Source organism: Telopea speciosissima, chromosome 4 (genome assembly GCF_018873765.1).
Source record: "Telopea speciosissima isolate NSW1024214 ecotype Mountain lineage chromosome 4, Tspe_v1, whole genome shotgun sequence".
Classification (NCBI taxonomy): Eukaryota; Viridiplantae; Streptophyta; class Magnoliopsida; order Proteales; family Proteaceae; genus Telopea; species Telopea speciosissima.
In genome coordinates, this window is record NC_057919.1 from 14445034 (window position 1) to 14588126 (window position 143093).

The following is a 143093-nucleotide window of genomic DNA, read 5'->3' on the forward strand; positions in this document are numbered from 1 at the left end:
TCTAATGGCCACTTGCTAGCCTCTGACTTGGAGAAGAACTAAATCAACTTTGAAGAATCTATCCAAATTTCTAAGGATTTATCTCCCAAACATCTTTGCTCCTTGAAGGCCTTTGAACAATCCCCTATCCTTTGTCTCCACCCTATCTCCTACTGCACTAACCCATAAAAGCAAACTAATTATGTCAACTGAAGGTAGAAGGAGAAGAAGAGATTTTACAATGCTCTAAAGAAACCAATGCTCTTCTGGTCGCACAAAAAAAATTTAATTGCGCAGAGTAGTAGATTAAGAATTGATGTTGCAGTAAGTTAGCCCAGTCTCTCACCCAGTAGTACATTTTATGCCCCACAACATACTTCAAGGCTTCCAAGTTCAACATACTTCAAGGCTTCCAAGTTCTTTCCCTGTCTCTTCGAAATAGACAAGAAGGGTTAGAGGTAATAGCCTATTTAGGTTAGCGGGTCAAATGGTTTCTTGAGGTGAAGGACTTCAACCTTGTAGGGTATGATTAAAAGCTCTCATCAGGATTGTGTTTCCAGGTCGATTGAATCAACATTGCCCTATTTATGATGGCCGAGAAGCATTCTAAGTGTTCCTTCCAGAATTCACTTTAGAACAATGGTCGACTCTCTTTTAGACGGGGATATGAGTACTTTGACTTCTGGTGCTCCATCCTCAAAGACTTAGAGCCCTTGGAAAGAAAAAGGAAGTAGCGAACAAGCAATAGGAAGAGGTGTGGCATGGCCGATCGCCCTGACTTCTGGGTTTGCTGATGAGAGAAGGCCAAGCCCTTCTCCTGAACACTTTCAATACCTCACCACACTTGATTTCATAGCTCGATTAGAGCAGCTCTTTGCAGCCTTCTTTAGGAGCATACTTGTTTGTAGATTCGTTCCCAAGATCACACTTGGAATTCCATTAACTTAATTGCTTACTGGGTAGTAATGAAACCCTACAATACAACTTATATGGCTGACTACAAACCACTACTATTATACGAGCTCACCACTAACCTAATGGTTTATGGCCCACCATCAAACTAGTGCTTGTTTCTAGTACACCAAACATGAGTGTGTTTCAAAGCCAAAACTTAATCTTAAATGGTATTTCAATGGCTCACACCAAACCCCATGTAAAACTCTAATTAAGAATATTGTTGAGCTCTTCAACTCAACCAAAATAATGCCTCTACCAGGTGAATATACTACACACAAGCCTAATACAAAAACCCTCTAAATAGGAAGATACATAAGTTTGACATATACAAATCCTCTCCTAAGGTTTATATACGAATTAAGCCAAAAATGTTGTATATCGATGGGAAAAGATCTGTCAAAGGTATGGCGTAGATCTGTATGCTAAAGATTAGATTTGTATGCTAAAGATTGTTGTTGTTATTACAAATCTTTGAGCATATTAATTGATAGGAAAAGATTTGTTAGAGGTAGGTGGTGATGGGGGATAGTATGGATTGTTGGAGGTTTCAGGTTCTGGGAATGATGGGGAAATTTGGTTTGGCCGTACCCGTAGGGTTTGTCCTTGAGAGGCTTAAAGACTCCGGAACTGATTTTCAAGATGCTTCTTTTCAAGTTCTTTTGCTCTGATCATGGCAAAAGCTTGGGTGGGATCTTCGACAGTATTAGTGATGTAGAGAAGCTCTTGATGAATTTGAGCAATTTCTCTCTTCAAATTTTGGATATTGTCATCTTGATTGATTAAGGTACTCTGAATCTGCTCTTGGTGGAAAAGGATTTGCTGGAGATACTGGTTTTGGATGAAGTTCTCATTCTGCCAGTTCAAAGCTGCTTCTGCGGGGGAAATTTGACCTTGGGAGCCAGTTGAATGAACTGGTGCTTTGACTTCCCAAACATGCTTGATATATCTGGAATCTTCATAGTCAGTTGGACCAAGAAAATTTTGTAATGCTCCGAAGAAATTGAGCCTCAGGCCGGTGAAAACACAAGGAGGGACCATTGGTGGTGGTTGTGATGGTGATGGAGGTGGAGCTCTTGGGCAGCTCATCATCATCTGAAGAGTATGTGCATGAGGGACAGTCACATACATCAAAAAACTTATGGCCATTGTCATCTTGGAATTTATAAACTAGTTCTCCTGAATGGGTAAAATGTCGGATGGGTACTTCTCGAGCATCCCAAACTATGTAGAGAACACTGAGCATAAAGTATTGGAAGAGCTTGGATTTTGACGGGCAGAGGGAAATTGAATCTCAACTTCAATCTCATGTCGAATGAAACAAGGTCTGTCGATTGAATGACTTGCTCTTCAGGCTCATGTTGGGACTGTTCATAGGTTATAATCCATCTTTGAGGGAGAAGCTTCAAGAGTTCGTCTCAAGGAATATGCCTCGGAACATGAGTGCAACTGACTTGTTGATCGGAGTCAATAGTCAGGGAGAGAGCATCATCAAAATGGCCGGTCACATGGTCAAAAGCATGATTTTGGAGTCGATATGCCATCTGATAATGCACGGTAGCAGCTTGTGTGGTGCATACCTGAGGAGCGCTAGTAATCTGGACTTGGACTTTCAAGGTAGTGGTTAAATGCTGGTTGGAAAGAGGCATGTTGAAGTTTAGGTACAAGGTGAAGAATATTGTGCCAGCATTAAGGCTTGTCGGTATAGTTGCTATGACTACATGATTTTACTGCTTAAAACGGCTATCAAAGAGGGCAATTCTTGAGACAATTGGAAGTCCTTTTCTGCCGTGGAAGATAAGGGCCAGTTTAATGGCTCCAAAATGAAGGTGTGTATAACCTTGGTGTGACCATTGACTGGGAAATTCAGCAGGTAGCTCTAAAATAAAGAGTTGTTCTTATTCAGTAGCAGGGATCTGGTACTGATCAAACCTTGAAGCTTGCACATATTCTTAGAGAGGAGTAGATTTTTTGGAACGAAGAATAGACTTAACAGTTTTAGTTACAGAGGTTGTGCTTTTGATAAAGATGATATATGGATTAAGGAGGGGATAGTTGGTGGGGTGAATGATCTAATCTTCTGGGAGATAGTTTATCTTATAGAGATAATCTAAACCTAGAAGCAGAAGAGGTTCGTAGGTTAAAAGAGGAAGTAGAAGAACGCGAGGGATTTGATCTTAAAGAGCTTGACATTATGGTAAGGTTTTGCCTTCCCAAAGAGATCTTGTACTTCTGGATTCACTTGTGCCGCGGCATGCAATAATAGCAATGGAGTTTCCCAAATTTAGTCATTCTCCCCGAGGAAACAAGGGCGAAGAGGAGGCACTCTGCCATCAGCCTACCAAGCTCAAGAGACCTCGCTGAAAATGGAAAACCATGGCCAAACTCAAATTAAGACATCTGTCGCCGGGCCTTAAACCGCATAGCGGCGACCGCACATCATACGCATGAGCATAACCAATATGCACATGATAATACTGAGTACTGAGCCTCCAAGGAAAGAACAGAAGAGAGAGCTAGGCAACTGATACCACAATAAAGGTATTTGTCAAATTTGTGTATCTCCCTATTTAGAGGGTTTTTGTCCAACAGATGGTTTTTGCACAAAATGCCTAAACAACTCGCAAGAAAAAAAGAGATGCCAATCTGACTCATCCTCTCATTCGCCAAAATAACATTGCTAATCCCCATTTAACTATTTTTGACAGCCTCAATTTGTGGATAAACCATTAAAAATCAATCTCCCAATAAGACATTAAAAATAAGATTTAAATTCCATGTAGATCCACACATTAGATCGGAAACTAATTTATAGATAGAACAAGGCTTGAAGATTGATGTTTAGAGTGGTGTCGATCGAGAGTGAGAGGCACAACCCTAGTTAGCAAAAACACATTTAAAACTCTGTTTTAAACACGTTCCTTTTTTCTTTTCTTTTTTTGTTTTCAACACATTTTATCGTATGTTTGGAACATACGGGAAAAAAAGACAAACAACAAATATTCCCATTTTAAACGTGTTTAAAACACATTCTCATTTTTTTTTGCGCTTTTTAAGACCTTGGACTTATTGAACAGTGGTTGTATGGCATACTTAACTGGCCATATCTCTCTCCCAAACTCTTATCAACCTAATTCTTCATGGACTAAAAGATGATTCAAAATGCTACATTTCTCATGATATCTCCTTCAACTCAAGGTCAATGCACAAACTCTGAAATTGAGTTACAAATTGATTCATCCATTGAAAAGGGTTTCTAATGCAATGACTCCCAATTCCAACTAAACATGCATCACTCCATGAGTTCGTTGGTTGTGTTGACAACATGAGCAACACCATAACCAAGCCACATAGCTCAACTTTGAACATTATGGCACCTAAATTGGAAACTAAAATAATTGGATGAAATATCTTGAAACTTATAATAGGTTGTTGAATATATATGATTCATTTTAGACGTTAAAAATGTATTGAATATTTGAAGCATATATTTCAAATAATAATTTCTCAATTTAAATTAGAATAATACCATTTTTAAAACCCATACCATCACTTTGTAATCTTTTACTGTTTAAAAATCGTACCATCCATTTTTATATTTTTTTTAATATAAACATTTTAAATCCATACCATCCGTTTGCAATTTTTTACCGCATAAAACTTATCCGTTTGTAAGTTTATAGTTGTTACTTGACATTAAAGGATGAGGCCAGGCCCTCCACTCAGTTTCTTTATGTCCAAATGACATAACGAAGACGGAGTGGAGAGGGGATGGAGGAGTTGCAGTGGTGGGGTTACAGTTGCCTGGAACCCCAGCCGACTAGGAGAGGGGAGCGGGAGGGAGCAAAGGGATTTTGGGGTAGTTGGCATATCATGTCAACGAAGGAAGACGAGAGCATGTCGAGAAGCTACGAGTCAGCGTGGAAGAGAACATGTTGCGAATTTGCAGGAAGAAATAGGGCGAACCGGAGGGGATATGAGGCTGCAGAGAAGCAGGGTGATGGTTGAAGAAGGGGTAGATGCGCTGCTGCGGTGATGGAGAGATGTGATGCAAAATTGAACCGTTTAGATATTTTCTCTTTCATCCGAATATCAAAAAGTGCAAACATGTAAATTCCATTACACAACGCTTCCTTTTATTGTATTTAATAATAAAAACGTGACTCGTCCAATGAAGAGTTGGAAGACGAGAGAGACAAAGCTTAATATAAAAATTACAAAGGAAGGAGGGAACGCTTGATTTTCCAACAATTGTTTGAAGTTTGAACATGAAAGTCCATAGAGCTAGAACGGTAACTTCACCTGCAAGAAAAGAAAATCGCCCAATGAAGACAAGAGAAAATAATAATAATAATAAATGACAAAAGAGTAGAGTACAAAAAGCATGTAAAATAAAGCCAATCTTTCCGACCAGATTAGGCCCCATCAAAAAAGTTCTAAAAACCAAAAACTTAATTAATTAATAAATTACAAAAAGGATCTACCTTTACTGAAGGAAATAATATCCTAATAATAGGGTATGATGGGGACAAAGTTGGTAGACGTTGCAATTGTATCCCCATCCTATTCATAGCAGTGGGTACTAAATGAGACTTGCATGTGACGTGCAGCTCCCCTCCACCACACGTGATGTGACACGCGCAAGACCCTACACCTGTCTAGTGAAGTATCCATCCTCCCCTTCAGTCTTCATGGCTACTACATCCACCCACAGGCTACACACCACACCATAGGATGGAAATCCTCTCCCCACCCCCCCCCCCCCTCATTTTTTTTAAAATGTATCATTCCGATGATGCAGATTCGCAGACCATTTAAAGATCGGTGCATATACACTTTCCTAACCACCCACCCCCACCCACCCATCCATCCATCCATTTAGGGTATAGATCAGATCATCACCAAATCAGAATCCAAAGCATCGCGCTTTAACTTTTGCATTTTTTTAACTTGCCAAATTGACTTCGAACTCGCATAGACCACCTAATACGTGGAGCAAACCAGCTTTTACAACCACCCCGGTCACACATCTGGCGGCCTATAATAAAAACTAACCCCCCTAAACCAACGGTTCAAATCACCTGGCAATGGCCCATAAGAAGGGTGGTGGAGGTGGTGGGATTTGGGCACAGAGAACCAAATCAACAACGGCGATATAGCCCCACTTCGAATCAAATTATATGGAACGAACCCATGTGTCAACTTTTACAAGGCGTTTTCAGAATACTCTGAAGTCTGGACAAGGGGCGGGAAGTTTAAAAATTGGGTTTGACAAAACTATCCCTTCCGAAACCCAACTCTTTTGAACACCCTAAACCCCAGAACTCCCAAGCCCAAACCGCGGGATGGATCATGGATCTGCGAAAGGGCATCAACCGCTCATAACTGATATTTGAAAAAACAACCAACGGCTATATACGATGAAGTATATGCGGGGACAAAACCACTAACGACTTTTTGAACCAAGTACCACCCACACAACATAATTTTGTCCATGAAGAAAGCTGACAATCAGTCTTCAACAATCTCCAAGCCTTCTTCCTCTCTCCTCTTCATTCCTTCCCTGCAAAGTGAGACAAGGGCATCCATGAAAACAGAGGACAAACTGTTAATGGTGCCTGGATGACTTGGCATCTTCAACACCATCGTCGTCATCGTCGTCGTCATCATCATCATCAGCATCATCATCATCATCTTCACCTCTCTTCCTCTTAGCCTGGGAAGAAGTCGACGGATGGAGCTGCACCTTGTCACACAGATCCTCTTCGTCTGCAACCTCCTCCTCCTCTGCATCATCCTCTTCATTCACTGGCTCCAAATCACTACCTCCAGCATCTTCAGCCTGCCCAATTGGCTGAATCAGGTACTCGGCTCCAAAATCTTCTTCCTGCCATTAAAAAGAACATCATCTCAATAATACAGGGGGGATTAAAATCAGCATACTTGATACCCTTGCTACCAAACAAAAACAAAGAGAGTAAGGGAACATTCTTGTTTACAGAAGAATTTGCTAGAGCTCTTGTCTAGCTCCCCTGATACATACATACACACATACATGCAAACCAATTGGCATGTAACAGACAGGAAATGGTTCCTGTTTGAACAATCTAAATAGGAAAACTCCCCAATAAGCTAAATGCATGAACAGAACATATAATAGCATCAAACATGTACCACAGTTTTGAGAGCTAAAAGTTAAAGAAACTCAACCATTGGTCATCCATTCAACCCCCACAATCAAATGATTACACCGAACATTAACTTTTTGCTATATTGGGAGTTAAGACACCCTTTTTATCCATAATCTTACTAATAAAATATGAAACAACCAAACCTGATGCTCCTGAGATCATCTTATGGCTTCATGAAGTAGGGTAGAATCTCTCCCATTATCAAGGATCTACACTCACTTGTTTCATGGTATCATTAACCCCACAAAAATTGAATTAAATTCAGAAAATTTAAAAGATTATAATTAATTACCAAAAGATTGATACAGTATTGAAACTTAACACTATCCAATCATGATACCAGTAAGACAATCAGTCTCATCAATAGAAATTTCTGCTTTCCCAACAGGGCATCAATAGAAACTCCTGCTTTCCCAACAGGGCATACCACATAAATTAGGACAGTAAGCCCTCCAATCCCAACAACCACCCTACTCCCCTGAACATATGTTAGCAATTGCCAAACCCTGGATGAAAACATGTAGAGATTTGTCTCAAAATAAAACTCTGATAGAACAATAACATATAATAGTCAGCAGAATAAGGATAGCATGTCAAAAATCAATAAAATAGATCTCCAAAATAACAGTAAAAGGAATAAAAAATAAAGTACATATTCTAACTAAACAGCACCAGCTGCAGAAGCAGTAAAAAAAATAGCCATGAGAAATAATTTCACTTCTAAAAGAGACAACTCAATTTTAACTCTATTTTTTGAAGTGTTTATGAACTCTTGCCACCCTGATAAAGCACGAAAATTTCAATTACTAAAATCCATTCTATTCAAAAGCATCAGGCTTTTCACTGGCAGTATAGGCAACTTACTTCTTGCTAGTGTTTATGAAATCATGGATCAAGTATGTAAATAAAATCAAAATTACTAATTATTTATTAATAATAGCATTAATAAGATATATCATGGTGAAAGTAGCTATAGATTGGAAGTGATGCTCAGACTTGATGAGCCAAAGCTTCCTCACATTCATATCCAAAAAGCTCCATCACCTAAAAGACTACAAGCCATCCTTACATGATGTTAATGCTATAGTCACAGGAATCTCCGTGGCAATGCTGCATGCTACATTTTCTTTCAACCTTTCAAACAAGAATCTAGCAGTTTTCCACCTCCATAGCAATGTCAGCTTACTACAATACCAATATATGCATGTAACTCTCACAAGAATGCAAGTACTAATCTCTTATTAAAACATGGAGTTAAACAAACAATGAAACACCAGGTAAATGATTGGCAACTACTACGAGCTCGTACAACCATCCCCAACAAAAGGGAACTTTTTCAGCAAACCCTAAGTAAGCCGCACATCATTTAACAGAGAAATCATCCATGGGGCAAACACTAATTCAGCACTAACCAGGAACCAAAGCACAGTTAGCTCAAAAGAATAGAGACGCATGCTAAGGAAAAAATAAATAGTAAAAACAAAGATCCTCTTGCAGGGATAGGGATAGTTATAAAAAGCAAAGTTTTTACCTCATCGTCACCATCATCATCTTCATAATCTCCTTCTTCCACACCCTGCTCCTCCTCCCCAATCTCTCCGTTTTCGTCTTCCTCTCCCTGCTCATGACCATCAATCTCACCTTCAGTGCTAGTCAGGCGCCCCGTACTTCCAGGCTCCGCATCTTCTTCGTCGTCCTCAACCTCCTCCTCTTCGTCATCCTCGTCGTCATCACCACCATCATCCTCTTCGACCCCATCTTCCTCATCATCACTGTCCTCAATCTCATGAACCTCGACAACATCCTCCTCTTCAGCATCGTCTTCATCAATCTCCTCACCCAAACCATCATCTTCTTCATCTTCTACATCCTCCTCATCCTCGTCTCCATCTGTCGAGGCCGCCACCCGATACCCATTAGACTGATGATGCGAACTCGACCCATTAGCAACTCTGGTTATCTCCGTCTCCTCCTCATCAGCATCACTCTCCTCATCCTCATCAACATCGACCAGGACTCTTCCACCTCCAACGCTGCCACCATTACCCATCTTCCCCGATCGATCTTCACCGTCAATTTCTCCACTACCAGGATCATCCTCTTCGTCATCTTCTTCATCTTCCTCCTCCTCATCGGACTCCGGGCGCTCATTCTCATCAGCATCCATCTTGTCCAAGTACTTAAGAGATTTGATCAAGCCGAAGACCTTAGATCGATATTCTTTGATCCGCGTGACAGGACACTCATAGAGATCGAGCGAGACAAGCTTGAGCTGCGCAAGTGGAGTCAGGTCTTCCAGGTATTGGATTCGATTGTTAGAGAGGTCAAGGTCACGCAACGACTCCAGACCGGCTTCCACGAGAAATTCAAGGCCACCAGCAATACGATTGTCAGATAGGATGAGCTTCTGTAGATTTTGAAGACGGGGAAACTTCTCCAGGGAAGAGACACCAACGTTTGCAATGGAGAGGTGCTCAAGATTCTCAAATTTCTCTAACAAGATTGGAGGAGGAAGACGGCCCTGGACGCATTTCACTGCGCCATCCAGGGTTAGGGAACGTGCAGAAGCGCAATCGGTTTGGCCATCGAGCGCCGTTTCCACGGCCCTCTCCCAAACCTCATCCATTAAGGAGCAGAAACCCTAGATTTCAACAATAACAACAGAACACCAAAACAAAAAAAGAGAGAAATGAAACAGCACAGAAATCGGGTGAACCTAAGGTATCACGTCTCTGTAACACAGAGGATCGACCTCAACATCTCCAAATCCAAACGAATGAAAGCAACCTCACCCTACAGTCGACAATATAAGTTAAAAATTAGTGATGTACAAACCCTAATCCCAACCCTAAAGTGAGTTTAAAGCCCTAGGTTGCAGGGAGATAGCCTTTCTTCTTCTTCACCTCTGCGTGTCTGCTGCTGTACTGCAAGAGAAAAGAAGGGAAATGGGAAAAACCTAAACGCTCATGTTTCTCTCTCTATCTATCTCTCTTCTCCTCTTTTTCTAGTGGCGCGAGCTTCACCGCAACCGGCAGGAACTCCTGAACCGCGGTTCGAGTTCGGGGGTTTCTAAGGGTTAAACCCTTTCCCATAGAGGATTCGAGACTGTGTTTCCTTGTTGCTTGATTTCTTTCCACCGTTGGATACGTTATGCGCGGATCGCTGACGTGGAATAAATTTAACGGCAAAGATTTAATTTGGATGTGTTTGTTTCTGCAGAGCGGTGAACGGGTGTTAAGTTAAGGATGGATATGAAGGGCAAGAGAGTCATATCATTTCAGACATGTCCAATACGTCAACTTCCGGGTAAGATCGGGATAGTTGATGAAAATGCCCCTGAATCACCATAAAATACCGAATATGCCATTAACGATGGAGCATCGATCGATGGATCTCTTCTCGTCTCATCTCCAAGACTCCAAACTCCAACGCAATTATTCTAATAAGATTGGTGTTGAAGTTTTGAAGAAAAAGATGAAGAAAAAATAAGGGAACTGGACCGGCCGTTTGAAAACGAATGGTGGAGCGATGCCAGCCCGGGCACTGCTCCAGTCATATTTTGGTTGGGCCATGATATAAATTAATGGTGAAACACGGTTGAATTGGATTGGGTTTTTTAAAACTGCGGTCCAACCCTGAGTCTTCTTCACTCATACCAAGCCCAAACCCAGACCGGCCCTAAGGTTGGGCTAAGATATCTCAACATAGAGGATTCAACCCATGACCTTGATCAAGCCAGGTTGGCCTTAATTGACTCGGATTTTGCCATTTGTGTCCTTTATATGTATTAAAAAAAAATGAGACATTTCTACCCAAAAAAAAAAAAAAATGAGACATCATCAACATCTTCATTCTTAAAATTGGAAATGGTTTCTGTGGGGGAATAGTGACCCCTACGTCTAGACACAGAGGGAGCACAATGACCGCTTTTGTCCCTGATTGGCGCCGCGTACATGGAGGGGACACGCTCCCCCCATAGAGAACTTTTCCCCTTCTAAAAGATAATCCTAAATGCTTAAAATTGTAAAGATTGTATAATCGCCCTGGTTTCCTATTCCCTCTCACAGGGAATCATGAGATGACGCTCTGCCACTGGGTAGATACCCAGGTGTGCTCACCCATTGGCCCAGACGCTTGTGTAGAGACCATGTGACCAAGTAGAGATCTTTTATTCTTAATGGGAAAAAGATCTCTACTTGGTGGTGTTTCCTACACCCTTTCACAGGGAATCATGAGATGACGCCTCTGCCACTCGGTAGATACCCAGGCGTGCTCACTCATTGCCCCAGACACTTGTGTAGAGACCATGTGACCAAGTAGAAATCCTTTGCTCTTAGTTAATATATAATTTTGGGAAAGAGAATGCAAATTGCACGCATGCGGTGTGCTGACCCGACGCCTAGACACATGGGAAGGCAAAATGACCGTTGCATCCCTGTGAAATTCCGCCTTTCCATGGGGGTGCAACGGTCATTTCTCCTACCCCATGTGTTTGGGTGCAGAGGCAGTGCACTGCACATGCACCCAGTTAGTATTCTTTCTCCCTACAGTTATATATAAAATAAGGGTCAAGTTGGGCTGGTCTCAGCCCAAGCTCAAGCCCAACCCAACCTTGGGCTTGAAAATCTCAATTTAAATCCGCCCTACAGGCTGAAAAATCAAGCACAAGCCTTGTTTGGGCTCAATGCAGGCTCGGGTTCATAAGGTCAAACTTACACCCCTATTTACAACTAAGTACATGTTGGGGAAAGTTTATGGATCTTTAGCTTTAAGTGTTTTTTTCATGATAAAAAAATACAGGTCAAATGGGAAGTCTTGCTTTAGAATATTTCCTGCCTCATGAACCATAAGCCCATAAGCCCCCTATTTTTTATTTTTTTTTTTAATGATAAAAAATCAAAATATATTAAGAATCGAAAGAGGAACATACGACAGTATTATTTGATTGTTGAGCCATTTTGGTTAGGTTAGAAGCGACCACTGAACAAAAAGGATCCTTCTTAAACCTATAGTTCATATCCTAGCCTGTAAGGTTAAGCCCATAAGCCCTCTAGTTTCTTGGCTTATGATGTTGGGGCGGTGATTATTCTAAACTGACACATCTTATGGCTTCGGACTTTTAATATCCAAAAGAGGTTTTCTTGGCTGGTGTGGCGAACAAGTCGTCATAGGAATGTAATATAGCTTTGATTTTGGATATTAGATCTCAGGTTCATGTTTTTTGTTTGGTAAGAGATCTCATGTTCATTTAAACCCCTTCTTTATTTTATATTTTATTTATTATAAAAAAATTTTTATTTTTATTTGAAATAAAAAAAACAAATTATTATTATCACAAAGGTATGTTATATTTTAAAATTTCACAAAGCATTTATTCTGCGACGTGGATAGATGATATGTCAATTCCAACCATTAGATAGAGAGTACGTGGTTATGTTAAATTTCAGAGTTTAATTCAATCAAATACCTCTTTTTATATTGATACACATAATGTGTATGTCCATGCATGTGTACACGTATTCTAGACATTACTGTACACTCTTCTAACTCTGAATGCGAACAGACGACTCAGATTTAAAACTATAAAAATTGATTCATCAAATTTGTCTTGTGATTTTTAGAAACACTACTTTCCATTGTTAGAGGACTTAGATCTCATCCTTTTTATATTGTTTGAGTTATCATTTAAAAAAATATAAGGCAAATTTCATGGACACCCCCTCTAAGTATTCAATATATCAGAAAATTACCAAACTTGATCAAAATGGCAACTTTCCCCTTGACGTTAAGCACAATTAGTACCAAAGGTAGATATCCTCTTAGTTATTTAAATAAAAAAATTGTATAGTGAACTGGATGCTTAGGCGACCATCACCTGCTCCGGCTCCGACAATCATTACCAGCGGCATCTCCCTATCCCTTCTCCGTCTCGGACGCCCCTCCCCCTTCTCTGCTCAGACAAGTAGAGGAAAGGCCGCAACGGTGGGAGGCTCGGGGCCTCATGCCTACACCACGGCAAAGCATGCGGTGCTGGGTCTCGTCCGATCGACCTGTAGTGAACTTGGGGCACACGGGATCAGGGTCAACTGCGTCTCTCCCTTTGGAGTTGCAACGCCTATGGTCTGTGATTGTTTCAATATGGAGCCTAATGTGTTAGAAGCTAACGGTGCTGCCATATCCAACTTGAAGGGGATTGTCTTGAAGGCTACCCACATCGCAGAGGCTGCTCTGTTTCTTGCTTCCGATGAATCCGTTTACATCAGTGGACATAACTTGGTTGTTGATGGAGGGTTCACCATCATTGCCCGCAGTTATTCCCACGACCAAATCCAATGATTATTGTTGCAATTTACTTTAACTATCCTAGTCGGCCGGCCATAATTGTTGTTGTTGTCTTTGTAGACTTGAAGGTGGTGGCTATGGTGGCAACGGGCCGTCGGCGCTGGTGTCTCTATGTGAGAGCGAGAGAGAGGGAGGGAGAGATTTCATTGATTGATTAATTTAAGGGAAGAAGATGCTCAAGGACCTGAACCCCAGAACTCTGAATCGTTTCGCCATTATTCAATTTAAGGGAAGAAGATGCTCAAGGACATGTCCGTTAGGGACTCAGGGACGACAACGCCGCCGCCGCTGACGCCCACCTCCTTCTCTGTTTCATCAGGGACATGAACCCTAGGGTGATCACCGTCGCAGAAAGGGAGGTGACGGTGGAAATCGTGCCTTGGTTAAAACCTGAAAGGGAAGGTTTTAATGTTGCAATTGGGAATCAATCATGATTTGAAGACACATGAAGAGAATAGTTTGTAATATAGGGTTTTACCTTTAACGGTGGTATGGTAAGTTCCCCTGTGGTAACGGTAATTTTATCGTTATAAAAAAATTAACAGCAATTTATCTGCACAGACCTAACCAGTGGACTGAGTTGAAATAAAAACATAAAGTAAAGATAATTTGTGATATTTTTTCAAAGTTTGATATGTCTGTGACATTTCATATACTTACAGGGGGCATCCATGAAATTTGCTCAAAAATATAAACCTCATTTGATTTTCTGTTTGGAAACAAAATGTAATGTTTTGAATTGGAGTGCCTTACTTAAGCCTGTTAGAGGTTGCTCCTCTATTGCCTTTGTCCCAAGCACTGGCTCTCGAGGTTGTTCCTTTGTTGCCTTTATTCTAGGCATTGGCTCTCAAGGTTTCGATGGAGATCTTTGGTGCTTGGTTGCATCTGTTCATGATATTTAATTGGAAATGATCCTAGCACCGTATCCTGCTAGGTCTCAGTCATTCATCAATTTCTTTATTTTTCATGGTATCTCCTCTGATAGTTTGGAATCTTGGAGAAAGATTTCAATTGGAGGGCTAGGATTAAAAGATTTTCCTTTTCTCTAATTTTTCTTTATTTTATGTTTCACAAAAGCATCTAGGCTCTTTGGAGGGAAATTCCTCATTTGGCCCTTTTCCCATGCATTTTGAAAAAATTTCCAAATTCAACTCTTACCAGCATGTGATTTAATTCCGTGGATGTGTAACAAAAAAATTTTGGCGTCACGAGCTTAGCCAACTCATTGCCAACATCAACAACTGTATGTTGCATGTCATCTAAAACTTGTTGCGCACCAGTACATGCAAAGAATGATGTATATGTGGGGAAGAGCTACATGTCTCCTTTTTGTATTAAGTAATTCTAAAATCATTGAATTCTACCACAAAACAAAATCCTAAAATCATGAATGAAAAACAAAAACATAATCTCAAGGGGCAACGCAGTTGGCAAGGGACGAAGCCTAAGGAAGCTGAAGGTCCTGAGTTCGACTCAGCCTCCCCCCTTGGGGTCACCCGCCTGAGTAGAAACTCCCTGATGAACATGGGGGCCCCAATATCTTCCGATTCATGTGTGTTGTAGGGTTGTGCATGAGCCAAGGGGGAATTAGTCGGCCAAAAGTTGGACACCTCCAGTTCCCCAAAAAAAAAACAAAAATATATACTACTTCTTATGCTTACTTGATTGACTATTTAAATGTGTGACATGGTGTAGACAAACCCTTTGTCCTTACACATGATGGGCTAGGTCATTGCAATGTTTCATATATTAATAGGTTAGTGTTAACAATTGGGCACATTAGAATGATAGGAAGCCTTGTTGTAGATATATTTATACTTGTATTTATAATAGGTCAGATAAGCTACATTACAACATATGGGTGAAGTCAGACTTCTTGAACCTTTCCTAATTAGTGTGTTGACTAATTTACCGTCCACATTTTACCATTTGACCCTACTAGTAGCACTTTCATTAATATGAACATTTTGGCCTTGTCCCCATCTCAGTATCATAAATGTTTAAAGCGTTCACAGTTCATCCTTAAAACTCTTATAGGAAATCGTCTCGAGCTAATATCTCAAGTAGGCTTGTAAATGGATCGGATTCGGCTAGGATACGGATCAGATGTAATCGGATTTGGATATTTCTTGGTCGAATTTGGATACCTCTAAACGGATTCGGATGGATTCGGATGCGGATCAAATTCGGATTTTCGACAATCCGTTTACACTTCTGCCTTGTGTAACCCGAACCTTCCCCCCCCTAGTAGATATTCCCTCCCCTCCTAGTGGATACAATTCACTCTCAATCCATAGTTTTAGATCATGATTCTCTTTTCCTCATATTCTAGAACGTGTTGAATTTTCAAAAACCCTCAAGATCATTATTTACTTAATTTTTTTATAATTAAGTATTCGGATTAGGATTTTTATCGGAGTATTCGGATTTTTTTTCGGATATCTCTAAACGAATTCGGATGCTCCGAAACCGATACGGATGTGGATCGAATTCGGATTTTTTATTTTCCATTTACAGCCCTAATCTCAAGCACGTAACATAGAAAATTAGTTATATTTATCTGATACAAAGCTTTCCATATTTTTTAGACAAATGGGAAGGTAGAATTTGTGAAATAATTATTTATATTTAAATTATGTGGTGCTTCCTAATAGACATCTGGCTTTCATAGCTCAGTTGGTTAGAGCACCCGTTTAGTAAGCGGGAGGTCCTGAGTTCAACTCTCAGTGAAAGCAACTAATTGTTGTCTGACAAATTTTTTTCATTTGAAGGTATTCTTCTTCATAAACCTCAATTTTTGGGTTTTGTTTGGCAAATCTGAAGATTTTTTTTCCCGCCTTATAGAGCTGTGTGCCTGTGTGCTTTGTGAAGAACGAAGATAGGGTAGAATTTTACCATTTGGCATTCCTTGAAATCGATCCCAGAAGAATAGCTTTTCAGTGGATGTCCTGCCTAAATATGATCACTTTTTTTTTTTTTGGTGAAACTAAATATGATCACTTTGGATTCTTGAAACATTGCCATTGGGATTGGATCGCTTTAAGAGAGTTACCCATTTACATCTGTTGACATGTACAGTGTTTAATCAATTTGGTAAATTCTGTGGAGGGCTTGAAGAGATTGCTGTGGTAATCACAGTGATGGGTTCATCAGGAGCTGAGGATTAATTGTATTGCAGGGACGGTTGTAAAGAGGCATAGACCTTTCGTTATTGGTCATGATATGATTTCTGCTAGGGATAATTCTCAAGTCAGACAACTTTCTGTAGAGGCTCTACAATCTATTTTCTCATGGCTCATGAGGCCTGAGAGGCTAAATTTTTCTTTCAAAATAAATCTACAATATTGATTTTGACAGATCCTCACAAATTTGATTAGATCCTTGTGTCACTGTTTTCTTCTCATTCTATTTACATGGCTTTAGTCTCACATCTGGTGGATGGGGTGTGTGTGTGTGTGTTTATTTGCACTCCGTGGCTTGAAAGGTACTTTTTGGGATACTAGTACACACTATTGGTATTGGTAGTACTCATAGTCTCACACTTTTTAACACACTCTTTCCTTATGTGGTCCTATCAACTCATACTCTTTGACATTCTCTCCTTTGGTATGCCTATTGATGTGTAGACCTGTCCCTTTGATAATTTATTTTTTTGGCTCCTTCTAGGTGTCTCTATGCCTAGTGATTTATAATTTTTCACAATTTGCCACTTGGTAGTACATGAATCAGCCCATGACCAATAATCACCAATGTCCTCAGCCTGCAGCCACTGCACCAACTGAACAGCACTCCCATTGATTTCAGCGTTGGTCATGTTCAGTTATTTTGCTTGCTGTAACCATGCAGTAGTGCCCAATCTCCATCCCTTGAGGTGATTGCAGACAAAATCTTAATCTTTGGCTCTGCTTCTGTATTCCTCCCTGCACTAAAGAAGCCACAATTTGCTCCAATTCAAACAGCAATTCATCCAAAAAACCTAACCAGTTTCTCCACTGCTTGTATCGGTATCAAAAGCTCCATCCTAGATCAATTTAACACCAACCAAAGGAGATAAAAGGCTCGTAGATAGGTTGTGATTAACTACAGGTTTGTATGCCTCTTAAGCATTAAGGTAAGAACAATTTGCCAAAACTCCATTAAAAAAGTGAAAAATCTGCTGCCAGCTTTTGAATCTTTGGAAGAGTTTTATATGGTCTGAGTGAAGCATTCTGAAAATATGTAATTCCTGTTTTTCCAAAATGGCATAAAAACCCAGTCATGTAAGCTATTAATGATGACATGTCATGTTTCTTCAGATGCAAGTGAGAAATGATATGTGAAAATCCATTATATGATTAAGGTAAAGGGCTTGTGATAGAGTCCAATAAAGGTTCCTGGCTGTATAACCACCAATTTAGATAGTTGTATAGATGATACAATAACAAAGAAAAGACCCGTATTGGGAACAAACAATTGTTCCCCTTTTCCGGAATATCATAGGTATACCATTGATTATAAACCAAAATGGCAAGATTAGCCAATTCAACTTCTAGCCTCGTGATTTCCCAAATAACTTCTAGCCTCACAAGTGTGCAGGCAGGGATACTTTGATGTTTCCTGTGATCACTGCCCCACGATTTGTCATTGTCCATCCAATTCAACAGCATTTCTTGAATGCACCATTAGCAGCACTCACCTCATGAACCTGATGCCACATAAACATATGATAGAATTACATAAACCAATAAAATTTTTTGATATTTCTTCAATCAAAGCCCAGCTGCAAAACTATGGCAATCAAAATTAAAAGTAATTCGATGCAACTAAAAAAGCAAACTTAGGCAAGTGTCACAAGGGACTAACAGATTGTGAGGGGTCTGTGTTCCAACACCAAAGATATTCCATTCAGTCAGCATTAAGAAGGTTTTGTTCTGCCAGGCTACAGCTAAACCTGATTGGTCCCAAATGACACTTTGCAGGCTGTAAGCAGTCTGCCCACAGACCCAGAACACAGTAAACTGAGTCTATGTACTTTATACAAAAAGCAGGAGTAGAGCTTGCTTTCGATGGTACCAATTTTTTTTTTTGTTTAAAAAAAAAAGCCTTTCAACACTACTTTTTTCTTTCCTGTGGTACCCCTGTTTTCTTTGTTATTACAAAGTTCTGCCATGGAAATAGAGTTCAGAAAACGGGTGTATAAAATATCCAATTTAATTACTTACCACAGTTATATCAATCACCTCAAGTATATTAGAATTAAAAAAAAGAGAAGAGGGGAGTGCCACAGTTATAATGTTTATGTTTCCTGTTTTACAAGGTATGCTACATTTATTCCCCCCTCCCCCCCGGGCCCCCGCTAATCCAAAAACCTAGAAGAAACCCACCCACAAAGAAGCATAAGTTAAGAACGTTTAAAGTTGGTTAAAGTGTTGAACTCAGCAACTATTATAAATGATCAGTGATGGTGAGGATGATTGTGAAGACTAAAGAGTTCATGGATGCTTTGTAGGTGGTTGACAGACTTGAGCATAATCATCTGTTTGGTATCTGTTTTCACTTGGTTTGCCAAGCAGAAATGCAGAATAACAATCAGCGGTACATTTTGGACAGGCAAGCAGGTGGGTCGTTTAGTTACCAAGGATGTGAATGGAGTGTTGCAGGACAGGGGAACTCTCAGGTACTTAAAAAAGTGGCTGTAATACTTCACGTCTGCAATTTACTCTATTTTAGGTACTGGAAGCACATCTAGATAATAGGTTTTTCCTTTTTTATTTTTTATATATTGGTGTCTGATCATAGTTCATACTACGTCAATCCATTTGGTTTTCCAAGGGATGTACATTGTTCTCCTAGTCCATGCAAGGCTTGCAAAGCAATCCTCAATTATTTCCATTTAAATCAATAAAGCACATGTACAGATTGTGTAATTAGGTGCTTATCTAATCAGGTTAGTTCTGTTCAATGACTGGTTGTTGTTAGTGGTACTAATTTATCTTCCCTTGGTCAAATGGGTTATTCATATTGTCTTTTTCTTTCCCCTTCTTTAAATATATTGAATTTAGAATGAGGTATTTGTTGAGGTTATTAAGGTTGATGGTGTTGGGTTAGAGGTGTGGGTGGTGTTGATGGTATTGTTTTGGATGCTGTATATGGAGTGCGAGGTGAGTTGCAGAAGGGGGTGAGTTTTGCAAATGTTGGTGGGGCTGTGTGTGTTGGTGCTGTGGGTTGCTGTTTGTGTCATGGGGGGATTGTTTTTTCATAAGCATGGTTGGGCCTTGCGGCTGTGATGCAAATACCCTCTTGAGCCATCTTATTTTCATTCCTCTGTTAGCACTTAGCACCCAACCAGTTCTGAGTCTCACAGAATAAAAACACCAAAAGCCATCTTAATTTCATTAATAAAAATCATTGGGAGCTCAATGGTTCTTAAAAACTAAATAGAGTTGAGTATTTACTCGCTCTCAGTCTTGCAAAGGTTCAGCAGATATTACCACTACCACTGCTCTACCTAGCCAGTCGCTTCCCTCAGATCCAGGACCGCCCATTACTTCATCAGAATCTGGTAATCTTCCCTCTCCTAGTGATGATGACACCTTGAATTTGCCTATTGCTGTCCGAAAGGGAAGAGAAGTTGTACTATTTCTCATGTTGTGTCTTATGGCTCCCTTTCTCCCTCCTATCATGCATTTGTGTCTTTCTTGTCTTCTGTTTCCATTCTACAGTCTTGGCAGAATGCGATGGCAGATTCGAGATGGAAAGAGTTTATGATAGAGGAAATGAGGGCCCTTAGAAAGAATGATACTTGGGATCTAGTTTCTCTCCCTCCAGGCAAAAGGTCAGTGGGTTGCAAATGGGTCTACACCATAGTTATCAAGGCGTCACCTAGTCCAGGCACCTTGGTCGCCTTGCTGGTGTTCCCTAGATTTTGGACCCTCTCCAACGCCTTGGTCACAGTGCCGCCTTGATAACTATGGTCTACACTGTGAAACAAAAAGCTGATGGAACAATGGATAGGTATAAAGCCAGGCTGGTTGCTAGGGTTTACCCAAACATATGGGCTCGACTACCAAGAGACCTTTGCACCTGTTGCAAAACTGAACACCGTTAGAGTTATCCTCTCATGTGCAACTTGATGTTAAAAATGCTTTCCTCTTGAAGAGGAGGTATATATGTTAGTTCCCCAAGGATTCTCAAGCAATGAAACTCAAGGGAAGGTGTATAAACTGAAGCGTGCATTATATGGCTTGAAGTAGTTCCCTAGAGCCTGCTTTGGGCATTTCCATAAGGCTAAGGTCGCAACCGGGTATACTCAGAGTAATGTTGACCACACCTTATTCATTAAGCGGTCTGGTGATCATATTACAGTTCTCATCGTCTATGTTGATGATATTATTCTTACCGGAAGTGACTCGCTGAAATAGCAAAATTGAAATCTTACTTGGGACAAGAGTCTGAGATCAAAGACTTGGGTCAGTTGTGAAACTTTCTTGGAATCGAAGTTGCCCATTTGTCCAAGGGAATCTTCCTCTCTCAACGGAAGTATACCTTGGATCTTTTTTCTGAAATTGGGAATGCTTGGTTGCCGTCTTGTTGATACTCCTCTTGAGGCTAACACACATTTGAAGAGCAAAGATGGAGAGCCAGTGGACAAAGGAGGCAATAAGCGACTTGTGGGACGATTGATATACCTATCTCATACTCCACCAGACATTGCTCATGCTGTGAGCCTAGTTAGTCAGTATATGCATGACTCACACACTACCCATTTGGATGCAGTTTATCGTATTTTGAGGTATCTGAAGTCAGCTCCACGAAAATGGGTTCTTTTTTCTCCTCACAATCACATGCGTATAGAGGCCTTCACGGATGTTGATTAGGCAAGGTCCCCAAATGATAGGAAATCCACATCTGGCTACTGTTCCTTTATAGGAGGAAATTTTGTGACCTAACGTAGTACGAAACAAGCTGTGATTGCTCGTTCAAGCGCAGAGGCAGAGTTCCGTGCCATGTCACATGGCATATGTGAATTATTATGGCTTAAGGGACTTTTGCGGGACCTTGGTATGTGTTCCAATTCTCCCATGACACTGTACTGTGATAGCAAGTCTGCTATTAGTATTGCCCACAATCCAGTTCAACATGACAGGACAAAGCATGTGGAGATAGACTGCCATTTCATCAAGGAGAAGCTTGATCAGGGAGTTATATGTATCCCGTTTATTCAGTCCGGTGATCAGTTGGTTGATATTTTTACCAAAGAGCTTAGTAGTAAGGTTTTTCATTCTATTTGTGCAAGTTGGACATGTGTGACATCTATGCACCAACTTGAGGGGGATTGTTGTAAATAGGGTTTAAGGGTATTTTAGTTATACTTGTAAGGATGCATCGCCCTAAGGGTATACTTGTAATTTGTTCATTTTCCCCTCTATTATAAATAGAACATGGCTGTGCCCTCAAGTGACACAAATCATTATTTTCTCCCCAATCCATTTCATCTGACTTAAAGAATATTCATCTTCCTATATTGAACTTGAAAAAAGGACAAATCCTCTATGTTAAAGTGACAAAATTCATGCCAGTAGTGTTCTTCAAGGTCTTGTAAGGAGTATAATGCTTTGCTGTGTAAAATCAGCTTAGGATATTAAACTCAATACAGGGGTTATATCGCTGGATTAATGTGCTTCTAAGTTTTACGATTAATTGGAATTTATTCGTCGTCTTCTTAGATTATTTAGCATTGATATATGAGGGGATAAAATTATTTTTTCACTGCTATTTTATAAATTAACATATTTTTTGGGGAAGGGGTTAGTCTTATGAGAACATCGCTTTGATAGATGGGCAAAAGGTAATGTAGTCCTAGATAGACGAGGGTCTACTAGGAGCCAATTAGATCAGGACCTTCTGAACAGCTAGCCGAATAGGGCAGAATTGAACAAATTGGGTCAGATTTAGGGTTAGGGTATGGACAAGTGTGATAGATGATAAAGCTAAGCACGCCTAGGGGAGTAGAATGAGCTAGGTTAAGTTAGGTTTGAATGAGGTTTTAAATTCCATAAAATTAGGGTTTCGGGTTTTGGAGAAGAAGAAGATAATGGATTTAGGGTTTAGAGTAGGAATTAAAACTAGGGCTTCTGGCAGAGTGTAAGGGACAGTAGTAGGGTAGTTCGGCTGTGTTTAGAGTGAATTCTGATGGCTGGAAGTGATGGATCTGTAATTAGGGTTTTGGGGGAATTAACGGAGAATGAGGGAATTAGGGTTTGAATGATGGTTTAGGGCAGACACTAAGGTCGAGTGGAAGGCTATTGTGAGGATGTTATGTCTGAAGTTTGAGTGGATTTGAATGATACAATAGGGCTGGACAGAGTTTAGATGATCTAGTGTTTATGGGGATCGATTGGGATGAAGTAGGTTTAGGTTGGAGGATTAGGAGAAAGGGTAGTTGCAGAAAACTGTAAATAACTTACTGGATTTGTGGGTTCTTCAATGGCAGCTTGAAGAAGAGCTAGAGCATGACCTCCCGATCTACAAGATGCAAGGAACCGATCAGAGTCCACCAATCCCTTCCACCTTGATATGACTCACAAGGTCTCCTTGATATTACCCACAAGGCATACTCACATGGAGCTAAATAGCAGCAGCAACCAGAGTCGAGTTTTTTTTTTTTTTTTTTTTTTTGTTAATTCTTTAGTCTGAATGATGTGGGGGAGCCTTCCCACGGTTTTATTAATATAATAGGCCTAAGGGCCTGATTCCTAAAACTATTAGAAGTCCTCCTACAGAAATCGTGGAGGGGTCTGATTTAAACACTTTAAAACAATTAAAACACCTGAACTTAAAAAGATTCCTATGTGACCAATAGGATATAAGACCCTATCAGCCAATAGGATCATTTCACTTAAATTGAACCAAGTATGAACCGGTTCAATTTAAGTTTACAATTGAACTAAAAAACTAAGTATAGAAAGCAGAAAATAAACTAAGGCTCCTAGCTAAGGCCCTATGATTAGGGTGGCTTCTTCAGCTCGTGGAGGCTTGGATCTGCATCAAAAGGTCATCCAAGTGCTTGCATGTGAAAGGCCCAACTAGTAATAGATAAGGTAAATAATATGGTCCAAGTCCCGCTTTCGCATGGTCCTAGAAGAATGGAATGAAAAGGTTTCAAACTTTGCATTTGTCACGCAAAGTGGCCACCCTCATGACTGGCAGCCTGAGCTATTACCATTGCACCAAGCATCGGCCCCTTTATGTAATATAAGTTAAAAACGAAAAAAGCCTTGCACCAAGATAACAAAAGGAAAAGCACCACAAAGAGGGAAAGCGTAATACAGAGATAGGAAAGATGAAGACAGTTCTCTCAACACTACGCATTTTTTTTTATGGATCAAAGAGGAGGATAGCAACCTGAAGCACTTACCGTAGTTCTGGTGTACCATTGTGAACTTACAAATGGATTTTATCATGGCACCATAATTCATCGATTTCAGCGATCCCATATGCCTGTAACCCAGAAAACAAAATCTAAATTATCACAGAGAGAGTCTTTCAAGAATGCACACTTTCATGAAAGAAACAAAGATTAATCTTTATCAAGGTTCAGAAAATATCAATAGATATCCAGAATGCATTAAGACATATAAAAGAGGAATTGGAAATTTAGATTTTGAAAAGATCAAAAGGAATTTCAGTGATTCCTAGGATTCTAAATTCATGAGCAAGCAACCTTCCTATATACCATATTTTTAAGGTCCCAGCAAAATGAGTTCACTTTGAGTAATTGAGTTAAATTTATCAAATCTATAAGACCTAACCAGCTCAAGTAGCCAATCAGGTCCCACATTCCTTGCTGAGTTAAATTCTGCTTGGTTCAGTACAACTTTGAATTAACTTTTGAACCATGAATGCAGAGCATGTGATTGAGAATTAAAGGTTTTAAAGGAGCATTATCCTGGCCATCGCACCAGTGGTTAAAATCAATGAATTCCTCCCTGAGATAACTGCATACAGTATAGGAAGAAAGCTTTCCCTGCAAAACAGTAACAATATGACAGCATCTCAGTCAGTAGATACACTGCTTTACATGGTGAGGTCCACTGTGTTGAGCAGCTGAGGCACTGCCACTGTCTTATTGCTGTAGAAGGGCTAACATTTTCTTACAGGATAATAATGGGCATAATGCATTAATGCAGAGAATTGAAGCTTCTCTGGAATATCACCATGGTGAAGTCACTGGGAAACTACTAACAAAAAAAAGTCACTGGGAAACTACTACCAAAAAAAAAAGTCATTGGGAAACTAATTTGAACACAATATTGAGTAAGATTACTCACACAATCTCTGTGTACCGCAATCTCCATGCTGGGAATCCAAGGTGGCACCTTCCAGGCCCATATACTAGAAGAAGGTCAGGTTCTGGCCCCCCACAGCCTGATACAAAAGGAAAATCATGTATGAAAAGGTACAATGTAAGAATTAAAAATTTCTTGAAATTGGAAATGCATATTCAAATTGAGCATATAGGAACATGAAAAACAAACCAACGGCTCTCAGTGCACTGGTCATTTCAGGTTCTGTGAAGACTGGCTCCTGATCTTCACCTCCACTACCACCTTTTAAATACTTAGAACAAAGAAAGCTAGCTGCTTTAGCGACCCCTTCTTTCCCGTCAGAGAAGGAAAGAAATTCCAAAACCATATGTTTTCTTTCCATATACAAGCTCCTTTCATCAGCTACCTATGCAAAAGAGGCATGAACTGCATAAGAATTCTGGTAGTTGCAGAGTACATCCTAATAGCACAGTGGTACACTAAAATAAATAAATAATGTCATTTGTGTGTATTAAATATCTTTTGAGAATAGCAGGAGAGAAAATAATAAACTGCTAGTACATCTCTTTCTCTCTCTTTCTTTCCTCCTCTTGGTTGTACTGTTGTTTCAGTGCCTCAACCTCCACATAGTACAAAATAGGTTCCTGCTCACCTAAAGAAGCTTAGCCATCTGCTTAAAAAAATATTTTTCATACACAAACAAACATCACATGTAGACTTGTAAACACTTACAAAGTGCACGTACTGCATGTACACCATAGTTGTCAAGGCATCTCCTAGGCATCCAGGCACCTTCTTGGGTCCAACACAACAGAACGCCTTGTTTGATGCAAGAAAGGTGACCACCTAGGACACCTTGATGTCGCCAAGCGTTGCCTTGGATGCCTAGGCGTTGCATTGTGGCCTTATGACAGCACGACTTAGATTATATCAGTTTTTTTGACACTTCATGAGTTTAGGTTGATTTATGTATTAATGGTTATTACTTTGTTTTTTGATGAATATGCTCATATTCTATCATTATTAGCATAATTATATAAAATTATCATTGATATATTACATATACTGCCAACATTAATTTTATTTACTGACTACCTCTATTTCATGATGTCTGCATATTTTCTTAATATTTTAGGTAATACAAGCAAATGAGGAGAACAGAAAGTTGACCTTCTCAGAAAATATCAAATCTGGTACTACCAGGAGGCATCGGACGAGGGGAGAGCAGTGAGCTTTTTGGACATCTTGGGTTATAGATGCAATTTCGGTCACATGGATTGGACAAAATCTCCCCTTTGCTGTGCATGATCTTATGTGATAAAGAAGAAGCTCACTTGTGCTTCTAGTTGGGAATTCCCTACTTAAGAAATACAACTATTAAAGCTACCTTCCCTCTGCAGTTACCGTGAACTTTTCACTGAAGTTGCATATATAAGCATAAGGGCAAGAGATAGCTGTCTGGTCGTGCGGGTGCGGGGGCCAATGAGAGCATGCTGTCATGGCCTTAAACCTTTCTAAGCAACCGCGCCGGCACTTAGCACTCACACTAGCACTAAGTTAGACTTTCAACACTAGCAAGGGACTTGAAAAGAGAACTTAGAGAACACAAGAGAGAGTTTGAGAGAACGGAAGTGTATTGCACTAAGAGAACTTTGCTTACAAGACTTGCTTGCTTGGGCACCAATGAGGCCACCTCTATATATAGACAACCAAGGTCTCAAACGTCGATCCAGGGCTTGCCCTGGTGGTTCGCTACTCCCTTGGGAGATCTGCATTAGGAGCTTGATCGGTGGTTCAAGTCTCCTTAGCGACACCTAGTCCATATTTATTTGCTTTCCAAGAAGTGGAGCCCATGGGTACCATATTTGACCACTTGTGGGTCCTCTCCTTGCCTCCTTGTGGGGCCCTGATGGAGTTGATGGCCGGTCGGCCCTTGAATTGCACCAAAAAAAAAAAAAAAAAACCAAGGTCTCAAACAATGCCTAAGATCTTTACAAGTGTCCTGCATCCAATGGTGGAGAACTTTCTAGGCAATGGGACATAGAACTTTCCCACCTCCTTTGTGGAGGATTCTAGAGTCCTAGAGAAGTCTAGAAGTCTCTCCCCTTCTTAGCTATGTACATGTTCTCTAGAACCTTCTTTGCTACTAGAGGTTTTAGAAGGTCTAGACTCCCCTAATTTGTGTGAAGAGTTCTAGATCTTGGATCCTCCTTAGCCCAATGGTCCATGTCCATGGGCTTGCAAGCTTGGCCCGTGGGCCTTGGTGGCGGGCTGTGACAGTGCGTAGGGGCATCAACATGGATGGGATTTTTTATTTCACGAGGGGCAGGGCGGTAATTTTGCACGCTCCTGTGTCTAGGCGCAGGAGCCATGCAACCTGGTAGTGTTCTCTTTCCCTAAGCATAGTTATATAAAATTATCATTGATATATTATATATACTGCACGCCTAAGGCCTCCAACACCTTGAATTGCCTAGTTGCCTTGGAAACTATGACGTACACACACACACACAACAAAATAAGCATGACTACATGCTATATAAACAAGAAAAGGATAAATCAGTGCATACTTTGTTCTAATAAGCCCTTTTATGAAAATTCTTCGTGAAATAATCTTGTTATCACTTCTGAGAGAACCAATGAATAAAGCACATTCACCATAAAAAAAACAAAAGTACAATATATATAATTACTATTTACTAAAGAGTCAATTTTAAACTCAGGCAAGTAATGGGCATGTACGGCCAACTGATTTTCAGACTAGCATCCAATACAAGTGTACAAACAGAAATTAGTTATCCATAGTTAATAGATTATGTACTGAAAAATCACAAGTTCTTCAAATGACCAAACTCCTGGCTAAGGCTACAACTCAACCTTGGAACTAAAAGTTATTCTAGGATGAAATGTTGAATTAGAAAGCAGTACCTCCTCCCATGGCCTTGCATCATCCAATTTCTTCAATATAATCTCCTTTGATTCCTTCAGCACCCCTAAGAAAAACAAAAAAAATAACAATTAAACAATATGCAAAACAATGTATAGCCAATAACAGTAATACATCACTTTACGCCCCTACCTTCCATATCGTAAAGGCAGACATGCTTCACACCTATAGCTAACAACCAGTTCAAGAGCTCAACAACCCATGAAGTGTGATGAGCTTCTTCACTGTCTACCACAATGGCCAGGTATCGAAGGCTACTTAGATTTTGTACTTTATAATTCCTCAATAACCCACTTGAGATAAGATAGCCTTGCAGCATATGAGCTATATCCAGACCAAAATACCATATGGTAACTGCAAGATGTAGTAAATGCCAAGGTAGGAGAAGCAAAAGCTTGACTAAGTTCTGCACACAGGATGTCTGCACTTGCACAAAAGCCACAGTGAGAATCTTATTCAATGAGTGTGGAATTCAAGCACACAAAATTCTCAAATAAGCCACATAATACATGGGAAAGGGGTCTTCTTCCTGTACTCCACTCACTTGGATATATGAGCATCGGAGTTTGACACAATCAGTGTCAGAAAGAAGGATTCTTCTTGAAAATGATGTAGAGACTAGGCTTGTCTAAGAAAAATAATTAGCATACATGACCTTCGATTAAACAATGGGATATGTTACCAATTTCATCATTAGTGGAACAGAGAAGTGAAATGTGTTGTTTTTCCACTTAATGGATTCCTACACAAAAAATATAGAATTGATCAATACACAGTGTAAGTGAATTTTTGGGGTTGAGGCTGAGGATTTTTTTTCTTCTTTTTTTTAGGGGGGGGATCCATAAGCCTTGCACCAGGATCCATGGAATGCTGCAATCCACATTTCAAAACGAGCAGTTCAGGCCTCAAGGTGAGGCCATACAACATAGTCCATCTATGGCAGTGGCCGAGATCCAGCTTGAGTTCAGTGCAAGTTTATTTGAAGCCCATCCCACCATGTTTATTTTTACTATTCTTTGGTTTTAGGGAAAATGGGGTCAGGTGATTGGGGAAACCCTTTTATTTTCATTGACTGTGTAACAGAGAACATTTTGTAAAAAAAAAAAAAAACAGAGAACATTTTGTATGGTCCTTATCCCAAACAGGAAAAAAAATGAATTCATGAGCTGAATAAACGTTAAGTTACACTCCAAGTGAAAACAAAATGAGAAAATGAAAGGATTAATAAAAGTAATAGAGAGCTCACAAACTGTTTGTTACCCCTTAAGTGAAGGTCCCATGTTGAACTAATCTCTCCAAACATATTACATGGTGTATCTTAAAAATTGCTTTATACCTAAAGTAAACAACTAAGATAAAAAACCAATCTAAATTGATGACTACCAACAAATGACTAGGGTCTACACATGGTGAGGTAGAATGAGAGGCCTAAGTGCAAGGGGTGGAATCTCAAATGGGTGGATTCAAACAAAGGAGATTTAGCACAGTACAATTTCACCTGATTAGATTAATATAACTATCTGATGAAACCTTATGCTTTTTCCAACTAAGAAAAAAATACAGTGCTCTAGAAAATGTCTATGGACTATGGACTCAATGAACACCTCATCCATCCAATTGATTTTTGAACCAAGACTCAGTACCCTCAATAATCATCCATGCTCCATTGCATGAGTGCCTAGTGTAGCATGCCACTGAAACCAAAAACTGCCCCCAATTATGGGACTGAGATGTTTCTTTGGGTCTTTCAACCATATGCCACGAGTTTTTCATTTATGCTAGGAGAAACATTTTTTATAAATCAAAGCATGAATTGTTAAAGACCAGCCACATAATTTCTGCATTTAAAAATTGCTAAAGCCAGTTTGGGCTAGTGTCCCATTGTAGGCTGGATTTAGTTTATCTTCTGTCTATATATGTGTTGGTGCTGCATTAGTCACCATACCCTCTTTTGTGGTTATAATATTATCTATCTTTTGTGTTCAATAAAGACCAAAGAGTCTGGGCAAGGATGGTTCTACAAGTTGTAACCATTGGACCTGGTTTCAGTTGAAACCCGTTTGGGCATGCCAGGTAAAGCTTGAGATAACTTCATTGTTTGTCAGATGACTCAGATCTAGCTGTGTTACAGTAGCCAACTAGTGATTGCTACCTAAACACCTCACCTTTACAGTTGTGTATGGCAGCCAAAACATTGAATACAACTATAGGACTACTAAATGCACCAACTTCAGACCAACCATTTTCAACAACAACATAGCCTTTTCCCAACTAAATGGGGTCGGCTACATAGATCCTTATTCTCCAATCAGATCTGTTCGACGTTGTAACTGAATAAACTCTGAAGAACCAGAACTGAGAAGAAGAGGAAGAGAAGAAATGGAGGGGGAAGAAGAGTGGAGGACTGGATCGAACTCAACAGCCTCCTTCACAGTGCCTTTATTTATATATACCAGATTACAACTGAAGGAGGACTCCTAATCATATTAGGAGTCATAGTTACAATACGGAAAATAAAATAGAAACTAAACTAGGACTAGGCAGTAGGCAATCCTAATTATAAACCACAAGATAAAAGGAGACATATAAGGAGAAGAATCTTGATTACAATATTGGAATATTCTAATCAAGAATACCCTAAGCCCCTATATGCTCGATATACCTCAACAGACATCATACAAGATCATAGTTGTCACGGCGTCTAGGCGACCCAAGGCATTGGAGAGGTTCCAAAATCAAGGCAACACAAATTAGGCGGCCAAGGGGTCCACGGCACCCAAGTCGACCAAGGCGCCTGGATGCCTGACAACTATGTAGAAGATACGAGACCTAAGCAATGCATGTCTTTCCTCACTACTTCACTTGGGTTTAATTTAGCCCTGCCCTTGGCTCTTTTAGGCCAAGCATTTTTGTAGACGGAAAATATTGTTTGGAAAGGTTAGAGCAATGAAGAGGTAAAAAAACCATGAGTTAGAGATGTAAAGCTATAAGATCATCATATGGTCCTCATAGAATCCATAAATTAAGAAAAAAAAATTTTCATCAACTGGATGAGAAATAGAACTCTATGTCTACTAGAGAAAGTTAATGAATAAGGGCTTTGAAATTGCACCAGGAAAAAAGAAAAAGAAAATGCAAATGGATAAATTAAGAATATATATATATATATAAAACGAATTTTTCATGTAAAGGAAAGTAGTTACATGTCCAACTGGTCTGAAGAACCCTCGGGATTTCATATCCTAAATCCATAAATCTACAAAGATGTAAATACAATCCATCAACCACACACATAATCAATCAATTAATAAAGGAGTAAAAAATTACAAAATATGTTAATACAGCAACAGAGACAGTAACCCCATCTCTGTACCTGTATCACTAATTAAGAAAAAAGAGAAAGGCGGAGTTTAGTTTCTGAAATTAATTCCTCTGTGCCATGAGTGATTGGAATTATGTAGGCAAAACCAAGGGCTGAGTCTGAATGCAGGAACATTAGCGACCACCTTTCAACATTAGAAGTCTACAATGCTATCCACTACATAATAAAGATTTCAAACAAGGGAGGTGAAATGTTTTTACAGGAATCTATCTTAAAAGAAAAGGGAAATCGTGTGTAGTGAAGAGCAGAAAGTATCACTGAAATACAATACAAAAACTTGGGAAACAAGTTCCAATTTAAAATTTTTTGAATACTGTTTTAATGATACAGTTGCTACCCATGGAAGGGAAGACATCACCCCTGTCAAAGGGCTAGATTCTTTTCCTCAATCAACCAGGATCATATCTTTTCTCCTGGAAAATCAGGGAAGAGAAGAAAACCAACGAAATACAGAACAAGTTTCTAAGTAGAATTTGACTTTTTCATTTCCTTCTAAAGAGAAGGAAGAAGTGAAAATCACAGTGGGAAGCAAGGGTTTTCATCAAAGAATGACAAATAAGTGATTTTAATTGAAACTCCACATAAAGATAGGATTGAAGAATCAATACGAGGGATAATCAGCTCGATACCAAAGGAAGGAAGAGCAAATTTACCTGTTCTTCATACTTTCTTTGAGGGTCTCCTGCTCGTCTTACTTTCATTGCTGTGCAAAGACTTTAACCACAGAATTCGATGAATGAGCTTCACATGAATTAGGTTTTCCACACGACATTGGAGTTTGGACCCTTTTTCCGCTGAAAAACACAATAGTTAAATCATAAACAAGCAACAACCACTCACTCTTTTTTTTGGTAACGACAACTACCACTCACTCTTCCTGAAGATTATTACCCAAAAAAAACCTCTTCCACAAGATAGCTCTGCAAGGGATCTGGAGGGATCTGGCTCCTGTCCAGCCGTGGCGGGAGCTGGACGGTGCAGCACCCCCTTAAGATCTCGCCATGTGGACTGACTGACATCCAACGGTAAATAATAAAAAACTACTTTAACCTTAAATCCCACTAGATGAGTCGGGTCACTCCCTAACCCGAAAAATTCACGACTCTTCCTCCTCCAACCCTGCGAACAAGAAAGGGAAACCAGGCAGCAGCGACACCCGACGACTTAGTACCTCACCGCCAAACTCCCCTTCTTCAATGGATTCCAACGAACAGAGCCACCGCCAGATCTAGGTATACTCTCTCTCTCTTTCATTTTCGTTCTTAAGGTCAAACCTAACTCGATTTATGAACTTGGTACAGGGGAAGTGGAAGAAGATTGAAGGGCTAGATCTCTGTGTTCCGATGAGGTTCACCACCGCCTGATCTAGCTATTCCGACGAGAAACCCGCCCTGGATTGTAAAACTGGTGATTCGGGAACCCAAACTCTCTCACCACTCACCACTCCTTTTATAATCTCCGCCCATATCCCTCTTCCTCATCTCTCCATCTCTCTTTTTTTCTTTTTGGGGTTTCAGTTCTTACTTCTTAGGAAACCTGCAACTGTGAGTCTGGCTTGTAAGACATCCACTGCCCCACTCCCACCTCGTGCTCTTCCCTCCCCCTCCATCAACCTTGCAATATCCTGAAATGGTTTATGAACTTGGTACAGGGGAAGTGGAAGAAATAACTCAGGAATGGTGTTTTCGTAATGAAGAAATAACTCATTGCAAACCATTACGAAAACACCTCGTGCTCTTCCCTCCCCCTCCATAACTCATTGCAAACCATTACCATCAAGGAATTCAGGATCGTGATTGGTCCGGCCGCTGGTTCTGTACAGCGCTGAGATGATCCTTTGTGGAATTTGGTTCTACGGTTTTACCCCCAAAAATAAACCGTTAAGAAACTTCGGTTTTTGGTCGGGTTGAATCTGTTTCGGTCTCGAAATGAGTGAGACTAAAATCAAATTGTTACTAAACTTCGATTTTTAGTCGGTTTTGATCTAGTCCTGTTTCAGTTTATTTCAGTATTTCAATATCAAGTTAATACCTATTTAGATCGGTTTATTTTCAAGTTTGATCCATAATGAAATTTTACATTCATAACTTAGAGGGTGCATCTGTTTGTAGCCAAAAAGGTTCTTAGTTAATAAGTTCAGGAACGACAATTGAACGGGAACGGATACCTACGGCAATTAAACGGATTAGACGGTAATAATACTTTTCAAAAATTCGGCTTAATAAAATGCATATGGCAATAATACGATACGCGTTTAATATGTATTTAATACGGCTTAGACGGCAATAATACTTTTAAAAAATGAGCATATATTCATTATGTAACATAGATTACTATGGGCACACAGGTAACAAAAAAAGGAAAAATGAGAGGACCTGATGTGATCTCAGGTTTCAGAGCCCTTAAATCTAGATTGCTATGGGCACACAGATAACAAAAAATTCAATCCTAAAGAGCAGTGGCAATTCCATAAATTTCAAAACAATTTGGAACCCTCTTGAGTAGAACAAATAGAACTTGGGACTTATATGTAATTAAACTTAAAGGGAAAGGACCAAACTGGAGACTTTAAATGGTTGGTGATAGATTTGAAACAATTCATGCAAAAGAAAGGTCTTTTACATAATACCAGCAACTAAGGGTCATGTCTGTAAGAAAATAGGAGGTTTTTATCTTTCAACGCACGATATGTTCCGTATTGGTGGAAAAGAGATCCAATTTGTGATCACTACAGTCCCTTAACCAAGAACTCAAAGCAATCACAGATTTGGGGTTAAGATCTCAACTCTCCACTCTCTTGAATGAACCCAGAATGAGACCAAAATATTAGCCAGAAAAATAATAAAAATTACCTGCAACATACACAGGTGGAAGTTGCTGGTTTAGACTTGATTTCAAGTGAATATCTCCCGGTATGAAGGTTCAAGGGGAAAATATCTCTAGGGTTTACTTTGCCCTAAGGGTGAGTTTCAGGCCTCAAGATTTGAGACTGAAAGGAGAAGTCTTGAGAAAGACTAAGTTCTCTCTTACCATGCAAACAGTACCATCATAACAGAATAATATCAATGAAATATAATAACCACAAAGGGAAGCGTCGCCGTTGCAGTCGTTGTTGCCGTTGAGGATTTGACGATCGTCGATGGCTGTTGAACGGAGATGGTGAGGATGATTGGAGATTGGGGGCAGCTGCTAGGGTTCAACTTCGGCAGTTCGCAAATCACAGAATGGAGAAAGGGAAAGTGAAAGGGTGAAACGATATCTCTTTGGGTTTTTTTTTTTTAAACATTAGGGTTAAAAAGTATAAAAGTATAAAATCGTATAATATCCGAATTATACGCGTATAATATTCGATCGTTTAAAAAACGCATTTTTTTGTAAAAATATGAGAAAATGCGAGAACAAAAATCTTTTTCATCTAAACGTTCAGATACACGTATAATATGCGTACTTACTAACTAAGGGAAGGTTACGAACATATTTTGTAACCATGTTTTTTTATCCTTGGAAACATGAGGTGTCAATTATTTAAGGTGTCTAAATATGTACTTTTAACAGCCCTATCCTGTCTTCAAGCGTCGTGGCTTCGCCCTCGATACTCTCACGGGCTCACTGCTCCTTCCCTACGCCGACACTCGGCTCCCTCTCTCTCTGAGTCTCTCTGCTCTCTCATGTTTTTGCTCCCTGGAATTCTTCTCACTCTCTCTGTCTACATCCTTGGCCCTCTTGCTCTATACCTCTATTTCATCGTATCCTTCGCCTCATCCCTCCGACCTCTCTCTCTCTGTGGTTATTGGGAAAGAATATTTGTCCCTGTACCTAGAGTCCAGAGGTGGCCATGGGGCCCGACACACAGCACAGATAGGAGACCCATAGTCCAGGGAGAGGCTATGGTTGAACACCGCCAAGGATGCCTCCAACGCCTACGACTGCGCTGCTCATGCCATGCGAGGCCTCAAGGTCCATACCAACTTCGTCTACGCTCCTAGGCACTCGCCGTATCTTCGTCCGACTAATCTAATAACGGGCAATGAGCAAGTACCTATGGACTATCCGGTCATGTCTGAAAAATGCTACAAGAGTTAATTAAGATCCCTGAGCTTCTTGTTTTCTGCAGAGCGCTTGAACTCCACCGCGATTGAAATCGTAGGTTTGCATTCAGAAATAGGAACAGATGGAACTGTGTACTTTGGCGTGGAGTTTTTTTTATTCCCGAGTTCATTTTTTTGTTTCTCTTCGTATCCTCCCTTATAGTTCTACCTCAGTGCTGGCTTCAATTGTCTGATGCAAGATCGATAGTTCTTGCTTAATTTGTACATCAAAACCATGAGCTTTTTGCTTAATTTTTAAACAAAAACCACCATATGAGCTTTCCTTTGAGAGTTGAATGTTCATGGGTTATGGGTCTTGATTCTTGAATCTTGAATCTTGACATTCGCCTCACATCTTGAGTCTATAACTACAAAGTGATATCTCTCTCTCTCTCTCCAACACAGTTCCAGTTTGTATCAACCTCTTTTGGGGTTCTAAGCCATCTTTCCTACGTGGCAGGCCCTCTCTAACAAATGCCCACAACACTCTTAATACGATGCTACGTGTTCGGTCATCATCAACGCAATAGTCACAATGGTTCTTACTAGTGTCGAGTGAACATAAATCTAGGAGTTTACTGTGTGCCTCATACATGGCCGCATGACTACGAATTATCCAGATCTTTAATGAAGATTTTGGATCAAGGAAAAATGCTAAACCCGATCTTCTTTGAACTGCCGGTACGAAACAATGAGAGAGAGAGAGAGAGAGAGAGAGAGAGAGAGAAGGGGCAAGGGGAGAGGTGATTGTTCAAGAGAGAGAGAGGTGGAGAAGGGGAAGATAGATGATGCGCGCACCCGCGAGAGACACAAAGAGGGCGAACCAGTGAGATGAGGTGACGAAACAGAGGTCCACAGAGACAAACAGAGCGAAGGAAATGGGGAGCAAAAACAGAGGGAGAAGAATACCGAATGAGAGCACAACAACTCTACCTTGGTGGTTCGATTTCTGCGTGTGTGTGTTATGATCGCACATCACCAGAAAGGTCGCCATGTTTGTTTAGGTTGGATGTATAGAGTATAGAGAAGAGGATAAAGTTTTGGCTACAGTGAAAGCTGCCCATATATATATTCTTTTGGTTTGGCTTGGCTCAATTTGAGCCTTTATCTAACCTGAGTCTGAACTAAGAAGTGAAATTACTTACCTGTCCCTAATATTAAATGTTGAAAAAAAGGAAGCAAAGGTTAGAAAAGAGAGGTTATAAAATATGTAACAGCTTTACCCATAAGAAAAATATTTGATAAAAAAACTTTTAACTTTTTCTTTTTGATTAAAAAAAAAAACTTTATTTCACCTTTTCCAAGTGAAACAAATAAAAAATCATGAATACAAAAATTGATTTAATATTTTTATGCTGTGATCCGAAATAAATTTTAAGAAAAAGGTAACTAATATTGAAATCAATAGATAAATAGAGTTTATAGTAAAATCATCATTACAAATCATATCATTATTTATCAATCATCATTACAAACAATATCATATTTATCATAAATAGAGTTTCTAGTAAAATCAGCATTACAAATCATATCGTTATTTATCACTAATTGTAAAAGGAAGATAATTACTATTGAAATCATTGAATAACTATTCAATGAGAAAATACCAGACCATCAAATCATTCATTTGACCATCCAACAAATTTTGTATAGTGAACACGGAGATCAATGGAAGCATGGTTACAAATCAATTCCTTATTTATAACTTCATACTCATTGATTTGTAACAATTCCACTTAAATCATAAATTTTCTCGATAATATTGAAACCAATGGTTAATGAATTCACTTATTCATAACTTTACACTCAATGATTTTTTATTGGTTTCATTTAGGGGTGTCAAAAAAACCCGGCCAACCCGAACCCGCCCTGAGCCCGAATAGGGTCGGGCCGGACTGGGTTTAGTTTTTATTGACTCTGGCAGGGCCAAGTCGGGTTTGGGTTGAGGCCTCGACCCTGTATTATATACTATATATTTAAAAAATATATAAAGAGAGGCTCTTGTAGAATGGTTAAAATTCTTCTACAATGACCATTTGGTTGAAGGTTCAAGTCTAGTAATAGCCGGTTTCTAAAATATTATGTTTTTTTATAGCTTGGGCTTTGTTAAGTGGGTAGACTAAGTGGGCTTTGTTAGTTCCACAAGCTCATGGGCAAAGATATTAAGGGCCAACAGGGCCGGGCCGAGCTTGGGAAAATCCTACCAGGGTCGGGCTAGGTTGAGGGTATGCTTGGCCCTGGCAGGGCCAGGCTGGGCTTGGATTTAGGTTAAGGCTCCTAGGGTTGGGTTAGGGTTTAGTGCCAGCCCAGCCCGTTGACACCCCTAGTTTCATTTGGTTTGGATATCAGTTGATTTGTTGTAGTCTAGTTTTCAGCTGGTCCCGTCATACCCTATTCCAAAACCAATTCGATAAGGATTGGTTCAGTTCAGTTAGATTTTTTTCGACCGGTTCCAGTTGATCTTATTGGTTCGGCTAGGTTTGACACCCTTACTATTCACACAAACCACAAAACTACTTTTTTGGTTGCTACCAGAGTAGAGGTTGTGTGTAATTTTATTGTCGACTGTCGATCCTACTGTAATTAGGATACGTACATACCCTGAAAATAAGTCTTCTCCTCTCTTGTGAACATGGACTTCCATCTCCTATCTATTGAACATAGACTTTCACTTGGAGTACTGTGGTTGATAGTCTTTAATAGGTTGCCCTAATATTCTTGAGTCCAAATGGCATCACGTTTGTAATGAAATGTCTTTAAGTGATACACATAGAATATATCAAGATTGTACCATTTTGGCAGAGGATTAAATGTAGGATGAAGATCAACTTTGGTATTCAATTGTTAATCGAGCTAAATCATTCCCACCACCTTTCTTTTGAAAAGAATATTCATTTGCCCACGAAACGATGAAATTAGGTAAGAATCAACAAGGAATTTAGAAAATTGCGAAGGAAAAAAAAAAAAATCAATACTGAAAATTGAGCCACTCAATTTTGGATTGAACTAATCACATATCAATGCATTTTGAGTTTATACCATTGAACAAGAGAAGGGAGTCAAGGAGTTGAGGTTTTCTTATTGTTTTAGATTATGGATTTACTATTTAGTTAACTCCGTTTCTAAGTGAATTGATTTTATGATTTTTTTTTAAAATGACTAAACTTGACGATTTTGTCATGACTCAGAGAAAAAAATTGAGTCTTATTTGACTCGGACCATTTATGACCTAGTGTCGTCATTTTTTACCTTGATCCAGTTTACACGACTCTTGACCAGGTTTCCAAAATTTTGACTTGACTTGGGTGACGCGCCCCAGTCAAAACCCATTTTTCCAACTATGGATTGAAGTGGACTCTCGAGCTTGTTGTTCAAAGTTGGCTTTGCCAATTTACCCTCTTTTACAATCAATTTTACTACAACACCAAACAAACATTGAATGAAAATTGATTCATTTTTAGGTATCCAAAGAGATGGATGGCGTTCCGCCAAACAACTTTCCTTTGCTTCCTCACTAATGTTGATGGTAAATACTGGATGGGTGGTTCATCTATCGTGTTGTGTCTCAACTCTCGATTCTCAACTCTAAACTCTCAACTCTTGACTTGCACAATCTTTAAAACTCAAAAGAATGACTCTCTAGGTTGTTATTTTTTTTTTTTGGGGGTAATTTACACATACCACCCCTGAGGTTTGACGAAAGGATATTTTCACCCCCTAACTGCGTACCCCCCTGAGGTTTGCAAACGGTAACAAATAACCCCATTCCTTTAGTTCATGATTAACACTGTTAAAAATTAGACTTGAACTGACGGAAAAAAAACAAAAACACCTGCAACTCATCTTCCCCAATCGATTTTGGGGAAGATGAGTACCTAACCATCCCTAAGCACTTCTCCATCATAAAATTCTAGTTTTATTGCAAAACCATACAAGAGGGATCTTAAATCTGAAATATCAAGCACAAGCGCAGGTATTCTCCACAGCCAAAAGTTCTTCATCAGCGATCCTGAAGAGTGCTACCAAGTACTGCAAGATTGGTTTTGGAATCGAATGCTTTGGGGGTTTTCATATAAAGCGTTTTTATACATCTTCTTGTTCTTCGGAGGGGCTCTGACTTGACATTCGTGTTTTGAGAATATTTTCTTTTTCTGTAATTCTTTATTTTCATACCCTTTTTTACCTAATTTGTTCTAAGAGAGATTTTTCAAGAAAGGGGGTCGATTGATTTGCAAGTTCGACATGCCATCAGCTATAGAATCAGCAGGAGCTCTCTGGACATGATTTTAACACTACCATGGGCAACACAGCAACCACCATCAGGGCCTGCCCATATTTCAAATAGAGTCTTCTTTCTCTCTCTCTCTCTCTCTCTCTCTCTCACGCGCGCACCTTCGAAACCACATCAGAATACGAATCAAAGGCATTAGAAACTAATTCTCCATGACTTTTGAAAGCTGTAGTCTCAAATCTTCAATTTATCTGGAAGATATGGAAGAGCTTGAAAGGGTATTCAATCGATTTGATGCACATGGTGACGGAAAAATCTCGTCCACGGAGCTTGGCAACGTTCTCAATACCCTAGGCTCTGAAAGTTCTCGGGAGGTGATTCACCGCATGATGAGAGAGATCAACATCGACGAAGATGGCTACATCGATCTCAAAGAATTTGCCTATTTCCACCGTGGAAGTTCCATCAGTGATGCAGACGCCGGTAATGGGATGAAAGAGCTGAAAGATGCATTTGATATGTATGATAAGGATCAGAACCGGTTGATATCAGTAAATGAACTTCATATGGTGTTGAAGAGCTTGGGGGAGAAGTGTACCATCCAAGACTGCTCCAAGATGATCACCTCTGTCGATGCCACAGGCGATGGAAACGTTAATTTTGAAGAATTCAAGACGATGATGACAAAAGGCAAGGCTTAGGCTCACATTTCTGCAACTCATCTTCCCCAAAATCGATTAGGGAAGATGAGTTGTAGGGACTTTTTTTCTTGGGGAAGGGTTTCGGTTGCAGCAGTCCTAGGCGACAGCAAATCTGGAATTTCAGAGCTGTCTGAAACAGATCTCTCAGAGATCTTGGATTCCATGGTGTTCCCTACAAGGATACCTGCAACTCATCCTCCCCGGCAATCTTAATCGACTTCTGCTTGAATTGAGCAGTGGACGGCGAGGGTATTGGTAGTTTGTTCCATACCTGCAACTCATCTTCCCCAAAATCGATTGGGGACGATGAGTTGCAGGTGTTTTTTTTTTTTTTTCCTTCTAAAGGCAATTCCGTTAGTTCAAGTCTAATTTTTAACAGTGTTAGTATTGAACTGACGGAATGGGCTTATTTGTTACCGTTTGCAAACCTCAGGGGGGTACGCAGAATTTTCCAGAACTGGGAGGTGAAAATATCCTTTCGTCAAACCTCAGGGGTGGTATGTGTAAATTACCCTTTTTTTTTTTTGGCAACATCCCTAGGTTGTTAATCAATTTTAGATTTTACCCTATGTTTGGATGGGGAAAAAAAAAACATAATAAGACAAAAATTATAATAACAATTAACACATATGATTGATTTATGTGTTTATCTCTTATGTCAAATTCAAAAAAAAAAAAATTTGAAGTTTTTCTTTTCTTTTCTTTACGTAGCATCCAAATTAATGGATCCAGGAACAGCGAGTTATGGTAATTATTATGTACTTAATTGTAAAAAAGATGAATGGATCCGTTAATCAGTGTGTGGCCATTTTTGGTTTTTAATTTACGCTCTTCTCAAGTCTCTATTTGCTTCTTTTTTTTAAAATGAAAATCTCTATTTTTCTATTGAAAAATATAATAAAAAGAAAAACACATACATCATCCGTGGCCACGGACTTTAATCCACTGCTGTACTCATCGTGCAGCGTTGCAGGTGCCATGTGTGCATAGCGAGCCCCACATGACATGCATGGCACCTGCAGCACCGCACAATGAGTACAGCAGCGCTGCAGTTACAGCAACGGATAAAAATCCTGTGGCCACGGCATTTACTTTTGGCCTTAGTTGCCCGCTTATGGCCTTATGGGCAATGGAAGCTACCTCCACATACTTCTTAGTAATGGGACCTAGCTTTCCTCCAGCCATGGTGGGAGCTGGAGGATCCAGCCCAGCCAAAACAGGGGGGTTTGGTCATTTCATAGGGTGGAGGCCCCTATGAAATGACTAAACTCCCCGTCCCATCGGGGTTGGAGGAGGGCCAAATTGTCCTTCTTTGTGCCTTGAATGAGCCAATCCACGACCTGCGCACTAACAATCCATCTAAATCATCTAAGGTTGTCCATGCTTGTTCCTTAGCTCATTGGAACCCTTAACATTGCGTTTGATTGCGTAAATTTCTGGATGCCTGCATTGATTCAGATGTAACATCAATAGATGAGAGTATCTTTAGATTTGAAATTCTGTTAGAATAACTATTTGGTTACCTTGATTCTGAAACCTGAATCTACGTAAAAAACTGAAGCGGCAATGGCCATTTGCAAGAGTGACGTTCAGTTTACTACAGAATCCGATGAGGTTTGGAGAAATATCAATGGGGATGGAATTAGGGCCATTGCTAGAGCAAATTGCATTTGCTAACACAACAACTTGGCAAAGATTTTCAGATCACTCGATACTTTTCTATTTCCTTCTCAGGTATTGTTGTGCAGCCATGGAAGTGGGTCTCACCTGACGTAGAATTGCATTTACAGAGTATCTAGGAAAGAAAAAGAAAAATAAATACGAAAATACCAATTCAAATTCAAATTGCAGGAATCTCCCACACTGATGAATGATTCAATAATGCGTAGAAATGAGAAAATAGGAAAGATTTCAATTGGCAGGGCTTGTTCTTGCAGGAAGGGATTTAGAAATCAGAAAGAGAAATGGGTTTTATGTAACATATGAGTTTGATTTTGGGAAGAAAGTGGGAAAGAGAGTATTCGGTTAGTGGATTAGAAAGTGGAGAATAAAAAAAGGGAAATGGAGATGAGAGGTTTTTCGAGAAAGGCTCTGGAAGTCAAGTGGCAATGGCGATTTGTAGAGGAGCGCCGGCAATATTGCGGGTACTTGAAGCAGCAATGGCGGTTTTTCGATGGAACTCCGCGATTTGGTCTCCCCTCTCTCGATAATATGTGAATCTCAAGAAACGAAAAAACATGAATCTCTAGATTTTACCTCATGAGGTAAAATCTTGAGATTCAGCCTTTTAGGCTAAAATATTGAATCTTAAAATTTGGTGAATCTCAATATGTAAATCCGTTTTTCCAACCAAATGGTTAAAAAAATTGAGATTCATGCGTCCACAGATGCAACACCCACAGATTAACGCAGCAAACGCAATGAAGTAATCCCTGCATCTCCGATTTCTATGGCAACCCTGCAAAACCATAATAATGTCTCCCAAAACATATAGGATTAATTGATAGAAAAGTACCCGTCTTAAGGAATGGAAGGCAAAGACTATTGTTTCAGTAAGTTGAGAGGTTGGTGGTGCACCACCAAATGTGGTGGATGGAGGGGCAACTCCGGAGATGGTTGGCAACAGTGAAAATTTCAAAATTCAAATTTAAAATCCAAGTCAAGTTCAGGAGAACTAAATATTATGCTTCTCCTCCCCCCCCCCATGAGTCTGGAGTGACCTCTGAGTGTAAAATGAACCTGTGGTTGATAGTTCATTAGTCGCTTCTTCAGAGGAAATTTCAGAGTCTATGGCAAGTAATGTCATCGTAGATCCAATCGAGGAATCTCTTTTCCTTCGTATCCTTGCTTGGCAGCCTTCTTCTTCAGCCTGCCTTATAAATGACTCTAAAGATTCCTCAAAGTGCCCTCAAAAAGTTGATGATTTTTTATGGCTATTACGTCTATACTGGATGGAATCACCACTTAAGATTTACCTCCTACTACCTTCATTCTAAGGAATGAGAAATTTAATTTGTGGTAACCATATGGTCCTTGTATTTTATTCTCTTTTGCCTTGTCCAAGGCTTTTGTGGTGCCTTTTATTTTCTCGTGGATTTTTTACAATTACCCCCCCCCCCCAAATCTTTACTATCTACTATTACCCCCCAAAAAACTTTCAAACAATTGTTACCCCCCCCCCCCACTGATGCATACTAACCACTAACTGACCCCCACCGTTACAAAAATGGGGGTTAGTCGTGACAGTGTGCCCTTGTTATGAATTTTTTAGGATCAAAATGCCCTTTTGGGGTGGTAATTGTAAAAAAAAAAAAAAAACCACCCCATCACCTTCCCTCCTCTTTCTTCTCCTTCTTCTTCTTCCTCCACTGCAACCCCAAACCTTTTGAGGAAAGTTTTATCCCCTAGGAAAGACAATTTTTCTGTTGCTGACAAGGTTAATGGCAATATTCTCTTCGAACTCAAGGTTAAGCACTTGAGTTTTCGTGGTCGTCGTGTTCTTCTTGACTCCAATGGCAATCCCCTGCTCTCTATACGAAAAAAGGTTCAACTCAAGTAAGGTTTGGGGTGCAGAGGAAGAAGGGTGGCGCAATGACCACCCAAAATTGTAGGGGAAGATTATGCACTTAAAAATCGTTTAGGAACAATCAACAACAGGCCAACAGATTAGAAAAATAGAAAAAGAAAAATTCTATAACTGAACCTGGCGGAAGTTACAGGTAAGGCTTCAATTGAAGGTCATTAACTCTGCAGAGGAGAAATTTGAGATTAAAAATACCAGAGCATGAATCACCCAAAAGCGTACAATCTTCGCTCCAAATTTCAGGAAGAACAGAAAAGGACTGTTAGAGTTTGGTTTAGATATGCTTAGTTGTAGGTACCACCCAGAACAGAATGTCGACAGTAACAAACGAGGAAAATAGAAAAATGAAGAGCAATTAAGATGAATGGAAGAAAAAATTATTGAAGGAGAGATTAACCCGCGCTCATCTTTCTTCAACCAATTCAGCCTTGCTCCCTATTTTTTTATTCTCGGCTTCATCTGGAAGCTTTCTCTTGTGCCCTAGCTTTTCAAGGAAAAATCACCAATGCTTCCATTCAAGGCAAGGAAAAATCGCCAGAGCTTGATGACGATTTAAAGGTGTAGGACACAAAACCATTCAAAATAGATGACGATAGAAAAGCAAAAACCCCAATAAGATTAAGAAGTGCAAGGAGCTGCAATTAGAAGGTGAAAACAAACAAGAAAGCTTCCATCAGAAATTGAGGGCAAATGGGGAAAGGGATTTTTGTGTTTCTTTCCGAGTGAAAAACTGAAGAGAAATAAGTTTCAGAAACAAAGTAAAGGATTTTTGGGTTTCTTTCCACCTTGGGATGATGAAGGTGGTGGTGGTGGAGGTGGCGGTGCAGGCGGGTGGAAGGGAAGATTTTTCATTTTGGCTTTCTTGCATTTCTGGGCTTCTTGAAGAATCAAGAAATGAAGGGCAAAATAAAAAAGCAAAGGGGGTTGGTGAGAAAAAACAGAGGATGGGGTTGTGGCAATGGTGTTCTGACAAAGAAGAAAGAGGAGGAGGTGGTGGTGGTGGTGATGGCGGCGGTGGTGGGGTTGGTGGTCCATTTTTTTTTTTTATTTTGGTGAATTGATGGGGTGGGGTTTTTTTACAATTACCACTCCAAAGGGCATTTTGGTCCTAAAAAATCCATGACAAGGGCACACTATCACAACTAACCCCCACCGTTACGGAAATATAACGGTGGGTATCAGTTAGTGGTTAGTATGCATCAGTGAGGGGGGGGTAACAGTTTGAAAATTTTGGGGGAGGGGATAATAGTAGATAGTAAAGATTTTGGGGTGGTAATTGTTAAAAACCCTTTTCTCGCCAATTTGACTCGTCTCCGTCTCCAGTCTATTAATTTTGTAAAATGACATACCCAATACATGAGACTCCGGCCACTGTGTTTGTTTATTTGTTCTTAGATTCCTGTGTGGATGTGGGGATCCACGGGGTCAGGGATAATAAAGTCCTTATACCCCGGGAAAATTTATCCCCCGTGCTTGGCACAGAACTATTCTGTTAAGACACAATTAGTTGCTGAGAATTAACTACTCTCCGCTAAATTTAGGAAACTTCCAATACAAATAGCGGAACTCGGGACTAAGATCTAAGAAGCGTGTGTTTTCCTTACTTCCTTAATTTCAATCTATCCCAAACACTCCCTCCCCATTAATGGCGTCTCTGTATTCCTCTCGGCTTTCTATGATTCTAGTATTTTCAATCCTGCTTCTTCTGCAAATCCACCATTCGCATTCCCTTACCTGCACATCCCAGAAGTTCACAGGAAACAGAGTTTACGACCAATGCAATGATCTTCCCGAATTGAGTTCTTACCTGCATTGGACTTACGATTCGAAGAATTCGTCTCTGATGATAGCGTTCGTGGCTCCAGCGAAAAGCGATGGATGGGTTGCTTGGGCGATCAATCCCAAGAAACCAGCGATGATCGGATCTCAGGCGTTGATCGCTTACCAGGTCGACGGGAATATGACGGTGAAGACCTTCGATGTGACCTCTTACAAGATCGCACCTTCGAAGATCGCTTATGAAGTATCGGACATGGAAGCAGAGAACTCTGATGAGACAATGACAATCTTCGCTACCATAGCATTACCCACCACCATGACCACGATTAACCAGGTTTGGCAGGTCGGTAGCACCGTCGTGGACGGGATTCCGGCAGCCCATGCGATGGGGAAGGAGAATTTGAACTCTAAAGGGACCCTTGATTTGACGTCGAAAACACAGAACACCTCCTCCAACTCCTCTTCCCAGACTGGAGGAGTTTCCTCTACGCTTAGAAACATAAATGGGATTTCAATTTTTTCGATTTTTGCTGGAATTTGGATTCTTTTTGCGTGATTTCTTATCGACCGTGAGGTGGGAAGATGATTTCTCTGTTTTTTTTTTTTTTTTCTTCCCATCATTGTGTGTTCCTGAAAGTGAAGTTTCAAACAATGTTGTTGCCATGTGAGCCGGAAAATGACTTCTCTTTGTCATCATTTTAGTTCTTATTGTTTTTTGGATCTGTCTTCTGAAGTTTTAAATATGTAAAACTGCTTCTCTAACGGGCTCCAACCGATGCATGGTTTTAGTGAACGGTATCGGTATCCTACAAACTCGATACGATACCGATATGATATCGGCTTAGATGGATTGTATGGACAAACTTACACTTGAATCTCCTCAAAAATAAATTTTTTGACCATTTTATCCCTTGTCCAAACCGTGCTATCAATACGGTATTGGCATGGTATCGATATCGGTGACTAGTAAAACCGGTACATATCACCCGATACGAGTGATACGATACTGATACTTAGAACCATGAACCGATAACATGGATAGAGGTATCGGTAACAGATCGATCGGATCAAGTCAATATTCATCGAGGTCGATATCGATACTTGGTCGGATCGGATATCCATATCGGATCAAGGATAAAATTATTAAAAAAAAAATCATTTTTTTTTTAAATAAAAGAAAAATTGACAGTTTAAGACTAAGGCCAGCCAAATCAGTAGTGTTGTCGCTTTATGGATATCAATATCTATATCTCAATCCTTGACCGATGATTAAGGAAGAATCTTCGAATTCTGAAATAAAATAAAATAATAAAAGGATCCGAAAAATAATGCGAAAGAAAAGAATGTTTTGATTCTTTCCGTTTGGATATTAAGAAGAAAAAAAACACAATGAGATAAAAATAATGATAATACTATTTTAAAATCGATTTGAATCATTCTGAAATTGACAAACCGTTTATTAAATGATTTGATGTTGATGTCCTTGGGTGTGTTCTCATTGGCCCTCGCACTGGTGTATGCGCTACATGATCAGACAAAAAAATTCTTGTCCTATAATTATAGATTTTATGTAAAAGCATATGGGAGCCTATACACTAGCACGGGCCAATGGGAACATGCTTGGAAGCCTCAACGGGACCGTCCCACCCCTTTGTGACTACGTGTAGGGACACATTACTTTTCAAGATTTTTTTTCCATAATATATATTACATAGAGAGATTATATATGATATAAAGGGAAAAAGAAGGTTGCGAAGCTTAGTGGTGCTTGCGTAGGTGAAATGACCACCATCTCGTGCAATTAAAAATCTCAGCTTTGTTAAATGCCCTTGCATGCGTTGTCATTGGCCTGTATGTTGTTGCTGAGACTACACAACCTAGCAACGATCTCCCTCCCTAATATAAATTACATAGTTTATAATATACAAATAAACATTCGGGTGCGAGAGAATATATAATGTAAATTACATAATTTATAATATAAGTGTATATACAATATAAACGGTGAGGGATCGTTGCTAAGTTGCATGGCCCCTACACCCAAACATAGGGATCGAGGATGAAATGACCACCCCACCCCATGGGTCTTCCCCTGTTGGACGCCTGTGTGCAAATTTCCATTGGCCTCTACCGACCTGGTAACCTTCTTTTTCCCTAATATAAATTGTAGAATTTATAAAATACAAACATAACATGTCAAGAGAGTGAATAAAACCATCGAGGTAGCCGACAAAAGAGGATCCATAGGCTTACACGAAGTTTCCTACATCAGAGTTCGTTCAAAGCCTTGCTAGGTGAAATGGCTATTAAATCATACAAACAAACCTGTGCATTCTTGAATAAACAGATGCAAAGGGAAACACAACAATATCTTCAATTTAGTTGAGCAGGGATCAAGGTATCAGAATAGGATAATTGTTGTAACCAAAGTGGTGAATTGAAAGTTGTAGCCTTCTTTTGATTGTCCTTTCTCTTGTACGTTCTTAAGAGCAAAGTTTTTAAATAGAGTAAAAAAATTCTTAAATTTCTTTTTATATAATAATTCTTAAAATAGTTTGAAATGACTTACCACCATTATATCATTCTCACAAGCTGAAATTTTCTTATATATTTTCAAATAAACATGTAAAATGACAAAATTTTGCCGTAAATAATTAAAGTATATTATCTAAAATAATTAAAAGAACAGAAAAGTAAACATTTCATTTTCACCAAATTTGGTTATCAATAAGATTTTCTCATCAAAATATCAAAATTTGGATCCTCTATTGCCGAGCTGCCCGGCAGGATCATGCTGCCCTGACACAGTGCTGTGCGTAATGTCCGCCTTACCCCTGCCCAAACGTCTTACCCGAGTGGAGGTAAGGCGATAATTGCATGCAGCCCCATGTTTGAGCAGCACGGTCCTACCGGACAGCTCGACAATAGAGGATTGTTCACCAATTACAACTACCCTTTTTAAAAAAGACAGTATCCAATGCATGAGTCATGATTTACGTAGCCTTACTTCCACTTCACAGAGAGTCATAATTTACGCAGCTCTACCCCCACTTCACGGAGGGATTGTTTCCGAAACTCAAACCCGCAATAAATGAAAAATGTATACAATAGCTTTGTCAGACTAGTTCAATTGAGGAAGACAAATCTAAAACAAAATTCCATGAGGATACCAAATGCAGTTTGACTTTAAAATTTATAAACCATGTTCCCGGACATAACAAAGGATACAAAAGCTAGGAATTTAAAAAAATATATAAAAAATGAAGCATTTCTTGAATTCTCTTAAGCTTACATGAATTGCTGGAGATAGGAAAGCTTATATTATATTAAGATAGCCAAGAAACTGAATCAAGGGAACATTTACATATAAATACTTATTGTGGAGCTTCTTCTGAGAATGTGGTGTCAAATGGAACACTAGAATGAGAATGAGCTGCAGCACTGGTATTTCCAGAACCAAGACCAGTACTGGTACCCTGCCCAGTCTTCCCTGCCACTGCCCCAGTGGTCTCATCCACCAGCCATTCTGTACATATCCTTTGCTTCTCAAATTCCACAAACTTCTCTGCTTGATCACAAACTACTCTAAACAATTCCCATCTCTGCTTAAAGTTCTCTAGGGCAGCATCTGTTGTTACTGTTTTCTGGCCACCAGAAGCTTCATTGGCTTCATTGGCTTCAAGTACACCAGCTGCAGCAGCAACAAACTCCTGATATGCTTTGGCTAAAGCATCTGTAGTGCTATCCATCAGATGACAAGCAACCTGCTTATAAAGGCAAATTACAAGATTGAGGGTCAATGGCCATGCTATGTTCCTCCCCACAAATCCAAGTGTCATTAGTCTTGTATTTTGTGGTAAAATCAGTAAATCACACACATATTTCTCAATAACCTTAATATTGAACAACACTAACAAAAATAAGGTTTCCTTAAGATGGAACTTTTAGATATCAATCTTTGGGATGAAACCCCGATTGTAAATCATACAATTTTTTTTTTTGGGTAATGATTGTAAATCATACAATGAAACCCAAAACACGATGTAATGAAACACATAAAAGATATTGGGTGTACCTTACATCTTTAGTGTGTCGATGATGAATATCAAGAAACCTCAAGATATTCCAACAATAACAACTTTGATCCGAGTCTTCTACAACCTTCTGTCAGTCCTTGTTTCTGTTCTTTGTGGGAGGGAAAGAGGAATGTGAACATAGAATGCAGGAACCCAAGACAATAGTCTTTAAAATTTTGTTTCAACCCTAGTTCAGTTCCACATTGAATAGGATTGGCCTATCTCTTTGAGTAACGGACCAAATCGGTTAAATTATGTGGATTCCCACCAAACTATTAACACTGTAATTAATTAAACCCACTTTATTAATCGAGTGGACTCGAGAACCCGGACCGTGTCGGTATGGTCCAACCTGGTTCGTCCTGGGTTTGGTTAAGGTGTATCGGCTCGGTCTAACATTTTTTGTTCGACCAAAATTAATTCCTTTATCCACGGCAGGCGATCAGCCACTTCGTCGCTTGGAATCCCATTACTAGCCATCGAAGACAGACTGTCTACCCACGATTTGGCTCCAAAATTCCCACGCCGGTTGGAGACCATCATAATACTATTGCTGGATTAGATTAAGTTTCGAGCCTATAAGGGCATGCATGATAACACTTCTTTTTCTGAGCCCCAATTCTATTCCCAAAATTAACTTTTTGACTTCTATTACTGGGCCAAAAATTTTTGATAAAAAAAAGGTGTTTGGTATTGCATCATAAATTCTATTTCTAGGTCAAAAAAGAAATAGAAATGTGTTTGTTATGTCCAGTAATTTCTATTTTTGAAACTTCGATAAATTTTTAAAAATACTATTGAATACCAAAAAATTTGGAGGAGGTTGTGGTAGTGGTGGTGGAGGAGGTGGTGGTCGAGGTAGTGGTGTAGGTGGAGGTGGAGGTGGTGGTGTTGGTCGTAGCGGTAGTGGTGGTGGTGGAGGTTGTGGTGTTGCTGGTGGCAGTAGTGGTGAGGAGTTATTGGCGTGAAGGTGGTGGTGGTGGTGGAGGAGGTGGTGCTGGTGGAGATGGTGCAGGTGATGGTGGTGGTGGTGGTAGCGGCGGCGGCGACGGCGACAATGGTGGTGACATTGGTGGTGGCAGTGGTGGTGGAGGAGGATGTGGTGGTGGTGGTGAAGGTGGTAGTGGCGATGGTGGCAATGGCGGTGGTGGTAGTGGTGTTGGCGGTGGAGTCTGGAGGAGATGAGAGTCACGGAGATAGGTCAAACACCCCTACCTCTTTACTTCTCCATTTTATTTCCAGAATATAGATGTTTCAAATTGGAGCCTTTTTTTTTTGTCTATTTCCTAATTACTTTTTTTTTTTTTGTCCTGGTTCATTCCTTTTTTGGTAGAAAGTCTTGGTTCATTCCCAAGAACAAAAAAATGAACAAGTGTTAACAAACATATTGCTAGTATTCTTTTCCCCCAGGAACATAAAACAGAGAAATAGAAAAACAAAAGTATTATCATGCAGGCCCTAATAGGGTTATCCCATTCTAGTTCTAATTGGGACATAATTTTAACAAAAATAGGAAGTTAAGAAGAGGAAATCTTCGCTACTTAATTTCATTAAAAAGGGAAATTGAGAATTAGCCACTCTTCGCTACAATCCAAGATTTTCCAAGAATCTTCCCCCTATAAATCTCCAACCTTGGCAGGAATCACTACTAATCTCAAAATCTTAGATTCAATCTCATCCTGAAATACACCAAAAACTAGCATAAGAAAAAGGTCTGCAAAAATCCAACATTGATCCTTTTTTACCCCAAAATAATTTGGAGTAATTAGGGGAATATTCCCCTGATTCCCCAAAAACTTGAAAAGAGAACCCTAAACAGGGTTCCGCCTCAAAAGGAATTGGCTACTGTGGCTAAATTAAGTAATCACTGGCAACCCAAAATTGTCTACGAATGACGGCGAGTCACTGACAACCAAAAGGCCATCTTCAAACGCTTTGGACATGCGTCGGACAACCCTGAATCGTATCACAGATTAGGAAGAAAGTTGCCTTTTTTTTTTTGTTAAACAAATCAATTATACAACTATGGAAATTGATGGTAACTAAAACACAACATTGATTCTAGTTCTCTATGGTAGGCTTTGATACAAACTGTTAGATATCAATCTTTGGGATGAAACCCCGATCGTAAACTATACATTGAAACCCAGAACACGATGTAATGAAAACACAAAAAAGTAATTGGGCATACCTTACACCTTTCGTTTGTTGATGATGGATATTCAAGACACCTCAAGATACTCAACGATAACAACTTTGATCTGAGTCTTCTACAACCTTTTACTATTCCTTGTTTCTCTTTTTTATGAAAGGAAGAAAGGAATATTGAACATAGGTTACAGGAACTCAAGATCATAGTATTTATAATACTATCCCAACCCTAGTTCACTTGCACAATGAATAGGATTGGTCTATCTTTTTGAGTAATGGATCAAATCAGTTCAAGTATATCTAATATTGTAATTAATTAAGCCCATTTTATTGAAAATTCTAATAGGATCATCATTTTGGGTTGACCAGTAATTTAATTTTAAGATATCATACACCTGTGAAATTCTGTGTTACCGTGTACATGTTATGGAACCTCCATACAATCTCAGTGTACTGGTGGGTGTTGATGATGGATGACACTGTTGCATAGCCAACATAATGTCTATTTGTACTTGAGTTGAAATGGTCAAACCCTTGCGATATCATATACAACATTTTCTGAACCAACTGGATCACAAAAACTTTGCTTCAGCTCCACCTCCAATTCTTACACGTTCTAATTCCTTCCAATTCCTCACATAATAGCGTAAATGACCATCTATCTATTGTCTGAGCATACTACCCAAGGTGGAGTAGGGTGATCATTTCAGCTCGTGAGGGATTAGAGGGAATAGAAGGGGCGTCAGAATTAGAAAAGATAAAAATTCGCTCTAGGAAGTACCCAAGTAGGCACAAACAAGGCTGAAACATAACTTGGAGAAAGGTACAAAATTTAGAAAACTCAAATACCCTAACAATGCTTTTCATGTTAAAGCATAAAACCAGTTCACTTACATTGGAAATAAGTTTCAGTTCAGAAACAATTTCAATAGATTCAACCATTAGAATAACAAGTTATAGATGATATGATTATCTTTACCCAAAAAACAAAAACAAAAAAAAAAAAGAAGATAATATGATTATAGAAGTATATAATGACTAACTTAAGAGGGTGGGTCTTGGTGCAATGGTAAAGGTTGTTCCATTGTGATTAAGTTGTCAGGGGTTCGAGTTTGGAAATAGTCTTTTTGCCAAAACAAGGGTAAGACTGCATACATTGTAACTAAGGATGTCAAAATCAAAATAAAACGAATCGAATCATTTAATAAAGGGAAAATTATGCACCACCCCTTGACGTTTGCCTATATTTTAAAACACACCCACTAACTACTTTAATATCAACCGTTACTCATTTTTAAATGTTGTTAACTTTTAAATTTTTTTATCAAAATACCCTTTACATTAAATCATAAAAAACTTAACCTAAATCATTTCTTACCGTTGGACTTCAACACCAGCCCGGCATCAACCGATGAAGCTCTATAGTGCTTGATGGTGAGCTCAGCTTGGAGGTAGAGAATGCCATTGATAAAGAACAGGCTGTCTTCAGCCATGAAGGATGTCCATGGTACAACAAACAGGTTCCGGTATCCAACTGCCTCCCCTCCTGTGAAAAGTATATGCTCATGTTATTAACGGGCTGGTGAGATTGGAGTATCATGTGCAAGCGGTGGAGTTTGTGTTGAACATTCTAGGGAGGGATAAGGCGTTGGATGCTCAGAAATTTAGCCATCAAATAGAATAACTCTAGTTTCTTTCTTGAAGCTTTGTGGATTCTTTGAAACTAGGAGTTCTTTGAAATGCAGAGCTGAGTTTGAGAATGTGACGACTATTGGGAAGCACTTGTCTTCTATTTTAATTTTATCATTGATCCTAGTCTTTGATGTCTCTGCTTATGGTTTTTCTTTGAACCTAGTCATGCTGTAATCTGTTTCATTCCTTTTGTTCTTTTAGGGAAAATATTTTTGTCTTGGATGCATTAGTATTTAACATAAGCAACTTCGAGTTTTGGCTCTGCAACAATGGAAGAGCAAGTTTTCAGGAAAAGGGACTTTGCTCGCTTGGGATCCGAAGCTAGTCTTTTGAACTCCTTTCACAAATTGAGGTCTATATATCACTTGTTTGATGAAGAGATGCAGTAGATTTATAACAGAGTAGTCTTTTTGGAATCAATTATTTGTTATCCGAAATTTTTGAAACGAATTCGAGAACAATTGGCTCTCGCAGTGGGCGCTCTAGTTAGATTCAACAAAGACGTGATAGTGTCCAACAGTCCAAGCCCTCATTTCCATGGCTTCGAATTCTTCGACCCAAGTCCTCTGTTCCCTAATTAAATCAATCAAAAGTCCCCCCGTCGACGAAATAGAATCCAACGGAGAAATCTCCCAAATCATCAACTTCCTGAGTGCCAAAGACTCGTCGCTCCGAATCGCAGCCATGGATTGTATCCTTGACATCGCCTATTTTGGGAAGAAAGAAGCAATAGAAGCGATGCTGGAGGAGGGTCTGATCAATAAACTGGTGGAGTTGCAGGGGTCAGAACTGGGGGGCGATTTGATGGAGATGGGTCGATTCAACAAGAATGAGAACAGTGAGTTCTGTGCTGGAGGTATTGAAATGGAATCCAATGCGAAGAAAGAGAGCAAAGAAAGGAGATTTATGGAGAATCATCCATTTGCGAGCTGTGTTGCGAGGTTTGCGGTGCACCTATGTATGTGCTTTGATACTCCTCCGTAGGCTTTGCACTTGCCGCAAATTCATAGTCAACTGCAAAGCTCACAGATCCCTTCTCCTGCATCCCCAAAAATAGCCCAAAGCAGTGGAACGAGCTTGCCTGGTCCATATTACAATGAGCTAACAGGAAGAATCCCAGCCCACCAAGGTGAAATGCCTGTGAATAAACCCTCCCTGATGGAAACAGGTTTGCGCACTCCACCCTTTTCAAGTCCAAGTACACCACGCAGGCAGCTCAAAATCCACTACCTTAACTGGACGGTACTTATAAGCTCTCTCCACAAAAATGCCGGCGGCTGGCAAATGGGGCGTCAACTATACTGGCCAGAATGAGGACGATGGTCGTCGGGGTCTGACAGAGCTTCGTCGATTGACGCCGGTCTGCTTTGGTCTCTTCTGCAGAAGAAGATAGCTTGCCTTGGATGTTCGTGGGCTGAGTGTGAGGAAGAAGAAGGGTTTGTAGGTATTTTAATTGAAAGGGTAGATTAGGTACTTCACCCATTAAGAAGGGTAGATTTGTCATTTAAAAAATATTAAGTTGCTGACATCACCATTTAACATCTCTTAAGTAACAGTAGGGGATCTGTGTGTAATTAATTAATTTGATAAAGCAGGGGAGATGATTGATATTATAATAGTTAGTGGGTGTGCTTTAAAATATAGGCAAACAACAGGGGGTGACATTGATAATTTTCCTTTAATAAATGGTTTGATTATGATTTCAAAATTGAGCCTCTTATTAAAAGGTTTAAATGAATCAGACTGTTTTAACACTCTTAGATGTATATAAATGTGTCAAAATCAAACAAATTTGTTTACTGAAACCGAACGGAACGGTCTAAATTGAAATTGTGAAACCGTTTATTATTTAATTAAACGGTTTAACCAAAATCGAACCTTTCTAACCGAAACTGAATCATCTGACACCCTTAATTATGTCTTACCAAAAACAAAGGGACAACCTTAATTATGACCCTCTCCAGACCTCGCCAAGTCTCGTGCAATGCACTGGGTACACCAATATATCCCAAGAAGATCTTGCCCAGCATCTTGCTCGGCCTACACATACAGCGTCGAACACAATGAGGCATGAAAAAACCACCTCACCTTTGCTTGGGCAAGGCGCTCGAGCAGGAGTGAGATGGTCTTTTCACGTCTCACTATGTCTAGCACTACATGTGCAGACCGGGCAGGGTCCTGGCCAGTAGCCGAATCCACCAATGCCCTTCGTTAATGACTACCTTAAAAATTAAAAAAGATTTGAATTACCAATAATAAAAAATGGAAGGAAACAATTCAAATCAAGATTTGAATATTCACAGATCCCAACAAGATGCAAAGAAGATAAAAAATTGATTTGGGAAAAAGATATGGTGAGCTGTGATTGATTATCTCTTTTCTTTGTACATACACTTTCCTTGCCATCATCCCCCTTATTCTCCTCTACTCTTTAAAAGGAGAGAATCGTGTGATTTTTCTTATACCGTAATGGCGTCTTCTAATTCGTCTCTGCTTCCTATGATTTTTGTATTTTCAATCCTGCTTCTGCAAATCCATCATTCACATTCCCTCAACTGCTCATCTCAGAAATTTACAGGAAACAGACTTTATGACCAGTGTAATGATCTTCCCCAACTGAGCTCTTACTTGCACTGGACCTACGATTCGTCAAATTCGTCGCTGAAGATAGCGTTCGTGGCTCCTCCAGCGAAAAGCGATGGATGGGTTTCTTGGGCGATCAATCCTAAGGCGCCGGCGATGATCGGATCCCAGGCGTTGATCGCTTACAAGGTGGACGGGAAGATGACGGTGAAGACCTTCAATGTGAGCTCTAACAAGATCGCACCTTCGAAGATCGCTTATGAAGTATCGGACATGGAAGCAGAGAACTCTAATGAAACAATGACAATCTTCGCTACCATAGCATTACCCACCACCATGACCAAGATTAACCAAGTTTGGCAGGTCGGTAGCGCCGTCGTGAATGGGACTCCGGCCGCCCACGCGATGCAGACGGAGAATTTGAAATCTACGGGAACCCTTGATTTGTCGATGAAAGCGCAGAACACCTCCTCCAACACCTCTTCCAACACCTCTTCCCATTCTGGAGGAGTCTCCTCAACGCTTAGAAACATAAATGGGATTTCAATTTTCTCGATTTTTTCTGGGTTTTGGTTTCTTTTTGGTTGATTTCGGATCGACTGTGATGCGCAAAGTTGACTTCTCTTTGTTATCATTTTAATTCTGTAAAACTGCATCTCTAGCAACCGCATCCACATTTCAATCTCTTATTAGATTCATCTTCTTGATCCGTTCCTGCTTTTCAAGTGAAAGAAAAGAATAGTCTAGAAACGGAAAAACAAAGCTCCAGCATCCAACCGATGATTAAGGGAGATTGTCTGAAATCTGAAGAGGAGACTCTTTTCTTTTCATTTCTTTTTTTCCCATGATGTATGTCTCACTCATCATTCATTATCGTTTACCGAGTAGTGAGTATAATAGTGTATGCATTCATTGGCCCTAGTGAGGCTGCGCTGGTGCATGTGCTATGCACTCAGACAACAACAGTCTCTTGCCCTGTAAGTATAGATAATAGAGAAAAAGTTTTTGTCAGAGTGTGGCCTCCGTCACAAGACCCATGAGTTTATCGCTCTCCTCCCCATGTGAAAAGACACCTCTACCCCTTGTTTTAAGGAGAGAGAGAGATAGACACATGGGAGTGCTAGCGTAGGCCACACTCCCGTACAGAAAACTACTTCCCTAGATAATAATATGTAAAAGCATATCTGTTTCAGAGAGAGAGAGTATAATATAGGGAGAAAGTTCTCTGTCTAGGAGTGTGGCCTACGTCAGCACTCCCATGAGTCTATCTCTCTCCTCCCCCATATGAAAAGGGAGCTCTAACCTCTTGTTTTAAGGAAGAGAGAGATAGACACATGGGAGTGCTGGCATAGGCCACACTCCCGGACAGAAAACTGCTTCCCTATAATATAATAGGGTTGTTGTTCTCTGTGTCGTAGCGTAGGCTGCGCCCAGGCACATGGGGGTGGGCGCAATGACCACTCTGCCTCCTGCACAGGCTACCTATGTGCCTGGACGCAGCCTGCGCTGCAGCACAAAGAACATTCTCCCAGTATAATATATGAGAGATGATTCCTTGAAAGAGGCCAATGGAAACATGCATGAAAGCGTCATCAGCATGGGATTTTTAGCCTTTTATGAGGGTATGGGGCAGTCATTTTTGCGCTCCTGGGACCACATTGCCTTTTAGGGTTCTTTTTCCCATAATATAAATTACATTTGTTGTTGAGAGAGATTGTATATAATATAAAGAGAAAAAGAAGGTTGTTAGATTGAGTTGCGTTTGCGTCAGTGAAATGACCACCTCGCCCCGTGTAAAAAAAAAATTTGAACATTGTCAGATGCCTTTGCATGCACTCTCATTGGCTTAGGTGTTGAGACTAGTAGGGAGCAGCGATCCTCCTCCCTAATATAAATTACTTGTTTTTATAATATACAAATAAACATTTGGATGAGAGAATATATAATATAAGTTAAATAATGGGAAAAAGATCTCTCTACTTGATGGTGTTTCCTACGCCACCAAGTATGGGTCGTTGAGTACGTAGGGAGTAGAAGGGTCATCTCATGGTGCCTTGTGAGAGGGCGTAGCCGCGTAGGAAACACCACCAAGTAGAGATCTTTTCCCCATAAATAATATACATAGTGTGTATATATAATAATATAAAGAGTGGGGATCATTGTCAAGTCTTGTGGCCCCTACGTCTACACACAAGGAGAGTGAAATGACCATCCCACCCTCCTGATCTCGCCCTGTATGTGCGCTCCCATTGGCCCGCTCTGATGCAGGGGCCACATAACCTTAGCGATCTTCTTTTTGTTTGTGTATGGCGCACGATTCCTACACCTAGACACAAACCATGCGAAATAACTCTCTGCTACTAGCATTCATTCAACAATCACCTAATTAAATATTGAATTTCTCCAGAATGCTCAAATTTGAAACATAGCACTCACTACCGAATCCATTTCTTGGAAAACCCTCCTGTATGCCAGTTTAGGGAATCCGAGAAGAGCGGGCATTGGGGGTGTCCATGCTAGTGTAGCAGAAGCGACAACAATCAGGAAAGCTCTCAATATTCTCTTATACGAGGTTTGGATAAGGTCTTCATCAAAAGCGACAATCTCTTGCTCATAAAATTCTATCAAGGAATATCCAAACCATTCCATGGCGAATCGATCGCTTCAAGGATAGCTAGCGCATGTCCATTATAGCCACACTTGAGGGAAGGAAACTTTGTAGCCAATGCACTCATAGGGGTTGGGGCAACCCATCAATCTGATCTCTTCTCAGAGTTATCTTTTCCTTCTTTTGTAACTTCTTGGTTATTTGCGGACTACTGTAATATTTTGTTCCATTAAGGATATGATTAAAGTTTCTGTTTACCGTTTACCAAAAAAAAAAAAAGTTTCTATATACCATAAAAAAAAGAGGCATTTCCAAAATCAGAGTTTATTCAAAGCTTTGCTAGGTAAAATGGCTATTAAATCATACAAACCTGTGAATTCTTGAATAAACACGGATTCAGATCTTCTACGGTTTAAGGGGTAGCGCCATAGCGGCCACGAATTTAGCTCGTCTCTAGGGAGGTGTGCGCCTAGGGTGCTGCCAGGGGACATCCAACGGTTGAGCTGTGCTGCACACATCTCGGAGTACACCTAGGGATATGTGTGGCACAGTCCAACGGCTGGCAGTGCCCTAGGCATTTCTTGCTCCTTGGAGACAATCCTGATCCAGCGGCCACCTTCTGGCCCTGAAATATGAGCATGACAAGTGTAAAGTCAATGATCCAACGGTCACTTTTAAAAACTTTGAGTTACAACGGTTTAAGTGTATGACAAACCACCCGGATCGATCTGTGTTTATCAAGCCGGACCGATCTACAACTAAAACAAAAGAAACGATTTGGAGCCACTGTCCCATTTTCAAAATCTCAAAACCCTAAGCTTTCTCTTCGTCCTCCTCGTTCAAACCCACCCCCATCGTCTTCCTCCTCTGGTCTGGCGAAGGTCAAAGTTGTGTATGTCAAAGTCGTGTATGTCTCCTCCTCGTCTTCCACTTTGTGAAGAAAACCTGCTAGCGAACCTCGAAGGTCGGATTCAAAAACCCAGAAGAAACCCACCCCCATCGTCTTCCTCCTCTTGCACTCTCTTACCTCCTTTGGTCTGGCGAAGGTCGAAGTCGTATACGTCTCTTCCACGCCTTACACTTTGTGAAGAAACCCTGTTGTCGTACCTCGAATTCAAAATCCCAGATCTGTAAGTTCTCTCTCTCTCTCTCTCTCTCTCTCTCAGCTATAAACTTTCATATTTCTGTCCTTGTTCTGTTTGTCGATGCTAGTTCTTCTATATTGAAGCCTTCTGCATTAAATGGTATGGTGGCATTCCATTGATCAATAACGCAATTTGTAAGTTCTTTTGTTTTAGTTGTAGACCGGTCCGGTTTGGCAAACACATACCGGTCCGGATGGTTTGTCATATACTTAAACCACTGGAACTCAAAGTTTTAAAAGTAACCATTGGATCATGGATTTTACACCTGTCACGCTCATATTTCAGGGCCGGAAGATGGCCACTACGGCCCAGGCTATAGAAGATCTGAATCCTTCTCAAAAACTGTAATTTTTATGGGAAATGGTTTTCCATCGAACATCTACACGCAATCCCATGTGTACCTCTTTCGGCTCCTCAAAACAAGGAGTCATAGGTGTATTTTTGGAATCAAAGGGAGTGCTGGCAGGAACTGGCTCCTGTGCATCCGGCAACCAGGCTGTATGTGCAGCGCCAGACTCAAGGTGGCGCGCTTTGACTGCCTTACCCCTACCCAAGCGCCTTGCCCGAGCAGGGGTAAGGCGGTCAAAGCGTAATGCCTTGAGTTTGGCGCTGCACATGCAGCCCGGATGCATAGGATCTTTTTTAGTGCTGGCAAAGGTACAACAGATGAAAGGTGGAGGCTCGTGCTATTGTAGGGTTAAGGAGGGTAATAATGTACGCCCTGATCCTCTTATTTACGAAGGAGGGTAATAATGTATGCCCTGATTACTATCATTGCCCTACACTTAGCCTATATTTACTAAAACTACCCTATGTTAAACTTCTTTTCTGAATTTACCCTGCTTTTGAACTTTTACATCTCCTTCTACCTTCATTTTTTTACATACCTAGATTACCCTTCCTTTTCACCTAATAACCTACTAATCTATTTAATCTACCATTCTTCTTCTATTTTTTACTATTTTTGTCATTAAAATAGTACAAAAAAAATAAAAAATGAAAGCACCCACCTGCTTATTCTCTCTCCCATTTTTCACTCTATTCGGTTTGTTTTTTTTTTTCAATTTTTTTATTTAATTAATTTTTTAGTGACAAGAAGGTAGAGACAATCCGATGATTGATCTTGTGTCGTTCTATCCCATGGCTGTGAGGTTGAGGAGAGATGAAGATGGTCTTGTAGAGATCAATTGTACTGGAGAGGGAGGGTTGTCTTATGCTTCTGCGAATATGAAAAGGGAGAAGTGACAACTCAAGAATCGCATTGTAGGTTAATAAAAAATTAAAAAAAAAACGAAATGGTAAATTGAATAAAAAGAGAGTCGATCTGTTCCATGGTTTTAGTGCACGGTATCGGAACAGATCTCGGTAACCTGTAAAACCGATACGATACTGATACGGTATCAGCCTAGATCGGCTGTATCAGACAAAATTACCCTTGAATCTCTATAAAAAAATGTTTTTTGACCATTTTACCCCTTGTCCGTACCGTGCTACTAATACAATATCGACATGGTATCGATATCGGTGACTAGCAAATCCGGTAAGCATCCCCCGATAAGGGTGATACGATACCGATACTTAGAACCATGATCTGTTCAAAGAAGAACGATGAGGATGAAATGTTGAATAAAAACGTAATTAAATACAAAAATAGAAGAAAAAACCAAAAAATAAAAAACTGAAAGAAGTAAAAAACACGAGAGAGAAGAAGTGGGTGAGTGCTTTTATTTTTTACCATTTTCATGACAAAAATAGTAAAAAAATAGAACAAGAATGGTAGGTTAAATAGATTAAGGGTGTCAACCAATACTATTTCGGTATTACGGTACGGTACCAAAAATAGGTACCCAATACCGATACCATACTGTACCATTTAAAAATCATATTTTCAATACTGATATTATACTGTTTCAATACGACTTCGATACAATATAAAAATGATATAAAAACGGTACAGAGACGGTTTAGAAAATCACATTTGACATTTCATGCATAATGTATGAGGCTCCCACTATGTCACCATGATCCCATCCCATGCATGACTTGACATGCCATTTGGGACAATTTTCTAGTTAATTGGAAAGTGTGTCAAATGTCATGGTTTACGATATGAAAAAGTAAAAAACTATCTTGTTTTACTCGTTGTTTACCGTATCACACACTCACTTCTAATAATTTTCTTTTATTTTTTTTATTTATTTAAAAGTTGTCTTGTTTAAACAACGAGAGACCCTCATACCTCTTAATTTTCTCCTATTTTTTCTACTTATTTACCAAAAATGCCATTAAAATGAAGAAGCTTTTTATTACTTTAGTTCTTGTTCTTACCCTCCCCAGCACGATATGATTTCAGTACAAATTTGATATAATGGTACAATTTCAATACCTAATACCAATACCGTACCATACCATTATCAATACCATTTGACCATACTATATCATTTTTACAACGATATGATTTAGTACAATTGTACGTGGGCAGTTTCGATTTCGGTTCCAAATTGACACCCCTAAACTATTTAAATACATGAGGGTAGAAGCAGATGTAAAAATTTAAAGGTAGGGTAGTATTAGAAAAGAAGTTTAAAGGAGGATAGTTCTAGTAAATATAGGGTAAGTGTAGGGTATATAGTAATTACCCCATTTACCAATTACAACTAGCCTCCTTGAAAGGTGGGGCTCGTGCTTATTGTAGGGTTAGGTTGGGTCATAATGTACGCAGACCAAGCCTCTATGTTGTTCACCAATTACAACTAGCCTCCTAGGAACTGTTTCAGCACAACTCATACACAAGACCACTCGATCACAATGCAACAATCTTACAGTAGTGCCATGCCAAGGTTCGCCCTCTCAACCCCTTCTTTCTTTGAAAACCACTAATGGATGAAAATGTATACAATTGCCTTGTTACAGTCTTGTAACAGTCTTCTAACAGTAGTCCAAATGAGGAAAACAAAACACAGACAAGCCTACAACAAAATCGAATCATTTATCATACAGTTCCCGCAAAAGTATTCTGCAGAAGGGAAAGAAGTTGGTTCATCCCACGAGGATACCAAATGAAGCCTGACTCTAAAGTTTATAAAACATGTTACCCGATCGTAACAAAGGATACAAGAAGTTACGAAATAAAAAATATACCATTTCTTGAATTCTCTTCAGCTTAAATGAATTGCTGGAGATAGTAAGTCATACATACAAAGACAAACAAGAAACTGAAACAGAGGTAAAATCTACATATACAAAGACTTATTGTGGAGCATCTTCAGAGAATCTGGTGTCAAACGGAACACTAGAATGAGAATGAGATGCAGCACTGGTACTTCCAGAACCATGTTGCAATTCAATAACAAGCCACCGGACAGCTTTACTCATCTGTTCCAACCGTACAGCACTAATAGGTGGAAGACCAGTACTGGTACCCTGGCCTGTCCTCCCTGCAACGGCACCAGTTGCCTCATCCACCAGGCATTCCGAACCAATCCTTTGTTTCACAGATTCCACAAACTCCTCTGCTTGATCACAAGCTACCCTAAACAATTCCCATCGCTGCTTAAAGTTCTCTAAGGCAGCATCTGTTGTTACTGTTTTCTGGCCTCCAGAAGCTTCATTGGCTTCAAGTACACCAGCTGCAGCAGCAACAAACTCCTGATATGCATTGGTTAAAGCATCTACAGTGCTATCCATCGGATGACAAGCAACCTGCTTATGAAGGCAAATTACAAGATTGAGGATCAAAGACAATGCTCCATTCCTCCCCATAAAAACAAATGTCATTAATCTTGTATTTATGTTAAAATCACAAACACAAACACAACACACACACTTGGGTTGAAATGGTCATCGCCTCTCAATATCATACAAAGCATTTTCTAAACCATCTGGCCCCTTAGGTTGATGTTAGATAGAGAGGCCTCCATAACATTCAACAGAAAGGTTGGTAAAAAGAAACTAGTTGGGCTGATTCAGAGGCTACATTGAATTCCTCCCTGCAAACAGAGTTGCAGGATCTCAAAAAACTTTAAATCAGCCCTAGAAACAAAAAAGGCTGAAACATAACTTGGAGAGCAACAAGCCACCTAGCTCGCCTCTATGAAACCTAAGAGTAACTTATTCCTTCAATCCATCACAAACTACATACAAGAATGATTCAAAATAGGTCCCACTTTTAACCATCCCCTACACTTAACAGATACTGTTGCATGTCAAAGTGAAATTGTTTCCTTCAGAATGGCAACCAAAAACAACCTCAACCTCACAAAGGGAAAAAATGAATTTCGAAGTCAAAAACATGGAGATAAATTTTCACAAATAAAAAACCCAAATAACGTTTCAAAAGAGACGTTTAATTCATAAAATGAGGTATTCAGCTCAGACGAACTATATTCAATCACAGACAAGTCTCAGATGTCCAGACATAAATTTAGTTACTTCATCATCGCATGCAAACAAGGGACAGAGGTACTAAATTTGGAAATCTCAAATGCCACAACAATGCTTTTCATGTTAAAGCACAAACAATTTCAATTACATTGGGAAATAAAAAAAATAAAAAAGTTTCATTGAAGTCGCAATTTCAATAGATTCAAACATTATAATAACAAGTCACATATGATATGATTATAGAAGTTTATAAGTAGAAAATTTAAAGTGAAATCAACACATGTACATGGCATTTTGTAAACATATAAACAAGTAACAGAGGATTTGTCCAAAACGCTTCTCAGAGGTATTCCACAGGTGGAAATTTACAGACATTCAACACGGCATCAGGTTCTGACCGCCCGTCTGCATGTTCTCATCACTGAATGAAACTTAAAAGTTGATAATTATGCATCATTTATGAAACAAGATTGAAAGTCAGACTCAGGAAAAAGTTTTAATACCCAAGAACACATTGGGAGTAGCAAGTATAATGCCGGAGGGAAAAAGCTTTAGAAAACGAAATATTCAGATATGGAAATAGATCTAAGAAGGCATCAGATAATAAGCGGAGTTGTGGTCTACATTACTATTCAGTGAGTAAGCATAAGATTATTAACATCATGTGCCTTCTAAGAATCCCAACAATCTAAATCATAAAGGGCAAAGTGATTTACGGAGAAACTGATAAATTAACCAAGATAATAGGCAAAACAAAATGTTTCAGAAAAATAAAACAAGTCAATGGCATCAGATAATAAGCGGAGTTGTAGTCCACACAAAGTTTCAGTGTGTAGGATAAGATTATCTTCATCATCTGCCGATCTAAATAAGATAAAACTTCATTAGTGAGACTGTCTACTCTATTCTACAGAAAAATTAGTTTCGGTCGGACCATTTGACACCAAGGCAAGAAGAAATTCTGCAATGGGTTGGTAAGCCAACCTTTAACTATCTGCATCCGTTATATCCCCTATGCCATCAAAGATAGAAATACAAGGAGAGGGTAAACAGATGCATCAGAAAACTATGAGAAATCAAGTTCCTAAAGAACACAGTTTTTGTACACCAGGGATTGGGTAAAACTTCACTAACAACAATCGAAGCTGTTCTGATTAACAAATGACATAAAGCAATCCGTGTAAACATGGAGACAGAGCTAGATCTTCTTTAATTACATCAAAAGCTAAAATACAGGAAAAAAGTGAAAAACAAGGACGCTTATGCTTCTTGTTCATTGTCTCTCTAATCAGAGAAGACGAACGAAGTAGCATGAATTAACCATCAGGATCATAATTGGTACTCCACAGCAATCCAGATTAGAAAGCTGCATTAGATCTTTCTAGATAGCGAAAAAAAGAAATCCAGGAAAATTGGGAGCTCCATGAAAGAAATATCATACCTTCGCAGATAACAGAGCACCCTCTGGTATTTAAATAGCGGCTCCTCGCATCAGAAACCCTAAAGCATTTTGGGGATTTTGGGGTTTAGGGTTTGCGAAAGCATAAAAGGATTAACGGAGCTCCGCTGAAGCCGCGTTAGAAGTCTCCCGTGGCGCGTGCTTACTGATTATTGCGTTTCCGCGGGCCTTGAGATTTGGATGGGCCCAGCCCTGAATGGCCGAGTCCAGTCCATTAATTAGTTCCAGATTTAATCAGGTTGGCCCACAGGTCCATCAAGCCTAAGATGGTATTAAGGGCCGGATCAACAGCGTGGACACAAAAGTAATTACTCTGTATACGCTGTATCATTGCTGGCATGTGTGATCGAATCAATTTTCACTCATTGGTTTTGGATACCGTATATCCGTACCTTATGTTTATCATGCTCTCTATTTGTCATATGTATTTGGTTTTCTTTTGTTTGGCATTGGGTGCACATGAATAAATAGTCATCTTTTCTACCAAAAAAAATAATTCTATCACCCATTGTGATTTTAGGCAATAGATCTCAACTTGGTCGCATGGTCTCTACACAAGCGTTTGGGCCAATGGGATAGCACGCCTGGGTATCTACCCAGGAGGTGGAGGCATCATCTCACGGTGCCCTATGAGAAGGCATAGGAAACACCACCAAGTTAAGATCTTTTTCCCTTTTTTTAAATAGGAAAAATGTGTATACACTAGCATGGTGTAATGGAACCACAACCAAACCTTAAGATTCAAAGTTGTATTCAATGGGACTTGCAATGGGAGATCATTGACAAAGCTCTCCATATCGAACTCTACAACAGGCAATGGGTAGAGGGGCGGGCAATGGGGAAAGAAGGTGTATAGTGGCGGATAAATTGAAAGGTTGGGATCCTTTTCCTTCCATCCTACGGCTCAATGTTAACTCGCGTGTAATATGCTAATGGGAAGCAATTTTCTGTACGGGAGTGTGGCCTACGCCAGCACTCCCAGGTGTCTTTCTCTCTCCCCCTTAAAGCAAGGGGCAGAGATGTCTTTTGACATGGGAGGAAAGAGATAGACTCTGGAGTGGGACCGGTGAGTCGTTTCCCGTGGTCAAACCGTACAAATTATTGATCATGATACGGCTTCCATTGACTCCATGGCATGGAAAAAAGTTCTAGCCTCAAGCTTATTAATTTTCTTCTGGAACCTCAAGTGCGGGTCCGCTGACCGCCAGCTATTTCAGAGAGAAGGAATAATTTAAGTTCGGTCCCACTACCTTTAGAAGACATTGGGAACTTATATATCTTATGAACCCATCTAAGAATGGGCTTTTCCACTAAGGTTGGGGGCCCATTTAACTCTATTTGACCCAAATATGGGTTAACCCATTCTGTACCCTAAATAAGACCATGGGTCAACCCATTAAGCCTCTTGACCCATTTAACTTAAACTACCCATTTGGCCTAATGACCCATTTATCTTGGATCCACCCATTTAACTATTTGACCCATTTAACCAAGGACCCAAGCCCATTTTCTATAAATAAGACAAAGGGGGAGAAGGATTCATTTTCATTTCTTCTCCCATCTAGCCTAAATCGTGGAAGAGAGAAAGAGGAGAGAAAGGAGAAAGAAGAAAGAAGAAAGAAGGAAAGAAAGAAAGAAGGAAGGAGAAAAGGAGGAAGAAGGGTGGAGAATCTTGGTTGGAGGTTTGAAGATCCCTTCTTGGAGCCTCAACATGGAGCCTTCTACCTTGGGGTGGGTAAGCCATTCAATCCCATCTCTTTTCTTCTATTTTGGGTTTTGGGGTTTGGGAAATGGGAGAAATTCGACCTAGGGTTCTCTTAGAACCTAAGGAATCGATGGAACCTCTAAACCTAGACTATGGTGGAGTTATTTCACTCCATTACAAGCCCTAAGCCTAAGTAATCTCTTTCCATTTAAGAAATTTAAGGTTTCTACCATATTATGTCCTAATTTAGGTTCTCTTTGTTTTCTCTTAAATCCATGGGATTACATGGACCTAATGAGGTCTTAGAACCCTAATGGACCTAGGAGGAAGCTTTCTTGAAGCCTCCTACCTTTAAACCCCTTGGAAAATGAATCCCTAGTGAGAAACCCTTCAATTTTCGATTCTGTAGGTATGTGGTTTTACACTCGGATTCATTTTAGAAACCACATCGCATCCGACCTTGACTAAAACTATCCTAAGCCCTGGTTAGCTAGGATTTACATGTGGTTTCGGACAAGAAACCACCGAAATTACCTCCCTGAAAAGGCCCCCGTGAAGCTCGGATTTACACTCGGATTGATTTTACGAAACCACATCCGCATCCAGACCTTGACTAAAACCGCATCCTGGGCCCCTGGTTTCCTAGGATTTACACTCGGATTCGATTGATTTTCTAAAACCACATCGCATCCGACCTTGACTAAACTGTCCCGGGCCCCGGGTTTCCTAGGATTTACTCTAGGGACTTGTTCCCCTTTTTTTATTTTAGGGCGTAGGCCCATGTAAAAACATTTTGTTATACCCTTGTTAATCATTATTAGATGGTAATGAAAATGGATTAACTACAGTATTTATCATCTAGGCTTTGATCATCTTGTAATTATTGATTTTATACGCTTCCAAAACTACGATCATTTGGAATGTAATATTTTCCTTTCGCACGATATTATATTGTTTTAATATTAGTTATGATGCGTGGGCGTGTCGTGATCCGCCTTAATAGGATGACAAGCGTTGTCCTATCCCCTTATAATGTATTTTATCCTTGCGGATGGGCGTGACAACTTATCCCCTCACATTTTAGTATTATATAACTGTGGACCCGCATTTCTTCCTCCAACCAATATTCTTTCCTCCAATGAGAAAACTACTCAGTTACCTCATGTAGTTCAATTCCAAACTTTGAAAGAAAAGGGCATCCAATAAGGGTGTAAATTGGTTCGGTTCTATGCCTTGATGGTGTGACCCGAAGTTGAACAAAAAAAGGAGTCGGTTTTGGGATTGATAACTGAATCTGAACCTACTCGGTTTGTTCAGTTATGGTTTTAACGATTTCGATTTGGGTCAAATTTGATTTGCACACTTGCACCGTTGCAATCAGCTTTGCAGAGTTGCAGGTTGGATCGTTGGGAGATATCAAGATATAGTGGTTGCAAACGTGCAGTTGCACACTTGAAGTTGAAGAGTTGAAATAAAAGACTAAAACTAAAATAATAATAATAATAAAATAGAAAAAGGAAAATAGTGGAAAAATGGAAAGTGGAATATGACAGTAGAAAGGTTATTCAGTTAGACTACTATCAAAAAAATTAAAAAAAATATATAGGGATTTTCATTTTACCACTTTTGTCGTTTTGGACTTAACATTTATCAAAAAGACAAAAAAGATATAGGGTTTTGGATTAAGTGTGGTATTAGGTTCAATTTCGATTCAAAGTGACGGGTCTTGACATAAAATTGGAATCGAACCGAATTAAATAACCATATACCAAACTCGAAACCAAACCAAATTAATTTGGTTCGAGTTGGTTTCGAGTTCGATTTTCGGCTTCGGTTTGGTTTTGACACTCTTAGCGTCTATCCCTATTCCTTTCGATCGGACAAAATTTTGCTGCTATACCAAGGAAATGGGATCTTAAAGGGTATTTTAGAAATACTAAAACCTAGGAGGGTATTTAACTATTTATTTATAAACCCAAAGGGGAAGTGAATTATTCTATTTCCTTGCCTGCCAATAGGGTAGTCCATCGGCCCTAACTTGCCCTCAGCCCTGCCCTGACCTGACCCTGATTTTTCAGTCCAAAAGGCGGGATTGGGTGTAGAAATAACCTGGCCCTGGCAGGGTCAGGTCGGGCTTGGGTTTAGGTCCCGGGCTGAGTCTGGCCCGGCCCTGTATTATTTACAAGTGTATATATAGTATTATTATTTTTCTTTATCCTAACCTAAAAAAGTTAAAAATCAAAAGACCAAAAAAATCTTAAATCATCCATGATTCCATTCATCCTAATCGCTAAGGCCTAAGGGCACATACGGCAGTTACGGATAGTAAAGCCAAACCCCAAAGCTTTCAGTTTTCATTTTCAACTTTTCATCTTAATCGGGGAGTAAGGGCGCTGCCGCCGCTGCTAGAGGCTAAATTGCTGAAGCACAGAAGCTCTGAAGGCTAAAGCTTCAATCGCTCCGGAATCTTGCTACTCGTTGCTCACTTCGCCGTCGTTAGTGACTGCAATGGCACACAACTCCACAAGTAAACATTTGTTTCAATTGAGTTTATTTATTTCTCCATTTTTTCCCTTTTTTCTTCTCTCTTAGTAACCTTAAATTTTTTTTCCAGGGTTAAGGAAATTTGGAGGTGGTTGGTATTTGAGACCCCAAAGTCTCCTTCCTTCTCAGTCGATTTGAGACCCCAAAAGTTTGTGTGACCTTCAAGCTCGTATTTGAGACCCCAAATTCTCCCTCCTCTTTCAGCCGATCTGAAACCTCAATGTCTCTGCAACCTTCAAGCTGTCTCACTGCTACTCCAGATACATCTCTCATCTTCATCCTCTCTTAGTCTAGGTTTTCTGTTTATATCACTTTGCCATTGCTTCAATTTCATACATTCACATGGTCACACCGAATGCATTAAGATTTCAATTTCTTAATCCATGAAGGGATTGGAGCATTTTACTTTCCTTATGTTAAGATTTCAGTTTCTTCCCTTCTTAATTTGGGGTTTATTTAATCATTTTCCCCCTCTTGCTCTTCTTAGCTTGTGGTTTAGATGTTCAACAAGAGCTGAAGCTTTTATGGAGAGTACCTGCACTTTAATTTGACAGTCAGAATCTAACCCTTTTGAAAACACATTATTTTGAGGAGTTTATTAATTGTAGTACCTATTAACATGCATAATTGCCTAATATGATTTTGAGGAGTTTATTAATTGATTGGATGACAGTTATGGTGGAAATACTGAATTCCAGTTTAAGTGCTTTTCATTGCTTGGTATTTTATGAGAATTGCTCAGACTTCTTCTCTTAGAATTAAGGTACATTTACATCGGATTTAAGTTAAATGAGATTGGGGTAAATTTTGGAAGTTTATTTTATTTTATTCTAATGTGGCATGAGTACTAATGAACTTTGCGGATTAAGTAAATCTTTTTAAAATAGAAAGTAGTGGAAGTAAAGCAAATTTGAAACCGACTTATCTTATAATTTACGTTCTTATACAGTGGATCTAAGTAATTTTTCCCATGATTAATTGAGGATTACGTACGTGAATCATATCAGAACAAGCCATCAATTCAAGAATTCTCTCAAGCTTAGAAAAAATCCCTTCAAAGTTGCAAATTAAGTAGTACATATTACACTAATTTTGGTTCTCTGCAACATCATAATCCTTCTCCATGAATGATTTCCACTTAAACCTACTTGTACTAAACAATCCTTCCATATATTCTAAGGTTTTCCCTTGTGTCTCCGGTAGGAACGTGCAGAAAAAAGTCCATGCTACTCCGATTATCCCCGTGAACATAAAAAAGGTCATTTCAATGGTGATGGCCTTGTACAGTGACAAGAACGTCATGCCTATAACCCCACTCATCACCCTGATCACTGCCACACCTATGCTCACACCCTGCGCCCGCAGTCGTACGGGGAATATCTCCGACCTATACAACCATACATTCCATGGGTGTATGGTTCGGAGATATTCCCTGTGCGGCTGCAGGTGCAAGGTGTGAGCATAGGTGTGGCGGTGAACAGGGTGACGAGTGGGGTTATAGGCATGACGTTCTTGTCACTATACAAGGCCATCACCATCGAAAGGACCTTTTTTCTGTTCGAAGGGATAACCGGAGTAGCGTGGGCGTTCTTCTACATGTTCCTACCGGAGACGCAGGGGAAAACCTTTGAAGATATGGAAGGATTGTTTAGTACAAGTAGGTTTAAGTGGAAATTATCCATGAAGAAGGATAATGATGTTGCAAAAAACCAAAATTAGTATAATATGTAGTAGTTAATTTGGAACTTTGAAGGGGATTTTTCTACGCTTAAATTGATTGCTTCTTGTTCTATCAAAATTTTTTAGGGCTATATGGGTATTTTGGTAAAATTTGTGTATAGGGTTGTGCTATAAATTTGTAGCAATGGTTTTTTCCTTATAATGCAATCTGAGAGAGGTGTGATGACGATTAGCTATAACTCTAATGGAGCATATCTCATCTTACCATGGGTGTAGTTTATTTAATTTCCATTCTTTTTTGCATTGTTATAGGTTTCATTTGATCCCAAGTTTTCAACCTTCTTACAACCCGAGAGTCAATGGTTGCACAACATGTGGTGGAACCAAGATTGAATAAAAGCATCTCTTTCATATACCTTCAACTAACATAACCAATCTAAAGTACACATGTTCACGAATAAATTATAAGTCAGAAACAATATGAATAATAAAACAATGCAAAGGGGTAATTGTTATTCTTAAAAAGGGGAAAGGAAGAACCTCAGCTGAAGCATTGGTCTTCAAGTAGTGCTACGGAGAGAGAGCCCCTGCTCCAAGAACTGTAACACAAACATTACTGGCAAGCAAGGCCAAGTTATGATAGGCCTTCCATAACTCCCAAAAGACCCACTAAGCACGGGGAGAGAGCTTTTGCTCCAAGACTTGCAACCCAAACACTACTATTATGGCAAGCAAGGACTAGTAAAGATAAGCCTTCTACAGGTACCAAGAGCCCCCCACTAGGCAAAACCGAGCCCTATTACAACTTGAGAGTCAATGGTTGTCTTAAGCATGCAGAGAGACCAAAAGATCACCAGACCTGAAACCAATACACCCGCTATGGCTATCTTCTCTTTAATTCCATTGCCAATGCCCATGCCCATGCCCATGCCCACAGCCCACCACCTTGGGAGATTGACTCTAGTGGTTATATGTCATTGGAAACGATCTTGATTCTGAGAAATATTTTCAAGAAAAATAAAGGATAGTGAAATATAGCGGCGAGAGTATTTTTTCTTTCTTAATCGTTTTCTTAAAAAAAAATGCCTTTGTGCGTGTTCCCAACTCCTGAGCCGATAGCGATTAGGGTTTGTTTTCCTTTTATTCCCTCCGTCGCTTACTGTGTATGTTAGTTTATTTCCGAAGACGTGCGTGTATTATCTCCGCCATTGTGCGTGTTCCCAACTCTTGCTCCTCCTCAACTTTTCCGCGATGATTATCGGTCTCACCAATGATGAAGATACCGACGACGACGGCAATGTTGTTGATGATAAGTCGGCCTAGGGACAGTGCTCATCGCCCACTGTGGCCATCTTCTTTCCGACAATGGCGAAAGCGCAGCATCAACAACAACTCCCTTGCGATGCCGTTGGTATTTGCATGTTCTTCGAGGTAAAGTCAGTAGATGACGACTGTGATTCGACCGCCGGCAATCTTCTGGCATCGATTGCTGGAATATCTTTGGCATCTGGCGAGTTTGCAATTTCCAACAAGCTGATCGATGTGATTCAAGCTCTCGAAGTTGATGTATCTTTGATGAAGCAAAAGAAGGCCAAGAATCAGCAGGAGCTCATGTCCAAAAGCTCGCCACATCTGCCCCACCCCCTACGCCCTACTCCCATCTGACTACCATCGCCGCCAACCATATCCCTACCCCTTCCCCTCCCTTGAAATCCCCCCCTATGTGGATTGTTGGGGTGTTTTGCCATTGCCGGCAAACATTCTCTTTTGGTGTGATCCAAAATCTGGTTTTAGTTTTTGGGTTCTATGTGGAGAACACCGAGGGACTGCCAGAGGGTTTTTCTTTTCTTTTTATTTGTGTGTTTGCAAGTGATGCCGACTATGGTGCTGATGGCACCGTGGTTATTGTCGGCTTGGATGATCCAACGATCGGCAATCTTCATCAACCACCTTCTGTCGACGGACTGTAGACACCTAATTTTTGTCACCCTTCCTAGCGATGACGATACACGGAGTGTCGACAATCTCTGTCTCGGATACCAAAAAAGTATAAATAATAATAATGGTAATAAGAAAATAAAAATAGAATGTCCCGGCCCATGAAGGTTTATTGGATCAGGCCCACTGAGGTTGTGGCCTAGCAGGGGCAAAATAGGAAACCACAAAAGAAAAATAGAAAAGAAGAAATAAATCCTTAAGGGAATGGGTAAAACAATAAATTTAAACCCTAAAGAGGATGGGGGAGGATTACAAAAGAATGAGATATTATTTGAGAGGGTACGATAGGAAAAATGTCTAGAACCCTAAAGAAGAAAGGGGTAAAATGGAAAAGAATACTCTTTAAAAAAAATACCTAAGTCCAAAGAGGGATGGGATAAAATGGAAAAGAAACACAAACCCTAAAATAAAGGTAGGGGTGAGATAGATAAAAAACAGAAAGATTAAAAAAGCAAAGGGACAGCCGTCATTAAGGGGGGAAATCCGAGAGAGAGAAAAACAGCAAGGCAAAAAAAAAAGAATTTGAAAAGAGAAAGGGTCTCGTCATTGGAAAGGACGGAGAGAAAGGAGGGGAAAGCGAGGGAGAAAAGAAGAAAGAAAAGAGAGTGACCGCAGAAATAAAAATGGAGTAGCGGAGAGTGAAAAAAAAGAGAAAAGAGCGTAGTAGAGGCACAGAGAGCAAAAAAGAGAAGAATGAGAGAAATAGAGCAGCAGAGGGAGAATGAAAAATGGAAGAAAGAAAGTGGAAGAAGAGATCGAGAGAGACAGAGAGTGTTAGAGAAGGAGTGAAAAAGAATTTGAGACAAGGAGAGCCGGAGGCTTCTCTGAGCCAGGAAGAAGGAACCGTTGCAGTTGATCGTGAACTCCTCATCTTCTATTCTTCTTATTTTATTTTTCCATTTCTTCACTTCATTTAGCTTCTGCTGTTTTTTTCTCTGAGTGGTCTGTAATAATCCGTCTCCCCCATCTATGATTCCCTAATTGTAATAATTTCCTCCTCCATAACAAGCTGCTGTCGGCTGCACTAGGGAGCTACAAGAAGACCAAAGGGTAAAGCTTATCTTCCCTATTTGATTTTCTCATTTTTATATTAGAGATGAAATGGTTCTGTAGAGCTTTGATTCTCTGTTTCATTAGTATAATCTGTGAATGTCTCTCTTCTAGGAATACTCTAGATGCAAATAGCATGTCTTCTTTTATCAATATTGTGTTTCAGTCTTTGTGCATGGTTTTGGGATTGAAATTGTGTCACCATCTTGATCGGTTTCCATATTTTACATTCTAGATTTTTGGATTTGTGGCCTTCGTAGCCTTTATTGGTGGAACTCCTTTATATGTGCTCTGCTGTTCTTTTTGTTTCTATTGGGTTTCCTTCTCTATTGAATTGATAAGTCATGCTTGATCCAGAAATTCTTGTGATTTTTATTTGCCATCCTATCCTGTATGTTTAATGTCAGAATTAGAGATGCATTGGTGACCTATCTGTTTTGTATGTCTGGATAAGCATGTGGTCTCTGTGATCTCCTTTCTCCAGGTTCTGAAAATTGCATAATCCCGATCCTTTGAGCTTATTGTTATAGATAAATGAACATGGTTTCTACCCCTCCCTCCTTGCATTTTTATTTTTGTCATGCCTAGTCCCTGTTTCAGGAATGAGATTGCAATTATGAGATTTATTTATTTATTTTATCATTTCCTGGTTCTATTTTTTTTTTAAGTTTAAGCCTGCATATGTTTGCATAATAAAGTTTCTCTGGTTTGTCATCTAACGGGCCATGTAGATTCCAATTTGGGCCCCTATTGAATTGAGGCCGATTGGCCTTTTCTTGCCATTTTTGGGATTTGGTCAAATCCGATTTAGGCTTTTGGGCCTGCTTCCAGGTTAATCCGGCCCGTTGGAAGTGGGCATGGACCTTTGGATAATGGGCCATAAGATCTATTTTGGGCCTAGATTCAGGCTGGGCCCCAATATTGATAAATCATTTAATTAGGAATTGGGCTTGGGCTTGAAATTATGAGACTTGGATTTGATTTACTTGGGATTTTGGGGCATGGGCCATAATTCCAATTTAGGCCCATTTTGATTGGGAACCAATTGATCTTGGCATCGGTTTGGGCATTGACCCATTAACTTGATTTAGATCGAGTGGAGAGTTTAGGCCCATTCCTTGGGGCCCATGAGCGCATTTAGTTCACCATATAGGATTAAATAAGCCCTCCCCAAATTCCTTCAATTTTGAATCGAGGTTATGGGATTCCAAATGAATTTCAAGAAAATGATTAGGGTAGAATGATATAGGAACTTGGTGTAGGATTGCCCAGTCTGTATATAGATGCCTAGTCCTAGGTGCTCAGCTTTAGGATGACTTAGATCTAGGATAACTAGCTTTAGGGTTTGCAAGCAAGTTTAGTTCTAGCAATGGTCAAAAGAAGGACGACCGGCTCTGGGCCGGGCGGACTGGGTGCCTAACACCTTCCCAGTCCGTAACCTGACACTTGCCCAATGATCTGGGTAGACCACGACCTTTATCCATTGAGTAATTAGTCTCTTCCCCAGTGGGGAACATTTGTGGATCCTAAACCCTTTCTAGGTGGCGGCTTCCTATTGACCCGTTTACCCTCTTAGGAGGGATCAGGGTCATTTGCTTTAGGGTTCGCCGGCGAGATCCGGTTCACATCTAGAACCAACCCCTTGTCGGGGGAATTTGGATCTTTCGGAATCCATGGTTCTTACACGGACATCGCTTTACTCACCCATCTAGCAGATCCTTGCAGATATGTTCGAAAGTAGGTTGTGGCAGTATCTTTGGTGGTCTTCTTGCCATCAATCGAAGTTCCACTCGCCGATCCATAAGATCTTTGCCTATCCGGCATGTCTGTTTGAAAGTAGGCTGTGGCAGTATGTCGAAGCGCGTGATTGGTGTGGATTTTTTCTTTTCGACACGTATGAGGACCCCTTTCTTGGCACGTTAGTGCATGCGCCTAAACTTAGCTGCATTCACAGCTTGTTCTCTAGGGAAGTGTTTGTGAACTAACCCCTAGCCTAGATGACCCAGTCAATGGCATGTGAGACCGGGTCAATTTCCACTCCTTGGTTTTGGATACTGTATATCCATTCCTTGTATTTATCATGTCCTCTATCTATTTTATGTATTTGAATTTCCTTTGTTTGGCGTTGGACGCACATGAATGAATAGCCTCTTTCTACCCCAAAAAAAAAAAAACGAGGGTAATTTTTCTTTGGTTTCTATCAAAGACGAAATTTTGTTGCTACACTTGTAGCAGGAATGTTAGGATCTTAAAAGGTATTATAAAAAATATAAAAACCTAAGAGGGTATTTATGAACCCAAAAGAAAAAGTGAATTATTTCATTTCATTGGCTGCTAGCCTTATAGTAGGAAACATTCCTGCTAAAAGTTTAAAAGCAATAAATTTTCCTCTATCAAAACTTGGAACGCAGCAAAAAACCATTCCTGCTAAAAGAGAGTCTGGCATAAATGAAACCTATCGTGTTTCAGTCATGGGTTTTAAACCAACGAGACTCAAGATCAAAACCCAATGCTAAAACTTTGAAGCGAAATCCAACACGTCTCAATTTTGGGCTTTGGAAAAGGTTCACAAGGTTTTCAAGATCAAAATCAAATTTCATTAAAAAATAGGGACAATTCCGATCGATCCGATCCAATTTAGGGCGATCCAGATAGATATTGACTGAGACCCATTTTGGTCAGATTATTAAAACTAGGGATGCAAATTTGGCCGGGTCAGCCTGAGCCTGCTTTGAGCCCGAACAAGGCTAGGGCCAGATTTTTCAAACAAGAGGACGGGCTAAGGTTATATTTTTCAAGCACGAGGTCAGGGTCTGATATGGCCAAGGCTAAGTCCGGCCCGGCCTGCCCTAGCCCTATCATGTGCAGATCTTTAGTTTTTCTATTTAATTACTTTTTTATTCAACATTTCATCCTCGTCGTTCTTCTTCGAATAGATCGACTTGATCCTCACCGTGATCCAGTTGTTCTCCTTCGTCTCCATTACATGTGGTGCGTTCCCATCTCTGAAACCGATTCATCTTTCACGGATTCACAACTGAAATCGCCATCAATCCGATGATTGATCTTGGGTCGTTCTATCCCATGACTGCGAGGTTGAGGAGAGATGAAGATGGTCGTGTAGAGATCAATTGTAATGGAGAGGGAGGGTTGCCTTCTGCTTCTGCGAATATGAAGAGGGAGAAGAAGAGTGACAACTAGAGAATCACACTGCAGGTTAAAAAGAAAATAAAAAAAACACAAAGGTAAATTGAATAGAAAGAGGAAGAGAGAGAAGAGGTGGGGTGCTTTGAAGAGTCAGCTTGTTCCATGGTTTTAGTGCACGATATCGGAACGGGTATTGGTAACCTGCAAAACCGATACGATACCGATACAATATCGGCCTGGATCGGCTGTATCGAATAAAATTACCCCTGAATCTCCTTAAAAAAGAGTTTTCTGACCATTTTACCTCTGATCTGTACCGTGCTATCGATACCTTAGGTAGTAAGTTCAGGAACGGCAATTGAATGGGAACGGATACGTTCGGCAATTAAACGGACTAAACGGCAATAATACTTTTAAAAAATCTGGTGTAATAAAATGCCTACGGCAATAATTTGATACGTGTTTAATACGCTCTATAAGCAAAAATACGGGTATATATTCACTTTGTAATAGACATGCACCACCTAATAAATAAAAGGAAAATTTACGAAACACCCCCTGAAAATGGGTCGAAACTCGGATCACCCCTTGAAATTTGAAAATACTCAGATCACCCCCTGGAATAGAACCCAATACTCAGATTCAACCCTACCGTTAGTGGTCCATCGTTAAATGATGAAGTCTGCCATTTAAATAATTTTTAAAACCCTAAACTACCCTTGTGCAATGTAAAGTCACAATATTACCCTTGTTGAGAAAAACCCCCAAAAGTCTAATGTTATCTTCTTCGTTCTTCACTCTCTTCCCAAAAAACCTGCAACTCCAAAAGTGAACTTCGCCGGACTGAAGAAAGACAAGGAATTTGTTCATTTTCTCTCCTTAAACCTCTTTCGAACCATTTGGAAGTTCAACGAACCTTCGTATAACGAACTTCATTTGAATTTCGTTCCCAATCGGACAAAGAAGAAGCGAAGGAGAAATGGAGGTTTTGATTCAATCTCACAAGCGGAACTTGTTCATTGTTCTATCAATTTTTCCTATCGGATCGGCGACTGCATCTTTGCAGATTGAAAGTTCGTCTTCCTGTAGAAGTTTGTTTAATTTATATTTTCTGAAACCGGATTATTGTTTGCGGTCAATAATCTCTCTAAAATCTTATAAAGTTTTAGGTTCTTAGACCATGAAACTGTAGATCTGGAGCTCTTGTGTGAAGCTTGAGAATCTGCAAGTTTTGTGTTAGTGCGTAAGGATTTAAGATTTTAGGGAGAAATTTCATAGTCTAGGCGTTTCCCTAATACGTTTGTGTAAATTATTCGGTTTATGTTAGGTTAAGTTTCATGAAAATTTACTGAGACAGACCATTCGGTATACCATTTCTGTCAATGTCTTCACATTAAAATGAACAAAAAGGGAAACGGTGTACGCTGGATCCAAATCCGGTATACCGTTTTAAAAAAAGGGTAAATGTGTCTTTTCATTTTTTTACTTGACTTAGACTAACACTAGATTAACACCGTTAGTCTTCAGGGGGTGATCTGAGTATTTTCAAATTTCAGGGGGTGATCCGAGTTTCGACCCATTTTTAGGGGGTGTTTCGTAAATTTTCCTAAACAAAATAATAACATATAGACAATGATTTTATCAAAAAGAAACCCCACAACTAAAATAAACACAATATAATATCCCCTATTACATCTCATAAAATTATCATTTAACAAATCAAAATATAACTAAAAGTATCTTATCCGGCATAAGAAAAAAAAATAAGACATACTGTGTTCTAGAACTCATCTCTAAGATGAGCTCACATCAATGAACTCATCTCTAAGATGAACTAACATCACCAATGGAAGTTCATTTGCTTCTGCAATCGTCAATTCACCCAGCTGCAATTATCCGGCCGCCTGAATTGAAATGAGAACGGAGATGAAGAAGATGAATGGAATGGGGGCAGTAGACGGCTAGGGTTCAAAGAAAAGAAGACCAACATCGTATTATGCGAGGGTTTTGTTTTGCGTTTTTTCTTCTTTAAGTTTTGAGGTTTTTTTTAAAAACAAAACAAAACTTAAATTAAAAAGAATTAAACGCGTTTAATATGTGTATAATACGAGTGTACTTAAAAAATGAATATTTTACCATATATACGAAAATATACGATAAAATAAGTTTTTTAGAATTAAATGTTCGGATACACGTATATACGCAAATTTACTAACTAAGATCAATACGGTATCGATATAATATCGGTGACTAGCAAAATCGATATGTATCACCCGTTATGAGCGATACGATATCGATACTTAGAACCATGATCTATTCGAAGAAGAACGATGAAGATGAAATGTTGAATAAAAAATTAATTAAATAAAAAAAAAAAAAAAAAAAAAAACAACTAATGAAGTAAAAAAGGGAGAGAGAAGAAGTGGGTGGATGCTTTCATTTTTTACTATTTTAATGATAAAAATATTAAAAAATAGAATTTAAAAATAGGATAGTTTCAAAAGGGCAAAAAGTCGCAGCGGGACGGAGAAAGTGGGTTAAACGCACTGTTACACAACACCTGAAATCTCATCCGTTGATTTCTAATGTAAAATTCTAACCGTCTAATATTTTACCTGTAACTGGCTAACCTAAACTCCATCTTCCAATTAAAAAAAAAAAGCTCAATCTCCACTGACAATACACAGGGACGGCGGAGGTGGGAGGAGCGAACGGGGCGAAACCTATACTAAACCTCGCTGGCGCTGTGGTGCTGAGATTGTGCTGCCGCCGGAACCATTTGTGCCTCGCTGAATTCCGAAACCTCGCTGGCGGAGGTGGCGATGGATTACTCTCTCTCTCACACACACTCTGTTTCTCTTTTCCTCTTTTTTTTTTTTTTTTTTTTTTTTTTATCTCTTTCTCTCTCTCGAACACCGCTGCAAACTTCCCCGTCACCCCTGCCTCCTGTTCAATCCCCTCCCCTACAGGCTACAAATCCACCTCCTCTGTTTTCCCGCAACCCGCCGCCGCTGCAATTTTTTCCCCCACACCCACCCCACCGCACCGCCGTGGCTAATCAGGCTAATCAGCCGCTGCAATTTTTCCCCCTCTGCTGCTATGGTAATTCTCACACAATCCTTGCCCCAAACCATGCTTTCCCATCCCTTTCTCTCTCCACCCCCTGAAACCCTCGGCGAAGAACGAAGGAGGGCGAATAAAAAAAAATTGAAAACTCAGATCTATAGTTTCAGATCTGAAAACCCAAATAAAATTTTTTTTCTCACACAATCCTCGCCCCAAACGATGCTTTCCCATCTCTTTTTCTCTCCATCCCTTGTTCGTCCTCCCAACTCCACCCCTGAAACCCTCGGCGAAGAACGTAGGAGGGCGAATAAAAAAAAATTGAAAACCCAGATCTACAGTTTCAGATCTGAAAACCCAAATAAAATGTTTTTAATGTTTGTCCGGTGATTTTTAACATTCAGAATGGCTTCAACTCCGGCAAGAGAATGGGGTTGGGATGGAGTTGCAGGAGAGATCCGAGGAAGTCACCGCCGTAGAAGAGGGAGACAATGATAAGAAAGGGTAAAGTTGTGAAACCTGTTGTAACGGTGAACAGGTTGAATGAGATTATATATTCAACGGTTAAGATTAAAGTTAAAAAAAAAATCAGCGGCTCTAATTACACCGTTGTGTTTGGTGTTGAATTTAACAACATAATCCGTAGCGCTGCTACCACCCACTCGTTCCAAAAACAGAAGGTTAAGATTGGATAGTTAAGAAGGTTAAGATAGGATAGTTTTAGTAAATATAGGCTAAGGGTTGGGTAGTAATAGTTATTGCTCCAAAAGTAAAAGAGTGAAACGTAATCTCTGTCTGTCTCTCTCTCCAGTGTCCAGACCTGCCTGCCATAACCCTAAAACCAAAAAAATAAAAGAGTAAAACGTACTCTGTTCAATGTCCAGACCTGCCTGCCATAACCCTAAAAGTAAACAAATAATATAAAAAAAATCGCAGCACGGCGTGGAAAGTTGGATAAGCACACGGTCTTAATCGTTGAGTTTTCAACTTGCATTCCGCTCTCCGACCTTTTTTTCTTTAGCTATCCAAGTGCAATCTAAAATTAGGGCTGTAAACTGATCGCATTTGGCTCGGATATGAATACGATGTAATCGGATTTAGATATTTTTTAATCGAATACGGATATCTCTAAAAGGATTCGTATGTGAATCAAATTCGGATTTTCGATGATCCATTTATACCTGTCTTGTGTAATCCGAACCTTCCTCCTCCTAGTGGATACAATTCACTCTCAATCCATAGGTTTAGATTATGATTCTCTTCTCCTCATATTCTAGAATCTAATCTTCAAAAACCCTTAATCATTATTTACTTAATATTTTATAATTAAGTATTCGAATTCGAATTTTTATTAGAGTATTTGGATTTTTTTTCGAATATCTCTAATCGAGAATACATATGTCTCTAACGGATACGGATGGGGATCGAATTCGAATTTTCGATTATCCATTTGTAACCCAATCTAAAATCCATCTCCAGGACAACAAGGAACCACAACCTGCAACCAGTTGATCTTTCCCTTTTTTTTTAAAGAAAGGGAAGATGGAGTTTAAAAACTCAGACTCCATCTTCCCTTTCATAAAAAATATAAAAAAACAACTCCATCTTTCCACCGACAATACACAGGGAGGGCGAAGGTGGGAGGAGCGAAGGGGGCGTTGTTGCAGATGGGTTGGGGGAGTTGCAGAGGGTGGGCGATGGTATTCTGTGAAGAAGAAGGGTCCTTCACTGCCGGCCCTTCACCGCTCCTCTCCTCTGCGACGGCGACCTCCTCTCTTCTAGTCGCGATCGTTCATGCATTCGATAAAAACCTCTGATTTGGGGGTTTTAATCTCTTTGGTTCCATTTTTGAGGCTGCTAACCTGCGATTTATACCCTGGTTTTGATAACTTTGGTACCATTTTTAAGCTGCGACTCTGGATATGAAATATAAACAGGAGGATATAAAACCTGGGTTTGTGGTAGTAATTTACCAGGGGATCCGATATCCATCCGAGGATTTGATTCGAGTATTTCTCACAGAAGTTGAAGAAAGAGACAAAGTCCCCAATTTTTTCATTCTTGCATCCAAAATCATTCTCTTTGATTTTCAATCCAGAGAAATCAAAGAAGAAATAAAACAGGAAAAAGAAGTCAAAGAAGAAAATCAATCCACCCTCTGCTGAAATGGCTGAAAATCAATCCACCCTCTGCTGAAATGGCTGAAGCTCAATCGATACTGGTTCAAGTGTGTCTGCATATGCTTCTCATTCTTGAATTAATGCTTGCTCAAGGTTTACCACCCCACCACAGATGTACTCTCTTATGGTCACTTTACTGGCTTCTCAATGACTTTTGGCATTGGAGGTAGGTATTCTCAGATCAAGACACAGGCGCTTGTTGGGTTTTCTTTGTTACTATGATTGCCCTGCTGAAGCTAGGAAAATTGCAGAGGACAACGAAATAGACCAAGAAGAAGAAGCAACTGAGATAATTAATTGATTCAACTCCCCCACCCCTCCCCTTTCTATTTTTCTGTTTTGTCTCTCAAACTTAGCTCGAGACTCTATTTCATTTTCCACCATTTCTCGTTTTCTCTTTCCAGTACAAAAAGAGAGAATAATGACGGAGGTTCCGATGTTAACATGGATGACTTGAGAGAGAAGAAAGAGATTGAGTGAGAGGATTATGAAGATTTGCAAGTGCCACCGGCGCTGAGTCGTCTCCGAGAGTTGCAGCAGTAAGAGGAAAAAAAGGAAGAAACCTCCTCTCACGTTTATCAGGTTGATGGCTTTATTTATTCAACGGTTACGATTAAAAGGTAAAAATTTCAACGGTTCAGATTTAATCGTTGAGTTAAATGTTGCGTTTAACGAAAATGACGCGCTGCTACCACCCACTCAAAAAATAAATTTCTTTTGGATTTTTCTTCATTTTTATCGCACGTGAGACAAAACGTGTGATAAAAAACTAGGTTTTCTCTTGATAAGTTATCCAGCAATATATTATATTATATATAATTGCTCTTTGTAATCTCTTCCATTCATATCAATTCAATAGAGCAGTCTCTATCCATTCTCCGTTTCTCTATTTTCACGGGAGAGGATCTGGATTCAGAGATTTCTTCAATTGTTTGCTAGCTCAATACTCTCTAGTCCACTCTGCCCTCGTCCCTACACAAAGCTATGGGTGAAGGGGGTGTTTATGCCATGTCGGAGAATCCTACTACCCCACTTGTAATGCAGGGCAAACGGAGGAGAAACAAATTTTCTATGATTTCTGCAATTTTAGCTTCAATGGTTTCTATTTTACTAGGCTATGGTCAGTCGTACTTCTGCCTCAACACTCTCTGTTTTTGCTTTCTTCTCTAATTTCGTCTCTTGTCCTTCTTCATTCAGATACTGGTGTTATGAGCGGAGCCTCAATTTTCATCCAAGACGATCTAAAGTTAAACGACACAGAAATAGAAATTCTAGTGGGAATCATCAACGTCTGCTCCCTACTCGGCTCTGCCGTTGCTGGACGGACCTCCGACTGGATCGGTCGTCGCTACACCATCGTCTTTGCTTCTGTAATCTTCTTCGTTGGAGCTTTACTTATGGGTCTAGCTCCAAACTTCGCATGGCTCATGGTGGGTCGAATAGTCGCCGGAATCGGCGTCGGTTTTGCTCTCATGATCGCTCCGGTTTATACTGCAGAGATTGCTCCGGCGACTGCTCGAGGCTTTTTAACATCGTTCCCTGAAGTCTTCGTCAACGCCGGAGTCTTACTTGGCTACATCTCCAATTACTGTTTCGCTAGGCTTCCCGAACACCTCAGTTGGCGACTCATGCTTGGAGTTGGAGGGATTCCTTCGGTGTTATTAGCATTTGGGATACTCATCCTGCCCGAGTCACCGCGTTGGCTCGTTATACAGGGTCAACTCGGTGAAGCTAGGCGAGTACTCATTAAGACATGTGATTCCAAGGAAGAGGCCGAGTTTAGACTCGCCGAGATCAAGACCGCCGTTGGAATACCGGAAAATTGTGTGGACGACGTAGTGACCGTACCCAAACGCAGCCATGGTGAAGGTGTATGGAAAGAGCTCCTACTCCGACCAACACCATCTATTCGTCGTGTCTTAATCGCAGCCGTTGGTTTATTCTTCTTCCAGCAAGCATCGGGGATAGATGCTATAGTGTTGTACAGCCCACGCATCTTTGAGAAGGCTGGGATTAAGGGAAAGAATGATCTGCTGGGAGCAACTCTGGCCGTTGGATTCAGTAAGACAATTTTCATCTTGGTAGCTATGTTTCTAGTGGACAGGATCGGACGGCGGCCGCTGCTTCTTGTAAGTGTTGGAGGTATGATCGTGTCTCTGTTGGGATTAGCATCAGGTTTAATGGTAGTTGATCACTCGGAGAAGAAGCTTATTTGGGCCATAGTTTTGTGTGTGTTTATGATGTTATCGTTCGTAGCTTCGTTCTCGATGGGGTTTGGGCCCATTCCTTGGGTGTATGGTTCGGAGATATTCCCTGTACGGCTGCGGGCGCAGGGTGTGAGCATAGGTGTTGCGGTGAACAGGGTGACGAGTGGGGTTATAGGCATGACGTTCTTGTCACTGTACAAGGCCATCACAATCGAAAGGACCTTTTTTATGTTTGCCGGGATAACCGGAGTAGCGTGGACGTTTTTCTACATTTTTCTACCAGAGACGCAGGGGAAAACCTTAGAAGATATGGAAGAATTGTTTAATACAAGTAGGTTTAAGTGGAAATTATCCATGGAGAAGGATAATGACGTTGTAGAAAACCAAAATTAGTATACTATGTAATACATACTTAAAACACGTTCCACCTGGATCTCATGTTTTTCGCTATCTATTTGGAATTCTAGAAAGATCTAATGCAGCTTTCTAACTTGGATTGTTTTTGGTTCCCAAGTATTATCATGATGGTCTAATTCATGAGACTTCGTTCGTCTTCTCTGATTAGGGAGACAATGAACAAGAAGCATAAACTTCCATGTTTTTCATTTTTTCCTGTAATTTAGATTTTGATGTGTTGGGATCTATGTAACTCGGATGCCTCAGCTTTGCCGCTTCAATAAAATGTCTTTTAACCAAAAAAGGAAAAAAAAAAAAAGAAAAGGATTTTGATGTGTTTACATGGATTGGTTTATACCAGATTTGTTACTCAGAACGGCCTAGATTGTTGTTGGTGAGGTTTTATCCAATCCCTGGTACAAAAATTTTGATTTCTCTTTGTTTGCTGATGCATCTGTTTACCCTCTCCATGTATTTTTATCTTTGATGGCATAGCAGATATGTATAAGGGATGCAAATAGTCAAAAGGTTGGCTTACCAACCCATTGCAGAATTTCTTCTTGCCCACTCACCTTGGATGGAATCTTATTGCACATGATTTTTCAACTACTGAGATTTCCAAGCATGACTCGTGGTGGGAGCTGGACGGTCCAACCCCAGTAAACGACAGTAAAAACAGGGGTGGGGTTACTGTTATCACTTCACATGTGGGACGGTCCAGCCCCCACCACAACTGGACAGAATCCTGTTCTTTTGGATTTGGCTCTTGTCTTGGCGTGGCTGGAGCTGGAGCACCCAGCACCTATCTCAGATGCTGCCACGTGGATAGGAGACCATCCAACGGTAAATTTTGTGTTTTCCTTAGTTTAATCCATTTGCCTCCTTTGTCCTCTCTCACCCGGCTTCAGTGACGAACCCGACCCGTTTTCTTTATGAATTTTGAAACCTAACGAAACCCATTAACCCCTTTCGTCTTCCCCCTTTATTTTCTCCGTCCATCTCTTGACCTCGCGACAAACCCTAGCAGTGGCGACACCCCATCTCGTTGCGACAAAGGGGCGAGCGACGAGCGGTAGTGAGCAACGAACAGCAACGAGTGACCTCGCGACGAACCCTAGCAGTGGCGAACACCTCATCTCGTTGCGACAGAGTGGAGCTCCACTGGTTGAGCGACGAACGGTGGCGAGCAACGAGCGGCAGTGAAAGGTTCTTCACAGACAGAGGTATTCACGTCCAGTTCTATTAACCTTCTTCTGCTGCAAACTTTGTATTATTCATGCCTTCACAGCTTTGATCGGATGTGTTAAGCCTTCCTTTTTTCTCTTTTCCTTTTCATCTCTTTTTTTTTTTTAAATTTTTTCTAGTGTTTTGCACTGTTACTGTCATTGGGCTTAAGGCTGAGTGAGGCTGAGTGGGAGAGAGACAATTTTGTGCAGAAAAAAAACGATATAGAAAAGGTAGGAAAACGATATAGACAATTTTGCCTAACTGCAACTCAGACTTATGGTTTTGCCTACTTGATATATCTTCTTTTTGTTGTTCCTTCTTCTTTTATCACAGGTGCTCCAGCATTCCCATAAGCTAAAAGCCTGCTGCCCTTCCCCCACCACCATCCCCTGTGCATGTACCATATTTTGCTAATTAAGACAGATTTGAATTGAATACTCAGAGAAAATTGATTGTGGAGACCAGTAACTTCTAAGAAAACAAAAAAAAATGAGAACTTAGCTCCATTTTGAATTTTCAATTTAATCCACTGGGACAAGCTTAATTAGGCTTCACCTTTTCCTTTTTTATGGGACCAAATGTGATTTTGTTTCAAAGATATAGAAAAGATGTTCAAGTTGTGTCAGTGTATGGTGTTCTTTGTTGGGACTTTTGGAAGTGGGTTTTGTCATAAATAAATTAAAAAAAAAAAGAAAAAGAAGAAGAAGCCCTACTGGTACAACCCAATATAGATATTTAATTCAGATTAAAGAGGGACAAAGTACTAGTATTTCATGTCCAATAAATGAAGGACATCATGAATCAAGCCATTCTTGAGGTGTAAATGAGCTGTACATTTGAGTTCCACTGGTTTGATCTTCCTTCTTTTTATGGTCTTCTAGCAATAGTTGCAAAGGTGTTGTTGGTTGCTTTTAATTTCTGTACTAGCTACTTAGTAGTAGTAAACATGGATTATAAACAGATAATCTGGTTACTAATTATGGTTCTACCTTGGCTGTTGGCTAACACAAAGGTCAATAAACCCACATGCATGGCTATAAAGGATTAATGTGTATTGCATAAGAAGCTGTATTGCTTGCGTGTGTCAGTATAGCTGTAGAACCTGTCTCCCATGTTCTCTTTAAAACTTAGAGTGAACAAGCTTACATGTTTTAAATGAGACAGTTAACTTGAAAAAGGGCTTTGGAAACAGAAGTTTTTTTTTTTTTTATTTTATATCAAAAGGGTCTGTGCAAAGGGTATAAGAAAGGCTTAAGAGATTGGATATTCTCTTAACAAGGTTGGGTAATGATAGGTGAGGCCGAAAGTAGTGTGTGAGATGTTGGTTTTTTACTTGAAATAGAAAGAACATAAAACCAAAGTAAGGACAGTGGTCTTCTGGACTTTAATTTCAAGATGGAATATAAAGAGAGAAAAAAAAAACAGAGGAAACTAGTCCTTTGGATAATTAGAAACAAAAGTTTTAAAGGGAAAAAACTTTTTTGTTGTTGAACAGGTTTATATATTATCTAAATTTGGAGCCAAATCCGTGAAGGGGAATATGAAGTTTATATATTATCTAAATTGGGTAATTGGGTATGTTGCTGAACAGGTTTACTTCCCCCCCCCCCCCCCTCTTTTTTGTTGATTCTGGAATGCATTAGATGGTAAATAATTTGGTTTTTATTGATTATCTATGACTGTTTCATTAAAATCTAATGCATCGTTCCTGTCTACATTGATATTTGCTTTTGCATCACACATTAGTAGTGTGATCCTTAACTGGCTTCACTTTGCAAAAGATGCTTGATCGGGATGGGTTCTGGCCAAATACAGTTCATGGATGATTCAAGTGTTAAAAATATATTGATACCAGGATTTTACATATTTACATCTCTTCATCTTGCTTCAAACAAAATGTAGTAGCAAAACTCCTGCTGTTGTGGCACTCTCATCTCCTCCTATTTACATGGATCATGATCTTTTATTTGTTTCTATTTTGAAAGCCAGTAGATAATCAGCAGGAACACTGTGCAAGCTGCAATGACTCCAGATAAGATGAGGGTATCTTTAGATCGTTTCCTTCTGATTGCACCTGCAATGTTAAGTGCCATGATTAGGACAAACCCTCAAGAAAGGAAACTCAACAGCAGGAATGGATTAATAAAACAGATAAGAGTACCAAGACGGTCCAATGTTTGTTTCTTCTAGGAATCTTCTTTGGGCTGTCCAATGCTTGTTTGACAGCCCCGGAGGCTTGTTGCCTTCCAGCAACTGCGGCATACTAGAGCTTCCGGCTCTGTGCATATCAATGCCAAGGTCTTGCATCAATTCTTTCCAGGATTTCACAAGGAAACTCACCAAAATTTGATAAAGATGTGCCTACCATCACTTCGTCATTCCCAAGCTCTTCGTATTTAGAACTCTAGTTCCTCCAATGGAGAATCTTAGTGCTCCTCAAGGAAACCAAGAAAAGATAAAATCTACTCAAATCAACCATGGGGCAGAGCATCTAAGCTGCCCAAAAGATAAAATGCCAAAGATACTGTTTTGCTCTTCAACTGTTTCCCACACCCATCATCTTACAAAGGGATTCTAACGAGATCTAACATCAAAATCAAGTTTAAACACACTTACACACTAATGTCCAAATACAAAGTCACTTATATGGTACATTGTTAATCTTCCCACCAAATCAAAGACATCTGTCAATATTGGTTAACTATTTGTTTATGTCCACTCCTTTTAGAAGATCAAGGACATCCGTCAGTACTTTAAGTTGTCCACGCACGTATCCTTCCACAAATTCAATGGATTTTCTTTGCTTTGTTTCTGTAGCCAAGTCTGTAGTCTTCCCAATGTGAGACGAACTTCCCATATCTTCTGTTGAAAAGGTAGAGCCCCCATCATCTGCCAACGAGTTGTGTTCAATCCACTTGAACAGTCCACATCCATGGTTGTCATCCTGTATGCAAGTTAAACAAACTTATTCCCAAAAAAAACAAAAAAAAAACGGTCGATGTTGGACAGCAACAAAACGGTCTATATATATATATATATTCATAAACTAATCATTACAAATGAACCACAAATAATATTTACTATTGGTTTCACTATCTCCACCCATCTAGAACAAGAACAACAGAAATAGAAATCAAGTTACAAAACCCGAAAATAAATGTCAGTGTTCATGTCTTTGAGAGGGGGTAAGTCCCTGACATATTGATACTTAGAGGGGGTGTCCATAAAATTTTCCCTAAAAAAATCCCTTCCTTCGGCCCTGAATCCAGTAACAACAAAGCTGTTGTACCAAGTCACATGCCATTGTTAGGCCAAGTTCCTCCATGACCCATCATTTTAATACCGACCAAAACCAGAAAAGGACTTAATGAACAGTAAAGGCCAGTGCAGTGGTGGACCAGAGACCAACCACGTGTAAACCCTTCAGTATTACACGATTTCATGACCCCAAATCACACTAAAAAGTTTCACCAAAAAATCACACTAAAGACCCAGCCTCTACTTTGCACTTGGACACAGTCAATGGGTTTTGGGAAGAGATCTTAAAAACTAACAAAGAAACCATTACAAGAAATTGACAAAAGACAACCATTAACAAAGAAACCATTACAAGAAATTGACAAAAGACAACCATTCACTGCAAGGGGGCAAATATATTTACAATCTGAAATTCAAACCCCCACCCAATAATGGGAGCTCCTTCTTTTTACACATTCTTTTCTCCAAAAGCCGCAAAGGTAAAATCAAAACCCCCCATTAGCCAAAGTAACACCTCTTCCCCGCCCCCCCTCTTCCCTCATCTTTTTTTTTTTTTTTTTACATTACAAAAAGAAAAGGAGAGAATAGAAATAGAAACAAAAACAGAGTGGAAACCAAACACAAAAGACCCCACCTTTCTAAACCTTCTAACCTAAATTGATGAAATAAATAAAAAGTCTAAAAAAAAGAAGGTTTGGTTGCTGTTGCTGTTGCTGTTGCTCTTGCTTGCAGCCTTACTCCTCCTTGCTTCTTCTTTATTTGTGATGAGATGATTACATCAAACATACTTACATACATAATCATCATCTTCCTTCTCATCCCTCCTTACATACACACACCATTAATGAGTTCAAAAAACCATCTATTTACAGTAAATAACAGAACCAATCCCCTTCTTATCTCTCTCCTCTTCCTCCTCTGTTGTGTCTCTACTAAAATCCGATTAGATTATTTTAGCATCTCTTCTATGTACTTGGGAAAGAATGGGGTTCTTACTTTTAGGCTACAGCAGGAATGCTGCAGTTTCTCTTATCCATATCAAGGCAATCGAACCCTCAATTCTCTTCTATGCTAAAACCTTGGGGATAAAAGAAGAAGGAACAACAAAAAGCAGGTTTGCAGTAAATATGTTAAGTAGGCAAAACCATAAGTCTGAGTTGCAGTTAGGTCTCATTACTGCAATTCCATAAAGAGAAAATTTTGAGTTCTTTCTACCTAATTAGCATTATGTGTAGGATAAAAATAAAAATAAAAAAGAATTTGGGTGGAGGATATTAGGTTTAGATTTTTTTAGTATTGCATCAGCTAATCCCTAAAACCATAAACTCTTTATTGTTGATTACAGCACTTTGAGAATCGTTTTTTTTTTCGGCACAAAATTGTCGCTCTCACTCTGCCTTAAGCCCAATGACAATGACAGTGCAAAACACTAGAAAAAATTATAAAAAAAAAAAAAGAGACGAAAAGGAAAAGGGAAATACAAAGTTTGCAGCAGAAGAAGGTTAAGAGAACCGAACGTGAATACCTCTGTCTGTGAAGAACCTTTTTTGAGTCAATTACTGAATTTTAAAGAATGTTTGATGAGAAGACCTTTTATGAGTCAATTATTGAATTTGAAAAGGTCCATAGATATGTAATACATCACCCATCAATTAGAGATGATATGAGTAAAGAATATAAGTTTATTAAGAGTTTTAGTGTTATTAAGCAGTACATACATGATTGGTATCCCAAACTTTATTTCTTCTCCTCTCTTTTTCCTCCCAAACAGGTCCATCTCATCGCTTTTCTCTCCCATTACATTGATCTGATTTCTTCTATTAACAACAAAGTTGCTTCCTTTATCTCAGATCTGATCACAGATTAGATCATTGGGCCTCTGCTTGTGTCTGAGATCTATAATTTGGATTTTCGGATTGCAGTAAAGAGGCGGCCATGGCAGGCAAAGGGAAAGCATGGTCAAGTGCAACTTCTTTCAAATTATTTCATCAATAATTTAAAGTTTAAAAGAATTAAAAGGAGAAAAAAAAAAAAAAGTTTGAAATTTCGGTTGAAAGGACAAAAATTTCATAAAATATTCAGTTTCGAGAAGCCTCAAACAGGCGTCAACCCTCAAAGCATACTAGGATCCATATGCATACTAGTAACAGTGCAAAACACCAGAAAAAAAAAAAGACGAAAAGGAAAAGGAAAAAAAAGGGAAGGCATAACACATCCGATCAATGCTGTGAAGGCATGAATAATACAAAGTTTGCAGTAGAAGAAGGTTAAGAGAACTAGACGTGAATACCTCTGTCTCTGAAGAACCTTTTACTGCCGCTCGTTGCTTGCCGCCATTCGTCGCTCAACCAGTGGAGCTCCACTCTGTCGCAATGAGATGAGGTGTTCGCCGCTGCTAGGGTTCGTTGCGAGGTCACTCGTTGCCGCTCGTTGCTCGCTCCCGCTCGTCGCTCACCCCTTTGTTGCAATGAGATGAGGTGTTGCCGCTGCTAGGGTTTGTCGCGAGGTCAAGAGATGGACGGAGAAAATAAAGGGGGAAGACGAAAGGGGTTAATGGGTTTCGTTAGGTTTCAAAATTCATAAAGAAAACGAGTCGGGTTCGTCACTGAAGTCGGGTGAGAGAGGACGAAGGAGGCAAATGGGTAAAACTAAGGAAAACACAAAATTTACCGTTGGATGGTCTCCTGTCTACGTGGCAGCATCTGAGATAGGTGTTGGACGCTCCAGCTCCCGCCACGGCAGGACAGGAGCCAAATCCCCTTTTCCGACTCTATATGTATAATTGTCGAGGTATGCAAATCAGCTCTGCACGTGACTTTTTACCAATAAGAAGAAAGGGTTTCTGTGTGGTCCCAAAGAGGGATCTTTATCGCCCCCAGTATTACTTGGGGTGCTGTGTGCATCGTGTGGTGCAGCACTGCCCATGTGTGCATGATGGGCCCCATTGTGCACACATGGGCGGTGCTACACCGCACGATGCGCACAATACCCCCAGTAGTACTGGGGCTGATAATTTTCCCCCAAAGAGAAATGTACTTTCACAACAAGCTAACACGTCCACATACTTAATTTTGCTTAATTTTCCGTGCTGCTTGTTTAATTTCTCTCAAAAAGTTTGAGTAGTATTGATTTTCTTGATCCTTAAAAGTTGCATGCATAGTTTTACATTATGCATCTCAAAAAAAAAAAAAAAAAAAAACGTTCTTTTGATCAATTTGAGCCTACATTTAGTCCATTAGGTCAGTTTCAGTTTCGGTCTGCTTGTGAAAATAGAAAGAGAGGGTAAGTCTTTTTCTTGAATTAGGCCCTGTTTGTTTAGAGGGGAAGATGTGGTGGAATTGTTGAAAGGATCGGATCCACATATTGATGGGTTTTGTTGGATGAAAATGTTGAGATAAAGTTGAGGTAAAATTACTTTTCCTATGAACAATAATCAAAGTCCCAACAATTTGGTGGTGGGATTTGAAGTGCTATATCAATAGACAAAACAATTAATGATGTCCTTAAGTTTTTGTAAGTTCATCACCCTTAATTAATCAAACAAAATGGGATCTAGTGTAAATTTATTTATTTTTTAGATAAAGAAATTAATGTAAACTCAAGCTATGTTTGGATGACAAGTAAAGAAAATATGAACATTGCAAGGGACCAAGCTTCATTTCTCTCTCTCACGCTCTAAAAACTTACACCCGGACAAAGTAATGGAATTCTTTTCCCGTTCCATTTACCTTGGGATCCAAACAGGGTTTAAGAATTGGATTGGAATTGGTCGATCCCGATTATTGCTGATCTAGATCAAACTGATTTTGTACGGAAAACCTTAAATGCGTGACTTATTTCGTTATCTTGGTATCGGCCCTTAACACGCCTCATGGAAAGTGGAAAGCACATTCAAGGCAATTTAGATCTTCTACTGCCGAGCTGTCTGGTAGGACCATGTTGGCCAGATACTGTGTTGCGTATAATGTCCGCCTTATCCTTGCCCAAATGCTTTGTCCTAATGAGGATAAAACGAGTTCAAATCCTCTACTTCCACCTGCTCGTACTTTCATGTGCGTCCTACACACAATAGGACACGTAAAGATCGCCTTACTCCTGCTCGAACGTCTTGTCCAAACAAGGGTAAGGCAATCTTTACGTGCCCCATTGTGAATAGGACGCACATGCAAATAGGGGCAAGCAGAAATAGAGAATGTGGATTTGGATAAAACGATCATTGCAGGTAGGAGTGTGTCTCGGCAGCACGGTCTTTCAAGGCTTTTCCCTTAAGTGCGGCTTCTCTCTTCCAATCTCCAATTTCCAGACCTGCCTGCCATAACCCTAAAACTAAAAAAAGTAAAAGTGTGAAACGTTCTCTCTCTCTCTCTCTCTCATGTCCAGAGCTGCCTGCCATAACCCTAAAACTAAAAAAAGTAAAAGAGTGAAACGGACTCTGTTCAATGGCCAGACCTACCTGTCATAACCCAAAAAGTGAAAAAAAAAGTAAAAGAGTGAAACGTAATGGAAATTGGAATGTTGGAAATTGGTATCCTTAAGGCTTTAAAATTTAAGGGTAAAACTGTTTGTAATCAACCCGGTTATTACAATAATGTGTTGTAGTCGGACTTATTCCAGTCCATTCTACTTGTCAACCTCTTAAAATATGGTGTTTTTTTGTAATTGTACTCTCCACCTACTTCTCCTCTCTCCTTCTCCCTTTCTTCTCCGTTTCCTCTCTCCGCTCCGTCGTTGGCTATGGCTCCCTCTCCTACTCCTTTACTCTCTCTTACCCCCTACGATTCCCTATGCCCATCCCAAACCTGCTGCCACTTGCAACATACGAGCAGTAATGTCTCCTCCATCGAAGAGAGGGAGTAGATGTGGTGTCCCCTCCAAAATTTCCATGAATTCGTCTTATCCTTCATGGGACTTTCTATGGTTGGAGCCATAACCGGAACAGGAACAGCCAACCACTTTTCACCCAAGGAGAGATTTTCAAGCGATTAACGAGGATAGGCTGTGCAATTCCTTCGACGAATTTTAAAAAATCAGAGAACATTGTATAGTCTATTGGTTGGGTGGGTGTTCGGTTACAGGTGGTGCTTGCCGGAGAAGACTTGCCGCTGCAAGTTCTTCGTCTATCAATAGGACATTGCCATGACGGTTATGGCTCCAATCGTATCCAACACAACGGATCCCAATTGGACGAGTTGGCACGGGTTTCACGATTTTTGCAGTTAAATGTCTTAGAAACCTCTTTGATTCAACCAAACAGTCTCAATAGAATACTATTCCTACTGAAATACAAATAGGGACCACGAATATCAACTGAAATTATTTTAAAAATCTCGGAAAATCGAAGGAACACCACCATTTCTAAACAATAACCCAAAATCCAAGGAACACCACCATTTCTGAACAATAACTCAAAACAAAGCTTCACAAGCCTACTGCTGCAGCAACTCTCGTTAGACGGTCACTCAATCCCTGCACCACCCCCTTCCCCTACTCTGCAAAACCTTTCCCGCCTCCTCCTCTACAAAACTATATATCCCAGCCCCCACCTCCACCCTTTATTTTCACTCTGTGTTTATCCCCTGCCCCACCCCCGCCATTCTCGTTACCTTTTCTCGGAGGAAGCGGCCTTGGATGCAAACAGGGGAGGCGAGTTGGGAAGGTTTCACTTCTGAAACAAACAGAGGACAAGGGTTTCACACCGGCAATAGAATCGGGAGGAAGTAAAACGAAAAGAAAAATGTAAAAAAGTGAAATTACATTATGTACCCTCAAATCATAAAAAATGCATTCTATTTAAGGGCTAAACAACGTCCAGTTATAAATTCTGTTTATAACTAAATAATTAATAACTGATAAAATCATGGTCGGGCTAGGGCAGGCCGGGCCGGGCCGGGCATAGCCTTGGTCCTATCCAACCTTGACCTCGTGCTTGAAAAATAGAACCTTAACCTGTCCTCTTGTTTGAAAAATCTGGCCCTAACCTTGTTCGGGCTCAAAGCAGGATTAGGCTGACCTGGCCAAATTTGCATCCCTAGTTTTAGTTATCTGATCAGAATCGGTCTCAGTCAATATCTATCAAGATCGCCCTAAATTGGATTGGATCGATCGGAATTGTCCCTATTTTGTAATGAAAATTGATTTTGATCTTGAAAACCTTGTGAACCTTTTCGAAAGCCCAAAATTGAGACGTGTTGGATTTCGTTTCAAAGTCTTGGCATTGGGTTTTGATCTTCAGTCTCCATGATTGAAACACCATAGGTTTCATTTATGCCAGACTCGAAAACAAGTGAACTCAATGATTGTTATTATTATATTTTTTTTCGAAAGATATCACTTCATCCATGTTAATGTTTCAACAAAGTAATCCAAGTTTTGATAGAGGAAATTTTTTTACTCTTAAACTTGTAGCAGGAATTTTACCAAAAACGTGTAGCAGGAATGTTTCCTACTACAAGGTTACCTGCCAAGGAAATGAATAATTTACTTTTTTTTTGGATTCATAAATACTCTCCTAGGTTTTTATATTTTCCATAATACCCTTTATGATCTTAAAATTCCTGCTACAAGTGTAGCAGCAAAATTTTGTCTTTGATAGAAACCAAAGAAAAAATACCCTCTCATTTTTTTTTTTTGGGTAGAAAGAGGCTATTCATTTATGCGTGTCCAACGCCAAACAAAAGAATTCCAAATACTTAAAATAGATAAAGGACATGATAAATACAAGGAATAGATATATACAGTATCCAAAACCAAGGAGTGGAAATTGATCCAGTCTCACATGCCATTGACTGGGTCATCTAGGCTAGGGGTTAGTTCACAAACACTTCCCTAGAGAACAAGTTGTAAACATAGTTAAGTTTAGGCGCATGCACTAACGTGCCAAGAAAGGAGTCCTCATACGTGTCAAAAAGAACAAATCCACATTGCTCACGCACATCGACATACTGCCATGCACATCCTACTTTCAAACTGACATGCCGGATAGGCAAAGATCTGATGGAGCGACGAGTGGAACTTCGATTGATGGCAAGAAGACCACCAAAGATGCTGCCACAACCTACTTTCGAACATATCTGCAAGGATCTACTGGATCGGTGAGTGGAGCGACGTTTGTAGACAGAAGGTGGTTGGTGAAGATTAACTGACCGTTGGATCATCCGAGCCGACAATAACCACAGTGCCATCAGCACCATAGTCTGCATCACCTGCAAACACACGAATAAAAAGAAAAGAATAACCCTCTAGTAGCCCCTCGGTGTTCTCCAGATAGAACACAAAAACTAAAACCAGATTTTGGATTTTGGATCACACCAAAAGAGAATGTTTGCCGGCAATGGCAAAACACCCCAACAATCCACATAGGGGGGGGGACTTCAGGGAGAGGAAGGGGTAGGGCTGTAAACGGATCGGATTCGGCTCGTATAGTGCTATATCCGCATCCGCATCCGATTAGCTATCGGACGGATTCGGATAGTGCTAAACGGATACGGATCGGATATTTTATGCGTTTACATGTAAATATAGCTTTTCGGATAGCTATAGCCTATCCATATCCGCATCCGTTTAGCTTTCGGACGGATTCGGATAGTACTAAACGGATACGGACACGGATACGAAAACGGATTTCGGCTATTCATTTACACCCCTAGGAAGGGGTAGGGATATGGTTGGCGGCGGTGGTAGTCAAGATGGGAGTAGGGCGTAGGGCATGGGGAAGATGTGGTGAGCTTTTGGACATGAGCTCCTGCTGATTCTTGGCCTTCTTTTGCTTCGTCAGAGATACATCAACTTCGAGAGCTTGAATCACATCGATCAGCTTGTTGGAAGTTGCAAACTCGCCAGATGCCAAAGATATTCCAACAATTGGTGCTAGAAGATCACCGACGGTCGAATCACAGTCGTCTTCTATTGACTTTACCTTGAACAACATGCAAATGCCAAAAGCATTGCAAGGGAGTTGATGTCGGTGCAGCGCTTTTGCCATTGTAGGAAAGAAGATGGCCACAATGGGCGATGAGCGCTGTCCCTAGGTCGGCTTATCAGCAGCGGCATCATCGTCGTCGTCGGTATCTTATTCATTGGTGAGATAGATAATCATGGCGGAAAAGTTGAGGAGGAGATCAAGAGTTGGGAACACGCACTAAGGCAGACAGAAACACGCACAATCGCGGAGATAATACATGCACAACATCAGAAAGAAACTAACACACACAGTAAGCGGCGGAGGGAAGAAAAGGAAAACAAACCCTAATCGCTATCGGCTCCGGAGTTGGGAACACGTACTAAGGCATTTTTTTTTTTAGAAAACGATTAAGAAAAAAAAAAATGCCCTCGCTGCTATATTTCACTATCCTTTATTTTCCTTGAAAATATTTCTCAGAATCAAGATCCTCTCCAATGACATTTAACCACTAGAGTCAATCTCCCACCATCCATGGGGTGCCCAGAGGTGGTCCCCACTCCCCGTGGATGGTGTCATTGGAGCGGTTTGGTGGTTAAATGTCATTGGAGATATTGGCGGATCACATCTATTGGAAGAGATTGCCTTGAAGGCCGAACTTTCTGCCCTTGAACAGAATAATACTTGGACTTTGCAGGCTCTCCCTGCAAGTAAATCTTCAATCGGCTATAAATGAATGTACAAGGTCAAGCAGAAAGCTGATGGCACTATTGAACGCTACAAGGCTTGCCTTGTTGTGAAGGGGTTATACTCAACAAGAAGTGTTAGATTACCCTGACCTTTGGTGTTCCTTAGATGGTTCCTATGCTTATATATTGCGACAATCAAGTTGCCTTCCATATTGCCACAACTCTAGTCCTTTACCCTATCAAGGGTAAAATGGTCTAACCATGTTCAAGGGCAAAATGGGGTCTAACCATTCAAAAAATGCTAGACATTAGAACATAACATCAAAAACTAACGGGGAGGACTAGAGTGTTACATAGTTTGGAAAGTAAGAGTGCATTTGAAATTAATGAAAGTTTGGGGGGCATTTGATGAAAACCCTATTTCTTTTATTTTCTTTTGGATTTTTCTTCATCTTTATCACACGTGATAATAAAAAAACGTGTGATAAAAAACTAGGTTTTCTCTTGATAAATTGATGAAGTGGCCACAAATCCACCAAGCCCAAGATGGTATAGAGAATGAATCATCTAAACGTACATGCAGGTGAAGTACCTTTGAGAAGTAACCACTTACCACCTTTCCAATATGTTTCCATAAGTATCCCTCTGCGGGTGTATTGGTTTCAGGTCTGGTGATCTTTTGGTCCCTGTGCATGCTTAAGACAACCATTGACTCTCAAGTTGTAATAGGGCTCTGTTTTGCTTGGTGGGCCTTATGGGATCTTGGTACCTGTAGAAGGCTTATCTCTACTAGTCCTTGCTCGCCATAATAGTAGTGTTTGGGTTGCAAGTCTTGGAGCAAAAGCTGTCTCCCCGTGCTTAGTGGGCCTTTTGGGCTCTTGGGAGTTATGGAAGGCCTATCATAACTTCGCCTTGCTTGCCAGTAATGTTTGTTACAGTTCTTGGAGCAGGGGCTCTCTCTCCGTAGCACTACTTGAAGACCAATGGTTCAGCTGAGGTTCTTCCTTTCCCCTTTTTAAGAATAAAAATTGCCCCTTTGCATTGTTTTATTATTCATATTGTTTCTGGCTTTTATTTTATTTGTGAAAATGTGTAATTTAGATTGGTTATGTTAGTTGAGAGTTTATGGAAGATAGGCTCTTATTCAATCTTGGTTCCACCACATGTTGTGCAACCATTGACTCTCTAGTTGTAAGAGGGTTGAAAACTTGGGATCAAATGAAACCTATAATGATGCAAAAAACGAATGGAAATCAAATAAACTATCACATAATGCATACAAGGATTTACGTGATTCAGTAAGATTACCTACACCAATGGTGAGATGAGCTATGCTCCATTATCAATGGAGAATAGAGTTATAGCTGATCGTCCTCACACCTCTCTCAGATTGCATTGTAGAGAAAGAACCATTGCTAAAAATTTATAGCACAACTCTATACACGAATGTTGCGGATGGAAACCTCCGATGCTTGGTTCGCCCACGGATGAGCCTGCAAAAACCAAGTGATGAGCACAAGAGAGCCGGTGTGGCTCTGGCCTAGGACTCTTCGACGCTCAAGTTAGATCACCAGTGCAACAGCGTAACAGCGTAGTGAAAGTCAGATGTGGAATTGTGCTCCATACCTGGGTATTTATAGAGTGTGGATGAGGTGAGGCGGTTGGAAGAGTCCTAGTATGGTAGGAGTTCTTCTTTTGGAAGGCTCTTTCACGTAGAACGGAGTGGAGAGCTATTTTTGGGGTTGGACTCCTGTTAAGGTAAGAGTCCCAATGGGAGCATGATTCAATATCGTGTAGGAATCGTGGCTCGATCCTTATCCCGGGATACTTGGGCGGTGTTGACGTGGCTCCGCGATTCTCGGCAGGCCTTTGTGATGACCTTAGTGGAGGGCTCGGCCATGGAGTTCGGCCATGAGAGGTTGATCTCGGCGGCCACCTCGGCCTTGACCGTCCTGTGCATGCTCGGCTAGGGAGGTCGAGTTCGTCAGTCACCTCGGCCTAGGCCGTCCTGTGTATGCTTGGCCAAGGAGGTCGGCATGGATGATGTGTCGCGGGCTCAACAAAGTGCTCGACCCAGCCATGCGACGTGACAGAGATCAGGTCGGCCCGGTTTCTGATTCAGTTCGGTTCGGTTCTTGGGATGACCTCAAGTCAACCACGTGGCAGTTCTAATTGGTGAGGTGATTCTGTGCTTTATCACCGAATTTTACCCCAATACCCATATAGCCCTAAAATCTTTTTCTCGGGTGTATTGGCCCCGAACCCCCACATGAACTCACTGGTTCGTTGAAGCCCCGTCAATAATGTAGATTAACGGGCAAGGTAGGACGATTCGTATAGGCCTTCGACCCCTATGGCCTCTTAATAACTCTTCAGAATCAATAAATAATGCTAACTAGTCACTCAGCGTGGCATGTACCTGCACCAAGATAGAGTCGAGCGCGAAATGACCTACACCCCCCCCCCCCGGAAAGGCGAAAAGTACACGACCAGTTAGCATTCCTTTTCTTCATTTGTTTTTTTTTAAATTTTTGATACAACAAGCAATCAATTTAAGCTTAGAAAAGTCCCCTTCAAAGTTCCAAATTAAGTACTACATATTATACTAATTATGGTTTTCTGCAACGTCATTATCCTTCTTCATGGATAATTTCCACTTAAACCTACTTGTACTAAACAATCCTTCCATATCTTCTAAGGTTTTCCCTTGCGTCTCGGGTAGGAACGTGTAGAAGAACATCCACGCTACTCCGGTTATCCCCGCGAACATAAAAAAGGTCCTTTCGATGGTGATGGCCTTGTACAGTGATAAGAACGTCATGCCTATAACCCCACTTGTCACCCTGTTCACCGCCACGCCTATGCTCACACCCTGCGCCCGCAGTCGTACAGGGAATATCTCCGAACCATACACCCAAGGAATGGGTCCAAACCCCATTGAGAACGAAGCTACAAACGATAACGTCATAAACACACACAAAACTATGGCCCAAATAAGCTTCTTCTCCGAGTGATCAACCACCATTAAACCTGATGCTAATCCCAACAGAGACACGATCATACCTCCTACACTTACAAGAAGCAGCGGCCGCCGTCCGATCTTGTCTAATAGAAACGTAGCCACCAAGATGAAAACTGTCTTACTAAATCCAACGGCCACAGTCGCTCCCAGCAGATCATTCTTCCTCTTAATCCCGGCCTTCTCAAAGATGCGTGGGCTGTACAACACTACAGCATCTATCCCCGACGCTTGCTGGAAGAAGAATAAACCAACGGCTGCGATTAAGACACGACGAACAGATGGTGTTGGTCGGAGTAGGAGCTCTTTCCATACACCTTCACCATGGCTGCGTTTGGATACAGTTACTACGTCGTCCTCACAATTTTCTGGTATGCCAACGGCGGTCTTGATCTCGGCGAGTCTTAACTCGGCTTCTTCCTTGGAATCACATGTCTTAATGAGTACTCGCCTAGCTTCACCGAGTTGACCCTGTAAAACGAGCCAACGCGGTGACTCGGGCAGGATGAGTATCCCAAATGCTAATAATACCGAAGGAATCCCTCCAACTCCAAGCATGAGTCGCCAACTGAGGTGTTCGGGAAGCCTAGCGAAAGAATAATTGGAGATGTAGCCAAGTAAGACTCCGGCGTTGATGAAGACTTCAGGGAACGATGTTAAAAAGCCTCGAGCAGTTGCCGGAGCAATCTCTGCGGTATAAACCGGAGCGATCATAAGAGCAAAACCGACGCCGATTCCGGCGACTATTCGACCCACCATGAGCCATGCGAAGTTTGGAGCTAGACCCATAAGTAAAGCTCCTACGAAGAAGATTACAGAAGCAAAGACGATGGTGTAGCGACGACCGATCCAGTCGGAGGTCCGTCCAGCAACGGCAGAGCCTAGTAGGGAGCAGACGTTGATGATTCCCACTAGAATTTCTATTTGTGTGTCGTTTATCTTTAGATCGTCTTTGATGAAAATTGAGGCTCCGCTCATCACACCAGTATCTGAATGAAGAAGAACAAGAACAGACTAAATTAGAGAAGAAAGCAGAAACACGAACAGGGAGTGTTGAGCCAGAAGTACTGACCATAGCCTAGTAAAATAGAAACCATTGAAGCTAAAATTGCAGAAATTATGGAAAACTTGTTTCTCTTCCGTTTGCCCTGCAATACAAGAGGGGTAGTAGGATTCTCTGGCACAGCAGAAACACCACTGTAGTGATTTCCTCCTTCAGCCATATCTTTGTGTCTTTCAGCTCTTTTTGAGAGAGGGACGAGGGCAGAGTTGACTAGGGAGTATTGAGCTAGCCGCCCAGTTAAGAATTCTCTGAATCCACAGATCCTCTTCAATGACATACAAGCACCAGAGTCGAAAGGGCTGTAAGAACCACGGATTTCAGGGGAAAGAAACGGGTGATCTGTGGTAGGTAGTAAGAAAAATCAGAAAAATTGGTTGGAGTGATGGGTTGCAGGGAGTTTCAGTGGATAGAGAAGAAGGGCTTAATGAGTAACTGGTATGGTTGATTAAGGGCTGCAACTCAAGAACAGCGTGGCGATGTTGTCTTCCCCGGCTCAGAGAAATCTCGGCTCAAAGAAGTCTCTCTGTTTCTTTTTTTGAATCCTCTCTCTTCTGTATCCCTCTTTTCTCTTCTAATTCCTCCCTCTCTTATCCGTATTTTTCTCTTCGTGTTGTCACTCTCTCTGTTTCTTTTTTCAATTCCCCTCCTTCTTTTTAAAAGCTCTTTCCTAGTATAGGTTTTTGACCTTTGTTTAATCAGTTTTCCCTTTCATCCTTTTGGTTTAGGTTTCCTTTTTATTAAAATTCTCTTTCCGATTTTAACCCTGGATAGTTAAAATTTTTTTCTGTTTTACCCTCGCATCTTTTTGGTTTAAAAATTTCTTCTTGTTTTTGTTTTCCTTTTTTACCCTACCCTTTAATATGTTAAGGTTTTATTATTTTTTCTATTTTTTTCTTTTGAATTTTAGAAATTGCTTTCTCTTTTTATTTTTCCTTTTTGCCCCTGTTAGGTTAAACTCTCAAAGATGTTTATGGGTTTGACCCAGTAGACTTCCTTGGGCCAAGACCTGGGCAATCTATTTTTATTATTATTATTTATTATTTTTTAGTGTTCGAGACAGAAATTACCGATACTCCGTGTATCGTCATCGCCAGGAGGATGACAAAAATCAAGTGTCTACAAAGGTGTCCCCACACCCATGTATGACAGTGGGAGATTATTGCTCGAATAAGGAGTTCTCTTTCTTGGAAACTCAATATTAGGTTCTCATCTCATATCTTGTAATCATTTAAAAATATTTCATTTAATACTTTCATATAACATGTGATCACACTTAACCCCAAGGGGTTAGCGCAGCTGGCTTGGAGGGGACATGAGACTCCGCCTCAGGAAGCGATGTCTCGTGATCAAACCTTCGCCGCTGCATAATTTCTTGGGGCCACCCGCCTGAGGCTCACTAGGGCCCAGAAGCTCCCGATTCGTGCGTGGCGCAGGGGTCATGTACGAGCCCAGGGGGGATTTAGTCGGCCTAAAGTCGGAAACCCCTCCTGTCTCCAAAAAAAAAAAAAAAAACATGTGATCACACTTACCATACACAATGATAGGCCCTGCTCCACCCACGATTATAGAGTCCAGAAGAGACCTGCATGTAAGGGGGTGTATTGAGGTAATAATCCCACATTGGTTGTGGGTACTCCAACTATCGCGTATAAGAGCCACAAGTGGCCAACCCACATTGAACCAATTGGTTTCTAATAGAAGTTAACTCTGATGGTTAAATGTCATTAGAGAGGATATGTTTGGATTCAAAGAAATATTTTTAGGGAAAATAAAGGATAGTAAAATATAGCAGCAAATCCGGCACATCTCAATTTTGGGCTTTTGGTAGATCAACCTTCATAAGGTTTTCAAGATCAAAATCAATTTTGGGCAATTCCGATTGATTAAGTGTGATCTAGATGGATATTGACCGAGATCAATCCTGATCCGATTATTAAAATTAGGGATACAAGTTTGGCCTGTCATTCAGAGCCCGCTTTGAGTCCTAACAAGGCCTGGGTCAGATTTTTCAACCAAGAGGGTGGGTTAGGGTTCCATTTTTCAGGCACGAGGTCAGGGTCGAATAAGGCCAAGGCTGAGACCTCGGGTCGAGCCCATCCTTGCCTGACTATGATTTTATCAGTTATTAATTATTATTATTATTATTTTTACGATATAATGTATTCCACCTTAACATTTACACTTTACATTATTACTGTTTTATGTTTCACACTTAAGGCCTTTAGGATACCAATTCCCAACTTTCCATTACGTTTCACTCTTACTATTTTAGTTTTAGGGTTATGGCAGACAGGTCTGGCCATTGAAGAGGGAAAAGAGAGAGTGTATAGATGGACCATTCGAAGAAATCGACAAATATAGTAGGCGGCAAAAGCCTTGAAGGTGCTTTCCATTTTCAATCTCACCCCTTTACTATTCAAATTATCATCAATTATTGTTCATGGGAAAAGTAACTTTACTTCAACTTTATCTCAATATGTTCACTCAACAAAACCCCACCAACATGTGGATTCTATCTTCTCAATAATCTCACCCCACCTTCTCTAGTACCTAACACAAGAAAAAGACTTACCCTCTCTTTCTATTTTCAGGACACCGAAACTGATCTTATGGGCTACATGTAGGTCCAATTTTTCAAAAGCACGTGTTTTGTTTTTGTGAGGTGCATATAATGTAAAACAAAGACAAACAGATGATGCATGCAACTTTAAGGATCAAGAAAATCAAAACTAAACATGTGAACGTGTCAGCCTGTGAAAGCACATTTCTCTTTGGGACCACACAGAGACCCTTAACCCTTTCTTCTAGGTAGAAAGCCACGTGGAGAACTGATGTGCGTAACTTGACCATTTTACAGATAGAGATAAGAGTCATGCTTGGAAGTTCAGTCTCCCCCCCAACCTCTCAGTTGTTCGGACCTATTTTATTCCAATAGTAAGGTGAAAAATCTTGTGGTATTCTAAGATTCCATCCAAGGTGAATCGACCTGTGTTGATGCTATTGGGGTGCTTGACAATCTCAAATACAAACATAGTATTTAGTTTGAAACTTGTACTGGTTATGGTCGTAGGCAAGCCCTTGATTTAGTGGAATAAGTACTCAATTATTGCCCTTTTGTTCAACAAGTTTGGTTTGCTTCACCATTTCTTACGAGATCATTATCAGATCAAAGCATTTTTGTTTTTTTTTTTTCTCTCCCTTTTGCATAGATCAACAAGTAGGGTAGAGTTTCTAAAACTATAAAGGAGGAGCAACAGAGAATAGTCAAAACCTGGAAGATGAGAAATATTAGAGTCTTCAATACCACCATTCGTTTAAAAGTATGGATATCAATCTAGTTAATAGAAGAAGTGTGGATGAGGTCTTGTCTTTGATCCTGGGCACTTCTTCAAATCAAAATTCACAGAAGTCACTGTTGGATTTATGTGTCTATCAAACCTGGTCTGGTTTATATTGAACCGTTAATTTGTTTTGTTTTAATATTAGTACATGCGATATGAACTTTTTGAGCTGTTTGTGTCCATAAGTTTACACTTTAAATTAGAATCACGATTAGGGTTTGGATTGGGTACCCTTATCATATGGTCGTTACATTGTGTACGCCTAGACATATTTGTTATATCAATGACTAAGGTCCTATGGTCTACATATAATTGGTATGCCAGGTGCGGGTAAACATTTTATGAGTGAAATAGTCACCCAACAAGGTTTTTATTACTCGATTGGATAACATCGAGAAAGAGAGATTGTCTGTAGATGGTCGAATGAGAATCAGGATCCTATACCGTTTTAGAAATGGTTTGCAAAATTTATTCTCATAAAATGTTATTTATATGTATGATTTCAAAAATCTTTAAATCAAATTTTGCGATTCCGATCATGTACTCAGACACTTTGATATGGACATACACTATGAATGATGGTATTGATTAGTGGAAGGTTGGTACATAATTTTTATTATGTAATTATTCATTTTGAAAATGATTTACTAAATAAACAATTATTTCCCTTTATGATTTTGCTTCTTCACCATTTAGAAGAGCACTAGGATTGGACATTACGATTCAAATCAAATACTTTGGAGGAGAGAGAGAGTTACAGACTCTCACAAGGAATGGGGACAACACTTTTTTAGGGGTATTTTGGTTATTTTTTAGAGCTATCTTTCTTGGCAAGTTAAGATAGTTCAAAACATTAGATGAGATTGATACAATATCTCCATATCCATAAAAATAGACACTTCACACTATCCAATCGAATTCGATCATTATTGTCGTGCACGTCTCGGGTGATAAAATGAGGTTCCTAAAATTGGAAAAGCCGATCAACGGGCTCGCCAGGTTATCAATCGACAGTGACTCTTTTTCTTGGAATGTCTCTACAAGAGATATAACCATTGGCCTCCTTGGACAAGTATGTCCAAGAGGTATCTCTCTCTATAAGTAGAGGACCAACATGTTAAATATCACTTCCTAAGATGTCTTTGTCTCCCTCTCTCTCCACATTGGTTTCTCACTCCATGATACCTTCTACTTTTTATTTTATTTTATTTTTATTTTTATTGAGGAGTAGTTATCTGCGGGGAGCACAGGGGCCATGTGTGTGTGGCAGCCAATAAAAGCAGGTAGAGTGGCATCTCGAAGGTGGGATTTCCATTTTTGATCGGGGGCAGAGCAATCATTTCGCCCTCCCACTATGTCTGGGCGAGCCCCCCACCCCCCACCAATGAACATTTTCCCTTTTTCTTTTTACAAGTTTTTAAGGTTTTCTTCTATCGTTTATTGATGAGAACAACTCTATAGTGTTCCAACATGGTCAAATAAGTGAGTGCAACAATGGGTCACTTTTTTTTATTTTTTAATACAATAAATATGGGAAAACTAGGAAGAAAAAAATAGAAGAATCACAAATCATTGCATTTTGAGTTCACACCATTGAACAAGAGAAGGGAATCGAGGAATTGAGGGTTTCTTATTGGTTTAGAATATGGATTGATTATTTTACTCAATTCAGTTTCTAAGTGAATCGGCTATATGATTTTAATCAACTATATGATTTTTCTAAAAAATGACTATATTTGTTAAGTTTGTCATGACTTAGATAAAAATACTAAGTCTTATTTGACTCGGATTTATGGTCTAGTCTCACCATTTTTTATCTTAATCTATTCTACATGACTATTGACCCAATGTTTAATGGCTCACCCTAATCAAACCCCGGCTTTGAAATTATGATTAGAAGGACTATATGCATGATTACATACTCTAAGATGAGCATACGATCTCAAGGAAAGTAACCAGCAAGACTTAACGGCATCACTTCATGGACTTAACTCCTCTTAGGTTCCCTGCCCAATTAGGTTCGTAGGTTCCTCTCATAGAGGACCGGAAATGACGACCTCACCCCCTACCTGAACACACTGTCCGAGTGAGGTGAGGTCGTCATTTTCGCCCTCCCTATGAGAGGAACCTACAAACCTGATCGTGTAGAAAACCTGAGAGGAGAAAAATTCGGGATTGTTTATCCTCTCAATTACACTGCCCGTACTTGACGTCAAGTACATCTAACAAAGGAGGTAGAAATGACTATCCTACCACCTGCCCGAACACACTGCCTGAAGTGGGGTTCTTTTGGGGTCCACCTCCCTCTATTAGATGTAAATGACGTTAAGTACGGACAGTGTAATTGAGAGGATAAAGGTGAAGATTCCCTTGACTTTTGTATCGGAGGTCTGAAGGTCGTACTTGTTTCAAAGTTCTCCTGCATTGGAGCCACGTTACAGTTCGATTGCCAAGGCATTAACTCTTAATATTAATTTTTTTATTTATTTAATAATTACTGTTTTCCAACAATGCAATGAGTCAAAGTCGAATTGACTAAGCCTTATCCACTAGTGACAAACTGAACGTCACCAATAGTGGTGGCAGTGGCTTGTTTGCCCTTGCTGTTGCCTTTGTTTTTGAAGGAGGCCCTCCAGTTGAACTTGCCAAAAAGACCCTCCATCTCTTCCAGGGTTTTCCCTCGCGTCTCCGGCAGGAATGTAAAGAAGAATGCCCATGCCATTGTTGATATTCCGGCAAACAAGAAGAAGCTACCACCGATGGTGATGGCTTTGTACAGAGATATGAAGGTCATGTTTGTCACCCCGGCCGTGACAAGATTCACAGCCACGGCAATGCTCGACCCCTGCGCCCTTAGCCTCAACGGGAATATCTCCGAGCAGTAAACCCACGTGACAGGTCCCATTCCAATGGCGTAGAACGCCACGTAGGCCAACACCATCGTTACACACAGAACCATGGCCCACACCATCTTCTCATCCGGGTGGGTTTCCACCATCGTTAACCCGAACCCGATACAAGCCAATGAGATAATCATCCCTCCCACGCTGCTCAAAAGCAGAACTCGCCGTCCAACCTTGTCTACGAAGAAGGTGGATATCAAGATGAAGATAGTCTTCACGAATCCGACGGCCACGGTTGCTAAAAGCTTCTTGTTCTTACTAGTGATCCCGGCCTTCTCAAAGATCCGTGGGCTGTACAACACTACGGCACCATTCCCCGTGGCTGGTTGGAAGAAATGAATACCGACGGCAGCGACCACGACACGTCGCACGGCCGGTGTGGGGTGGAGGAAGATCTCTCTCCAAACACCTTCGCCGTGGCTCTGTTTCGGTACAGCCACGATATCATCGGTGCATTCCGCCGGAATCCTTGCTGCTTCCTTGATGTCAGCGAGTCGCAGCCGGGCCTCCTCTAAGGAATCGGAGGTCTTGTCGAGAACCCGTTTGGCATCGCCGAGTCGACCCTGCATGACAAGCCAACGCGGTGACTCGGGCATGGTGAGTACACAAACTCCCAAAAACACCGACGGAATCGCTCCGATTCCGAGCATTAGACGCCAGCCCAAATGAAGTGGAAGCCTAGAGAAGGCGAAGTTAGAGACGTAGCCCAGCAAGATTCCAACGTTGATGAAGACTTCGGGGAAAGAAGTTAAGAAGCCACGGCACGAAGCGGGTGACACCTCTGCCGTGTAGACAGGAGCGATCATGAGAGCGTAGCCAACGCCGATTCCAGCCACGAAACGGCCTACCATGAGGAAGGCATAATTTAGGGCGAAACCCATCAGGAGGGCTCCTACGAAGAAGATTACAGCCGCAAAGACTATGGTGTAGCGACGTCCGATCCAATCAGATGTCCTTCCAGCTGCCGCTGATCCAATAAGAGAGTAGAGGCTTAGGGTTCCAATTAGGAGTTCTATTTGTGTATCACTTATGTTGAGGTCTTCTTTGATGTAAAGTGCAGCTCCCGTCATTACTCCAATATCTGAGCAAGAGAGAAGATAAAAAAAAGATAAAGAAGATGAAGAAGATGACATTTAATCTCGTGTCGCATCGAAAAGATAAAAAGAAGATAAAAGAAGAAAAAAGATGATTAATTTTAAGTTGAACTGAATAAATACTTACCATAACCCAATAAAACTGAACACATGGAAGCTAGGGTGGCACAGCAGAGAGCATACTTCTTAGTACGGCGTTTTTCCGGCAACTCAAAAGCTGGTACTGGATTCTCCGGTGCCCCATTAGTTGCATTCTTACCCGCTTTTGCTCCTGCCATTAGTGGTGGCGCCGTGGTTTGAAGTAGTTACCGCGGTAGTAAGTACTAACTTGAGCTCTCTGCAGTCATAATTTCAACTGCTTCTATATATAGAGTTTTGACTGTACTGGGCCTTAAATGATGCTGAAATAGGGTAATGAAGTAATGACAAATGGGAACGGATCATCCGACGAAATTTTGCTGTTACACTAGTTGCAGGCATGTTTCTGTTACAAGGCTGGCATCAAAGGAAATGGGATTTCAAGTGATATTCCAGAAAATACAAAAACCTAAGAGGGTATTTATGAATCCAAAGAGGAAGTGAATTATTCCATTTCCTTGGCTGCTAGCTTTGTAGTAGGAACATTCCTGATATGAGCGTAGCAGCAAATTTTTTTCCCGGATCATACGTTATAAAGATGACGGTTAGCCTGTAACGTCACCGTCCAAAAGCTATGAGAGCCTATGAGCTATTAGTCTCACGTAACCCTCATCTCCCATCGTTGGTTCCCATAGTTTCTGACTTACCAAATGTTGTAAATGTCTTAAGATATAAATTCCATTAAATCTAATTTAAAAAGTTTAAATTAATATTAATTTTTATCTTTTTATGCATGATGGTTTATTTCTTTAGCTTAAACGTTAAGCGGTATGCAACTAGGGACTTCTTAGCTTAAGCGTTAAGCTGATTGGAAGTAAGGACTGAACTAAGTCTTTAGTTCATAGAATTGTTACACTATAATTATTTTTTGTGAATGAGATTCTAAAAATATAAGTATGTAAGTATTTATATGTTCTATGTAACAAATCTTATCATTATGGGAGTCTTGTATGGAATTTAGTAACGAAACTCTCATCATTGGTGCTTTGATCTCTAGCTTGAGAGATTTGCACCATTGTAGTTGCAATGTTGTGTGTTTTGGTGTATTAAAAGTTAATTTTTTATAGTGACTAATTATTTGTGTGTTAGATTTACAATGTTCATCTGTGAATGAGAGAGATTCTCAATAAAGATTTCATTTCCTTAAGAGGAAGAATATCAACTGGGAATCCATTGACTATAAATGAATAAAATTAATTCCGAGCTCAATGATAATTTTGTAAAATGGTTACTAATGATTTTATTATAAATAATTATAAAAATGCCGTATTCAGTGCACAATGCTCCTGCGTTTAGCAGGGTGTAAGGAAGGTCAAATGTACACAGCCTTACCCTTGTTTTCAGAGAGGTTGTTTCCAGGACTTGAACCCGTGACCAAGCGTTCAGCAAGTGAGCACTTGACCAATGCACCAAGCACGACCTTTATTTTTATAAATGATTATATTTAAGAATATTTTAGCAAAGTTTTACATCCAATCCACAGTTGAATAAATTAGGATTGGATTATGACAGTGTTAATATTTCATGCCCATTGATTTGTCATGTGATGTTGTTAAGTGGAGAGATGAAGGTACAATGGATTAGGGAGATCCGAGCACACTCAAATGAGATGATGATGATGATGATGATGCGTGATAAGGAGTCACCACGTAGAATAGGGTCTATGACCCACAAATGAGATCCCTCATTTGCAGGAGGGAGACTATGTTAACTCCAACTTGATGGCAAGTATACCCAGATCACTGGATAAGTGTCAAATAATGCTTACATCTAACTGAAACCGGTCTTTCTAGAACAAACTCTTATTGTACATTGTTGTTTATACATGCATTGTGTACACCTAATTAATCTAGTTAAAATGAATATTTTAATTTTGGTTACAAACCTAGGTTAACTAACATATATGCATGAACTTGGAAAAAAAATCTAAATTACTGGTAAACTATTTCAAGCAATTTATACAGACATACTAAAATGCTGGAAATGAAACTAATTATTCACAAATAAATTAGAAAAACATGTAATGAAAGTATGTATTTTTTTTTTTTTGGTAAAAATGAAAGTATGTATTTACAACTGCATAACATGTTTAAGTAAGTATCAACATACACTTTAAATGAAATGAAAATAAAAATGGAAGCAAAGAGTTCCGACGCTAACTTCCGGTTTACTTGGGAAAATGTACCAACTCAGAGGTGTGGGCCCCAATTGCTCCGAAAACGCCTGACACGATTCTGAAGCCAAAAGGGAATCTCAGATACTTAGTTCCTTGTGTCCAGGGGTATCTCTACAAGGGTTGTACTGGTAACTGGGTTGGGGGAGAGGGAGGTTTGGCTTCCATTAATTGAAAGAAAATAACATTTTTCTCTCTCTTTTCTTCTTTATTTCCTCCTTTAGGGCTTCACATAGTTGGTGGGTAGTGTGTATATATGAGTATACTATGTATGTACAAAATGGGTTTGGATAGTATTTTACATGGGTAGTGGACTATATATTATGAGTGAGATGAGAGGGTTATTACAAAAAGAGAAGGAAAAGGGAAAATTATCTGCTCTATTTCCCCAAATGTCTCTAATAGAGAGAGAGAGAGAGAGAGAGAGAGAGAGAGGGGGTTGGACCTGCCCAGAGGAACTTGGGAAAATGGAGCAGGCATGAAATGCAACAGATAAAAAAACCCAAAAGTGAGGGTGTGTATTTTTTTGGGAATGATGGACATGTGGGGGTAAGGTTGTGTAAGCGAGTGGGTGCTATTTTTGAAAATGAGGGGGATAGGTAAGTATTTTTATCTGCTCCATTTCCTGCCCGCTTCATTTTCCAAAGTTCCTCAAATAGAGAGAGGTGGACCCCATCCGGGCAGTGTGTTCAGGCAAGGGTAAGGTAGTCATTTTTATCCCCTCTATTTGAGGAACTTGAAGAAATGACGCTGCCCGAGAAATGGAGCGGATAAAGGTCCGAATAGGTAAGAGTGTGAGGGTGTAGGTATTGCTTTAGAAAGAAAATGGGGTGGGGGAGTAAGGCTGTGGGTATTTTCTGGGAACAGAGCAACTAAAGAGAGGAAAGTAAGTAGAGAGGAGGAGCAACTAAAGAGATGGGATAACTAAAGAAAGGGGGTCGGGGGAAGCAACTAAAGAGGGGAGACATTACATTGGGGAAAAACAAATAAGGAGAGGGAAAGCAACCAAGGGGAGGTGGCCGGACTTGAGAATATATAGGCAAAGGGGTAAGGGAGGGGATGAGGTAGCTAGAAAGGAGGAGGAAAAAGGGGGAGGGGATGGTGTTTGGTAGCTCAAAAAAGAGAAGAAAAACAAAAACAAAAAAGAAAAGGGGAATGGGATGGGGGTATTGTAGCTAGAAAAAGGGAGGAAAAAGGGGCGCGGGATGGGGTTTGGTAGCGCTAGACAGAGGAAGGAAAAGGGAGGGTATTTTAGTAATTAAGGGGTGAAGAATATGGGAGAAGAGAGAAATTGATGAGGTGTCTAGTTATGGTAGAAAATGAGGTGGTTTCCCAGAGTGTCCGAAATAAAACATTTGCCATAAATTTTGGACGACAATATCTTTCAATCTTCAGGTGTCTTTGGAAAGGTCTTGAGATGTATAGTATACCTAAGGATAAGGTCTCCTCGACACTTCAATTGATATATAACAATTTGCATAAAGTGATGGTTAAATCAAATCGTTTTCATACAATTTTTTAGGACATAGTTTCTAATAATGGAACACATTCGTTTACAAAGTTTGGGATTGATTTGGGAAGATTTGAAAGTAATTAAATTAATGGTAAAAACATTTCGATCATTTCCTAAGAGAAACTTTGTAAATTCTGAGACTAAGATTTCTCATGAGATTGTTGTAAACTCGAATCATTATTGCTAGTATAATTCCCAAGATGACAAAATTTAGTGTCTATAAGAGACAAAATTGTGAACCATATAGCAAATTTGAGGGTTTTAAATTACTGTCCGTTTAAGGAAGAGTGATCAATAAATAGTTTATCAACCACTTAAGGGTCACTTTGGTATAGTTTAAATTTACGTTTATCTGACACATAAACATAAATAGATTTTTTTGGTATGATTTATGACCCCTATTTCTCAATAAAATAAATCACTATAAACATAAATTTATAAACAGCTCGAGAGTTGTTTAGGATTAATCATCATAAACTGTTAAAGTTTGTTTATGCGGGTACCATTAATGAACATGTTCAGAATTTTTATTTAAATGGGAGAAAATTGGTAAAATTAACAAAAATTAAAACCAAAGCCTCTCATTTACCCCTCTCTCTCTCCAACCCCCACCTCGCCCCCACCATAATACATAATATATTCTTGATCTAAGAATATCAAATCTATTTTTCATTATATAATCTAGTATGTCTAGTGGTAACCAAACAGATAAAAGTAGAGTCATGCTTGGAACTTCAGTCTCCCCCAACCTCTCATTTGTTCGGACCAATTTTATTCCAATAGTAGTTGAAAAATCTTGGGGTATTTTAAGATTCCATCCAAGGTGAATCGACCTGTGTTGATGCTATTGGGGTACTTGACAACCTCAAATAGGAACATATTATTTAGTTTGATACTTGTACTTGCCCTTTAGTTCAACAAGCTTGGTTTGCTTCACCATTTTTTATGAGATCATTATCAGATCAAATTTTTTTGGTTTTTTTTTTTTTGTTTTTCCTTTTGTATAGATCATCAAGTGGGGTAGAGTCTCTAGAGCTATAAAGGAGCAACTGAGAATTTTCAAAACCTGGAAGATGAGAAATATAGTCTTCCATACCACCATTCCTCTGAGAGTATGGATATCAATATAGTTAATAGAAGTGTGGATAGGTCTTGTCTTTGATCCCGGGCTCTTCTTCAAATCAAAATTCCCAGAAACCATTGTTGGATTTATGTGTCCATCGAACCCGGTTTGGTTTATATTAAACCGTTAATTTGTTTTGTTTTAATATTATCACATGCGATATGAACTTTTTAAGCTATTTATGTCCACAAGTTTATACTTTAAATTGGAATCACGACTAGGGTTTGGGTTGGGCATCTTTATCATATGGTTATTGCATTGTGTACGTTTAGACATGTGAACGCATACTTTGTTATATTAATGACTAAGGTCCTATGGTCTAAAGTTGATATGCTGGGTGCGGGTAAACATTTTATGAATGAAAGAATCATCGAACAAGATTTCCATTGTTCGATTGGGAAACATAGAGAAAGAGAGATTATCTGTAGATGGTCGAATGAGAATCAGGATCCTATACCGTTTTAGAAATGGTTTGCAAAATTTATTTTTCTCATAAAATGTTAATTATATGTATGATTTCAAAAATCTTTAAATCGAATTTTACAATTTCGGTCACATACACAGACAATCTGATATGGACATGTACTACAGAATGGGGTTTGGTAGTATTGGCATGCATGCCCTAGATTCCATAATGATGGTGTTGATTAGTGGAGGGTTCGTACATAATTGTTATTATGTAATTATTCATTTTGGGAATGATTTGTTAAATAAATAATTATTTCCCTTTAAGATTTTGTTTCTTGACTAATTAAAAACGCAATAGGATTGAATGTTATGATTTTTTTTTTTTAGTAGAGAACATTACGGTTTAAGTCAAATACTTTGGAGGAGAGAGAGAAAGAGAGTCACAGACTCTCACAAGGAATGGGGACCACATTTTTTTAAGGGTATTTTGGTTATTTTTTAGAGCAATCTTTCTTGGCTAGTTAAGATAGTTGAAAACATTAGATGAGAGTGACACAATATCTCCAGATCCATAAAAAATAGACACTCGACACTATCCAATGGAATTCGATCGTTATTGCTGTGCATATCACAAAGGTGATAAAACCGGTCGACGTGCTCGCCAAGTTATCAAACAGCAGTGAGTCTTTTCTTGGAATGTCTCTACAGGAGATATAACTGTTGGCCTCCTTGGACAAGTATGTCCGAGGGGAATCTCTCTCTATAAATACAGGACGTCCCAACCTGTTAAATTTTCTAAGATGTCTTTCTGTCACTCTCTCTCCACATTGCTTTCTCATTCCATGATACTATTGTTTTTTTTTTTTTTTCGTTTATTGGGGAGCAATTATCTGTGGGGGAGCGCAGGGGTCAAGTGCGTGTGACAGCCAATAAAAACACGCACAGTAACATCTCGGAGGCAGAATTTCTATTTTTCATGGGGGCCGGAGTGGTCATTTCGCCCTCCCACTATGTTTGGGCAACAAACAACCCCCGTCAAAGAACATTTCCCCTTTTCATTTGGCTTGCGTATTTCTGCAACATCATTTGGCATATCTGGACGGGCTAATGGGACCTTATATTTAGGAATCAATTCTTCAGGCCTGAGATCATCATTAGGAGAGCCATAAATGGAGTTAGAGACCATATCCCACTTCTGCAAAACAAGGTTAATCGGCCCCATAGACTTATCAAGTGGATGCCCCCTCTCAGTCTCTATGTTAAGTTTAAGGTAGACGGCGCAAGCAAAGGTAATCCGGGCAGAGTTGGTATTGGTGGTGTTTGTCGCGGTTCGGAAGCCTCTTTTATTTGCTGTTTTGTGACTGGTATTGGCTAGAATTTTGCACTTGTTGCTGAAGCTCTTGCTATTCACAAAGCTATCTTGATGGTCATTTCCTTGAATATTTAGAATTTGATTATAGAGAGCGACAATCTTCTGGCTATAAACATCCTCAATAATGTATCTCAAGCTACGCCTTCGAAAGTCGCTCCAATTCTTGCAGACTGCTCACAGCTCGCGATGCATTTTGACAATATTCACTTCAAGCACATCCTTCGAGAGGCCAACTCAGTGGCGGACTGCCTAGCTTCTTTTGGGGCATCAGTGCAAGATGACTTGGATTGGTTTCAACCCCACCCCAGTGTTTAAATCTGTTTTTGTATTTTGTTCCAGCGTTAATAAATTTTATTTATCAAAAAAACAAGAAAAAACAAAGTTTTCAAAGTTTTCTTCTGTCGTTTTATTGATGAGAACAACTCTCTACTGTCCCAACAAGAGCCAAATACGTGATAAGTGACTGCAACGTTACAGTTCGATTGCCAAGGCATTAACTCTTAATACTGATCTATTTATTATTTAATAATTCTTCCTCTGTCACCATGCAATGAGTCAAAGTCGAATTGACTAAGCCTTATCCACTAGTGACAAACTGAACGTCACCAATAGTGGTTGCAGTGGCTTGTTTGCCCTTGCTGTTGCCTTTGTTTTTGAAGGAGGCCCTCCAGTTAAACTTGCCAAAAAGACCCTCCATCTCTTCCAGGGTTTTCCCTCGCGTCTCCGGCAGGAATGTAAAGAAGAATGCCCATGCCATAGTTGATATTCCGGCAAACAAGAAGAAGCTACCACCGATGGTGATGGCTTTGTACAGAGATATGAAGGACATGTTTGTCACCCCGGCCGTGACAAGATTCACAGCCACGGCAATGCTCGACCCCTGCGCCCTTAGCCTCAACGGGAATATCTCCGAGCAGTAAACCCACGTGACAGGTCCCATTCCAATGGCGTAGAACGCCACGTAGGCCAACACCATCGTTACACACAGAACCATGGCCCACACCATCTTCTCATCCGGGTGGGTTTCCACCATCGTTAACCCGAATCCGATACAAGCCAATGAGATAATCATCCCTCCCACGCTGCTCAAAAGCAGAACTCGCCGTCCAACCTTGTCTACGAAGAAGGTGGATATCAAGATGAAGATAGTCTTCACGAATCCGACGGCCACGGTTGCTAAAAGCTTCTTGTTCTTACTAGTGATCCCGGCCTTCTCAAAGATCCGTGGGCTGTACAAAACTACGGCACCATTCCCCGTGGCTGGTTGGAAGAAATGAATACCAACGGCAGCGATCACGACACGTCGCACGGCCGGTGTGGGGTGGAGGAAGATCTCTCTCCAAACACCTTCGCCGTGGCTCTGTTTCGGTACAGCCACGATATCATCGGTGCATTCCGCCGGAATCCTTGCTGCTTCCTTGATGTCAGCGAGTCGCAGCCGGGCCTCCTCTAAGGAATCGGAGGTCTTGTCGAGAACCCGTTTGGCATCGCCGAGTCGACCCTGCATGACAAGCCAACGCGGTGACTCGGGCATGGTGAGTACACAAACTCCCAAAAACACCGACGGAATCGCTCCGATTCCGAGCATTAGACGCCAGCCCAAATGAAGTGGAAGCCTAGAGAAGGCGAAGTTAGAGACGTAGCCCAGCAAGATTCCAACGTTGATGAAGACTTCGGGGAAAGAAGTTAAGAAGCCACGGCACGAAGCGGGTGACACCTCTGCCGTGTAGACAGGAGCGATCATGAGAGCGTAGCCAACACCGATTCCTGCCACGAAACGGCCTACCATGAGGAAGGCGTAATTTAGGGCGAAACCCATCAGTAGGGCTCCTACGAAGAAGATTACAGCCGCAAAGACTATGGTGTAGCGACGTCCGATCCAATCAGATGTTCTTCCAGCTGCCGCTGATCCAATAAGAGAGTAGAGGCTTAGGGTTCCAATTAGGAGTTCTACTTGTGTATCACTTATGTTGAGGTTTTCTTTGATGTACAGTGCAGCTCCCGTCATTACTCCAATATCTGAGCAAGAGGGAAGATAAAGAAGGTGAGATTCAGTCTCGAATCGCATAAAAAAAAATAAAAAAAATTTAGAAGAAAGCAATATGGTTAGTCTTAAGTTGAACTGAATAAATACTTATTTTTTTGTTTTTCCCGTAATGAATAAATAATTACCATAACCCAATAAAACTGAACACATGGAAGCTAAGGTGGCACAGCAGAGAGCATATTTCTTAGTACGGCGCTTTTCCGGCGACTCAAAAGCTGGTATTGGATTCTCCGATGCCCCATAAGTTGCATCCTGACCAGCTTTTGCTCCTGCCATTAGTGGTGGCTGTGGTTTGAACTACTTTGAAGTATAGTAGTAAGTACTAACTCTGAGCTCTCTGCTTATATATATATATATGTATAGAGTTTTGAGTATAGGATAATTGTTACCGAAAAGAAAAAAAAAGTATAGGATAATGACAAATTAATGAGGGTAATGAATGAGTAATAACTAATGGGAAGGATCTTACTTCCAAATGTTAGTCTCACGTAACCTTCATCTCCCACGTACAGCTTCTCACTTACCAAATGTTGTAATGGTCCTCGATGAATTTTTCTCCTCTCAGGTTCCCTGTCCGGTCAGGTTCGTAGGTTCCTCTCATAGGGACGGTGGAAATGACAATCTCATTCCATTTTGGCAAGGGGTGAAGTGTTCATTTTCGGCCCCCTATGAGAGGAACCTACGAACCTGACCAGACAGAGAACCTAAGAGGAGTTAGATTCATCTTCGACTCTTCGAGATAAATGTCTTAAGATATGATTCCATTAAATCTAATTTAAAAATTTTAAATTAATATTAATTTTTACCTTTTAATGAATGATGGTTTATTCTTTAGCTTAAACGTTAAGCTGATTGCAAGTAGGGACTGAACTAGTTCTTTAGTTCACATAATTGTTACACTATATTTATTTTTTGTGAATGAGATTCTAAAAATATAAGTATGTAAGTATTTATATGTTATGTGTAACAAATCCGATCATTATGAGAGTCTTATATATAATTTAGTAACGAAACTCTCCTCATTGGTTCTTTGATCTCTAGCTTGAGAGATCTACACCGTTGTAGTTGTAATTAATGTTGTATGTTTTGGTATACTAAAAGGTTAATTTCTATAGTGACTTATTATTTCTGTGCTAAATTTATAATGTTCATCTGTGAATGAGAGAGATTCTCAATAAAGAGTTCAATTCCCTAACAGGAAGACTATCATGTGGGAATCCATTGACTATAAATGAATAAAATTAATTCTGAGCTCGATGTCAATTTTGTAAAATGTTTACTAGTGATTGAATTATTATTATTTAAATAATTATATTTAAAAATAGATTAGAAAACTTAGCAAGCTTAGGGGGCATTCAACCATTGGACTGTTCTGCACATTTTCCAAAGTATGCATCAAAATGAGTGCGGCACAGCCTAACCTTTAGATGTCCCCTGAGCATTCCCGGGGAGTTGAGCTCCCCGAAGAGAAATCAGATCCAAGGATGTGAGGATGTAGGTATTGGTTTAGGAAGAAAATGGGGGGGGGGGGGTAAGGGGGACGGTAAGGGTGTGGGTATTTTCTGGGAAGAGAGCAACTAAAGAAAGGAAAGTAAGTAAAGAGGGGGAGCTACTAAAGAGATGGGATAACTAAAGTGGGAGTGGGGAGCAACTAAAGAGGGGAGACATTAAAGAGGGGAAAAACAAATTAGGAATGGGAGAGCAACCAAGGGGAGGGGGGCTTCGTTATATATAGGAAAAGGGGTAAGGGAGGGGATGGGGTTTGGTAGCTTAAAAAAGAGAAAAAAAGGGGAATGGGATGGGGTATGGTTGCTAGAAAAAGGGAGGAAAAAGGGGGGCGGGATGTGGTTTGGTAGCTAGATAGAGGAAGGAAAAAGGGTGGGCATTTTAATAATTAAGGGATGAAGAATATGGAAGCAGAGAGAGAAATAGATGAGGCGTCTTAGTTAATGTGGAAAATAATGTGGTACCCCGGGATTATCCGAAATTAAACCCTTTTACCGTAAATTCTGGACGACGATATATATCTTTCAATCTAGTGGTCGGATTTTCATGTTTTAAGTGTGTTTTGAAAGGTCTTGAGATGTATAGCTGAGGACAAAGGTCAAAAGTGGGTCTCGATACTTGAAGTCGGTATATAATTATTTGCATAAAGTGATGACTAAATCAAACCGTTTTCACATAATTTTTTAGGGCATGGTTTATAATGATGGAACACATTGGTATACAAAGATTGGGACTGATTTGCGAAGATTTGAAAGTTAAATTAATGGTAAGGCATTTCGATCATTTCCTAAGAGAAATCTCGCAAATTTTGAGACTAAGATTTTTAATGAGATTATAGAAAATTCTAATCATCATTGCCGTATAATTTCCGGTGTAGACACTGAATTTTGTCACCCCGCGATGATGACAACAGGACACGGACGGACATCGGTATCTCTCTCAAGAAGGACTCTTGTCCCTACATATAAACCAAATCACCCTAACATCCCTAAAATAACTTATAAAATTTGAAGGAGTCTCGCTCACCCTCCCCACCCTCCGCCCCGACAGAAATTTCTTGAAGAGTCGAAGGGAGCCAAAAACCCAAAAATAAGAAAAAATGGCAGCGCTCCCACGGCACCGTGGGAATGTGTACCGGATTTTCACGGCGTCATGAGGGGTGTGACATCAGCCTGCGCGTCACCCACGCGCCGTGGAGGACTTATCTAGCCGAGGAGAGAGAGGGACCCCTCCCTATAAATAAGAGGGTCTTCCCCCTCATTTCTCAAGCTTTTCTCGGGTAAGGAGACCCTCAGGGCTTGTTTTTCCCCCTTTTCACCATCTTTTCCTCCGTCTTTCCCTCTTGAGTATGTGAGTGAGTGGAGTTCTTCGACTTGGGTAGATCCTTCGATTACCCATCCAGGCATAAGCGATTACGCTATTGGGTATTGTTATCCCGTCGGTATGCGGATAACGAAAAACCCCACTTTACGGCCGTTATCGTCTGCGTATCGGATAGCGAGAATCTCTTATATACCCGTTACTCTGCTCAAGTCCGAGTGACAAAACTCATCTCGTATAGCCTCATTCGTCCGACAAGAGAGAGACAAGCCGATAGTCCGTCTCCACTTGAGCCGTGGGACATCACATATTTCGCCCTCGGTGCGCTTTCATTTTCTTCTTGCATTTTTAGGCAGTATCTGTCTCTTTCCCTTTCATTATTTTTGGCATAATGTAGACAATTAAAGCGCTCGTTTAGTGTACATAATAGATGATTTTGTCTTCCTTTGTCAAGATTAGTGTATCATAATTTAGCCTTACATGTTAGTATAAGATATATTATCGAGGAGAATATTCAAAAACCGCATCTAGTAGAAAGACCGGTTTATCGGCAGGTGGATGCCTAACACCTTCCCACCCTCGTAACCGACTACTTACCTTGAATCTCCGACTGGACCATATGGAATCAAGTAGCCCTTTCCGCTAACCCCGGATGGGGCTACACCCATTGGGTCCTAGGCCCTAATCCTAGGTGGCGACTCCATTTCTTTATAAAGCGAATCTCAATCCCCATGATGATATATCGGAATGATACGCCGTTATTCATCGAAGCCAATCCTTGTCTCCATAAGGCTGAGGAACCCTCGTCCTGAGGACCACGGTACTTACACCCGGGATGACAAAATTCAGTATCTATAAATGATAAAAATGTGAACAATTTAATAAATATGAGGGTTTTAAATTACTGTCCATTTATGGAAGAGTGATCCATAAATAGTTTATCTATCACTTAAGTTGTAGTACCTTTTAGTAACTAAGAGGTGGACTGCATTCTCCGTAAGTGGTTCATCACCCTATAAGATCCCATCACTTGTGTTGTGTGCCCTACTCAAATTAGGGTTTCATTCCTTTAGAATGAGGCTATGAGAAGGAGAAAAATCACCAGTATGAGACCAAAATAAAAAAGTTAGCCTTTTAAATTCTCTCTTATCTCTTCCTCTCCTAGTTAGAGTTTTTGAACCCTAGCCTCCATTGTTGAAGAAGGGAGTTTCAGCAGCTGAGTGAAGATACATACTCACGTGCTATGTCCCTTCGCAGGTGTTGCCCTTGTGATACTACAAAAGTAATCTGAAACCCAAATTTTGCTTTTGGCGAATACCCGAATGCTTGCCACTATGCGTTCTCGATGGCCATATTTTGATTTAGGATCCCCCATCCTTAATAATTGGTATTAAAGCCACCCCCGTAAGGCTAAGGGTTTCACCCTATAGTGGCTGAGATGTCTCCCTTCTTAATCCATTACTTACCTTGAAGTTAATGGGGTTCATTGCGCAATCAGGGTTTCCTTGTAACTTTTGAATGGTAGTAATCAAATTTTTTTTTTTATGTATTGTTTTATTTATTTATTTATTTTTGGGTAGAAAATTGTTTTATTTTATTAAACATTTCAAAATTGGGATGCAAGTAGCTAAGCTCGCGGCTATATGCAAGGATATCCCCTGGCCTGCAAGCCTTCTGTAGCCCATGAATGAACCCAGCAAGCCCCCCTTTATCAAATCATGGCTGGTAAATCGTGATTTTGCTTTGTCTTATTAATCCAATCTCTTCTCTCTTTTTTAATGTTGCTATCCGTTGGTAATTATATAGTATCACGACCACCAAAATTTTCTTTTATTAATTCGATTTTTATGCATCACTTTCACATTTGATTATTTTAAGGGAAGCAGTTTTCTGTACGGGAGTGTGGCCTACGCCAGCACTTCTATGTGTCTATCTCTCTCCTCCTTAAAACAAGGGGGCAGAGGTGTCTTTTCACTTGCGGAGGAGAGAGATAGACTCATGGGAGTGTTGGCGTAGGCCACACTCCCGGACAGAGAACTTTTTCCCTTATTTTAATTAGAAAGTTATTTGTATACTTGGGAATTTTGGACTTATTTGAATCTTTGAGTGCCCAAGACATGAAGTACGTGTTTGGTTAAAGAAGTCGGACCAGTCGAATCCCATCGAACCCAGATTCTGCATTTTTTTTTTTGTGTGTGTTTGGTTTCTCGGAACACGACTCCGTGTTGGAATCCGTAGATCCACAGGAGTCCACATTTAAGGCTATATTGAGAATCCAATAGAATTCACCCCTTGGGGTAAATTTAGCAACACGAATCCACGCGAGTCCACCTGCACTCTTTTTCTCTCCCACTCTTTCAATTCTTGTTCTCCATTCCAGAGCAAATTGTTCAAACCAAAAAACCACTCAAAAGCCCGACTCTGAAGTGCTAACCTCTAGTCGAGCCAAAGCTACGCTTCATCGTCTTCCCTAACTATTTGGGATAATTTTGGTAGTTATTACAGAGCAATTGTGCCTTCTCTCTTCTTCTTCTCGGTCTACAATTTTTTCATATTCTCCTATTCTCCCTTCAACTATGCCTTCTCTCTTCTTCTTCTACTTCTTCTCGGTCTGCAATTTCTTCATATTCTCCCATTCTTCTTTCTTCTCCTCGGTTTGCAATTCTCTTTTTTCTCCTTCTTTTTCATCTTCTGGATAGGCAATTCCCCCCAAATTGTAAGGTTAACTTTGGATTTGTAAACCCTAACCGAATTTCACTTTTGATATTGAAATTTGTTAATTTATTTTGTGTTTGTTTTTCTATTGCAGTCCAACTGACAGACTCAGGGTAACCAAATAGTTTTTTTTTCTCAACTACGAATCAGATTCATATGAAGCAAATCCAAAATGAGAGTCTGACTAGTCTGACTCCTTGAACCAAACACGTACTAAGGTATCGAAATAGACCCCATATCCTATTATTGGAGCCGTTTATTTAAATGGAATGGTTCTACGATTGGCCCCTTGGGACTGGAATCGACTAAAAACACCATTCTGATTACCAATACCGTGCTGATTAACGTCCTTATTTGAATTTTCATAAAAAAACACCCATATTTGAAGGTGCATTTGCCATATTTTTCTTATAATGCATATATAGGGTTTTTTCCTAATTTGTATTATTAGATCAGAATTAGGACCGCAATAGGGTCAGGTTGGGTCGGGCTTTTTAAAACATCAGCCAACCCTAAAGCCCTTTAGTTAGGCCCAGACCCGACCTAACCTTGACTCAGGGTCTAGAAAATCCAACCTTGACCCGCCCTCACGGTCGGGCCGGGCTGACCTGGATTGGTCCTGATCATGGAGTGAGGGAAGGGAGAGATGCATAGACTAGATTGAGTACGTTAGGCCGGATCAGGAAGAAAATTATCAATCAATTTTACATAAATAATACTATAATAAAATATATTATCACTTATTATCTTCCTAATATATATATATGGGAGAATGTTCTCTGTGCCATAGCGCAGGCTAAGCCCAGGCACATGGGCCTGCCACTCAGGGAGGCAGAGTAGTCATTGCGCCCACCCCCATGTGCCTGGGCGCAGCCTACGTTGCGGCATAGAGAACAGCGCCCCTATATATATATAACAAATTATGTGTGACATTTAAAGTTTATAATATATAATTATATATAGTATATCAATATACATTTTATAGTATAACTTAAAAAAGAATCAGGCTAGGCCTTGTTCAGCCTGAGGCCTCAATTCTGACCCGATCCAACCTTGACTTAGGGCCAGACATTTATAGCCCTAACCCGCCCTTAGGCTAGGTATCTCAACCCAGGCCTTGTTTGGGCTTAGGGCGGGTTCGGGCCAACAGGGCCAAACTTGCACCCCTAATGAGAATTTCCCGTTAACTAGTTCTAAGCAAGGATAAAAAACTTGGGTTTCGACCTGGCTGAAATCGATTTGGTCGAAACTTGGGAATTTTTTCAATTGATGGGGAAACCATGGCTTCGACCCCAAAAAAACCTTTTTTAGGTCTGAATTTTTTTGGCGGTAGCATATTTTTGATATTTTAAACATAATTTATGAATTATTATCACAAAAAAAATCACTCAAAATGGTAGTTGTGGTTATTGACTCAAGTTTACTAATGTATGCGTTGATAGAAACACTAAAGTAATATTATAAATACTTCGTTCATATAATTTTAAAGTATATAAACCCTGAATAATAAATATTATCCAAATAAAATATTAAGATTCTCCTTTCTCAATTTCATGCGGAGTTTCTTGGTGGGTGTAATCCACGAGCAGCGTACCACTTAAGATTGCGAAGCCGTTCCTCCGAATGCACAACATATGTATCTTATTATATATTATGGGACCAATTGTTCTCATAGTCCATAACCGCCCAATGATAAGCCCCATCATCAACTTGTCCAAGATATCCCAATCTAGGGAAGGGCTCACCAATAGTGTATGAAGGTGGAGCCGGCACACATGGTTGGGATGGATACACGAAGATACTGTCAACAAGAGACATATTTAAATTTAAAAAATAATTCAATTATCAAAAAATGATAGTTGAATAATTTGACACTGTCATGCCATAAATCGGCCAACGGTGTCTTACATATATTAAATTGATCATCATCCAACATATATACATATTTTTTTCAAATAAATATTGTAAGAAAATGGTATTTATGAACAGAAAATCTTAAAAATAATTCAACTATAAAAAAAAAAATTCGTTCCGATAGAATTGTAGGTCAGGCCATTATAACTCACATATTAAAAATTTAAAGCATTCAACCATATATTTACTAAAAAAAAATACATTTTTTTTTTTGGGTTTGAAACACTATTACTTTCTTCAAGAGATGATCAAATTGGAGTCCAAGATGCAAATCCAAACTTTTTGTAGCAACTTTGTGACAAGTTCAATGCAAAAATGCAAAATTTTGGGTGTAAAATGATTGTGAAGGGTCGAAACCACCGAAACTAAAAGGTTTCTGTTGAGTTCTTGGCGAGAAAAGGTATTGGTTCCATATGGTTCAACCAAGTTCTATTTCGGTCGAAACGATCAATTTTCCATCGAAACCTAAGATTTTTTAAAAATCACTCTTGAACTCGTCTCGAAAACCTGTGAAACTGAGTTAACTCGGTGGTTTCGAACGAATTTTTCTTCCATGGTTCTAAGTCAAAAGGTAATCAACGAGAAGCATTATTCCATTCATAATGGAAACACATATCAATTAAAGTTGCAATAACGTACCAGAGGTGGCAGTCCACCTTCGTATAACCAAACAGGATCCAGGCCTAGAGGGGAAAAACCATTGTTGGCCATGTCATGCATGGTTCTAGTGCATGGTATCGGATCGGGTATTGGTCACTTGCAAAACCGATATGATACTAATATGGTATCGGAATGGATCGGTAGTATTGGATAAAATTACCCCTTGAATCTCCTTAAAAAATGAGTTTTTTGACCATTTTTCTTCTTGTCCATACCATGTTATCGATATGGTATCGACACAATATCGAGATCGGCTACATGTAAAATCGATATGTATCGTCTGATATAGGTGATACGATACCAATACTTAGAACTAGGTCTGCAACAGGGTCGGGTTGGGCCGGGCTTTATAGAACCCTAGCCAACCCTAAGCCCCCTTAGCTGGGCTCAGGCCCGACCCAATCCTGACTGGTCTGGAAAATCCAACCTTGACCCGCCCTCAGGGTAGGGACGGGCTAACCCTGATTGACCTTGATCATGGGGAGGGAGAAGGAAATGCATGGGCCGGGGAAAAAGTTTTCAATTTTATATAAAATAATATTATAATAAAATATATTATATCACTTGTTATCTTCATTTATAATACATTATATAACAAAATGTGGCTTGATGTTTAAAGTTTATAATATATGTATTATATCAATATATATTATAGCATAACTTAAAACAGGGTTGGGCTGGGCCGGGCCAGGCTTAGCCCGAGGCCTCAACCTTGGTTCGACCCGATCCTGATACAGGGCCAGAAATTTCTAGCCATAACCTGTCCTTAGGGCCAAATATCTCAGCCCAGACCCTCTTTGGGCTCAGGGCGGGCCAGGGCGGGTTCGGGCCGACAGGGCCAAACTTGCACCCCTACTTAAAACAATGATGTCATGGAGCAAGATAAGAGAGAGAAGCTAGTCTTGAATGGAATCATGGAATGAAGTATCTGTATTGGATCCCGATCCCTAGTCGATCCTGAATCGGGAATCAATATCGGATCAGCGGTAAAATAGTTAGAAAACACGATATTTAGTTAAAATTAGGTGTAAAACCGATCGATACAGGCTTGTATGGGCGGGATCTGGATTGAAATCGATGGAGACTGATACAGTACCCCATACCAACCTCTTAATCCCCGGAAGGAATAATGGAACGGGGCACACATGTCGGCATGTGCTGCTCATCAGTTTTTAATTCTCCTTAAATTGACAAATAAACGAAAGCAATCAAAATGACATCTACCAACGAACCACAAGACTAAAGGTTCCTAGCCATGGTTTCAGAAATCAAATTGACACCAATTAATTTCCAATCTGCAACTATTTTTATATATACGTTTGGATCGAGTTTTCTCTACCCACGGTGAATGGCATCACCGCAAGGCGGAAAAAAGTATTGGGAGGATATTTTGAAATATATCAAAATCCTAGGAAAGATGGTGGGTGAACCGTCCTGTATGGATGGACGGTAATTTAATTCTATATTTCTTTTCGGATCAGATCTCTCATTCACCAAGAGACGAGAAAAGACGCGAATAAGTATGGGCGAATAAGTATGGGAGGGTATTTTGTAATATACCAAAACCCTAGAATGATCGTCTTCTATGGGTGGAAGAAAATTAACTGTCCTTTTCTGATGTAATTGATAGAACTTTTCTTCACTATAAAGTGAACCAAGACATTTTCACCCAGCGTCTTTATTGCAGTGGATGGCATTCTTGACGGTGTAAAAGCATTTCAGATATTTCAGGGATTTGGTGATCAGAATCCATCGAATCTCCAAGAATCGCTTCATTCTATAATGGGTGAAGAAAAAATTTCTCTTTCAGTGGGTAAATCATCTGTACCACTATAAAGAGTGGAATAGATTATTTCATTATGACTTTTTTACCCATAATTTTTGTATCATCTTGTAATATTTTGAGGTTAATGATGAGATTTCATGCACAAACTTTTACAACATTTCTACAGGAGCTCGCCCTCTATTCTCCGGTCTCCCCATGCCTAGTCTTGCCCTTTGCATCTCCCTCCCCATACCCACCCTACCCTACCCTACCCTACCCTCCCCTGCAATGAATCTCGTAGCTCAATCCTCACTCCATCTCCCCCACTTCCTGCAGCACCCCTCCCAGCCATGGATTCAATATTGCCTTCAAGGCTGCCAAGAACGGAGATTCCAAGCTGAGATAGGCTGAGGAATGTGCATGCATTAGGGTTTGATAAGCTTGTTTCGATTGCTTCATTATTTCAAGCTTGAACTGAGTTCGGTTAGAACTACAGAATAATAGTTTAATTCAACTCTGGTTTTTAAATTTTATATCTTTGTAATTTTTAAAATCATTCGTATGAGATCTATATTCTAAAATCCCATTGAAAACCCATTTGAACCCCAGTGTGATACAACAAAGAATATTGGAGTGTTGCCAGAGAGAGTTCCCTCAAATTTAATCTATTTCTGCTTGAGAATTTGGACACAAATCTCTTTCTCAGTAGCGACCAGTACTGTGAAGTTTGAGGCAGTATGGTTGAGTCTATCAAGGAATCAAATTTACATTTTAGATCTGCTTTGAATAGTTCCACTAAGTCCTACGCCTGCAACCTGAAATTAATTGCCAAAAGACCCAGCAAGTTTGCATCCTTTGTGAAAATGTTGAAAATTTATTCTTAATATAAGTTCTCCAATTTGTGATTTCAACATGTTTTATTACAGGTGAATTTACAAACTCTATCCCTCCACTTCAATTCACCAAATCAATTCAAAAGGGTCACTAAAAAAATAGTGAATAAAATTGTTTCACTCTTCATAGCAACGTATAGAAAGACCCATAAAATCACTGAATTTTTTACAAAATTCTTTGCTTCATCTTCATCTTCTCGATAATAGGAATGAAATAACATGACTTCTCAAAATAATGAAAAAACTAGAAAGAAATTTTTAATTAAATTTAAGAGAGATCAAGTACAAAAGAGAATCTATAAAAGCCACTTAGTAATTTATACATGGTATCCATTTTATATACAGAGGGAAAAGACCCTATGGAAAACATGTACCCTTCCCAAGGTACATATCCCTTCATGTGGCACAAAGAAAAACATTGACATCGGTCAAAATCGATCACATGAGACAAAGCCAGAAACACGTAAAGGTATCATTAACCAACCCGAAACCGAAACCAAACTGATAAGGATTGAGTTTGGTTCGATCCGAACTGAATTAATCGGTTTTGGTCGACTCATCAATTGGTTCGGGATGAACTTTGATAACCTAGCCAACTGCAAAATGGAAACGGGTCGGGTCAACATTGGAACAATGAAAAGCCAGCATCGTGATTAGTGATTAATGATTAATGTGCAAGGAGTACCACATTTGTGCTGGGAGCAAACCTCGATCAGATATTTTACTTTTCCAAATTTTTTTTGTAGCCTTGGATTTCAGTCATTTCACTGTCTAAAGTATTACATCTATTGGATATTTGGAAGGGCATCTCTAGAAAATGTATCATAAACCATAATCCCTTTACGTCACTTGACTTTTCTGTTCTTCTACTCTTTCCATTAAAACACCTGATTGGCCACTTTAATTGAAGTTTGCAAATTAAAAAAAAAAACAAAAAAAAAAATTTAACTAAGACCCCCCTTTTGTGCCTAACTGAACATCACCATTAGTGGTAGCTGTGGCTTGTTTGCCTTGGCTGTTAACTTTGCTGTTGATAGAGTCCCTCCAGTCAAACTTGCCAAACAGCCCCTCCATCTCTTCCAAGGTCTTCCCTTGGGTCTCCGGCAGGAATGTAAAGAAGAAGATCCATGCCACAATTGCTATTCCGGCGAACAAGAAGAAGCTACCACTGATGGTGATGGCATTGTAGAGAGATATGAAGGTCATGGATATAATTCCTCCCGTCACCAGATTCGCCGCCACCCCAATGCTCGCCCCCTGCGCCCTCAGCCTCAACGGGAATATCTCCGAGTTGTACACCCACGTAACGGGGCCCAACCCAATCGAAAAGAAAGCCACGTTAGACAACACCGTCGTTATACACAACGCCATGGCCCACACTATCTTCTCATTCGGGTGAGTGTCCACAATCCTTAACCCGAACCCGAGACCCAACAATGAGATAATCATTCCTCCAACGCTGCTCAGAAGCAACGGTCGCCGTCCCACCTTGTCTAAGAAGAAAGTAGCCACTAAGATGAAGATCGTCTTAACAAATCCAACGGCCACGGTTGCTGCGAGCTTCTTGTTATCACTGGTGATCCCAGCTTTCTCGAAGATCCGTGGACTGTACAACACCACGGTACTCATTCCTGTAGCTGCTTGGAAGAAATGAATACCAACACCGGCGATTAGGACACGTCGTACGGACGGTGTAGGACGGAGGAGAAGCTCTCTCCATACACCTTCGCCGTGGCTCTGTTTTGATACAGTCACGATCTCATCGTTGCATTCCGGCGGAATCCGTGCTGCCTCCTTAATATCGGCGAGTCGCAGCTGAGCTTCCTCTTTGGAATCGGAGGTCTTGTCAAGAACCCGTTTGGCATCGCCGAGTCGACCCTGCATAACAAGCCAACGTGGTGACTCGGGCATGGCGAGTACACAAACCCCCAATAACACCGACGGAATCACTCCGATTCCGAGCATGAGACGCCAGCTCAAATAGAGTGGAATTCTAGAAAAGGCGTAGCTGGAGACGTATCCCAGCAAGATTCCAAAGTTGATGAAGACTTCAGGGAAGGATGTTAAGAAGCCACGAGACGAAGCGGGTGACACCTCAGCGGTGTAGACAGGAGCGATCATGAGAGCGTAGCCAACGCCGATACCGGCAACGAAACGGCCTGCCATGAGAAAAGCATAATTTACGGCGAGACCCATCATTAGAGCTCCTATGAAGAAAATTACAGCGGCGAAGACTATTGTGTAGCGACGTCCGATCCAATCAGAAGTTCTTCCAGCTGCTGCTGAACCAATAAGAGAGTAGAATCCCAGGGTTCCAACTAGGATTTCTACTTGAGTGTCATTTATATGGAGATCTTCTTTGATGGATATTGCTGCTCCAGTCATCACTCCATAATCTGAGCAAACACAAAAGACGAAGAAGAAAGATGGTTGGTTAGACATGGATGGATTAAACTAAACTAAGAACTCCCCTAATTTAATGGTTGCTTAAGTAAATACCCACCATAACCCAATAAAATTGAAGACATAGAAGCTAAGGTCGCACAGTACATAGCATATTTGTTTGAACGACGTTTTTTCGGCGACTGAATCGCCGGTACTTGATTTTCCGGTGCTTCATAAGTTGCATTTTGACTACCTTTTGGTTCTCCCATTTTTGTGTTCAAGAGAGAGTGAATGAATGGTGATTGGGAACTGGGGACTGGGGACTGGGGACTTGGGACTTTGAGCTCTCAGCTGGCCTCAAGTGGGAGTGCTTAAATTTTTATTTTGGGTAAACGTGAAGTGAAGTGAGGTGCTTAAATATAGAGTAGAGGGGTTCTGGAGACCGAGATCAGACGTCAGACTATGAGAGCCTCACGTAACTCATCTCTTTTCTTTTTTTTATCAAAAAAGCAAAAGCTCATCTCCCACTCCAAGGGGTCACTTCAGTTGCCAAAAGTCCAGCTCCTCAAATAAGAGTTCTCACCCGAAAAAGATCCTGGGCATCCGGTACCCGGGCTGCATGTGTAGCGCTAGGTTCAAGGCAGTACACTTTAACCACCTTACCCCTGGTCGGGTAAGGTGCTTGGACAGAAATAAGGCGATCAAAGTGAGTCGCTTGAATCTGGCGCTGCACAGGCAGCCCAGCTGCCCGGATGCACAAGACATCCCTTAATTCTCCACCCACCCACAAGCTCTTAATCTGAAAGAAAAAAAAAAACCCATCTTCCATCTCATGGGTTCCCACTCCCCACGTGTTTGACGATGTTCTTTAATTTACCGAAATATCTTTGTATTATTCGGGGAAATCAAAGGTATAAAAGAACGGAATCGAGATACAGATTGATCCCACCGATTCAGATCAGGTTGGGATTGGTCTGGAACGGTGAGAATCAGCTTGATTTGGGATTAATGATCGCGGATCGGCCATTGAAATCAGTTAAAAGGAGGGGAAAAAAGAAAAAAAAAACAAATCAACTGATGCAACCAGCGACAATGCTCAATCCCACTCCCTCCCAACGTATCGGTTGCCAAGACCAATTTGGATCTGTTGATATCGGTCTGGATCAATCAGGTATACTCTGTTTTCTAAAAAAAATAGTTTTTTTTTTTTTTTTAAACATTTTTACACTGATTTGTACCAATCCAATGATATGGGAATGGGCAGGAATCGATATCGATCTCCACCAATGTCGATACAAATTGGCCGGATCGACCAATCTGAAACCGATTCCTCAAACCATAATCATCCCCAAGAACTGTACCCCTGCCCTTTCCACGCATTCTGCAACACTCACTCTCCCTCCCTCCCTCAATGCTTCCAACTTTGGCTTGTGATCTAATTTTGAATGCTACCCAATTGCGTGGGCTCCTGTGCCACAGAAGTATGCAAAATACCACCTGACCCCATGAAAAACAAAATTGCCATCTTTTACTCCATGTCAGGTGCATTCTGATTGGCCCTCACACAAGTGCAAGTGCTAGAGGTCCAAACACCCATCTCTTACTTTTTTTTCAATCACAGATTGGTGACAAGCACCCTGCACCCATCATGTTGAAAAATGATTTTTTAAATTGAATCAACTGGACTTTCAACATGATTTTTTAAATTGAATTAATTGGACCGACTTCTCCTAGTTGCATTATTGGGCAGACTATGACACCTCTTGATACCTCGTGATAGTTATAGATTCTCCCTCTTTCCCCCTCTGTAATGATAGTCTTCTTGTAATGAGTAGTTAAAGTCCCATTGGGCAGATAGGTAGGATAGGGAAAAAAAAAAACACTGAACCAACTGATCCCACTAACCTAATGCTGATCCCATTAATCTAATGCACCTAACATCGAATTTTGATCGGTTAGAATCGGCTTGATTCCGATACGATTCCAAATCTTTAAACTTTGGGTAAATAAAATAACTCATGCCCATGCTGAAAATTTCTTTTATATATATATATATATATTTAGTAGAATTATTGATACTTAGGGCGTCAAATAAGGAGAAATGTTCTTTGCGTGGGACGCAGCGGCCACACCCAAACACATGGAGAGTAGAAATGATCGGCGCGTCCCCCATGAACGGGGGAAATTTTGCTCCTTAATGTGTCAGTGCATAGGCTCTCATTGGATACCGTGCACAACATGGCCCCTACGTCCCACGCAAAGAACAACCTCTCATCAAGTAATTTGTAGTCTTATTTTTTTCCCCCTTATTATAATAATAAATTTTTGGGAGAGCTATGGGTATGCTAGCAGTATACCATAAGCAAGTGATGAATCCAAATTCACACCAACCAATCAGAGATCGCCATGTGGCACGACCCAGGAGAGTGGGCCAAGACAGAGTCAGTGAAGCACCATCCACCAACACCCATGGGCGTGGCCACCCTTGGGCGCCAACCCCCTTGGGGGCGTGGACCTCCCTGGGCGCCAACCCCCTTGGGGCACGGACCTGGGCGCCAACCCCCTTGGGGCACGGACCTGGGTGCCAACCCCCTTGGGTGCGGATCCCTTCTCCGAACACGTCATCCCCGGGCACGAATATGTCAAAGTATGCGAGCAATGTCAATTGTTCGCCCCAGTACCCCATCTACCCACCACCAAGCTGGCATCAACCATCAACCCCATTCCCTTTGCCATGTGGGAGGTAGACATCCTGGGGGACTTCACAGCAGCATCGGGCAACCGCAAGTACCTGGTGGTCGTCATAGACTACTTCACCAAGAGAATGGAAGCCAAGCCACTAGCCAAGATTACAGAGAATGAGATGGAGAAGTTCGCCTGTGACGACATCATCTATAGGTTCAGGGTACCAAAGATCATAGTCTCCGACGATGGGAAGTAGTTCAACAACCCCAAGTTCAGAGCTTTCGGCCAGAGCTATAACATTGACTATCAGCCTATTTTGGTAACATACCCATAGGCCAATGGTCAAGTGGAGGTGACAAAACGAACCCTATTGGATGAAATAAAGAAAAGAAGGGAAGCTATCACCAAACTGGGAAGGACCCTATATAGTTTCCAAGCAGATATGTCCAGGGATATACCGCTTAAAAACTCCGGGGGGCAAGAAGGTAGACCGCACCTGGAACTCAGAACACCTAAAGAAGTATTACCAGTAGAAGCAATAGTGAGACAACACCATCAGCAGTAACAGCAGCAGCACTGTTTCAAGGATAATTTGAAAATTTCATTCAAAATGAAGAGGTGTTTTAGAAAGTACGTGTCTTCTTCTACTACTTAATTGAATCACTGTCACTACATCAAGGCAGTCTGCCACCATTGAGGCTTTAAGCCTAAAACAGTCCGCCACCACTGAAGCCTAAGGCAGTCCGCCACCATCGAGGCTTTAAGCCTAAGACAGTCCACCACCACTGAGGCTTTAAGCCTAAGGCAGTCCGCCACCATCGAGGCTTTAAACCTAAGGCAATCCGCCACCATTGAGGCTTTAAGCCTAAGGCGATTCCGCCACCACCGAGGGCTTTAAGCCTAAGCGAGGCTTTAAGCCAGCCCCACCACCGAGGCTTTAAGCCTAAGGCGTCCGCCACCACCGAGGCTTTACGCCTAAGGCAGTCCGCCACCACTGAGGCTTTATGCCTAAGGCAGTCCGCCACCACCGAGGCCTCATGCCTAAGGCACCATGCCACACCCGAGGCATTATGCCACCAAGGTCTATGGACCACCAAGGCAAGACATCCCTATGGACCGCCAACTACATGGGGTTGCACAGATACGAGAACCATCAAAGCAACAGGGGAAGGTAAAGAAGAAGAAGTATCCGTGGGGGAAGACGACCCCGAAAAAGACTCCTCAACGGATCTAACCACGACTGCAGTCCTATCAAGGCCGTAGGCGACAGGCCATGGACATGGACGAGATTCGTGGTCGAAGTTCAAGGACGAGGTTCAAGGTTCAAAGTTCGAGGTCCGAGGTCGAAGTTCGCGAGGGATCGAGATCAAGGTTCGAATAAAGACGCGTCTATGGCCAAAGACCAATTCGACTCAATACAAAAAAAAAAAAAAAGGGAAAGAAGAAATGATAAATATAGATGCTATATGGAAAGAGCAAGAAAAGAAGGGCACGGACCGCGGTCGTCGACCAAGGGGCGCGGACCAATAGACGTCGACCAAGGGGAGCGAACCATAGACGTCGACGAAGGGGAGCGAACCATAGACGTTGACCAAGGGGTGTGGACCATAGGCGTCGACCAAGAAGGGGCGCGGACCACAGACATCAACTAAGGGGAGCGGACTGCTGGCATCGACCAAGGGCCGCAGCAGGCGTCGACCAAGGGGCGCCGCGGATGTTGACCAAGAGCGGGCACGAACCACGGAAGCCGACCAAGAGAGGGGCGTAAAACGAGGATGTCAACCAAGGGGCGCTGATCGAGGACGTCGACCAAAGGGCGCGGACCACTGGGGTCGACCAAGAGCGGGCGTGGACCATAGGCGTCGACCAAGGGGTGCGAGCCAAGGACGTCGACCAAGAGAGCGGCGCAAAACCGAGCAAGGCGTCGATCAACTAAAAGCGCGGGCCGCTACGGGCGCGAATAGCCTTAAGAATAATAGCTAAGCTCACTCTCTAGACACATGAATGACTTGAGCGCAATAAAGCAATGCAAAGCACAAGCAAGGCCAGGGGCAACCCTATAAGCAAGCCACCATAGGCAAGGATAATGCCTAAAGGAAGTCAATCCAAAGCCAAATGCAACCTATGATGGCATAATATCAAACACATGGGGAGCACACAAAAGAGACACAATATCCAAAACTCAAGTACAAAGGAGAAGGAGAAAAAGTCAAAAGGTGCAAAGAAGGTGGAAAGCAAAAAGTGAAAAGTAAAAAGATGACAAGAGTACATATATCTACAAAAGAAAGGAAAAAAGAAGAAAGGGACAAAAAGAAGGGGAATGAGGGGTTTGAACCTATGACCTCTCCCTCACCAAGTTATTCACAAGCACATCCTCAAAGAAAAAATTATTCGTAGAAAGCCCCTTGGTTAATACAAAGCAATGGAAGTCTACTCTCTTGGACACTCCGTTCCAAGAGAGTGGGGGGCAAATGATGAACCCAAATTCACACCAACCAATCAGAGATCGCCATGTGGCATGACCCAGAAGAGTGGGCCAAGACAGAGTCAGTGAAGCACCATCCACCAACACCCATGGGCGCGGCCACCCTTGGGCGCCAACCCCATTGGGGGGGGTGGACCTCCCTGGGCGCCAACCCCTTGGGTATGGATCCCTTCTCCAAACACGTCATCCCCGGGCACGGCTTCCCAGAACACGTCATCCCCGGACAAGTCTCCCTTGAACACGGTGGTCATCACCACCATCAACAAGGCACAGATCGCATCACCAAGGACTCTAGGCCGCTGCCTATCAAGTCACGTAGTCTGAACGGACTCATGCACCAGAAATCCCATCTACCACGTAGATGAGGTCAATCCACCAAGGACACCAAGTCTATCAGGACACTACTTCTTACAAGAAGACAACTACCAAGTCTATCAAGGGCACCACGTCTCTCAGGAAGACAACATATCAAGGATAAGCCTTGCTACTCAGGGACTCTATCACCTACAGCAAACACTCTACATCAACTGGGACTCTCCACACCGCCATACACTACTATAAAAGGCAAGGTACACAACCCCGCTAGGGGGAGATCTTAACTCATATTGAATACTACTATTCAACTGCTTGCTCAGAGAGATCTAACTTAGCCATCAGAGAGTCCTAGGCCGGAACCACACCGGTTCTCCTTTGTCACCCCAGGGTCTTTTGCAGGTTACGGCACTCGAAGGACTGCTAAGCGATTTCTTGACGCAACAGCAGGCATCCTATGTGTCTATCTCTTTCTTCCTCCCTTCGAATGACTCCCTTACCTTCAAAGGGAGGATGAGAGTGATAGACACGTAGGGTCCTAGCTTATGGTATGCTGCTAGCATACTGTTATGTGTCTAATGGGGCCCGGTCTAGTGTTCGGGGCGCTAGATTGGACCAGCCTAGTATGGGATAGGTTAAAGGGTTTGATTTAATGCGTTCCATCAACTCTGAAACTTTTGGCGTATCAGTTAAGCACCTAACATTTGGTATCATAGCTAGTCACTACATGATGGGTTCGAGTCACGGAAAGAGCTACTTACCGCCAGAGTGAGAGCTGCCTAGAGTGAGAGCCATCAAGGACGACGACTACGGAAGCGTGGTGGTCTGTTATGTGCCAAATGGAGCCCGATCTAGTGTATGAGGCGCTAGATTGGACCAGCTTAGTATTTGATAGGTTAAATGGTTTGATTTAACGCGTTCCATAAGCTTTGGATCTTTTGGCGTATTAGTCAAGTACCTAATACATACCCAACCTTTTTCCTAAACTTTTTGTTTTCAAAGAAAGTATTTTCTGTCATTTCACATGCATACTTGAAAAAATGTGTTAAGACTAATAATTTTGGGTTTATGAACACTAATTGGCCGCACTCTAGGCATGGCTCCAACACCTAGACAAATAACAGCCTAACTGCCTTGAAAATGACCATCTTGCCCCAATAAAAAGGTGAAAATCCCATGGGCAAGGCGGTTAGGCAGTTATGTGTCTAGGTGTGGGAGCCACGCCTAGCGCGCAACCGATTAGCATTCCTTTTTCCTAATTTTTAATAATGATATAATAATAAATCAATTTCACATTATTTTGAAAAATCGTTTTTATTGAGCCTTAAATAACTTCTAAGAACAATATAAGGGGCAATAAAAATGATTACATATTGCCCTCTAAGGGAGCAAGAATGCTACCTATTCGCGTGGCTTTTGCACCCAGACACATGTGCGTAAGAAATTACCGTTCCACCTCCTATGAAATAAAAAATCTCATCCATGTTCATACAATGATACCTGTGCGCATATTCTCATTAGCCCCCATGCTGGTGGAGGGGCTACACGACCAAATAGCGATCTCTCACCTTTTATTTTATATTAAAATATTATTACCTTACTTTTGATCAAAGATTTTATATATGATTCATGGAAAATGATATATGCAATGACCAGACTAGGAACTCTGTGGTAGGTGATCTAGATTCCTTGAGATAGATTCTGCTTTTTCACCATTATAAAGAGAATCACTTAATTAATTTAACGATATCAAGCCTTCCTTCGTGCTTTTTCACCGTTATAAAGAGTCACCTAACAAATTTAATGATATCAAGCCTTCCTTCGCCAAGTTAAATGACATCAAACCCTTCTTTTTTTTAGATGGATATGACTTTGCATGATTTATTAAGAGGAGAAGGCTTTCCTCTCCTCTTAGAGTAAAAGAAAAGTATGAAGTCGATAATACTTTCCCACTATTCCCCAATGCCGTTAGCACATCACCTAAATCCCTCAGAAGAAATGCTTTGATTGTGGATGAAGGAAAACAATTCAGATCCTCTTGGCATGTTGCCCATAGCAGCCTGCGCGGCCAGGACGCAACGTAATGATCACCTTACCCCTGCCCAAATGCTTTGCCCAAACAAGGATAAGGTGGTTATTACACTGCACCCTATATCTACGGCACTCTACGGACAGTGCTTCGTAGAAGATTTGGATCCGAAGGAAAACTGCCTCCTAAAAAAGACAAGGGAGATCAACTTTATCCAAAAAGGTTATTACTCTGCATGATTTTTAAAAAAAAAAAGAAAAAAACCTAATTACGTCATTTTCTATAGGAATTGCATTATGGATTTATAATTGGGAAATTGGATCTGAGAATCCAAAATCCATGGAATGGTTGGACCGCCAGACCGGCCCTTAGTGCCCACGTGGTTCAAAGATGTTTCTTTGGAGATTAGTGCGATTGCGCGCATGGAATAAGAAGACAAGGAGGGAGGGTGTTAGGTCTCTGTCACTCTGTCCTACCTTGTATGTGGGTTCGGTGGCCCTAGCGGGACCAAAGTTGAGGAGAGAAGGCGGTGGTTACATTTTCGGATTTGTCCTATTTGGTCAAACAAGTCAAAAAAAGAATATAACCAAAATTTAATTTAAAAATAGAGGAGGTATAGGTGTTTTCTTGGTCCTTCCTTCTTTTTGTGCTAAAAGCTGGCCCTTTTTTGTCGATTCTTGGGTCAAACTTGATGGGCTTTTTGGAAGGCCTCACCTTCAATTGTTGATTACTTATTAAAAGATTCCTACCAGGCTGGGTCCAGTGTGTGCGGGTTCGGATCCTCTCCTACGCATTGGAGAGGATATCCTCTTCAATTACCTTTTCTTTAGCACCATTGTTGGATGACTCACTCGTGTTTGAGAAAAATTTGGTGATTAAGCCTTGTCAAATTTGGTCAAGATGAGTCATTTTTTTTAATTTTATAATAAATTCAATATATATAAATTAGTAAACAATCATAAAAATACAAAAAAATATACGTAAAAAAAAAAAAATAAAGTAATCACATATCAATGCATTTTGAGTTTATATGAGTGAACAAGAGAAGAGAGTCGAGGAGTTGAGGCTTTCTTATTATTTCGGATTATAGATTAGTATTTAATTAACTCTGATTCTAAGTGAAATGGTTTTATGATTTTTTTAAAAATGATTAAACTCGTCGATTTTGTCATGACTCGGATAAAAATACCGAGTCTTATTTGACTCGAACCATTTACGATCTAGTCTCATCATTTTTTTTTTACCTTGGCCTAGTCTACATGACTCTTGATCAGGTTTTTCAAAATTTTGACTCGACTTGGGCGACTCACCTCAGTCAAAATCCGATTTTCCAACTATGTTTTAAGCCACGTTTTCTGTCCGTTCCGAACTCTCAGTGGTGAAAGGGATAATATTCATATATAAGAGATTTTCTCATCAATTTTTTCAAATGAGGGGCAGAGTATCTACATCATTTCGAATGGATATTTCATGTAGTGAATGCGTCTATAGCCAGAAAGAGGAGGTGAGATTAGTTCCACATCGATCAGGTAGTGTGCGATAATTTAGCTTATGACCTTGGAAAGGTCCTTCCACTCTGAAGCTCGGGTTTTTGGATTAAACGTCATTAAGTGATATCAATACTGGTTATTTGTGCACTAGTCATATGGGGATTCATGGCCCAAAGCTAAGAGGAGTTGATGCAGTGGAACCTTCAAATATCATATTCTCGTCTCCCTTGTTTAGGATCTCGCTCGAATCTAAACCTTTATATGTTGGTAGGCTTTTGACTCAATCTAACAGTCGGACAGATATGCAAAATATTTCTCTTGCGGATCCTTAAAAAAAAAAGAGTTTGTACCATAAAGCATATACTTCGAATTTTCGTTGATAAAAATTTTACTCGTAAATACAAAAATACTGTACACGTCTTTTAAAAAATTAGATTCAAAATTATTAGAAAAATTCTTTACGGAGGAAGAAGCAGTTCTTTCTTTGATCTTCCCATGATCATCTTCTCTTTTGCGGAAGTTACTTTCTTTTCTTAAAACAAAGGGTTTTATGAAGGAGACCGAAGGTTCCTCCTCCCCCAACCCACTTTTGTCTCTTCCTATGTAAAGTAATCCGCACGCCCCACGCGGATAGCGTGCGAATCTTTTCTCCGAAAAAAATTGTACTCTAGTCTGGTCACTGACTCACTGGGTCGTGGAAAAGTTTGTAAGCAGACCGATAAGTAAAAAATAAGTATGTTTTATTGGTCGTAACTGTTAACCGTTAGCTTCTAATTTGATTGTTTGGGTGGTGGGCAAGAAACTCAAGAGTGATGATTCTCATGGAAAAAGCAGGAGATCAGACGGTTAAAAAACATTCAAAACGTAGGCGTGTGATATAGTTGATTTTAGTGGTTAAAGAGCAAAGACTGATGATATGATTATATCACCATTTGGAATTTAATTCCATGACTTCACAGAGTCGGGTAGGCCATCTTGGCCTTATGTCATGGATGGATGGGACCAGGGATGTCCTCATTCGGAAAACATCTCACAGTGTGGAGACTCTGAAGTAGTGATGAGAGCTCGTTGACTCATAGCTTGTGGATGATATTCTTGTTTAGTTGGATTCCAATCTGATAAACAAGGATTGCATTCGACACTTTAGTTTTGGATGTTTATTCTCTCAAATGTAGTGGCCACTGTCGGATGCACTTTAACAGTGATTTGAGAGGATAAAAATTCATTTTCTCTCAAATCTTGTTAACATCTTTCCTAGATATTTAATAAAAATGAACGGTTTATATGTGGTTTGAGGTCTCTGGCTTGACTGAGAGAAACTATAGAAAATTGATACAAAGTCTTTAATAGGATTGCAACCATGGATCAAGAACTCGATCGAAACCTATCGAAACCACTGAGATATGTCAGTTTTGTAGGTTTTCGAGATGAGTTGGAGGTGGATTTTTAAAACTGCAGAGTTTCGACCATGTATCAGTGGTCTCAACCAGTTTCAACCAAGTTTCGACCATGTTCAATCGAAAAATGGTTGAACCACCTTGAACCAGGCCTATATAATACCTCGTCTCAATCAAGAAAAGCATATCTTGACTTGGTTTCGATAGAAACCCCTTTAACTCGGTAGTTTCGACAGAAACCCCTCAAACCAAGGTTTCCGCATATATGGGAGAAAGTACCAGGTTTCGGTTGGTTACGACCAAAACTCGGCTTCAGCCAAGTTGAAACCTAGTCGAAACCCGAGTTCTTGATCCTTGGCTGCAACAGGGTCGGGTTGGCCGGGCTTTTTTAAAACCCCACCCCAACCTTGACCCACCCTCAGGATTGGGTCGGGCTGACCCTTTTTTGCCCTAATTATGGAGAGGGGAAGGGATAGATGCATAGGTTGGGCTGGATCCTGGAGAAAATTATCAATTTTTCATAAAATAACATTATAATTAATTATTGGGAAAATTACAGCGCCACCCCCTGAGGTTTGTATCAATTACAGCACGACCCCCTGTGTTTTCAAATCATACAGCTACACCTCTTCAGTTTTGATGATTTGTTACAATCAGCCCCATTCCGTTATGCCATTCCTGTTATGTTGCAAGGAGATGGTAATTCATGACCTAAAATGACT

General features: G+C 40.4%; 12 protein-coding genes and 3 non-coding genes across 20 annotated transcripts; 5 read left to right on the top strand and 10 right to left on the bottom strand.

The window, feature by feature from the left end:
- Positions 1 to 6288: 6288 nt before the first annotated feature.
- Positions 6289 to 10107, bottom strand: LOC122658390 (acidic leucine-rich nuclear phosphoprotein 32-related protein-like). 2 transcript variants are annotated; one of them, XM_043853323.1, is made up of 3 exons: positions 8656 to 10107; positions 6614 to 6820; positions 6289 to 6583 (listed from the first exon to the last, which is right to left on the bottom strand). In XM_043853323.1, the coding sequence occupies exons 1-3, from the start codon at positions 9748 to 9750 to the stop codon at positions 6542 to 6544; spliced, it is 1344 nt and encodes a 447-aa protein (XP_043709258.1). In that variant the 5' UTR covers positions 9751 to 10107; the 3' UTR covers positions 6289 to 6541. The 2 variants fall into 2 exon arrangements, with proteins under 2 accessions (XP_043709258.1, XP_043709257.1); XM_043853322.1 differs by having other exon boundaries at positions 6289 to 6820.
- A 6020-nt stretch (positions 10108 to 16127) lies between these two features.
- On the top strand, positions 16128 to 16201 carry TRNAT-AGU. The gene has a single exon. It is a non-coding gene; the product is annotated as a tRNA-Thr (tRNA).
- Positions 16202 to 18108: 1907 nt separating this feature from the next.
- LOC122658391 (dehydrodolichyl diphosphate synthase complex subunit NUS1-like) lies at positions 18109 to 32957 on the bottom strand. 5 transcript variants are annotated; one of them, XM_043853328.1, is made up of 9 exons: positions 32880 to 32957; positions 31755 to 31807; positions 30923 to 30975; positions 27852 to 28146; positions 27701 to 27765; positions 24983 to 25178; positions 24776 to 24872; positions 23863 to 23945; positions 18109 to 18150 (listed from the first exon to the last, which is right to left on the bottom strand). In XM_043853328.1, exons 3-9 carry the CDS (start codon positions 30956 to 30958, stop codon positions 18143 to 18145), a joined length of 780 nt encoding a protein of 259 aa, XP_043709263.1. In that variant the 5' UTR covers positions 30959 to 30975; positions 31755 to 31807; positions 32880 to 32957; the 3' UTR covers positions 18109 to 18142. The 5 variants fall into 5 exon arrangements, with proteins under 5 accessions (XP_043709263.1, XP_043709264.1, XP_043709262.1 ...); XM_043853329.1 differs by having other exon boundaries at positions 27852 to 28140; positions 31755 to 31815; positions 32881 to 32952; XM_043853327.1 differs by having other exon boundaries at positions 31755 to 31815; positions 32881 to 32952.
- Positions 32958 to 39632: 6675 nt separating this feature from the next.
- Positions 39633 to 40121, top strand: LOC122659001 (calcium-binding allergen Ole e 8-like). Its single transcript, XM_043854165.1, has one exon. The coding sequence runs from the start codon at positions 39633 to 39635 to the stop codon at positions 40119 to 40121; it is 489 nt and encodes a 162-aa protein (XP_043710100.1).
- A 5228-nt stretch (positions 40122 to 45349) lies between these two features.
- Positions 45350 to 46039, top strand: LOC122659002 (cytochrome b561 and DOMON domain-containing protein At3g25290-like). The gene has a single exon (XM_043854167.1). It carries the CDS (start codon positions 45350 to 45352, stop codon positions 46037 to 46039), a length of 690 nt encoding a protein of 229 aa, XP_043710102.1.
- Positions 46040 to 48825: 2786 nt separating this feature from the next.
- LOC122660361 (mediator of RNA polymerase II transcription subunit 32-like) lies at positions 48826 to 49342 on the bottom strand. The gene has a single exon (XM_043855631.1). The coding sequence runs from the start codon at positions 49320 to 49322 to the stop codon at positions 48858 to 48860; it is 465 nt and encodes a 154-aa protein (XP_043711566.1). The 5' UTR covers positions 49323 to 49342; the 3' UTR covers positions 48826 to 48857.
- Positions 49343 to 55891: 6549 nt separating this feature from the next.
- Positions 55892 to 56573, top strand: LOC122659003 (cytochrome b561 and DOMON domain-containing protein At3g25290-like). Its single transcript, XM_043854168.1, has one exon. The coding sequence runs from the start codon at positions 55902 to 55904 to the stop codon at positions 56571 to 56573; it is 672 nt and encodes a 223-aa protein (XP_043710103.1). The 5' UTR covers positions 55892 to 55901.
- A 2330-nt stretch (positions 56574 to 58903) lies between these two features.
- Positions 58904 to 63868, bottom strand: LOC122660362 (mediator of RNA polymerase II transcription subunit 32-like). The gene is made up of 3 exons (XM_043855632.1): positions 63662 to 63868; positions 62987 to 63440; positions 58904 to 58975 (listed from the first exon to the last, which is right to left on the bottom strand). Exon 2 carries the CDS (start codon positions 63423 to 63425, stop codon positions 62988 to 62990), a length of 438 nt encoding a protein of 145 aa, XP_043711567.1. The 5' UTR covers positions 63426 to 63440; positions 63662 to 63868; the 3' UTR covers positions 58904 to 58975; position 62987.
- An 842-nt stretch (positions 63869 to 64710) lies between these two features.
- LOC122660673 lies at positions 64711 to 64793 on the bottom strand. The gene has a single exon (XR_006332775.1). It is a non-coding gene; the product is annotated as a small nucleolar RNA R16 (small nucleolar RNA).
- A 110-nt stretch (positions 64794 to 64903) lies between these two features.
- On the bottom strand, positions 64904 to 64985 carry LOC122660672. Its single transcript, XR_006332774.1, has one exon. It is a non-coding gene; the product is annotated as a small nucleolar RNA R16 (small nucleolar RNA).
- Positions 64986 to 83946: 18961 nt separating this feature from the next.
- LOC122659004 (polyol transporter 5-like) lies at positions 83947 to 85547 on the top strand. Its single transcript, XM_043854169.1, has 2 exons — positions 83947 to 84067; positions 84145 to 85547. Exons 1-2 carry the CDS (start codon positions 83956 to 83958, stop codon positions 85545 to 85547), a joined length of 1515 nt encoding a protein of 504 aa, XP_043710104.1. The 5' UTR covers positions 83947 to 83955.
- Positions 85548 to 85651: 104 nt separating this feature from the next.
- On the bottom strand, positions 85652 to 110319 carry LOC122658816 (putative polyol transporter 1). Its single transcript, XM_043853937.1, has 4 exons — positions 110169 to 110319; positions 108586 to 110028; positions 98804 to 98815; positions 85652 to 85680 (listed from the first exon to the last, which is right to left on the bottom strand). Exons 1-2 carry the CDS (start codon positions 110317 to 110319, stop codon positions 108587 to 108589), a joined length of 1593 nt encoding a protein of 530 aa, XP_043709872.1. The 3' UTR covers positions 85652 to 85680; positions 98804 to 98815; position 108586.
- On the bottom strand, positions 101227 to 102897 carry LOC122659005 (polyol transporter 5-like). The gene is made up of 2 exons (XM_043854170.1): positions 102713 to 102897; positions 101227 to 102629 (listed from the first exon to the last, which is right to left on the bottom strand). Exons 1-2 carry the CDS (start codon positions 102861 to 102863, stop codon positions 101227 to 101229), a joined length of 1554 nt encoding a protein of 517 aa, XP_043710105.1. The 5' UTR covers positions 102864 to 102897.
- A 7026-nt stretch (positions 110320 to 117345) lies between the features above and the next one.
- LOC122659006 (putative polyol transporter 1) lies at positions 117346 to 119091 on the bottom strand. The gene is made up of 2 exons (XM_043854171.1): positions 118941 to 119091; positions 117346 to 118787 (listed from the first exon to the last, which is right to left on the bottom strand). Exons 1-2 carry the CDS (start codon positions 119089 to 119091, stop codon positions 117346 to 117348), a joined length of 1593 nt encoding a protein of 530 aa, XP_043710106.1.
- An 11445-nt stretch (positions 119092 to 130536) lies between these two features.
- Positions 130537 to 132255, bottom strand: LOC122658813 (polyol transporter 5-like). The gene is made up of 2 exons (XM_043853934.1): positions 132092 to 132255; positions 130537 to 131984 (listed from the first exon to the last, which is right to left on the bottom strand). Exons 1-2 carry the CDS (start codon positions 132240 to 132242, stop codon positions 130537 to 130539), a joined length of 1599 nt encoding a protein of 532 aa, XP_043709869.1. The 5' UTR covers positions 132243 to 132255.
- Positions 132256 to 143093: the final 10838 nt, after the last annotated feature.

What these genes read in the sequence shown, in the direction of transcription:
- LOC122658390 (XM_043853322.1), bottom strand. Translation starts at nt 9,750, where the DNA reads ATGGATGAGGTTTGGGAGAGGGCCGTGGAAACGGCGCTCGATGGCCAA. An exon ending in ATGATGATGGTGACGATGAG is followed by an intron (nt 6,821 to 8,655) that starts GTAAAAACTTTG and finishes TTTTAATGGCAG; the next exon opens with GAAGAAGATTTTGGAGCCGA.
- LOC122658391 (XM_043853325.1), bottom strand. Translation starts at nt 31,802, where the DNA reads ATGAAAGTAAGACGAGCAGGAGACCCTCAAAGAAAGTATGAAGAACAG. An exon ending in ATGCAAGGCCATGGGAGGAG is followed by an intron (nt 25,179 to 27,700) that starts GTACTGCTTTCT and finishes TCTTTTGCATAG; the next exon opens with GTAGCTGATGAAAGGAGCTT. An exon ending in TTGCGGTACACAGAGATTGT is followed by an intron (nt 23,946 to 24,775) that starts GTGAGTAATCTT and finishes TCTGGGTTACAG; the next exon opens with GCATATGGGATCGCTGAAAT.
- LOC122659001 (XM_043854165.1), top strand. Translation starts at nt 39,633, where the DNA reads ATGACTTTTGAAAGCTGTAGTCTCAAATCTTCAATTTATCTGGAAGAT.
- LOC122659002 (XM_043854167.1), top strand. Translation starts at nt 45,350, where the DNA reads ATGGCGTCTCTGTATTCCTCTCGGCTTTCTATGATTCTAGTATTTTCA.
- LOC122660361 (XM_043855631.1), bottom strand. Translation starts at nt 49,322, where the DNA reads ATGACACTTGGATTTGTGGGGAGGAACATAGCATGGCCATTGACCCTC.
- LOC122659003 (XM_043854168.1), top strand. Translation starts at nt 55,902, where the DNA reads ATGATTTTTGTATTTTCAATCCTGCTTCTGCAAATCCATCATTCACAT.
- LOC122660362 (XM_043855632.1), bottom strand. Translation starts at nt 63,425, where the DNA reads ATGGATAGCACTGTAGATGCTTTAACCAATGCATATCAGGAGTTTGTT.
- LOC122659004 (XM_043854169.1), top strand. Translation starts at nt 83,956, where the DNA reads ATGTCGGAGAATCCTACTACCCCACTTGTAATGCAGGGCAAACGGAGG. An exon ending in TTCTATTTTACTAGGCTATG is followed by an intron (nt 84,068 to 84,144) that starts GTCAGTCGTACT and finishes TTCTTCATTCAG; the next exon opens with ATACTGGTGTTATGAGCGGA.
- LOC122659005 (XM_043854170.1), bottom strand. Translation starts at nt 102,863, where the DNA reads ATGGCTGAAGGAGGAAATCACTACAGTGGTGTTTCTGCTGTGCCAGAG. An exon ending in TTCTATTTTACTAGGCTATG is followed by an intron (nt 102,630 to 102,712) that starts GTCAGTACTTCT and finishes TTCTTCATTCAG; the next exon opens with ATACTGGTGTGATGAGCGGA.
- LOC122658816 (XM_043853937.1), bottom strand. Translation starts at nt 110,319, where the DNA reads ATGGCAGGAGCAAAAGCGGGTAAGAATGCAACTAATGGGGCACCGGAG. An exon ending in TTCAGTTTTATTGGGTTATG is followed by an intron (nt 110,029 to 110,168) that starts GTAAGTATTTAT and finishes TCTCTTGCTCAG; the next exon opens with ATATTGGAGTAATGACGGGA.
- LOC122659006 (XM_043854171.1), bottom strand. Translation starts at nt 119,091, where the DNA reads ATGGCAGGAGCAAAAGCTGGTCAGGATGCAACTTATGGGGCATCGGAG. An exon ending in TTCAGTTTTATTGGGTTATG is followed by an intron (nt 118,788 to 118,940) that starts GTAATTATTTAT and finishes CCTCTTGCTCAG; the next exon opens with ATATTGGAGTAATGACGGGA.
- LOC122658813 (XM_043853934.1), bottom strand. Translation starts at nt 132,242, where the DNA reads ATGGGAGAACCAAAAGGTAGTCAAAATGCAACTTATGAAGCACCGGAA. An exon ending in TTCAATTTTATTGGGTTATG is followed by an intron (nt 131,985 to 132,091) that starts GTGGGTATTTAC and finishes GTGTTTGCTCAG; the next exon opens with ATTATGGAGTGATGACTGGA.